This window comes from Rhamphochromis longiceps, linkage group LG8, assembly GCF_057381845.1.
Source record: "Rhamphochromis longiceps isolate RC_006_pf linkage group LG8, R_longiceps_female_GT1.1, whole genome shotgun sequence".
In the NCBI taxonomy this organism is placed as follows: Eukaryota; Metazoa; Chordata; class Actinopteri; order Cichliformes; family Cichlidae; genus Rhamphochromis; species Rhamphochromis longiceps.
In genome coordinates, this window is record NC_140564.1 from 19518534 (window position 1) to 19649803 (window position 131270).

The following is a 131270-nucleotide window of genomic DNA, read 5'->3' on the forward strand; positions in this document are numbered from 1 at the left end:
CTGTTCTCAGGGCTCATTGACCAACAGAGAACTCGGAAACATAATCCTACACAAGCAAAGTAGTTAGAACCTGAGACCACACAGCTACTGACAGATTAGGACGATTAGGGGTGACCTTAAATCTCCATCATCCTGCTATAAATGTACGGACGATTGTCCTGAAGACTTTCTACAGGCGGAGAACTTGATAAACTTAAGATATATATTTCAGCCATATGCACATCCTTTAGTCTCAATCTTAAAATGTTCAACTCTCTTTCAATACAAAAAATATATAAATGTATTCCTTTTATAGTCTAAATTCTTAAGCAATGTTTGGAAATAATTCACTGAATTGTTCTGTTTCTGTTACGAAAAAGATTAAGTATGTAACAAAATAACAGGATGTCAATTGAAACTAAAAAGGTTCTTTCTTTCAAGTCCAGACTGAACCCCCTCACACTTGCCCTTTGCCCCTAAGCTCACTTGCGACGTACGAAGAAGGCAAAATGGACAGAGCGTCTTGAGGAAGGGTGCTGATGACAGGAAGACGAATGAATGCAAAAAGATCCTGAGAAATGCCCAAGTAAGAAACAAGATCCTTTTTTGATAAATATAGAATGAGGTCTGACAACGGAGATACGGTTTAACACAGCCTCTGTCCTGAGACACAGGGTACATATTACTGTTATTAAAAATGATTTAATGGTTACCACATTTAGAACACAATACCCCTACTACAGAAACTGCAAACCACCACAGCTTCCTTCTATGAGGAGCACTGAACTAAACCAGGAATGAGCTACTAAACTTCCCTTTGTTGAAATGTAAAGCATTTTTTTAACCACTCAGTAATATGTCTTTGTGTGTCTGGGTGGCTGTGTCTGCTCTCAGAGGAACTTAACACTGCCTCCCTGTGGGTAACAGCTGATATGTCCACACAAATGCACAGGAAAATGAGTGATAGCAGCAATTTGTGCACCAGAACATGACACCGCATTATTTTTGAAAGCAAAAGTGGGAATATTGGGCCACTATACTACTATCCTTTGTGTATGACTTTGTTTTTTGTTGTAATAAGTTACTTTCCCAATATAAATAAAAAATATTACCATGCAATTATAAACTAACGCAGAACTATAAGCTACAGTTATACAACTACTGCATGAATTTGTTTTAGGAAGCTGGGCAATATTTTTTTTTTACTATTTCTTAAAGTTATCACTAATTCTCTGGGATTAAAGCTGGGCATAATGTTTTCAGCACAGTTGAACAAACAAATTCATACTAACCTGTCAGAATATTGAAAGTCAAGCGATTCGAGAAAAACCTAGACTCCTAAAGCTCCCCTGGGATCTTTTCGGGCCTTAAACAAAGAATCCAAGTGGCAGGAGACTTTCACAGGTCCTTTTAAAGAAGATTAGGTGAATAGGATAAAGACGGTTAAGAATCAATGTAGAATGCAATGTCTAAGCAGAGGATTTTGACCTAGGAGAGTGACGTTTGAAGCCTTTTGATTTTTGTCTAATGGTACATTCTATTCTTGACTGATGGGAGAGGATTCGAACAGAGATGGAATAACTAGCTTTTTTCTGTCTATCACAGCTTATATAGATGTAAAAAAATGGATAGATACATTTTTGCAACCTAACTTAATATTTCTGCATTGTGACTACGTGACAAGCTAAATTTAACACTTTTAAGACTAATTCAAACTGGGTTAAGATTTGTAAGTGAATTTCTTGATAGAAGCTTGAATTCACTGCTCCCTCAGTGAGAGAAAACATCTCGTCCTGAGGTAGCAAACCGGCACCAAAGCACGAGGTTATCATTTTTTTCCCCTGGTAATCACAGATCTTTACCAGGAAGTCGAACTTTTGTGTCATTTATTCACCGAACATTTTCCCATATTTGTTTCGCCACATCCAAGTGGCCTTTTGCTGCAGGTGTTTTGTTATTTCGGTTCAGGATTACACGCTGGTATCTGCCTCGTATCATTTTTACATGATGCCTTCTCCCAGAGAGATAATTGCTGATTTTGTAGACATAAAACAAATCTTTTTAGTCTTCTTTTTAGGTTCTGTAATTTTGTAGTGAAGCACTTTGTGATATTTATTTTAAAAAGGTATCATACAAATACAATTTTACTTTTGTCACATGGGTGTTTAAAACATTTCTGCAGTATCTTCTAGCTTTACACACCTCTGTCATGATTAGTTGTAAGCTCGTGTAAAAACATTTGTGATACAGACAAACAACCTCTCATGCAATACTAGAAGACCACGAGACTTTGTACACCTTTATTTACATAAAGAGTGACCTTTATGACCCACGCCTCTAATCTCATCTCCTTAATAGTTTTTGGAGAAGTAAATAGCACTGTGAGTGATTATTGAGCATATTCAGTAAAGATACGGGCAGACAACTGTGCAGCCTTATTAGTTTGGTGAGACTGTGTTTATCTTTAATTCTATGAGAGATTAATGCACAAATCCTGGAAACTCACAGTTTTCTTGTACATAATGTACAATGTTTAATGCTCATTGTTTAATCGGGCAGTGTTTAGTCACTGTAACTTCAACAGTAATTACAAGAAATAGGACAAAAAAGGTGTCTGATCTTCAATAATTTTCAGTGAATAATACAGTTTTTGTCAGTTTCTGCCCTCACTTCAGACAACAAAGGCGCTACCAAGATTTTCAAAAAGAAACTAGAGTTTAGCCTGTTAATGTTAAAACACCTGCAGCTTTTGTAAAATTATCACAGGATTTTAAAAAAGAGCTCTCTACTATTCAGACTTAGATACTTTAAGATAATCCCGTACTACGACCACTGAGTGAATATCAGTTTAAAGCCTGGTAATTTCATGTAGTCCACTTGGCTTCTCTTGGCCAGATATCCCTAAAACAAAATCACACATCAAGCACTAGAAAACTGTGCAGTAAAACAGTTTTCTGAGGTGTTAGGAGCGGTGTGGGTTTTCCATCCAGATGGCAGATTAGTGGCCAGACAGGAATAGTGGTGTATGGGGTTTTTTTTTTTAAACTAAAGCACTTCAAGAAATTGATTTTATTAAATATTACTTGCCAACACAAGAGAAAATGGCATTGATAAACAGAGATGATATACTTTCCCCCCTTTTTTTCTAGGTTTTTTTGGGGGGTTTTGCTCTAGGAAATGTTAAAATTAAAGTGAATATTGACAGTAGTTGATCTCAGAATAGCAACATAAGAGATTACACAGTAACACAGCATCTGACAAAGAGACACTGACGTGTAATTTAATCTGCATTTAGCTTATTTTGTCTTATTTGTGTTTTTTTCTTTAACAGTATTTCTATTTTCTGTGGTAAAATTATGCTGACTGTCTGCTGCTGAGTTCATCAAAGCAAAACAAATTGTATTAACTTTAAGCTAGGTAGTACAGATTAGTTAGTACTTACCCCAAAAAGTTGATTCTGTTCATCTGGACGTGTTTCCAGTGGGAGAAACGTTTCGTCACTCATCCATGTGACTTCTTCAGCTGACTGCAGGTTTCCCTAATCTTATAAACAGTACCTTTGCACAATAACTGAAACCAGCCCACTAGCTAGTACTTACCTCGCTCACCTGATTTAATAGAAAAAGCTGTGAGTAACTTCTTTACAACAGTTAACATTTATTTACACATTAAAATTATTTACAGTTAAAAACAAGTTGGGGAAAAAGCGACACAAACCCTCTAAATTAACTAAATTGGAAGTATTTGTAAGGATGGACGAGATGACCGTCACAGAGTAGAGCATGCGCACAACGGTGATACGTTAATAGTAATCCACATGCAGATTACATTTGGTCTGGGAGCTCTTTGATTTGGCAAAGAAATGATTAAGGAGGGTTTACTGCTTCACTATGTTTACTTATGTTTAAAAATGCTGAAATTTCTACCCTAAAAGATGTTCATATAGATATGAAGATATAGATACTTTTAAGTATACGCAACTAACTTTAAATAATGTAATAGTGCCTCTCACACAAACATATCTATGCTACATACTCACTTCCCTTTAAGTAATGGTATCACTTAAACTACTCAGCTGGAATATAATATTTGTGGTATGGGAAATCAGGCAAAAAGCATTCAAATAATGGACTACCTCAGCAGACTTCAAGCAGACATGTTTATGACAAGAAACCCATTTAACTGGTGTGAAAATCACAACACTGAAGTCACCTCGGGTTTCCCATGTATCTTTGTCAACTATAACTCCAGGAAAACAAGAACTGCTGTCCTCGTTCATAATACAATTACAGTCACTCACAACAGTACAATCGCAGACACAGATGGATGTTTTGTAATGTCAATACTTATTCCCCCCTGACAATAGTGAATTTCACATAAATTCTTCTCTATACTTAATAACCTACCTGGCTCAGAACACATAATAGGAGGTGACTTTAATGCTGTGCTCATAAATATGGACATTAAGATTATAAGCAAAACTCTAAACAAGAAATAAGTGACTGTACCTGGCAAATGTACAACATAAGAAAAAAAAGTATTGTACAGTTGATAAAAATAGCCTAACCAGATTCAAAGAAATGTGCAACTGAGTAGGTTGATTTTTTTTTTAAATGTACCAAAAGTGCTGCATACTTATGCTTTAAAAACAACCACAGACTATTTACAGAAAATGAAAAAAGTGTACCAATAACAGCAGGGATTTAAATAATTTATTGTGGAGCAGTGAAGGTTAAAGTCTAAAGTGTAACAGCTGCTGGGAGGAAGGACCTGCGATAACACTCCTTTGTGCACCTAGGACGCAACAGTCTGTCATTAAAGGAGCTCTGCAGTTCTGCAACAGCTTCATGCATTTGGTGGGAGACATTGTCCAAAAATTGTGTTATTTTTGCCAAAGTTCTTCTATTTTCTACCACCTGCACTGGGTCGAGGGGGCAACCTAGAACAGAGCTGTTCTTCCTGACGACCAAACGCTTCTAAACTGCTGTAGATAAGCGTCTGTTCTAACAGACAACTTGGAAAGCAAGCTAATAAATGTGTTGGAGGAGAATGGGTAGGATACACACCTTTGGCAGGTCTTCATTATAAACCACGCTTAGTAAATTAATACAGATTAAACAGTCATTAACCAATGGCCACCTGATAAATACGCTCTCTCTTTAGGGTATGGGGGTTATTTTGTGTTGTTTGGCGATGATATGTTCTGGAGAGCTCTCTCCGATCAGGTCAGGGAGCGATTCAGAACCTGAGAAGTCAAAATAATAACCTGCTATACCAAGAATCATCCATGCTCTCATTAGATATGCTTGATTACTCTTCCCCCCTTTCATTTATCAATTTTTAGATGCGTGTGTATATATATATATTATATAGTCATTTTCTTCCTTTTCTTATGTGCATCTATATTTGCTATAATTGTATCACTGTAAGTGTGTTGATATAATTATTGCTGCTGTTGTCACCTATTTTATCTTTCACCCGATCCATGAGGGATTTGGTTAGAAACACTTCCCATGTGGAGGTTCCTTGCACATTATCCGCACTCCACTCGCCCCGTGTTTCGATTATTGTATCGCCTGTGTTTGTAAGTTGACCATGTCCTTGTCCTGGATCTGTCTCGTTTTGTTCGTAAATAAAATATTACAAAAAAAAAAAGAAAAAAAAAAAAAAAGATATATTCCCCTGGTGTAGATGAAGTATAATAAAGACTTAATAAAGAATCAACCTTTAGAACAGTTAAATGGAAGAAAATTTAAAGTCTAACAAATATTTTCATATCCATTAACATAAACATAGTTTATCTTGTCTTTTGTTTCTCATGCCCTTTACCCTATTACCTTGTGCCCTCTCCTATTCTCAGTTTGATAGCTATTGCTGGTAATATTTAAATACTTTCACCCTCTGCTGCCTTTACTCTTTAACAACACTTCACATATCTGTTTCAAATTAAAAGCCCTCCAGAATTTCAGTGCACAGAAACCTCTTTTAGGAAAAGACTTTTATTGTGAAACATTTACAGGAACATGTTTAAAAAACAAAACTTGCAACTTTTCTGTGATGAAATGCATTGTCTAAGATAATCTCCGGGTACAAGTATCTCCCTCTGCCAACCAGTTAGCCCATTACACCAGAGAATAAATAGAATATGACCAGAAAGAAATGAGACTGACAGATGAGTTTATAATCTGTTCATTCTTAAGAAAAGGAAAATTCTAATAAGATTTGTCTATACATGCATTTATCATGTTTGAAATTAAAAGTCACCTCCCAATTCATTTAGAGCCTTTAAAATAACCGCCCAAGCAACTAAGAGTACTATTGTATACCGAAGCAGATACAGAAAAACGACTGAGAGACAGTACAGCTCAGATTCTCGCTTTATTGGTCAACTTGATGAAAGACTACAAAACGAATTCACAAAAAATCTTTCAAGTAATCAAATCTGTACAAACCTAAACTGGACTGTTTTTTTTTTTATTTGTCGTTGTTTTTTTGTGGGGGTTTTTTTCCTTCTTTTTTTTTTTATTTTTATTTTTTTAAAACAGTTCTGGCTCATATGAATCTGACGAGTCATATGCACGTGTGTGGGCATGTGTGCAAATGTGCGCTCGCTCTGATAAGGTGACAAACTCCTCCCTGTTCAAGCATATTGTGATCATACTCCAACAGGCAAGACACAGCATGCACACACACGCACACACCTGTGTTTTCGATTTTACAGTACAGAGGACAGGGGAAAAAATAATAATAATATATATTTAAAAAAAAAAAAAAATCCCCCTTCCACAAGTATGTACGTACACACCATCTGCTAACAAGAGCTTGCTGCCAAATTCATTACATCAGCAATCTCCCACCTTCTCCCAAACCCTGTCGTTTCAGTCAAGTTACTGTACAGACAATGTGGTTTCAGCCTTTCAGTGGGAAGAGTGGTCAGAGAAAGGGGGGGGGAGAGCAGGGATTATAAATCTCTAATATTCTCACACAGAATATACACGTGCACACATGATTTTAATGCTCACCTGCAGACGTTTGTAAGCCTGCACACGCGCACACTCACTCAGACCATCTGTAACATTAAATGTTTTAAGAAGTACAGATAAAAAAGGAAATAAAAGCCCTGGGTATAGGTTTGATTTCTGGCTGTTTGGTGAAAGAAAGGAGAAGAAGAGGTAGAGAGGGCAGGACAAGGGTCAAGGGCAAACTACTGGTGTCATTTCTTAGCTTTCCTAGGTGGAGTGACTGGGCGACCGGAGCCCATGCCCCCGCCCCCACCATAGAACAGCTTCTTATCTGCAGGTTTGAGGATCTGCACAAGGAAAATAAAGAAGAAGAAAAACCATGAGTTAAAAATGACAACAACCTTTAAGATTAGCAAGTTCAATCAGTTTCTAGTTTACCTGGAATGAACACATGAGGGTCTCATCTACACTCATCATAGCGCCGGCATTGTCGAACTCCCCGCAGTAGTTTGGGGCGGAGAACAGAGTCACAAGCTGCCTCTTTGCAAAGAATTCATATCCATCCTCAACCACCTGAAAAACAAACAGGTTAGCAAACTCTCACACAGGATCAAGCACACAGCAGAACAATAGACTCTGCTACGGATGATAACACATGACATTATAAATGCCCCGTTACTAGCACAGCTTGACAAATAAGAAAATTACGCTAACACATCTAACTGCTGAACACAAACTAAGCGATAACTGCAGCCATGTAAGGTCAGCGTCAGTACTGCTGGAAACTACTCTAAATATCAACACATTGAAGATATTCTTAAGACTAAAATCAAAATTTAGCTGCTGAAGCTGGCCTGAAATCCAATTGTGCTTAAATGGTTAAAAGGTTTTTAGCTGCTGTGTCACTGCCACTATCTAAACACTTCCCCCTGCAGCACTTCCACATGACATTTCTTAAAATACACAACAGCATCGGTAAAATTATTGTTTGATAAATGTTGCAGCCTTCTTGTAGCTTGAAGGAAGAGCCGCTTCAATGCTAATAGCTCCTTTACCCACATGACATAGAACAGCTCGCACCTCGTCAGATCAAAACAATACCTGGTACCCTGCTGCAACTTCTAATAAAGACCAGACAACCCTCCAGCATCTTTAAAGGCAACCAAGGGTGGAAAAAAAATCCCCAATCAACTCCAAGCAGTTAAACACTTAACTATGAGGCTCAACCAAATCCTGTAAGTTATCAAACCCTTTCACTTGTGTTACTCATTTTTACTACCATGAAACTGAACCATTCAATTACATTTTTTGGTACTGACCTGATGGGCTCGACAAATGAGGTCCATGTCATGTTTGTGGAGGAACTTTGTCACCACATCTGCACCAAAAGTGAAAGAGACACCGCGGTCGTTCTCACCCCAGCCCAGCACATCTTTATCGGGGTCTGCCCACAGCAGGTCGCACAGTAGGCCCTGGTCAGGAACATCAGTGGGACGCATGACCCTTCTCACCTGCTCCATGGACTGGAGGTCTGGAGACAGACCTGGAAAACATAAATGTCCAAGAACTAAACTTCAGTAGTGAAGGAAAAAAAAAAAAAAAAAAAAAAATCAGCATCTGATTTTAGAATTTGTTTTTGTAAAAAATGTTTGCATCCTGAAAAGATTCAAAGAGCAACCATAAAAAGAAAATGAATATCACATGCCGCAAAAACCCTGTGATATTTCTGGCGATGTTTAAAGGTAAATTTAGTGCTCAACTTTTAAATCAGAAGGTACAGAAAACGGAGAGGCCGGTCATCCGATGTTAACTTCACCCATATCCCAGCTAATAAGATAGCGCCATCATGCAAGTAGACTGGATTGCTTCCTTTTAAGAAAAGCCCATCACTGGAATTACAATCCAAAGCCACGACACTCCATGGTAGTTTTGCTCACACCGACTGTTTCAACGCACAAACACCACCTGAAACATCCTCACAAGATAAAGAACTTAGGTTTCTGAAGAAGAAATTTTTAAATGAGTACTTTCTATTGAATAATGTAGGATGTTTTTAATGAATGTAACCGTGGATATCTGACAGAGTGCCAACAGGACATGACTGCCTCTGCTGCAATAATTAGCCTAATTTCTCTTGTGAATAGAGCACAGCTGGCACATCAGTGTCTCCCTACAGGCCCTTTAATACAGAAAGCAGCACACGCTCTGAAAGCCATTCTTTTCTACGGCTTTTGCGGTGGAAAAAAAATTGTTTGCTGCTGTGTCGACTAAGAGCACTGACTGGGGAGAGCTTGCATGTGCCACGATGAAACGTACACTGGGGGTACAGAAATGCAGAATGACAGGGAGCGGGGAAATGCAGAACCTATGAAGACCTTGAGTGGCCACAAAAGATTACGCAGTACAAGCAGACTGCAGCGGTTTTTCGCTGGCTGCTCAACTTGGGTGTTAGCGCAGCACACGGCGCTTCGTTACCACTGACTTTGAGGACCTATTGACAGGTCCTGACAGATTAAGAATTATTTAGTGTCTAAGATGTCTGGATGTTTAAGAAAATAAACTGCAGTAATAACTAAGAACTGTATCACATCATGATAATCATCCATAAGAAAATGTTTCATACGAAGTTTTAAGAAAATGTCTAGTGTCAGAATGTGTTTAACTTTTTTTTTTTTTCACATTTTGAACATAAATATGACAGCAAACAGATTACAAAGAAGTGCTTGAATTAATCAATAACATTTGGTAAATGATTTAAAAAAAAAAAAAAAAAACATCTACCACAGAGAGTGGTAGAAATAAAGTTTTAAAAGACACTGCACACCATCCCAAGATGTACAAAGTTTTTATCCAAAAGCTCTTTGGGAATCATCTTTTTGGTGCAAAAATACTTTGATTAATCCCTTGAGTTAGGTTCTTATTCTTAATGCTTGAATTATAAATAGGTTTGTTAAATAAATAATAGTGTTAATAAATAATAATAATTCTGACATTGATCAGGTACAATGACTGGACTGAAAATGAGTGAAGCAGCAGCAAGTGTCCAAAGAAAAACTTTGAAAGACTGTCAAAGCCTGGAGAACTGTTTCTCAAGACCACTTTATAAAGCACAGGACATCCTGGCTCCTTTAATGCAAAATATAAAGAAATGACAGGTGGCTCAAGACCTTTGCACAGTACACGCTTATTACAAAAGGGATTGATGTATTAAATGACAGTCTGTTAAAGCTGTACCCGTTTTTAGCTATATCTGTGTACTGATCCAGAAGGAATTACAAACACCGTCACCCCAACCGGTGGCAGCAGATGGCCGCCCCTCCCTGAGCCTGGTTCTGTTGGAGGTTTCTTCCTGTTAAAAAGGAGTTTTTCCTTCCCACTGTCGCCAAAGTGCTTGCTCATAGGGGGTCATATGATTGTTGGGTTTTTCTCTGTGTCTATTATTGTATGATCTACTGTGCAATATAATGCGCCTTGAGGCGACTGTTGTTGTGATTTGGTGCTATATAAATAAAATTGAATTAGTCTAACAAATTAAGATGGTCCCTGCTAGACCATGACCATTATATGTTGACAGATACAACAGAGCGGAGTCTAGTCTTTGTGTGTTCGCTCTGGATAGAAACCAAATTAACTGTTTGAAGAGGATACCTCCATGGCAACAGAAGATCTTCTCATCAACAATGGCTGCTACAGGCAAACAGTTGAAGCAGTCAGTGAAGGTCTTCCACAGTTTTATGTTGTATCGCCTTTTACCTGTGGGAGGAAATTACAATTACTCTGTCACAATCTCATCATAAGAGCTATAAAATCAGCAGCGCCACTTGTTTCAAGCTGAAAACACATTTTACATAAGCTGAGCTCTAAATAGAACAAAAAGCATGTGACTGAATCACTGTTCCCACTGCCCGATCATGCTCCTTAGCCTGACGCCCGGAGTACTGAGTGTTGCCCATGTTTCTCCATCAATTTAAAGGAACTCACAAGGGAATAGATATCTTGTGTACACTGTTAATCTAAGAATACTTAATTAGTTAATAATCTACAGACAGATTTCAAAGTGTCAGGCATATTTTCTTAATCGCAATTAAAAAAATAATAAAAAGAAACTGTAACCACCACACCTGTTGCAAGTGCTGATAAACATTACTTCACTAATTACTTGGTGTTTCTTTTGTTTTTTCCTCCTTATGTGTAAATCTGCCCTGTACAGTCTCTTCCTTCTTGTTTTTAATGTGTAAATCTGCATCTGCCTGTCACTTTGCTGCTGAAACACTTTCCTATTTTTCATTTCTATTCTATTTAGCTTTTGATGTATTAAGATATAGACACATATACATCCATTTCTCTCACCCTACATCTATTTATCTATATTTTATATATTTCTATATATGATAAGTTTGATGTTGTGTACACGTGTTTCCTCTTTTTACAGTTTCGGTATCAACAAACAAAAAAGAAAAACCAAGGTGTCCTCTTGACCACACCGAGGTCTGCTGTGTTGGCCTACACTTTTCTATTCAACTGGTAACCACAGAGAGCAGTCGCACAACTTTCCAAATTACTGTCTGTATCTGTGTGCATATATCATGACTTACACTCATCGTAGAAGCCGTATATTCTGTTAATAGAGGCGCACTCGTGGTTTCCTCTCAGCAGAAAGAAGTTTTCTGGGTATTTGATCTTGTAAGCCAGCAACAGACAGATGGTCTCCAGGGACTGCTTGCCTCTGTCTACGTAGTCGCCCAGGAACAGGTAGTTGCTCTCTGGTGGAAAGCCTCCATATTCAAACAGCCTGAGCAGATCATAGTACTGCCCGTGAACATCACCTAGAGAAACAAGCAGTGTTAGAGTGGAAACAGCAATGTTGTTCAAAGGTGTGATTATCGTGCTCAGTATATGTGCACAACAAAGGCTGAGGGAGTTGGATGGAGGTACAACATGACTAGAGACCTTGAAGATTAGCACTTTATACCATGACTGACAAAGTGTTATTTTAAATAAACACTTATTACAGAGTTACCTTATGTGTGTGTTTTGTTATGAGGTTGCATTTAGTACAAGGATGCTTATGATTTCTACTGCAGTACAGACTGTTTCAGTTCCTGAAACCTGTTCCTTAAACTAACATTCAACGCAGTCAGTCAACGTTAAGGTACGGCAGGAAAACTCCAGGGAAACTTAAAGTACAAAACAGAATTGAACCAGCAAGTCAGTACCACTTTATCCCGTGAGTTGTTTATGTGGCAAGATTACAGCCATGAAGAATTAAACACTTTCTTTTTTTTTTTTAGAGCCAGTCTGTTTTTAATTAACTATAATAACTTAGCATTGGTCATGTGAATACTAGAGCATAGTATGCACATAAGCTGACTCATAATGGTCCAGCACTCTAAGCTTCAACAGCTTGCTATGTTGTTTGACCACCCTCGAGAATTCCCTCGACTCCAAAGAACGCCACTTAAGCCTCACCACAAATCTTGAGGGGCGCCTCAAGTTCAAGCAGGATTGGCTGGCTGAGGAAGATCTCCCGGGATTTGAGGCAAAGACCACGGATTTCATTCTCTGTCAGCTGAACATTTTTGCCAGGTCTGGAGCCTTTCACTGTAAGGGGAAAAAATGAGTCAGAAAACAACAGCAAATTCTTACACTGTTTTTAATAAGAAAGGGGTAAATTATTACAAGTGGCTATTGGGTGATTATTCTCATTTCTCTCTGCATAAATGCAGCTTAAAGTGTAATTTGTAGGGCATACTGCCATGGACAGTTGGCTCATTTCATTTTGTGCACACTGTAGCAGTGAATCTGCTATGTTCTTAGAAGCAACATAATTAGAATAAGATATCTCAAAATAAAGGAGAACAAATCTGTGGATTACACATTTTACAGTGGTAATCAGAGCACTCATTTATAATCATAATCTGCAAATGTCACACTTTTTCGTGAAGAATCTTGTATGGCTCCAAATACAGCCAAACCAAACATAAAGACATTTTCAGAGGCATCCAGAGGTCGACCTATATATAGTGAACAGTGATAGTTAACAAATCAAGACTCAGTAGCACCCTGGATGATTTTACTGGTGTTATGGAGCATTTGCTCTCTGTCCTACAAAACAATAAAAATGTGATTACAAGTAACAAAATAAAATGACCTCACCCTGCTAGCATACAGGAGTGACCTTTTAAATTTAACCGTATAACCACTTCAGTGTGTACCCAAACGATGTCTGCACAAGTATAAAATAATGCATATTTCTGCATCATAGTATATTTCAATGCAAGTTTAACGAGACCAACTCTCACAATACAAATGGTGCGAATATATAACTGTGTTCAAAAATATATATTCAACCCGTCTCTCTTTTGTATTCAATTTCCGAAGACAACATTCAAACAAATTAAATTTACTGAGCGTTTAAGTGCTATGCTTTCTTTGCAAGAAGCGCCGGATGAACTGAACTTGTTTTTACGGCGTTGGCGGCTACCGTTCCCTAGCCGCAGTTGGCTAAAATGGCTACCTCTTTGAATAAATATCGAGCGAAATACTTGGTCTTACCTTCGAGGAGACGCTGTATAATGGAGTCGATGTTCAACTTGTCGGCTTCTGCCATGTTCTGCCCCTGTTCCGGCCGACTTCTAATAACTTCTACGAATTCAAGAGGTACTGGGTATTAACTGGTTGCCGAATTATAGTTACCTGAACTAGTTTAGTGTTAATCGGCTATCGTTAGCCCGCTAGCTAGCTAACCTTGGGGAAGAATCGGCTACCTCAATATTGGAGGCGAGATTTTGAAATGTTAACGATGTGATGGCTGTCATGTACTTCGGAAATCACATTAATCGACTAATTCCATTTAGGCATCCGAATTTCGTTTAGTCTATTCGTATTTTCTCGACTACGTTATTGTGCGGAAGCTACTAGCACCATGCCATCGACAAAAAAAGCTGCTGGACGAGCGTTAGCTCAAAGCGGTGTTGAACGGAAGTGGGCTGACCGCTGTCGTGCCCCCATTGGTTAGCTTTAAAAATAGGCGGCGTTTGTGACATCCTATCTACTCCTTGATTGGTTGTTTTCCGTGTCTATCAGCATTTACTTATCTCAAACTAATTTGTAAAAAAAAGGGCACTGTTTCTTGATTATGTTACGCTTAGGCTACTGTAAATTAAAGACTTTATGAGTGAAGACAAGAAAAAAAGCAAATTTTTCGCATTTACTCAAACAGTGTGTTTGTATTCGTTTCGTATTTGTTGCGCAGCAAAAGCTACTCCCACGGAAGTGACCATGATTGGAAGAACAGGCGACATATTTGGGCGCTGACGCAATGTCCCAGCGCCTGGCAACACGCAGCGAGTGATTCATTGTAAAGTTGGGAGATGGCTTGGCTAATTTGTTATTTCACTAAGAGATAAACATGTCCCTTAGCCGGACAGCTGCTAACCTATATATTTTACACTAATAATTCGGTTTGTATCATACAATCATCCAACCATGAAGTTGCTCCATAAAGATATTGAGAAAGATAATGCCGGGTGAGTGAGCGCTGATGGCTAATGCTAGTAGGCTAACCAGCTTGCTGTGTTGTAGCTGACTATACATGTGTCAGTGTAGTGAGTTGCATTCCCGTGTACACTCAGAGAACGGGAGAGGTGTGGGTTTTGTAATAATAAGCCAACCGACCATTTTGTCTTAATATGTGTTAAAACTGAACCTTTACTAACATGTTACAACTTCTGGTTTAGCTTTAGCTTTACAGACTGAATTGACAAACCACACCTTAGGGAGTAAACCAAACAAACTTGTGTAAATAAATATAGTAATACACACTGTGTACTTTGGGAATTCCTGTGCCATTTTACCACCTTCGCATCTTAAATTGGGAGCATATCTATTTTAAAAAAAAAATTGTATACCAAAACCACACGAGTGCAGATCCTGGCTTATTGATCACCAACGCTTAATTCAGTCAGGTGACTCTGGTGCCCGAGGAGGCGGAGGATATGTGGCATACCTACAACCTGCTCCAAGTGGGGGACAGCTTAAGAGCCTCGACTATCAGGTAATAATCAATATATTACACAAAGACACAGGTGAAGCCCTGTAATAATGCAGATTTCTTCATTTTTTTTCTTCATTTCATGGGTTTGTAAAATATGCTGGCAAAAGAAGTTAAAGATTAGACACTCACTGTAACAATTAAGTTGCAAAAGAAAGGTTGTGTGTGCAAGACTGCTTTGTAGAAATACTTTAGAAATATATGGTATTCATGTATCCTGATTATTGTATGAATTTTGATATTATCTAATTAAGGTAGATATTAATTAGACCACACGTCCTCCATTATGATAGTAAGTCACTCGGTCAGACTAAGTTAACATTGTCTCAGGATGGTGGTGCATGGGATCAGGCCTCTTGTTTGTAGTATTCCTAGAGTATCGGAATTTATTCAATAAAATATCATATTTAGTCTTCGTGTAACAATACAATATCACCACGTCAATTTTTCCCCTCCACCTATAATCTTTAATAAAAGTTCTAGTTATATCTGCAGTGCAAGTTTCCATTTTTGAGTATTTGTATCGGTATTCCATTCAGTGTTGGTGGGATCATTGTAGTTGATATACCAGAATGTTCAAGCAAACAAACAAACAAACAAAAAAACACCCACATCCCTCGGGCAGCTTTGATGTAGCTGTAACTCAAGTTTATGCCTCTTTGTGACTCAGTGTGTGGAGCGATGCTCTGACACCGGCGTGAAGTTGTGTTTATTATAGTCATTCTGTGTTATTCAAGGATTGTTATAGCTTTCAGCATTACTCTTCTACCTTAGTGTTTTGTTCTGAAAAATACACAGCTCATCATCAGTGCAGCAATTAAAGCTTCGGCTTCTGTCCTTTTCCCACAGAAAGGTGCAGACCGAGTCCCCTACAGGAAGCGTGGGCAGCTCGAGAGTCCGAACTACTCTGACGTTGTGTGTGGAGACTATCGACTTCGACACCCAGGCCTGCCAGCTGAGAGTAAAGGGAACTAACATAGAGGAGAACCAATATGTCAAGGTCTGAGTTTTATAAACACTCTTGTAAATGGGCTGGGTGAAATATTTACTATTTTTATTTTCTGTTTCCTATATGAACCTGTCTTAAATTAAAAAAAATGCACTTGCCCTCCGTCTGTGGACAATACAACGACATCATTGGCACCTTTTACATATTCTGCACGCTGTAGTGAAGAACAGTAGGATCAGCTGGCTAGCAATAGCAGGAGTCAATGCAGCCTTTGGAAAATGGTTTAGACCACACTCCATACTTATTTTCCAGCATCTGAGTGAAGACTGGTTGTTCCACTGTGTCAGTGTGGTTATGTCAGGACTGACATAAAAAGCATCGTCTGTCTTTTATTATAAGTGACACCGAGATGTCTGGAGCCTTGAGCTCCTCCATACCTGTTTCATGCCCTGGAGGTCGGGGCTGTGGCTCCCCACACCCTCTAGCACATACAGTGGGGCAAAAAAGTATTTAGTCAGCCACCGATTGTGCAAGTTCCCCCACCTAAAATGATGACAGAGGTCAGTAATTTGCACCAGAGGTACACTTCAACTGTGAGAGACAGAATGTGAAAAAAAAATCCATGAATCCACATGGTAGGATTTGTAAAGAATTTATTCGTAAATCAGGGTGGAAAATAAGTATTTGGTCAATAACAAAAATACAACTCAATACTTTGTAACATAACCTTTGTTGGCAATAACAGAGGTCAAACGTTTACTATAGGTCTTTACCAGGTTTGCACACACAGTAGCTGGTATTTTGGCCCATTCCTCCATGCAGATCTTCTCGAGAGCAGTGATGTTTTGGGGCTGTCGCCGAGCAACACGGACTTTCAACTCCCGCCACAGATTTTCTATGGGGTTGAGGTCTGGAGACTGGCTAGGCCACTCCAGGACTTTCAAATGCTTCTTACGGAGCCACTCCTTTGTTGCCCGGGCGGTGTGTTTTGGATCATTGTCATGTTGGAAGACCCAGCCTCGTTTCATCTTCAAAGTTCTCACTGATGGAAGGTGGTTTTGGCTCAAAATCTCACGATACATGGCCCCATTCATTCTGTCCTTAACACGGATCAGTCGTCCTGTCCCCTTGGCAGAAAAACAGCCCCATAGCATGATGTTTCCACCCCCATGCTTCACAGTAGGTATGGTGTTCTTGGGATGCAACTCAGTATTCTTCTTCCTCCAAACACGACGAGTTGAGTTTATACCAAAAAGTTCTACTTTGGTTTCATCTGACCACATGACATTCTCCCAGTCCTCTGCTGTATCATCCATGTGCTCTCTGGCAAACTTCAGACGGGCCTGGACATGCACTGGCTTCAGCAGCGGAACACGTCTGGCACTGCGGGATTTGATTCCCTGCCGTTGTAGTGTGTTACTGATGGTGACCTTTGTTACTTTGGTCCCAGCTCTCTGCAGGTCATTCACCAGGTCCCCCCGTGTGGTTCTGGGATCTTTGCTCACCGTTCTCATGATCATTTTGACCCCACGGGATGAGATCTTGCGTGGAGCCCCAGATCGAGGGAGATTATCAGTGGTCTTGTATGTCTTCCATTTTCTGATGATTGCTCCCACAGTTGGTTTTTCACACCAAGCTGCTTGCCTATTGTAGATTCACTCTTCCCAGTCTGGTGCAGGTCTACAATACTTTTCCTGGTGTCCTTCGAAAGCTCTTTGGTCTTGGCCATGGCGGAGTTTGGAGTCTGACTGTTTGAGGCTGTGGACAGGTGTCTTTTATACAGATGATGAGTTCAAACAGGTGCCATTCATACAGGTAACGAGTGGGGGACAGAAAAGCTTCTTACAGAAGACATTACAGGTCTGTGAGAGCCAGAGATTTTCCTTGTTTGAGGTGACCAAATACTTATTTTCCACCCTAATTTACGAATAAATTCTTTACAAATCCTACCATGTGGATTCATGGATTTTTTTTTTCACATTCTGTCTCTCACAGTTGAAGTGTACCTCTGGTGCAAATTACTGACCTCTGTCATCATTTTAAGTGGGGGAACTTGCACAATCGGTGGCTGACTAAATACTTTTTTGCCCCACTGTAGGTGTCAAACTCTGGCCCGCGGGCCAAGCCATACCAAATTACTATTAGAGCTGGCTTACTGGTATTATACAGCTAATATATATATTGTTTAGTATTAAGCTTTGCTTGTTCCATATTCAGTTTTTCAGCAAAACGTGTTTGAGTCTATAAGAAAAGATTCATTCTTATATCTGGAGGAATAAATATATTTCAATAAATATTAGCGTTAGCCCACGACTTTGTTCCAGTTTTGAATTTTGGCCCACTGTGTATTTGAGTTTGACACCCCTGCTCTAGCAGATCATTACATGAAGGAACCTTTTAAATACAAGCGCGCTCATGCTCACAGGTGTACACACAGGTGCTCACAGACACAAAATACACCCTTTTTGGCTCCGATCTCAAAGAACACTGTGTGCTGTAAATCTTATGTGCTGCATAATAATGATATATTATTATGATATATTATTTAGATGATATATATATAGAGATATGTATTTTTTTTGCCCCCCCCCCCCCCTTTCTTTTCTCCTTTCTTTGCCCTTCATCACTATTCCTCTTCCCCGCTGTCTTTGTTTCCCTCCCTCCCCCCGGTCATGTCTGTCCTGTCTGTAACAACTGAAAATAAAATAAAATAAATAAATAATAACAACAAAGGTCAATCAAATGGACCAATACGGCAAGGCAGGGATGGTCCACTTGGTAAAGTAATTCTGTTGGGCTTCTCTTTTTGCCTTCAGACAATAATTCTGATGGCAAAAGAGCCAAACGGGACAGGCAAAAAAATTATAAAAAATAAGTGACACCAAAACGAAGCAACTAATGTCAGCTGCTTTTCTGCTGTGGTTTTCTTCTTGACACCAGATCCATTATCTGATTTTTAGGTTGAACATTGTTTGTTTTTTTTACTTTTATAGAGCATCATAGGTTTGTCTGTTTACTTTTCACCAAGAAAGCTCCCCCATCAACAGCTGTCTCAAGAACCAATGTTTCTGTCTTTTACGGTCTCTGATTTTATGACTTTGTCATGTTGCACAAAAGCAGAAATTAACCGATTTAATCTCACGTACCACCCAACCCTGGGATGCAGGCTAACTTGTGTTTGAAATGAAAAGTAGTTGTGATTGTGTTGTATTTTTTTGCTCTTCAGATGGGGGCTTATCACACTATTGAGCTTGAGCTCAACAGGAAGTTCACTCTGGCTAAAAAGAACTGGGACAGCGTCGTGCTGGATAGAATTGGTAAGCAGATGCTACCTCAGTACTCCGACCACCAAAACAACTATAAACTGTTTACTGCTATGTCTGACTGTCAATTATTTTAAAGCATGTACTTCCTACCACAACTAGTCACAAAGACTCTTAAGCTGTATATAAATACATACATACATACAAGTTATATATATATATATATATATATATAAATATATATATATATATATATATATATATATATATAAATATATATATATATATAAATAAAAAACATCTTACTTGTTTTCTGATGAAGATGGCTGCCCCTCATTGAGCCTGGTTCTGCTGCGGATTTCTTCCTGTTAAAAGGGAGTTTTTCCTTCCAACTGTCACCAAGTCCTTGCTCATAGGGGGTTATCTGATTTTGGGGGGTTTTCTCTCTGATATTGAAGGGTCTTAACCTTACAACATAAAGGTGACAGTTGTTGTGATTTGACACTAAATAAATAAAATTGAACTGATTATAGCAGATAGAAATTTCTTGGCTTTGGTAACTGTTCTCAAAATTTCTGCAGCTGTTTGGCTAGTTTTCTCATTTTATTCAGATTTGTTCAAATTCAACAGGCTGTCAACAGTTCTCTTATAAGATATACTTTGAGTTAATCGTTAATAGTGTAGGGGTTTACACATTCACGCAAAAAGGGTCCACAGTTCGATCTCAGCAGGTGAATAAAAGATCAGCTCAAAGTAGCTTTTACTATTTTTATATCAACCTTTTTTATTCTTGAAATAAACAGTCATAAACAAAACAAAGACCTTTTCTTTCTAAAATTCTGGTCAAGCAGTGAAAGCTTTTTCCAGATGGCAAAAATTGTAAGTCGAGTGAATAAAATCACCGAACACTTTATTAGGAAAACCACCGTAGAAGATGTTGGAAATTTTGTCAATTACGTTTTAAATATAACTTCTTCTTTTTGTTTCCATTATATCATTGTCTACGTTTTAGATCAGGCATGTGACCCGACCCAGAGGGCAGATGTGGCTGCTGTGGTAATGCAGGAAGGCCTGGCCAACCTGGTGCTCGTGACACCTGCCATGACGCTGCTTCGTGCAAAAGTGGAAGTCACCATTCCCCGTAAGAGAAAAGGAAGCTGCACACAGCACGACAAGGTAAAAATGATTTATAGGCAACTGATCAGCTGTTAGCGAATTGGGAGCTCTAAAAGCAAGCAAACGGGAATGAAGTGACGTTTTGAAAAGGGCACAGTGTCAAATCTGAATATGAAGATACAGCTAAAATGTACACAGTGTGCCAACCCAATTATAATTTTCATATTGCGTGAGTGTTTTGGTGTAGATGTCATGGGAGTTAAGAGCTTACTGACTAAAACAAAGTAGGCAGATATACACATTCAAATATATTTAAATGTTTTTAAATGGGATTGAGTGGAGTTCAAGTGGATTACATTTCTCTTTAGCCTCAGGAAGTCAACCTCAGTTTTTTTGTTTGTTTTCTGTGATATTTCTGTGATAGTGTAACAAAAAATTTGGTTGTCCCCTTTCTTTGGGGATGTAACACTGAGAGAGTTTTTCATCCTGTGTGCTTACTGTCAAAGTGTCTGTTTGCAGGGACTGGAGAAGTTTTATGAAGCTGTGATGCAAGCCATTCTCCGTCACATCAATTTTGATGGTAAGGCTGTTGTGTGCGCGTAGACACTTCTGCCTTTTTTTTTTAACTTATTGTAACAGTTCCAGTTTAATGTTTGCTGTGAAGCTTTCATTCATGGTGATGTGCACCATTGTGTTTTGTTCCTGAAACTGTTTATTAATGTTATAACTTAAGAAGACTTTTCACTCTCACTGGATATTTTTCAGTGGGATCATACATGTTTTAGAGTAGTAACCTCTATTTTCCTGTAAACATAATACCTTTTATTAAATTGCTTCTGTGTTTTACTACATATATAAATCTAGACAGATGTGGATGTAAACTGCTGGTTCAGGTAGTTTCTCTTTACAGAAGATATCATTTAAAAAGAGTTGAGATTTAGATTTTTTTTCTTTCTTACTTTCTGCCAGTTGTGAAGTGCATCCTGGTGGCCAGCCCAGGCTATGTGAAGGACCAGTTTACGACCTACCTCTTTAATGAGGCGGTACGGCAGGACAACAAGATCCTGCAGGAGAATCGGCCCAAATTCATGCTGGTCCACTCATCGTCAGGTCATAAGTACTCACTCAAAGGTAGGAGCTGCTGCCACTTGACAGCGAAGTTAAATTGATCTCATCATAAGGTGAAAACTCACTGAGACAACTGTTGTTTTGCAGAAGTCCTTTCTGACCCCACTGTGACAAATAGGCTGTCTGATACGAAGGTGACTATGCATCCTGTGATTTAAGAGTTTGTGCATATTTGTGCATATGATTGCTAAACTGTGCACACAGCTTTTTAAACTCTGAGCAAAAAACATTTTTTTTTATTATAAATTGTATTAATCTGTGTGGAATTATGAATTATTTTCACTGGAGACATAAATAATTTTGACCTGTTGTTTTGTGTCTTCCTCCTCAGGCAGCCGGAGAGGTGAAAGCCCTGGAGGACTTCTATAAAATGCTGCAGCATGAGCCTGACCGAGCCTTCTACGGGTGCGTGCTTGATGATGGAATGTAACAGTTAACTTATATTGTTAACACTGATTATAAACAACCTGCATATCTTTGCATCCTCACAGCCTCGCTCATGTGGAGAAAGCTGCTGAGGCCCTCGCTGTCGACACCTTGTTGGTAAGCGACAAGTTGTTCAGGTAGGTGTGCATGAGGGATGCTTTTGACAGGCAGTGTTATTCTGCCTCGTTGCTGCTGTTGTTTATGTGTAACATGTTCACTAACATACTGATGTGTACGTTCAAAGAACTTTTCCTTTCTGTGTTTTTATTTTTGTCATATCAGTATAACGAAAAAAAGAGGATATCCTTAAAATCGTCATTACGGGCCCACAGTTCTCCCAATTTCAATGCTTAATTTGTTTTGTCAGGCATCAGGATATCCCCACCAGGAGTCGCTACGTTCGCTTGGTGGACAATGTGAGAGACAATGGTGGCACTGTCAGGTAACTTTGTAAATACTATGTTTGTAGACTTAAAAACTGAATTTTTGTTATGTACTATATGTGACAATTTTGTTAAAAGTAGAAATGCAGGCTCCTGTAGATTTACATGCTGGCTAGAACATGTTTAAAGTACTTTGGAAAACATCAGGCTAATGACTTTTTCTCTCTTTTCCATGCAGAATATTCTCAAGCCTTCACGTTTCGGGTGAACGTAAGTTATTGCTCCCTTCATGTAGTTGAAGTTAACTCTTTAGCTCTCTCAGGCTCTAAGGAGCTGTCGTTTTTCAACTTGATGTCCTGTCACATTTGTTTTCAATGCGTAAAAAAATCCCCCATAGATTCCCATTACTATCACTACAGCCACAGTACTGATACCAACAGTGCCATCCTTACTTCCTCAGTTTGACAAGTAACTTCTCACAGTCCTGTCCCTCGCTAAAAGCTGAAGTAGTTGAAGTTCATGAACCTGAACAAGACTTTAGGAAAACTGCAACAGCACTAAAGTATTGAACTGCTGTCATTACGTTAACATTAGTCGGTTAACTGTTAGCAATTACTTGCGCCTAGGGGTGACAATCTGGTCTTCTTCTATTGCTGGTCCCAGATCTGGATATATTGGAGGGTTGGGCCACAACCTAAAAATGCTCTTGTTGTTCATATGTGAACCTTACAGTTGATGTTAATATACAGTTTTTGAACTACATCAGGCAACTTCTAAAAAAATGCCTCTTAACTTTTTTAGCATTTTCATCTGGATTTGATTTCACATGAACATTTGCAGTGGATTGCATAGGATTTTTTTTAATCTGATACCATCATGGTTTAAATCCATGTCTGCTAATTTGTTCTCCTCTTCTGCACTGGTTTTGTTGATGTATAGCTACATCACTTAAGCCTCAAAAAACTGTATCTGGCCTGTATGGTCATCCCTGGCGGAGCACCACTGAAACAAATGGGAGCATTTCTGTGCACCTTTTTTTCTGCAGGGTTTGTTACTTAACATGAAATCACTAATAAGAGTAAAATAATGAAAAATAAAGCGTAGGATTAATTTACCGCTGTCATTTGGACTCAGTGAATTGATGACGCCACACACATAAAGTGATAATCTCACTCTTTATTGATGTCTTACTCAAATAAGAAGTCAAGAATTTGTGCTACAACTGCACCGATTGGATTTTTATAATTAAATATAAAGCCAGTCCGCAGTACAGGATGTGTCACCTTTTGATTTATTCTGGACTGTCTCACCAGAACTGACTCAGCTGAGCGGGGTGGCTGCCATATTGCGGTTTCCCATCGCCGACCTTTCAGACGCCGAGGACAACAGTAGCTCAGATGAAGACTGATCCACACAAACACCCCAGACTTCTCCCGATACCCGCCCTCAGTTTTGCAGATAAACATGGGAATGTTCAATGTGTTATGAAACAACAAGTCGTGAGAAATTCCACCCCTGTAACAGCCACATCTTTTACAAATCAAATGAACATGCCTGATTTTCTAAAGTGGCCATAAATTCACTTAATTTTGATGCAGTTTTGATGGTTTTTAAGCTAAAGACAGAAAATCCTCAATTCACAAGAAGGGCAGTAAGATGAATCTAACATTTTTTTTTTTTGCCAAGTCACAAAAACCCATTCATTTTAAATTATAGCAATAGCAAAATAAGTGACTTCTTGAGTCAAGTGTACATACAATATATCTTTCTTGCAATTAAACAGCAGAAGCATGCAACTACTCCTGTTATTTCTCTCGTTTATCACCATTCATGGGTTAAATACAGATTGGACCAAGATATAAAAATAGATATTTTCTTTCTCACAGTTATTTTTTTTCTTTCATTTAAAAAACTATTTAAGGGCATTACACCCCCAAACTACTGCATATCGACCTCTATAAATCAAGTATGTTCAGGATTTTCAATTAGATACAATGATGTGATTTACAGTTAGAACACTGTAGGTTCCTCTTATTCTTCTTTGGCAAAATGTCAAATTATGAACTTCCCCTGTGAAGAATTTCAGCAGCTAGGACTAAAGTGCATTTTTTAAATGTAACTTTAAGAAAAAAACACAATTTGCTTCTGTATATTAACTTCATATTTATTGACTTTCCCTTTTAATTTAGCTTTTTATGTAAACGTTACATTTAAGAATAGGGGTTTTTTGTGGGGACTTTTTTCCCCTTTGCATTTTTCAACCTTATTTTATACACATCAGTATTTAATTGTCAGATTTATTGAAGCACTTCTGCTTCATTATCTGAATAAGGGGCTGTGATTAAATAAGTGTGAATGTAACTTCTAACTAAAGCTAGCTACTTTAGATAGGCTAGCTAAGTTAGCTAACGTAGTTATGTTACCTAGAGTGGGGTTATCTAAAGCTAGCTAAACTAGTTAGCTAGAAAATTAAATAAATTGATAAGTTAGGTAATTAGAGAAATTATACATTGAAAATTAAATGGGAAGGTAAATAAATGGGGGAATACAAATGTAAATATGGAAATAAATCAAAACATTTATTTTTATATCCGATTTTATAAACGTATTAATGGCTATATTAATTTACAGTAGTTATTTTTGGGCAGTTAATGGCATATTTCTTTAATATTTTAATATATATATCTATAGAGTATTGATTTTGGCAGTTTCGGCCCTCCATATACTCCTCCCTCACTGAATGCTAAATTCAAATGTAGCCTTGACTGCAAGCATGCGTGAACTAGCTGCACTTGGCATCACTCAGCAGGACACTGGTAGCTCTTAATCCAGGCTAAATCCTCCAGTGTGCCCCAGTGTAGGTAGATAATTGAGCAGATAACCATGACATGCATTATCTGGTGGCTGTTGCCCCAGTTGTCAAACAATCCTGGTTTGAAGCGCTCAGGGATCTGGACAATGTTGACAAGCCCTCCCAATAAAGCTAGACAGTCCATGATGACAAAGAGACGCAGGGAATTTGGGCTTCCTACCCCGCTGCCATAAACCCGAAACAGGAAGAGGCTGAAACGGAACAAGGCCTGCCAGACAAACGATTGCAGGCGCCGGACGTTAGTGCGGGCAGTGGTGGCACAGTAGATCCCGTGGGCTGACAGGAGGATATAGACCAGCAAGGCAGTCTGTTGCACGATTGGGTAGCAGAGGAGGGTGATATGAATGATAGGAATTGCCCCTGGAGAGATAATGCAAGGTTGCTGTTACTGGCATTGTTGTCAGCATGGTTATTTTTAGTCAACACTAAAAATCGTTTGGTATCTTGTTATTTTTGCTGTTGTTTTTCAGAAGCAAATGTTAACCATTAGGTCGAACTAAAGAAAAAAAATCAGGAGTGATCCAGGGTTCCTCTGAAAAACACAAACTTTATGGCAATCAGTCTGATATTTATTGAGGTCTAGCCTTAAAGTTGTGGATAATCCCATGCACTGTTAAATGAGGCTTGACTTTGACTTTTGGTAGGCTTGAACTATCTTTGCAAAAGACTTTACATGAGACTTTTAGGCTTATTGACCGACTTAAGTGATTCTGGGAGGAACTGTTTAATGTTCAATACCTTTAATCTGCCTGAAGACTTAATTGGTTGTTTTTAAGACCACCACAGTATTTTGTCCATTCTTATTCACGTTCACACTCCTGTCAGAGCTTTGAGGTCTGCTAATCAGACAATCCTCAATACTCCGAGATCTAGACTAAAGGGTTAAAAACTCGGTCGTTGGTGGGACTACTGCTAGAGAGAGTTGCTACTCCACATCAAAAGAGGCCAGTTGATTTGGGTCAGGTATTTGACTAGCATGCCTCCTGGGGACCTCCTTGGTGAAGTGATTCAGGTATGTCCCACTGTGAGGAAGCTCTGAGGCTGACCAGAAAAGATTATCTCTTAGTTGGCTTAGGGAATGCCCTGGTGTCTCCCAAGAAGAACTGGAGGAGGTGGGTATCTACTAACACTGCTACCCCTGCAACCTGGACCCGGATAAGAATTAGAAGATAAGAAAGAAATGTGGATGCAGGGGCACCCCTGAATTGTATCAAAACCATAGTATTCAGCATTTCTAAAATTTTGTTGTAACTTATCAATGCTTGTTAATGGCTTGAATTCCAAAAACTTAAAACTTGAAAACATCTTAGTTATGACCAGTAAGCCCCTCTGGTCCCGGTCTTAGCATCAGGAGCAATCTCTGCGGTTACATTTACTTTCTTTCGTCAACCTACCGAGGGTGTTAACTAGGCAGACGCCGACCATGTCCAGGGAGAGCAGCGTGTCGTACACGTGTTCTCCTCCCACGTGGTTCATGAACAAATGGTAGACCACTGATCCCATGGTGGGACAGAGGCAGGCCAGATAGTGGACAACACATATCCAGATGCTGTCCACCTCCTTCCAGGGGATACTAAAAGGTAGCAGCACCAAGAAAAGGAAGAAAGGAATTCCTGAAATGACAGGAAGATGGAAAAAGAACATCATTATTTTTCTGAAATCTGCAGAATATAAAAATAATTTGTTGAGTATTTTGAGGTATGTGCCACTGCTGTAGGTTAGTGTCAGCTTAATTTGTAGTGGCATTTTAATCACAGTACCTTAGTGCAACACATAGAAGTACCGCCTGTTGCAGAACAATATGAGGAATTCAATGGACCGAAACGGTTCCTCTGTCTAATTGTAATTTTTACTAGAAATGAGTAGTTGGTTACATACATAGAGAAGCTCGAGCAGCACTCTAATGCTAATATGCTTCACTTCCCCTTAGTAAGAGTGTTAGGTTTAATGAACTTATGGAATAGCCATGTTGAAAATGGGGCAAGAAGACGACAAGGCCTACTGAAGTTCAAGGCTATGAAGTTTCTAGTTTGTGCATGGACCAATTTCCCTTTTTTGCAGTTTTTTTCCATGAGCCAGCCTTGAAAAGTTTCACATTAAAACCAGAACTTTTAAAGATTTCTTAACACATATCTTATTCTACAGCAGCTCAGAATCTGTGCAAAGTTGTCTTTGGATGCTTCACTCAAGATCCGTATGGGCATTTACAGATCAGAGGTGTCGGTCACCTTCAACGGCCCAGTTAACCAGTGGACACTGTCAGGGCTCTGATTCCCAGGGCAGATTACAGCTAATACCCCATATCCTCATTACCCATCCTTATCAAGTGTGTTTGTATCTGGCCATAAGTGAGAGTTGACATGCGTGGCTTGTTTAGTTTGCGGGTTAATACGATTCAAGGTGAGAGAAACTTGCTTTGCGTATAAAGTGTAAAAATATATTTCAATGATGATTCAGGTATAGTAAGAACGGCTGCAATGGCATTTTCTAGTTTAGGTATGTATGCACCAGTTGAAAGAAGCATAACTGCTGGACTTACCGTGTGTGTAGATGTTCCCCAGCTCATTGTGCATGTAGAAGAGGCTCCTGACGCACTCTTCAGCTGTGGACACCGGCCGGTAACCCGTCAGGACATATTTGTTGAACTGAAGGTGAGCAGGAGCCTTTGCAAAGTCCAAGAGCCGCGGTACTTTGTAAAGCACCATCATGACTTCCTGCAGCCAGTGCCCTCACATTTAGCTTCCTCACCATTTAGATCATAAAAGGGCGCACTCGGGACTCCCGGGCTGGTCTTGACCACGACCAGCCGGAAACTCTGGTCCTCAAAACCCATCATTGGACAGGTATAAGTCCATGCAAGCAACCTGTTGAGCTGGCTAAGTGGCATGATCTTGGACCAATCAGCGCACGGCCTTTATTCCTAAGCTGGGTAATCCCCCAGAAAAAGCCATGTGCACTTCTGCAGCTGCTCCTCCCTTGTAACTGACTCACACCTAACCAGCTTCATGGTTTACGTAACGCACTTTAACAAAACAGAAGTACTTCCCTTATGTACAGTAATGCATGTGTGCTTCTGTCACTCACGTTTGCTGCACCAGGCTCAAGGATTACAAATCCTTACTGGGCGGTTGTTTTCTTCGTGACTCTTAACCAGCATTGACGATTCCTTATTGTGTCCACTTATTATTTGAAAACAGGTTTGCAAATTACAGAGCCAGCAGTGTGTGTAAAACATGCACAGGTCAGTAAAGAAACAACTTCCACTTTGAGGTTCTTTTGGTAGTTTTAATAACTCAAATACTGTACAATAACAACACATGATTGCCACAAGTAGTAAAAAAGAATTTCTCATGTAAAATAAATTAGATGGAGTTATTGTTTTTAGAAATATTTCAACTAATTTGAGGGGTTATTAAAAATGCTAAACAAAATTACATTTCAGTTGTAAGGATAACAGTAAACATGGGACAAAAATGTGAAGGACAAAACTAAACAAGACACCAAATTATCACTATTATATTATATCACATACAACAACAATTAAGAGAGATTCAATTTGTTGTCTCAGTAGAGCTAACCTGTGGGAGGGGACAAGAATACAGGAGAAAGGTGAGCAGGCTGGTTAAGATAAATACAGCACATAGGAAAAAACAGGTCTGTTCTCACCTTGATGCCCAGTATCCCCAAAGAAGCCATTCAGTTCATATTTGTTGTCCTTTGCTCCTAAACAGACAGAAATATTCAATTTTATTATTTAATATGTAGTAATTCAACAGCCATGCAGCTGGTACACAGACTGAACTAAATCAATCGAATGCAGAAGGACTACAACTATGACGAAATGTACTTTTACAATTAGCTTCCACACTCCCTTTTTTTGATGACATTGTGACAAAATGTCAACACTTGGGAGAAAGACAAGAGCAGAAATATAGACTGGATGGTCTGTGCAGAAGTGTCTAAAGCCTTCAGGCCTTACCTTGTGGCTGAAAATGCAGTTTGAGATGCTGCTGGATGTGTATCTGACGCGGCAGGTCATCGGGTTGCTCGGACACCTGAGTCGTACCCTCTGATTCTGCAGCGGGTGCTGAGTCGAGCGTGAGGCCGGCTGTCCCTTCTAGATCGGGGAAGTGCCGAACATCACCGGGCATCGCGTCAGCTGTGAATGAAGACTCTGCAGGGAGACGCGAGTGGACAGACGAATAGGCCGGGCTTGGGGTGGGGGCTGCAGGAAACTCAGCAATTATGAGACAGTGCCATAAAAGGGGGGGGGGGCAGAAAAGATGCATGAAAACAATATATAAATGTAAACCTAAATATCAGTATTATTATTTATTTTTATTACCTTGTGGTTGCACTCGGCCATTTATGTAGCCCAGGTTTTCTGAAATTGTCAGATGAACAGTGACGTGAGCAGAGTGAAGCCACAGCAGATACCAATGCAGAATAAGCTTTTATGCCCACCGTATCCATCAATGAATCTCCCCACGCCTTCAGCTGCAGGCCCTGGAGTGGGCAGCTCTCCTTTCACTGTGAGTAAAAAAGAAAAGAAAGAGTAGATGAATGAAGCAGGTGATGTTGGGGTCCATATGTTCTGTGAATCTCTCAGAGATCAAATCCTTTTTCTGACGCACCGTAGGATTTTCTAGCTGAATTGGACTCAAGCGGCTGGGGCTCATAAGTTAAACCTGCTGCACCTGTTTAAGCCAAAATGAAGATAAATTATTTGTACACTTCAAGCCTGACTGGTCGGGTAATTAATGACAAGTTATGACCAGTTTTACCTTCAGCTGCAGTTTCAAGAGGCTGTGACTGGTAAGCTCCCTGATTATCTGTTAAGAAATTATCACCAAATCATCAAGTTGATCTTATTTTAAACAGTTAAAACAGAAAGCAAAAGAAAAAAACACATAAAACAGATATTATGTACCATATTTCCCAGAAGATTTAGCTTCACCATCAAAACCAACAGCCTGTGGTAGATAGGGACCCTCAGCGCCACCTTAAACAAAGATGAAAACATGAAGGTGATAATTAAACCAGATAAAAGCTGACAGGTACATGGTGGCACCATGTTTGCTCAGTCTCACCATATTTTCCTTTCACATTATGTCCAAGCCCGAGTGGGTCAGGTTGATATTGTGACACAGCCAGACCTGAAAAGAAAAATCATAAAAAGTGAAATACAATAAAAGAACAAATGCATGGATGCTGTGTACGGTGGTTTCTCTCTGTGCACAGCCTGTCACCCTGTGGTTTTCACAGCTCTGGTTTATTTATTCTTTATTGTAGTCTGCATTTTTGTGGACTCATCATTGAGAGCTACATTTAGAAAACCACTGCTGCTTTCATGTCTAAGCTACAGTCAAACTTCAGCCCAGCTTAGCATAAAGATTTCAAACAGGGGGAACACCTACATTAAAAATACTGTATTATATATTATAATCCTTTTCATTCCTGTATTTTTCCGCTTGTGTTTTACAGGAAGGTTTCATAGGTTTGCACTTGTGTTTGAGAGAAGCCATTTACCTGCTCTCTCTTTAAGACCCCATTCCCTAAAACAACAAAAACTTTCTTCTGATTCGCTGACTTCTGCAAGCTTGCTGAGGGGCACCACCCAGTGTTTGTAAGCTGCACGAGCTCTATGATGTTGGCGTGCCGCGAGTATAGGAGATGACTGCGGTAAGAAAAGCGATGAGGTGATATGAGGTCATTTCAAAAGTAGAGGAAAATGTATCATTAGTATCATATGCAAATGAACACATTATGCCGTTTAGTTAGCTTTTAGTTAGCCATCTGTTTGGCAACTAAATTCACCTTAACGACAATCCAATCAGCATTTTTAAAAGGCTTTTTTTAAAATTAATTTTATTTGTTTTAATCATATTTACCGGTAGATTTTGTTTCCAGGCCCAGTCCAGCTGGTTGAGCTTCATAAGGCAGCCTTCCATAACCTTCAGCGGAACACAAGAAACAGAAAAACAAAAATGGTTAGAGGATCGTGACTGAGGTTTAGATGTTTACCACGTAATTCAAACTGAAGAGAACTTAGTGACTGTCATTACTCTCCATATTTACCAGCTGTATTTCCAGCGTTGCCAAGGCCAAGTAGTTGTCCACCATTGGGGAACCCTCCATATCCTGGCATAGATGGAAAGAAAACTTTTTAAAACGACCACAACCTTTTTACGGGAAGCCTTTTCACAGCTAAGTGTAAGTTTTGAATTTATTTTCCTCTCCCCTTGGGTTCCTGGTTCATTTCTGGATAGACTAGAGAGTGTTTCCTGTTGGATTAGAAGAATGATTAGCCAGTCTCCAGGTATAGGATCCATGTGTAAGTTGGCACTAACAGCACCAGTAAGTGTGTTGAATTTATATAATTCAGAGGATGTTCTGAATCGCAGGAATGATGAAGAGAAACTGGAGCCTGAGCTAAATTTCAAGTGTTTTTGCAGAAGGTCCAAATACTTACGAAATCAAATCCTAAAATCTGGTGAGTGTATGTTTTAAAGACTGCTTAAAAGAAATATGTTCTCACCATATTTTCCAAATGGCTTTCCGTCACCTGCAGCACCATAGGGGCTAAATCCATAACCTGGAAAAAATGGGACAAGTGTGGTTATACTTCCTCTTTGTTGAGCACAATTTCAGCCAAGCCACAGCACGGTGACAGACGTACCATATTTTCCTGCACGATTAATTCCCGTACCAACAGGCTGCCCAGAAAACTGCAGCCCACCGATGCCAATACCTGAATCAGAGCAAGCAGAACACGTGATCAGATGGGACATAAGTAATGAGAGACAAATACTGTTGAAGGTTGAAGGTTGTGCATTGCAGAAAGGCACAATGTTATTAGATGTGTGCTTTCTTTTTTCCCCCTTTCCCAGCACCCAGTTTCTGTCCACCAAGGGCAAATTCACTCATTCCTATAACAACAGGAAAAACTCTGCTGTTTATAGGTCTCTAAAATTTATTTATTTTTGTGGATTTTAAACAAAGATTAGTTGTATTTTGTTAAAATAAAATACATGTGAACATGTTAAGTTTTACTAGGCACCATATGTATTGCCTAATTTTCCATTTGGACCAAGACCTGCCGACTGATGCTCAAACTGACTCATCCCTGCACAAATGTATGAAAAATATTTCAATTTCAACCAAAGTTTTACTCCACGGGAGAAAGGAGACTTCTTCTCTGTCTGATATTCTGCTCACACGTGCTTAGATCAGTTTTTCCCATGGCGACATGGTCTTACCATCTACTCCAGCAGCAACCACTGGAGCTCCATTGTATGGAATCTGTCCTGTCCTACCTGTCCAATCAGCATCACTGGAATATATTTACCTTTTGTGTCATATTTACCTAATATACTTCACGATTATCTTATATTTAGCTATAACTATCTACCCACCCTTATCTATTACTCATTACCATACCTGATTTGCCATCAGGAACAGGCACAACTTGTCCAATGCCTGGAAACACAGGGAAATGTTGCCGTTTACACAAAAATTAACTTCTGCAAAACAACATTTCTCAACTAAATGTCATAAAATGCTCTTACTTGCATAGTCAGGCTGTAAACCTGCACCGTAGCCATTTGCATAACCTGCAGCAAAACATAAACTATGTTAGCTGTTAATATCCAACAATGGCAGTCAAAATATGGCCCAACAGTTCCAGAGAGAAACAGCAATTTCAGTAAAATTACAATGGCAGATTTTTAAAGATGCAAACTTCCTTACGCCTAACTACTCATCATCTTACACACTGATACAATGCACTAAATCTAACGCGTTTCCATTTAAAAGTTCACCTCCAAAAGTATGTCCGTTCCTATATTCACCTCCAAGGTAGCCTCCTCGTCCAAAACCTGAGTGAATACAGGAAAAATATCCTCACTTCAGCTGAGAACAAAACCCCCCCAAAACAAATACTCCAAATCCTACACAAATCAGATTGTACTTTAAAAATTACATCAAAATTTTTCTGTTTGTGATCAAGACATTTACTGCTAGCAAATATTACCTGCTCCGTATCCCTTGCCAAGTCCAGGGAACATTTGGCTTCCTGCAATAAAACCTTTTGGAAAAAGAAAATTCAAATTGTGTGTGTGTGTGTGTGTGTGTGTGTGTGTGTGTGTGTGTGTGTGTGTGTGTGTGTGTGTGTGTGTGTGTGTGTGTGTGTGTGTGTGTGTGTGTACGCCAAGGAAGAAAACACATTCATGTAAATGAGGAATTATAAAATAAACGCCTTGAAAATAAAGCTACGATTCCTGACATTGTTTTGTGAAACTAAAAACTAAGATCACTGTTAACAGATTTAACCTGTTAAAGCCTGACCCATGCAATAATTGTCAAAAAATGTTGACAGTTAAATTTCCTTTTTGAGCATCTGCTCCTGCTTCATAACCTCAAAGCAACTTCAAGAAATCAATATGAACAACAAGCAAAATAATGCTATACCTGTGCAAAATGGTCTTATTATTATTATATATTATTAGACATACCTTTGGTGTTTGTGCCCATAGATGCTCCAGCACCTGTGTTATAATCTGAAATGACATCAGAAACCAAAGTTAAGACTTGTTTTCACTCCCTTTAATATTTTGACTTTTTTATTTATGAGTGAAGAGGTTGCTGTAACTATTTAATTTCCTTTTGCCATACGTTTCACATGGAGAAACAGTGGAAATTTTAGCAAACATTTTAGCAAACAGAGAGCTTTAGAGCTTTAAATATAGTACATGATAATCATATTAAGACACACTGGTACTATAGTAAGAGACTCTCAGTTTACCAGGTCTAGGGATTTTCATCCATTGCCCATTTGGTACTCCTGATGGTCTACAGTCTGTAACAGCATGTAGTATCATAAGCACAACAACCACCACACATATATGAACTTTAGACTTGAGGAATCTACCAAACAGGCAGACTTTGTGTTCGTAAAAGAGGATCAGTAGTAACACCAGCAGCTTAAATGACTGCTAAATGTAATCACGTTGGTGATTATTATTATTATTGATCAGTAACTGATTATATTATTATTATTATTATTATTATTACAGTTTACTGATTATTAAACACTGATGTCTTTCAGTGCCTCATTGAACCTCTAACATGAGGAATTAAGGCAGTTCTGACAGAGCTGGAAGCTTTCTTTTTGTTACTCAAAGAAAAGAGAGAAATGTTTACCATGTTTGGTTGGTTTAGCTCCTTGACCCTTGGAGACTGAAGCTCTTCCACTCTCTGAAAAAAGGAAACCAAAAGGTCAGGGTGTGATTGGCATTGCTCCATCTACAGTCGCTCTTTCAGGTGTTGCGGCATCAACAGTTAGCAGTGGAAAAAAAAATCAGATTAGTGGGTTAAACTTGCAATTCAACTCATGCACTGAATATGCTGTAATTAAATTCGTAACAAAAGTTAAAATGTCACAAAACACCCTTTAATCTAAATGACATATTTTATATTGGTGAACTTTTCAGTCATGTACTTCCAAACAATAAAAGCATATAATTGTATATTTGTATATGTATATTTGTATATGTATATTTGCTCCTGTAGCTGTACAGCTAGTTAAAATTAGCTTAGCATAAAGTCCAGAAATATAGCCTAACAGCTAATCAAAGGAACTAAAACCCACTAATCCTCACCAGCATGTCACACCTCAGCAGAAAGCTTTCAGTTGTAGCAAAACAGGTTTTTATTAAAAGTTGAATTAGGCGCAAATTTCCCAAAACATTACTTTAAAACCATTAGATATCAATTTTTAGGTGAGGGGTTTGGCATTAAAAAGAGAAAAAGTCCAAACAAAAAGGTTGGTAATTTTTTGAAGTCAGCATTGAAGAAAACATGCAACACGACAACAATCATTTTTGAAACAGAACCAGGTCCAGCAGCAACGATTCACTCTCAAACAAACGACTGGCATTTGTGTGTTTGTCACCTTGAGGGGTCTGGATGGTCTGTAAATGTTCATTGAGCCTAGTTTGAATTCAACTACTAACATGGTACAGAGTGAACAGTGCGGTCAACCCTGTGAGATCATAACAGCTAGAACTCTCAGAATACTGAGAGTTAGGAAAAAACACAGCATTCATTAAACATCTACGCATGCATTCCACGTCTAGTAATCACACCCACTTAGTTTGAGACTTAGTTTACCCGTTGCCCCAGTTTCCCCTGCAGGGTGACCTTTGACCCCGGGGTTATCAATCTCTGCCTCAGCCTCATGTTTGATGTTGGCTTCTTCTGGTGCGACTTCAGGCACAACAACAGTCGCTGTTTCCCGAGCGGCGGCGGTGGTTTCTGTAATTTGAGCTGCCTCTGTTTCAGGAACAGCTTTGGTGCTTTCAGGGGCAGCGTTCCCCTCACCGGTGCTGTCTACCCCCAAAATAACCTCTGCCTCTGCAGCTTTTTGCTCAGGCACAGCACTCCCAGTCATATAACCTAGAGGTCATAAATGTCATCAGCATTTATGCAGATTAATTGACTAAACCTGCGACAATGAGCTTATCGTTTGTAGTGTAGAAAATGTCGAAAATCTATGTTTTTGTGCATCCACAGTGTGTGTAAACTAATGCAAACCAAACTAAATTATAAAAACTTTTTGTTACTCAGTTTTGTTAACCATAATGAAACTTCCAGTTCCATGAAAAAGGTCACTTGCAGTTCCAGTAATAACAGCGATAGCTTTGATAAGATTTCCCCTGAAGTTAAAGTACTACATTTAAACATCTTCTTTTCTCTCTCTCATTAGGGTCACCACAGCGATATGTAATATGACATATTGGTGCTAGCATTAACCCTGGTAATGGTACTTGCCTTCTGGATAGATAGCTGCTGGGCCTGGTGCTGGTTTACTCTGGGAAACCCCCTGTGGAGGTCTGGCTATGGGGACCTTCTCTCCCTTGATCTGTGGACCTGTGGTTGAAGACTTTGAGTGTTTGGCAGGAAGTGCTGGGGCTGGTTCTGGTGGAACCTGAAGGACCAGCGGTGTCTGCTTGTAGTTTTTTTCTTGTGGCAAAGGGGAAACAAGCTTTTGGTATTTCTCTTTTGACACCTCAGCATGGACACCACCTGTCGGGGAAAAAGGCACTGCGCCACGAGTTATTGCTTGTCGGAGGGAAAGGCCCTCCAGCGGTGCTACACTTGGCTGCTCAGGAGAAAGAACTCCACCTTTGAGGCTCTTTCCACTAAATTCACCTGCACCCTTTCCATCTTGGCCTTTTGTATTCGGCAGCATGTTGTAACCTTAAAAAAAACCAAAAAAATTTAAAACCCTAACAGTCAGATGAGCCCCAGTGATCAAACACTTGGCGACAGTGGGAAGGAAAAACTCCCTTTTAACAGGAAGAAACCTCCAAGACCATAAATTAAAATGTACAAATGTTCAAATGTACACACCCAGCATTTGTCTGCTTAAGTTTACAGAAGCATTTTTGTAGTGCTATCTAATGATATGGGATCTCAACCTTGCACCGAACACATGCATAGGAGCATTTACCTGCATTGGCTGCTTTAGGCAACTGCCCTTTAGTTACACCAGCAGGACCACCATATCCTGTTTAAACAGTGCAGACATTAGAAACACATGAGGGGCCATCAACAGATGCAAAAAGAAAAAAACAATTGATTGTCCACAACTCAGTTGTTTGGTTCCCAAATGCTGTATGTGTTCTGCAGAATTCGTACCACTGTCGAGTGTTTTCACGCCTTCACTTGGTGCTCCAAGTCCTTTAGTAGTTTTCTGAGGTTTTGACCCTCCGTACCCTGTAGACGGCATCAGAATCAGAACAGCATTGAAGCTTGGGCCTAGCTGCTGGAGTTTCAAGTATGAATTTGCCATCTCATAACTCAAACTTACCGTACGGGTTTCCTCTGTATCCACCCAATGCACCATTTCTAACTCCGTGACCTAGTGCGGAATTGAATAATAATTTCTCGAGGCGGATTTTTATGTTTAAAAATGACAATTTTGACGTGAATAGAAATTAGCAAATGATAAACAATAAAGAGTAGCTTGTCACCATTGGGTTTGGCTGTGTATCCTTTGAGTGCATTAACTCCAGGCCCTGCCGCAGCTCCATAACCTTAGTCAAACATGAGGTTATATAAATACACCAATGGCATTAAACCAGAAACATTTACTATAGAGCACCAGAACAGAAAATAGTAATTGGTTACCACTGGGTTTGGGTCCATATCCATTGGCAGCAGGTCCTTTCCCATAACCTTGAGATCAAAAAACTCCTTAAAGAAACTTCAAAACTTAATTTAACCTTGTAAAGCCTGAAACAGGAAATGACTGCCAGGCAATTAAACGTTTTTGAAACTGGGATGTTTACTGAACATTCTGACAAGTTGAAAGTAAAGAAAAGAAACTATATGAGTTTTAATCTTTATGATTTTAAGTAAATCTGACATTTTTGTGTAATTTATTCAGGTTTTTCAGGGTAAAATAATCACAGATTTTTCAGAAGCAACAAAAACCCATGTGTAAGGTATGATATACTTATCCTTACAGAGTTAACCACATTTATTTTGTGATGTGCGTACAACACAAGTATTACCTGGTGGTGGTCTTACTGCACCTCCTCTGTAGCCTCCATATCCTGTCAAATGTTCATAAAAGGAATATTAGTAATGTTCAAATCGATATTCAAGATGTGCATCGACGTTTTGAATCGTAAATTGAAATCTGAAAAAGAAGGAATGGTCTCACCGTTGGGTTTGGCACCATACCCGTATGGAACATTTCCGAAGACTAAAGAAATACACAGGAGAAAAATGACAGTTGTTCTGAAACACTATCCATGTTTCACTCATAGATCCTTTCATTCAAGTTAAAGCTAAAGATTTTTTTTTTGCACCTGGATCAAAATAGTCAGAAACCAATCCCCCTCTCAATAAAGTATTTGGGAAATATGGGGTGGGTAATTTCACATTTTTGATTTGGCAGAAAAAGAGATTAGTACTCCCTGCAAACCAGGGGCCTTCTTTTTGTTAGACGAATGTGTAAACCACTACACAATGCCAGCCTATGCACACATGAGTGTAAAAAAACATAATATTTGAGGAAGAATAGCATCGTTGGCAATTGATAGCTTGATGCTAATGGCATGGAAAAGTTTTCTACCCTGTTTGAAAATCCTGTTGTTGTTTAGCATAAGTCACCTTTAAGAATAAAGCTTGATACTTATCTTGACACTGACTTAGGTTGAAATATAACATTTTATTGTGGATGCACAGTTACCTGGCTTTGCAGACTTGGGAGCTCCACCATTCTGGGATCCATAACCTTAATAGTTTCACAAGCAGAAATTCAATATTTAACTTCCATGTGGCAATAATATTTATTTGTCCATGTTAACCTACCATTTGACATGGCTCCATTGCTGAAAGGTGCTCTGGCCCCAGCATAACCTTTACAATGATGAATAACAATGATGAATAATGAATAATGAATTTTATTTTATAGCTTTTGATTTATACACCAATTATACACCAATATTCACTCTGTGATCTTTACCGTTGGGTTTTGCTCCTTGTCCATTGGAAGCACCAGCTGCTGCACCATAGCCTACAGTTTCAACATTGCAACATGAGGTCATTTATGTTGAGTGTATAGATGAAGACATAAAGTTGAAAAGCAGAGAAGCATGTTGTTATTGTCCTACCTGGCTTCGGTCCCTTCATCCACCCATTCCCATACCGATGCCCCAGACCCAAACCAGCACTGCCATAACCAACATTGTAACCTAAAAACACAGATAACCAGTACATTAGCCAAACACACCTGTAGGACTGAGCGTGTGACATCTATATGACTCACCTGCCATGGGCTGAGCTCCATAACCTTTATAACTTCCAGCAAACTGAGGCATTCCCAGACCTTTGAAGGCTCCCTTACCCGGTCCTTTATTCATGTAGATATACCAATGTTACATCACCGTTTTCACCTTTGTGGACAACAAAGCAACTGAAGTTGCATTACCTGCCCCATAAGGTGGTCGGCCATATCCTTTCATAGGTTTACTTCCAGCTCCTCCTTGGCCTGTTAAATATTTTGAGTATTTAACATATATGTGTGCTTTTAAAAGTCAAAGAGTCCAGCTGCCTGCTCCGAAATGACCCATTTACTTTCTTACCATTTGGTCGTGTCCCATAGCCAGTCGATGGACCAGCTACAGCTCCTTGACCTAAAGAGTGATGATAATATACAAAATTGTAAAACTATTTAATTTCCTTTTTTTAATCTTCATGCATTGAACTTCATGTTTTGCAAAGAATACCTTTGGTGTTAGGCACATTTCCAGTAGAACCAGCACCATAACCTGCAACAGATGTGAGGTTCTTAATTTAATTAACACCTTAATCATGACCCCTCCCAGTTTTAAAACATTGTTATGTTTTTATAATTCGCAACCAGGTTCTTCACTAACACCAAATACACACCAAAAACACTAACCACCGATAAAAACATAAAGAAAATATAGTTATGTTAAAAAAGAAAAATTCACATGATTCTGTACAGTCCTGAAAAACTAAAAACACCCTTTCTGCAGGTTCTGCAGCAAATGTGAGCAGCACTCTAAAACATTTTGACAGTTTGTTGCTCTGGAGCATTCATGTGTGTGTAGACACAACTCAACATCTTCCTGTTCCACCAAATTCACCTCAAAATGAGATCATGCGATGCTCAGAGAATCTGCAGAAAACCCAAGAGCTGCTTGTCAGACTCTGCATCTCTCAGTTAGCATGTTCGATTTTGAAGTTCATGACGTGATGATGATTTAGATTTTGATCCCAGGGACACCAACCAATCTGCAACAGCATGGTCCATACCCCAACCCGATTGAAATGCTCTCATAAGATCTTAAGAGAGCTTTGAATAAACACAAATACCCTCAAATCTCAAAGAACAAAAGTGACATAAGGAGGACCAAAATTCCTCCACAAAGATGTGAGAGACTTCATAGAGTTTATAGCTGCTAGAGGCAGTTCTACAAACTACTGAATCATGGGGTGTTCTGAGTTTTGAGGACTGTGAAGTGAGAGTCCTTTTTCATATAACTGTCTTACCATTGCCTTTTGTTCCATGTGCAGCAGCTGCATTACCTACAAATTAGCAACACAACAGATTCAGAAACCTTTTTAGTCCCAGTATCATCATCTTGCTCGTTATTCTGCCACATAGCCACCACAAGAAGGCTTTAATAATCAAGACAATAGCATAAATGGAAACTATGCTAGTTTTATTAAAGTAGAGCAGTGCTGTTGTATTGGTTTACATGTTCGTTACCATTGCCTTTAGGTCCTTGCCATCCATATCTGCCATCCTGAGCGCCATTACCTGCAAAAAGAACAAAGTTAAAATCGAATGTGATTTAGTGTAGATGTGTGAGGCCTTAGTTATAAAACATGTGTTATAGCACCTTTAGTTTGTTGTCTATTGGTGGGACTGGCTTTAACAGGATATCCTGCAACAAAAAAATTCACACAGTGATTTTTATCGTGCCATTGATCATTAAGTGGATTTTAAAAATGGAGAAATGTCTACCATTGGAGTTATCTCCATTTTGGTGGGATAAAACTGCAGGATATCCCCCTGAATTAGAAACACAGTGCCAACAGAGATCCAATGTTAGAACAAATGACTGATTCTGAGATGTAACATAACCACTGAATGTGCTTCAGTACCGGCATCAGAGAAAAATCTGTTGTAGGAATATGAGTAACCATCAGCAGAAAGATTTGGTAAATGTACACAGTAGGTGTATGGACACAGATTTACTGTTTGTATCTGTAACCTCAGTAACAGCAATGAAACTGTGTTATCACTGACCGACTCCTTTTGTAGGATAGCCAGCATATCCAGTTCTTGGCCCCATTGCCCGGCCCACACCTTACAAAAAGAGTAAAGAGGACATAAATCTCAAAATCAGGCAAACAGTTCACTTCATGGTTTTTGAATCTGTGAAGATAATTTACGTTTTGATGGCATCAGCACTGCTCCTACACCTCCACCATTCTGCGGTGTCCTTCCTAGAAATAAAAAGTGTGAGCCGGTGAACAAAAGCTTGTGACTTACATGGACATAATGCAACAAAGGTGACACAAAATGGACAGGATGTGATGGACTCACCGTTAGGCTGTGGAAGTTGTCCATTATGTACTCCAGCCACAGCACCGTAACCTTAAACACAAGACGCTGAGTGTAAGACTACCAGTTTAATAATAGTAAGAAAAACATTTGGATTAGCAAAAATATCCTCTGAACACACCAAATTTTAACCCACTAATACAAAGCATTGGTCTCAGCCATTTATTTTGCAATGTCGGACTCTGTAGTTTTCTCTGGTCCCCTCCCCAATCAGACCAGGAGTGACATGTTTAGTTGCATGTTCTCCTTAAATTGCTGGCTGTCTGAGTGGTGTCCCAGAAACGATGTGGGCTTCATAGATAATTGGCAAACCTTCTGGAGGAAACCTGGTCTTGGATGGAGCAGCTCTCATTTCTAGAAATATGGACAAATTTATTAAACCCCCCAAAATATGACTACCCAGAGTTGGGACCAGGAAGCAGAGTTGCAGTCTTACACGCCGCTCTGCAGCTTCTCTCCTCCTGCTACCCCCCCAAAAACCCATCTCCATAGAGACTGTGTCAGCTCCCAAACAGACAAAAAACAAACTAAAAACCAGCAACAAACAACTTAAACATAAACAATTACAAAGAAAGAACAATACAGTATCCACATCTGAACCAAAGAGTAAAACAGTGAAATGTGGATTATTAAATATTAGCTCTCTCTCCTCCAAGTCTCTGTTAGTACATGACTTAATAATTGATCAACAAATCGATTTACTCTGCCTTACAGAAACCTGGTTGCAGCAGGATGATTATGTTAGTTTAAATGAATCAACACCCCCGAGTCATTCTAACTACCAGAAACCTCGAAGCCCAGGCCGAGGGGGTGGTGTGGCAGCAATTTTTCACACCAGCCTATTAATTAACGAAAAACCAAGACAGACTTTTAATTCATTTGAAAGCCTGATGCTTAACCTCGTCTCCACCCCAGCTGTAAAACTCAGAAATCAGTCTTACTTGTTATTATATATCGTCCACCTGGGCCTTACACAGAGTTTCTGTCTGATTTCTCAGACTTTATATCTGATTTAGTGCTCAGCTCAGATAAAATAATTATTGTGGGTGATTTTAACATCCATGTAGATGCTAAAATTGACAGCCTCAACATGGCATTTAATCTGTTATTAGACTCAATTGGCTTCTCTCAAAATGTAAAAGAACCCACCCACCACTTTAATCACACTCTAGATCTTGTTTTAACATACGGCATAGAAACTGAACATTTAACAGTGTTTCCTGAAAACCCTCTCCTGTCTGATCATTTCCTGATAACATTTACATTTACAATAATTGATTACTATTTGTCATCCTACAGCTCTTACCCACTATATTTTCTGCCAACATTTGAAGCTGAGTGTTTCTTCTTCACTCACTATGTGTTGATAGACCTCTCTCCGTTTAATCATTAGTTATTATTCATCTCTGGCTCCCAAACCAATCACAGCAGATGGCCCCGCCCCTCCCTGAGCCTGGTTCTGCTGGAGGTTTCTTCCTGTTAAAAGGGAGTTTTTCCTTCCCACTGTCGCCAGAGTGCTTGCTCATAGGGGGTCATATGATTGTTGGACTTTTCTCTGTATCTACTGTACAATATAAAGCGCCTTGAGGCGACTTTTGTTGTGATTTGGCGCTATATAAATAAAATTGAATTGAATTGAATATTTTGCATCCTTAAAGTGTTTCAGATAAAGTTAAGACTACAAATTCAGATGAAGGACACTCCAATTAAAACAAAATGAAACCAGTTTCCATCTTTCATCACTATCATGGTCACCGCATTGATGATAACTTAAAGAAAGGAATCGAAAACATCACAGAAGATATCTGGCAATGGTGTTATATAAAACAAACATAACTCTGACAAGTGAAGCGGTTAGACAATACATTTTTACCCTGTTATATAATCGGTAAAATCATCTTGGAGTCTATGTAATGTAAGCAACATTAAGAAATTAGTATTTTCCATGTTTTTAAAGAGCGGGTTGTTTTTCCACGCATGACAGATTTTAATTTTTATGACCCTGATGAAGGCCACAAGCCCAAACGCATTGGTCAGTTAATAAAGTTGTTCCTCTTTATTAACTTGCCAGCGCATTTTCGGCTAAGTGTTGCTGGAGTTCCTGCGTTGTAAGTGCCAGAAATCTTTGCTGCAGATTTTAATTTTTAATCAGATCATTTTTCATTTGCTTCAGAAAAGTTCACATTATTCAGTTACATTAGATGTTTTAGTGTTTATAGTAAAAATGTGTAATTCCACTTAGATGCTGTTAGTTAAAAGTATTTTTATGCTTTTAGTTGCTTTTGTTCACATATTAAATTAGCGTCCTCCTTTAATTTGCGTATAAGGATCCAAAATAACAACAAAAATGTTTAGATGTCTTTCCTTGTTCACTTTTATTTGATTTGCAGTTTAGCCCCTCTACAAAAGAACGGAGAACCGACTGTGTCAGAGGTAAAACTATTCTCGTACTTTCTCACAGAGGGATGTTAAATTTAGACCGCTGCTGCCACAGCAGCTTTGATTTCACAAACCGAGTCTGCGAGTAAAGACAAAACTAAATACAGAGCTCCCTCACATCATCACAAGGATACTTGGTAGAGGGTCGACCAGACGAAAGAGATTTACGGCTCATCTTGCTCAGATTTTGGTTTAACACGATTGTTAGAAATTTGGCAGGCAAGCCCGACTAACATAACCGACTTTATGTTATTTCAGGACTCCTCGGAGTCCGGATAACTTGATTCCTGAGGTTTTTGGGAGTATAGCCAGGATATTTTGAGAGTCTTGCAGAAAACATAACCACATGTACACTTTTATTTATTCTAAAAGAATTGAAAAAATGTCTTTCCTGCATTTCCTTCTCACATCGTTAAAGGAAATCTTAAATTCTCTAACTGATTTTGCATTAAATTGAAGCACATGGCATGGTTTCACTGTCATTTTGAATCCAGCCCTCAAAGGGTTGATGTTTATACAATACAATACAACTTTATTTATATAGCACATTTAAAGACCACAGGTACACCAAAGTGCTTCTCAATAATACAATAATATGAAATAAAATTAAAATGACATAAGGACGTGATAACAAAGTGCAAAATACATTACCAGATAACACAGAGCACTTTAATCTGCAACGCTAAGTTAAATAAATAAGTTAACAAACGTAATTTAAAGGATTGAATAAATTCAGACATGCGAATATCAACTGGAAGCTTATTCCGGTAATACAATAATATAGGTTAAAATTACATATAGGTTCAATTGCAAAGTACAAAGAATATGGTTTCCACTGACCATGGAAACAAACTACACAGTGTATGTAAATAAAGACTTTTAACATGGATGTTTCATTCATTAAGGTGTTCAGTCTATGTTTTACTCATGCAGAGACACGGCAGTTAAGGAACAGATACAGTTACAGGTACGGTTCATCTATAGCAACAGAGCGAGTGCATTTTCCAGTATTGTTTTAAGAGCTGCAGTTTCCTGTTGGTGAAAGGAGACTTGTCTTAAAGCTTTACTGCCATGTCATTGACTGCAATGCCAAATTCTAGATTTAGGAAGAAGTAATTTAATTAAACCAAAATTAGGAATAAATATTCTGATTGTCAGGTTTTTACTTTCAAACTAAATTTCCTTCTTTGATATCAGGAAATATGGACGTCAGGTGCAGGAAAGGAAATGATGGAATACAAACTGAGACATGTCGGATGTACAGACACAGAGCGGCTCCTCTGTGCCAGTTACATCATCCTTGGCCATATACCAGCTCATAACTCAATCCCAGTTTTCCTCACACTAAACTACACCCCTGGAAATTTTCCAGCGACTACACTTACTCTGGCTATTTCCTGCAGCCTATATTCATTTACATTTATCCTAACATGGTTTACCTGTAAAACAATTTGGTGACTGTATTTTGAATTGTTACAACTAACACATGGCAAAAACAGACACACACAAATAAATGTAAATCAAGCGTTAAACATCCAAACGAGATGTTATCAGATAATCTGCGCTTCAGCACACTCACCCCCTGTGTGTGCTGCCTGCACCAGCCAAAGGATCACTGCACTGTGAAGAAGAAGTTGTCCCATCATGCTGGACCTAAAAGACAATGTTTTTGAGACCCAGCGGGAGGATGAAGATGTTCCGAAGTGGGGAACCTAACCTGATTACGAGGGCCTAATATACACTCAGCTCTGAGGCGTCCCTCCTCTCACCAGCTCTGTTTGTGGTGGACCCTCCCCCACTTACTGGCAGATGCACCAGAGGTGTGCACACACTAACTGAATAATTGGCCTCTTAAAGTACATTAACACTTAACAGAGAGAAACAAAGAGAGGGAGATTACCAGATTGGACATTGACTGATGACCTGTGGAGGGTGCATTACACATACAGGCTGGGCCAGCTGATAGTTTGAAAACTATACGTATACACCATTTTTAAAAGTATAAAGTGAAAGAAAAGAATCAGAAATGATGTATGCAGGAAATTTGAGTAAAGAAACCCTCAGTTTCAGGACAGTGTCGTTTATTTAATACAAACTACACCAAAATGGAGAAGCAGTGTGTGAAAAACACTGAAAAAAGTACACTGGGAAACGTTTTTGCCTTCATTTGGTTCTTTTTCAGTTATTCTGATGTAGATTTGCTGCTGTAGTTTGGATTATTGTCCTGTTGCTGATCCAATATGAGCCAAGCTTTCAGGCTAATGGACACATTAAACTCTAGAGTACTTTGGTATAAAGAGGAGTTCATGGTTGACTCAGTGACGACAAGGTGCCCAAATCCTGTGGCTGCAAAACAAGCCCAAACCATCACCCCTCCATCACCGTGTCTGACAGTTAATATGTGCTGTTTGTGTTTTTTTCTTTGCCAAACATGTGCATTATGGCCTCCACTTTCCAAACAAGCCATACTTAATTATTATAATTGTACTGTCAGGAACTTTAACATTTAACATGCTTCCTGAGACATGTGAGCTGTAGCTTGAAGTTTTTTTTTTTTTTTGGGGGGGGGGGTCCACTCCTGTAAAGATTGGCAGCTGTCTTGAAACTACTTGTTCTAACTATAAAATGATGGACTTCACCAACAATCGCTGCTAATGTCTTTTCACCTTTCCACTGTGTTAACACGCACCTGAATGCTCCAGACGAGCAAAATGTCAAAACCTCTGCTTTCACAGAGGTGCCCACACAAACTGATGATCAGTTAATCAAATGCATTTGATTATCAGCACCTGCCTGCAACATGAATTTCTTTAGAAGCAGAGAGGATGTATTTAAATAATAACACAATGTTCATCTGGAGAGTTAAGACCTGCTTAGGACAACATGATATTTAATGTCCTAATATGTGAAATATTAGAACTTACAGAGGTGCACTTTCTTTTTTCCATAATTATATGGATGGATGTTTTTATGAATTATAAATGTATTAGGATTAGAAACTTTTTTCCTACTAACATCAGTGACATTTCCAAAACTACTCTCAACCACATCTAATCCTTTAATAGTGACAAACATTCAGCTGTAGGCTTTAAGTCGCTCTGTTTCCACAGTGCCTGCAGTTTTGCGATGTAAACGGGTGAACAGTCGTCAGTGCAGTTACTTATGTGTCTATAGCATGAATGATGTTTCCCTGAAGGTTTGTCAAAATAGCAGGTAGACGACGACACCGGTCACTCTTGGATTACAAAAGCACCGTCGTACAGCATAAAAACAACCATGGACAGGAACTGAGCCTCATCCGTGCAGCCAACTATGAAAGGATTGATTAATGTAAATATAATCCATCATTCAAATTGCTGCACCACAGTGACAGAACACAGCCAAACTAAAGCTATGCATGCAGTGACATGAATAGGCAGCATTATAGCTCTGTATTTAGATTAAAGAAAGAAAATACGGTTACTTCGGTAAATATTTCCACAGACCAAAACTTCTATAAGTCACAAACAGAAAGCTCAACATGCAGCCCCTCTGAATGAAGCCTTATTTTTGAATGGACAATAATGACATCACTTCCATATGCAGAGTAGGCAGCTGGCAGAGATAATGATGATGGAAACTTGAGTGAAGTGAGCTTGGTGCTTTTTTCCACATCTCTTTCAGCCTAGAACGTCTTCACAGTCCTGGCCTCCACACAGAGCGGCTTCATGTGTGTTTAAAGTGACTAAAAAGAGAAAGATCTCTCACCTTTCGCACAGATTCCTCACCTAAAGTCCAAATCCTCTTCCTGTGGGGTCAAGAAGAGGTTAATGTCTCACTTCCCAGCCCACCCAGACCTCTCACATACTTGGCTTCTGGACAAACTGAGCCAGCTTTTCACCACCTGGTAATGAATGTGTCTTTCAGTTCATCACTGATCACTCAGCTACCAAAGCTTCACCTGTAGGTTCTTGTGATAAGTATTAGTAATAACAAGGCCCTTATATGTTCTTATATGATACCTATTTACATATTGTGTATTAAGACAATTTATAACTGTTATAGTTATCAGCTAATCCACAAGTTTATTTATTTTTTTACATTTATTTACTTTATCCACCATAAGATGTTAATAATTAATTCAATTTCATTCATATAGTGCTGATTCACAAAAAAAAAAAAAAGTCACTTCAGGTTAAGTGATTCTGTATGATAAAGCCCTGGGGGACAGTGGGGAGGAAGAACTCCCTTTTAACAGGAAGAAGCATCCACTGGAATCAGGGTCAGGGACCGGCAGCCATCTGGAGTTGTCTCATTAATTATCGGTTTCCCTGATGACTCCTTGTATTCTGATTCCTGGCTCCAGTTTTTGTACTCCTTTTTTGAGTTCAGCAGTAAATCGGGTCTTCTGAATCAATCCCTGTTTCCCCAGTATTGTTGGGGAAACAGGGATTACCAGAGATCATGTTAGAGATTATGGAGACACACCATGTGAGAGTGAAGAGAAACATTAATGATATGCTGAAGAGCTAAATGAACAGCTGAGGAGTGACTAATGATGCAGAAGAAATGCTCAGTGGATGATGGGATGTCCTGCAGCAGTCTGAGCCTGTAGTGGTATAACTACGGGATAGTTCAGGGCCACCGAGCCAGCCAGAATGTTTTTAGCTGCCCGTTTCCTGAATCCCAAACTGGGAGCTGGTTCGACAGGAGACCTGAAAGCTGAAGGACCTGCCTCACATTTTACTTTTACAAACTAACATTTAAGACATTATTTTCACTGATTATTCAAGACTTTAGTTGTAATTTCGCTGTTCTCATGACAATGACAATAAAGTTTCTGATTCTGATTCTGAAAGGTTTTTAAATCAGTTCTAGATTTAACTGGGACCCAGTGAAGAGAAGCCAGTATAGGGGAAATACGATCTCTCTCTCTCTCTTCTCTGGCAGTACCAACGCTGCATCATTTTGGATCAACTGAAGGCTTTTTAGATTATTAGACCCAACGTTTTCTAAAGCTTATTCACAGCTCAGAATCACCCTTATTTACCTTATACAGAGCCACAGTTCATCCACTGTTGGAAACTGTTTCCGCTCCTCTCCATATTAACGCCAGCTTTCTTCTCATAGGCTGCCCCTCATAAAGAGAAGGTTTAAACAGAAGATGGCAAAAGCCCTTCTCTGCTCACAACCAGATCTGTGTGCTCAAAATGACCAAATTAAGGAGATCCCTGCACACTGATAACGTACAGAGCAACAAACTTGGGGGAAAAAAAACTGTCAGAGACTCTTTTAGTAGTTTCTTCAGTCTCCTGATTGATTGCAGTTTCAGCACTTGTACCATCACAGCAAACAAATCCCTCTAAACACAGATGCTGACCCCTAGTTCATTCCTAAACTGCCTTTACTGCACTTCCTGCGGTGGACTTTGGTTTGACACGGCGGTCAGGATGTTGGCGTCTTGCTCTGTGTGCCATTAAAAAAAAATAACTGTGATCGGGACCACAGAGCAGCTTTTGTTCAGCAGGGATTCTCTGACTGCACACACCCATGTCTGCCACATGCATTCCTGTCCAGATGTTGATCCTGCAGCTGGTAGAGGCAGCCTGGCCAGCGAGGATCAACGTCAGCGTTTGGTTAACAGCCAGGGAGGAGGAATCTTTGAACACGAGCATCTGACAGGAGTTGGTGCTGGTAATCCAGCCTCACCCTACATCACTGGCAACAGCTGTGAGAGGTCTGAGCAGGAGTTTAAGGGAAAGATCAAATGTGAAATACTTGAAATACACTCAAGCACTTAAAAAAAAGAAAACAACCAGTTTTTAAAAAGTTTTAGAAGGCTTCTTCAATTAGATCGATGGATATCAAATAAAATAAAATGCGCTCTTAAAAACAAAAATATATGCAACAGTCCACTTCAGGTGTAATTTTAGGGCCAGTCTTAATAGTTTAGCTTTCTCTGTGATCTGCATACTCAAGACTGTAGAGATGGACGGGGCAGTGAGATCCCCAACGATATGCAGAGCCAGCAGAAATGTCTAAAGGCAAGATAAATTAGCTTAGCCTATAAATGCTGTAGTGTGAGTCATCGTTCATGTTTCCTGCCCCCATCCATCCTAGTTAAATTAGAGAAAACCTGTGCTCAGTCAACAGGCCTCCACCTCCAGGAAACTGTGTCTAGCACTTAGCTAGTGCAACCACTTGCAAACAGTATTACCAGGAATAACAGCAAAACGTGTAATGCACATTATAATCACTTAGTTTGCCTGATTGATGCTGACACCACATCTCAATCACTGTGCCTGGGAATCTCCTCCCACTGCTGTTAAATAATTTTTTATTAAAACTTCTTTAGGTGATATATTTGAATTCACTCCATAAATCCGCCGTTTTGCCATATCAGGCTGCTACAAAACAGATTCTTTAAAAGTGTCTTTGATAAAACATGCAGATGTTACAATTACTTTGAATGTGTTAATGTAAAAGTACAGAGGCTATCCAGAAGACATGACAGGCTGTTAAGCGAGGAACTGTGTGGTATGAGGAAGTCAGGAGTGACAGATGAGGCTGGATTACATCAGGAATCGGCTCCGAGCCCCTTCGTGTATGCATGGTGATGGACAGGCTGACACAGGTCAGGTGGGAATGGCCCTGGGCTGATATTTGCAAACACTGATCTCCAGTGTGAGTATGTAACAGTAAAGCTGCAGGAAGCAGAAGTAGCAAATGTGGGTGACATTCAATACCTGGAACAAACCATCCAAAGCAACAGGCAGTGCACAAGAAAGGTGAAAAGGAGTACAGGCAGGGTGGAGTGAGTGAAGAGGTGTGCCAGGGGCGATTTCTGACAATGATCGCAGCAAGAGCGAAAGAAGCTTTACAAGAGTGTAACGAAACATGCCGCAATGTATGGTTTGAATACTGTGCCACTGGGAAGAAAAGAAACAAAAAAAGTAAGGCTGAGGTGGTTTGGACATGTCCACAGGAGGGAAAGTGGACATACTGACCCACAGAGATGCCAGGCAGGAGGAAAAGAGGAAGACAGACTCATGGGTGTAGTTAAGTGACATGCAGAGAGTTTGTGTGACAGGAGGATGCTGAGGGTAGGGTGAGAGAAGCAGACAGTCCACTGTGATGAGTGGACCATAGCCAAAGAGCATTTAAGAAGTCCAAGATAACACAAAGATGAGGTCTGATGAGAGCAGCAGGAACCTTTAAGACTGCAAGGAGCACAAAAATAAATAAATAATTTCACTTCATTTCTACAGACTTGAGCAATTTCAAAGTTTTTTTATTTATATTGCAAGTGCTGTACAAAGGTGCAGTTTAAATTATTCCTGTTTCCAAATGAATAAATAAAATCCCTCTTCATAACATAAACCTTCAGATAGAAATTTACAAATGTATCCTATTACATTCATTACTAGTATAAACAATGCAAGCCCTTCAACAAAACCCCAAACTGCACGGCACATTGATGGGCCACGACAACGTCCTTAAATGGTTTTCAAATGGTCAACATATTGGTTCAGCTGTACAATCATACACTACTATACAATCCACACCCTGGTCACCAAGTGTGAAACAGCACATTTAGAAGTGACTGAATCTAAATGTAGAGGTTTAAGGTCTAAATCGGGAAAATGGGAGGGTTGTGATTTCATTGTAACGCTGATGTAACCTACTGGAAACCAAAGTGAGGAAAGTCAGATGATCAGATAAAAGGAAAACAAAACAGGGAAACCGTTCAAGTGCAAAAAAAAATGTGAGGGAACGGGTGAGGGGAGGGAATAAGAATCAAAAAGGTCAAAGGAGATTAAATATACACATATATAGCGTCCGTTTCAATGAGCACCGAGGGGGGTTTGTGCCTCGCCTCCTTTCACTCTAGTGCTCACAGCATCCTGGTCATCAATAGAACACCAGCCACCGCTGTCCACCTTAAGATGGAAGAGCCAGGCATCCAGTAACAGACCTGAATGAAGATATTTGGTGATGTTTGCATCCACGTCCACAATAGTTCTATTAAAGCAATTTAAATTGTCATCCTCTGAAGCAAAAAGAACCTACTCCATGTTGCTTTTCAGCTGATGCACCGTACGCTTGTCCAGGTAACGGCAGAAGAGAGTGAGCAGGTTTGAGGGCAGAAGGAGTGGCTCCACCAGCGAACACTGGGATAGTTGTCCTGCCACCTGGAATATGATGTCAGTCCTAAAAGAGAAAACATCAGTCTCAGGAGTAAGCTTAGACCCGTCACTTCATTTGATATTAAAACCTAAAAGACTCCCACCAGGTCTCAAAGTCCCCGATGCTGGGCTCTAGAGGAACACCCGAGGACAGCAGCTTCTCTCCTTGGGAGAGCAGAGCGTACAGCAAGGACAGGCCGAACTGAAAGGGAGAAGAGAAATCCACCAATTAGAACAAAGACCTGTACCACTATCCAGGCAACTTCAGGGTTAACCCTGGATTCACTGCCGTTAGCCTCGCTTACTCAAATATACACTAACGATATTGTGCTTGGTCAGATGCTACAACACCATGCTTCATGTAAATGTGCTCATAGCCACTGATGAACCGCGGCTTAACTTAACTATCAACTAGTTAAGTTAAGCCACCGTGTCAGGATAAGTGAAGCCAGAAAATAGAATGTCATCCTGGGTAAGGTGAACTTTCAGGGCCTTGTAGGTCAGAACACAAAAACAAAAGCACAGACCTTGTTCTGACATGCCAGCTCAAGACACTCGTATGTCGTTAGAGACTCCAAAGAGGTCAGATCTTTGAGGACGCCAATGAGCTGACTGAACGCCAGCCCACCGATCACATTTCGAAGAGGTGGGTAAAGCACAGGAAGGGTCTGAAAAGACAAGATTAAGCCCAGTCATTTTTATAAAGACACTTGATGTTCGTCATTTATGTGCATAACTCCAGCCTTGTGTGTTTATAGGTGGAGCTGTGCCAAGTAGGCCTGTAGAAGACCAATTGTTTTTTTTCCATTTGCAAATCTCTCCTGTAACTGGAATATATCAAGGCTCAATATATTCTTCAATCTCACCCCGTCCGTGTAGACTGTAAAACCAGCTGTAACTGGTAGAGGCTGAGTAACATCAGGAAACCAAACAAGAACCAAAAATAAATATATCACCAAGTGGTGTTGCTAAGCAGACCATTCAGCTTACATTTCCTTTTGCACAGCTAAAGCTGCCCTACCTCGTCTGCGTCTCTGCTCATCAGTGTTGGTAGGTTAGTGGTGACAACACGCAAGATTTTTAGTGCAGAATCGTGTTTCAAGAACGGCAGCAGACGGGCGACGAGCTTTTTGCCTTTGGAGATGAGCAGAAAAGGAATGAAGTCCCCTTCCGATTCCCTGCATCAAAATTTTTTAAAGTGTTTAAAACGATGAAGTCACGTGTTAGGATGCATTAAATGACAAACTGCATGACTCACAGGGGATTGTGGTGCTGCAGCTGGGAGTAGATGTGCTCCACTTTCCTCTGAATCTTCTCCACCAACCTCCTTTCTTCTGCTTCGGACAACAATGGAGTTTTCATCCTCTCAGTTTCCTCCACCTCTAACAGAACCATGAACAACTGCAGGACAGAAGCCATTTTACAAGGCGGCAAAAAAAAAAACAAAAAAAAAACCCCTCACTGCTGTGTCAAATCAAGTCATAATCAGGTACCTTTTCTATTTTGTTAAGGATGTCTAATCGCTGTAGTCTGGTGTCTTTCTGATACTTAAATGAGAGGAAATAAAGGTCAGTAGCAGGAAAGGCAGACCGAAAACACTCAAACACAGGGAACCTCCAAAATACACAATCACCTCAAGCAGACCCTGAGGCTGGACTGCATGAACAGCACTGATGGCTCGGCGAGGAGAGTAACACGTGGAAACTGCAACTTGACCCAAAGAGCCTTCAATGTGCACCACTGCAAGAACAAGAGACTCTTACACATAAGCAGAGCAACCCCTGTAGAAACAGATGCATTCAGAAGGATCAAAAATAAGGCATCTATGAGACAAATGTTTTAGGATGGAAGCATTTTAGGCCTCGTGCACCTCCAAAAACATTCAAAAAGGCAGGACTACCTGCATGCACTATTCACCGACTCAAATGAGTCCAACAGCAGCTGGAGGGAAAAATGTTTGTTAAATCAAAGCAGCGTGGAGATAATGTCTCTCCTACTCTCACGGGCAAATTCTGGTACAAGCATCTCAACATTCAATGAGAAACGCAGCCTGTGCCTCACTAACCCGGTGTGTAGGAGTCTGTTTTTTTGACGTAAGGCGTGGTGAGCTTAGGTGGCTCCCTCTTGCTCCTGATGCCCAACTCCTCTTCGGCCATCTTTGATTCTATTCGACGATAGTACTCCTGTAACAGTTTAAAGGTTCACCGGCAATCAAAAATGAAATGCTTCTTCGCTTCCCCTCTCCCATCAAAAAATTAAAGAGCAAAGCTTTTATTTCCTACCTGATAGTAGTAGTCTTCAAGGTAAGGATTCTCACTTTGCAGCTGGATCATCTGCAGCCGGGTGATCCACTCCTTTTCTTTGGCCGTCATAAGGTTACAGTACGGATCCCAGCCCTCTGGCTTTCTATAAGCAGGTCAGATTTGGCCGTAAGTATAGCGAATGACCCAACACGATCAAACTCTTCACTCCATGCACCAACCTTTGGAATAGCCGCTGTTTTTGACAAAGCAGTCGTTTGTGTTGGGGATGGAGCTGCGTGGCTGGACCAGGGTACCTACTGGTTAGAGAACTGTCTCATCAGTATGCATGAAATCTCAGACTGTGCTTGGTTATGAGCACATAAAGAGAAGATGCATTTATATATATGAAATCTCCATCTTTCATTTCCAGAAGGCTTATACATCCAAGAACATCTGCCTGTACCTTGCAGATAAACATTAGCACCACTCACTGATATTTATGCATGACACACAATACTCAAACTTTTATTTAAACAGATTAAAAGTCTCTTTGTTTTTTTTTGTTTTTTTTTAAAGAGTCCTAAACTATGAGAGGCAGCTTTAAACTAACATGTTCTCTGGTGCAAACCTCACACAGAAAGGGCCCCGCCCAGGTCACACCCAACAGTGAGCCACCGTGATGCTCGTCTTGGACTTTTGCATCTCAAACTTCATGAACTCAAAATTTATAGTCAGAGTTTAACAGACTATACATTTTGTTGACCAAACCTGTTTCAGCAACATTAACGTCAAGCACCTGAAAGGCTGTACTGGATTAGAGGGGCTGTAAAAAGGGGATGGCCTTGGTGAGTTGGCTCCGAAGCGAAGTTGCATCATTTTGGGAGTCTGAGGCGTCGAGGGGCAGGGGTGGGTTGGAGGAAACATGAATGCCCTGGTCTGCTTTAGTACAAAATAAAAGTCAAGATCAAATCAGATCTGCACAAAAACACGGAAATGAAGGGGTGAGCAATACTGAAATCAACCTGATTGTAATGCTGGCGTGGGGTCAGTGGCTGACGTGGGAAGAGGGGGGATCTTGGTACTATGGGTGGGTACACCTGTATGAAAAAAAAAAAAAGTAGAACTTAAAAAAGGGAAGAAGTCCACAATTTACAGTGAGTCAGCTGATTGTTTAGAAGCAGTGACACATCAACAGCATCTATCCAGTTACACAAATATCCAGGTGGTAAAAAGCCAGTTGCCCACCTGAGTGGGTCCTCGATGGCCAAACTGTCTTCTGGAGTACAATCCTCTGGATTCCCCTCGCCTGACCCCATAAAGGGGCCCGGCGGAGTACGGCAAGTCAACAAAGTTGGAGTTCAGAGTCTGACCTCTACCTCTGTGCCCAATTACACACACTATAGCACTGTCCTACAGAACACAGGAAGATACAAAGATAAAAATACAATGAACTTGTCATTATATGTATAACACATTCTTAAGTGATCATAACCTCAAGTATGGATCCTGAGGTTCTTCTGGTTTTTCTGTAAGAGGGCATCATCATCTAGGATGGAAAACAAACATGGAAGAGAAGCATCAGCACCACAGAAGAAAAACAAAGTGTAGTAAAAGGATTAAAAGTTGGCACTTACATCATCCTCAAAGGGACGCTGGTACATGGTGGTCCCGCAGTCCACTATGGCACTGTCAAGACTCTTAAAAGAGCAAAAAATGGATCAAACGGAGGATTTTAACGTTTTTAGTGCAATTTTCTGACAACACACAGATTCATCTTTGTCACCTTAAGGCTCGGTCGGCCCTCGATTATTCTCATCACAGCTGGGTCTTCAAACATCTGCCCCCTGCCCAGAGCTGCTCTCTGTCCCCTACTTCTGCCGCGCTGCCTCAAGGAAGCCCACGGAAAATACTGCAGCTTCTGTCGGGGAGGCGACGGGGCTCTGCGGGGAGACCGAGGTTTGGGCTGTGGGGGAGGGGGTGTTGCAGGTGGCGGCGGCGGCGGCGGCGAAGGCGGAGCCTCTCCAAACTGAAGGCTGCTGCTGGACTTTTCTGTGGTCCCGTTTGCATCCAAATCTAGACATGCAGGCAGGGAACAAAGAGAAACAGATGTGGAAACTCTGCTTTCTGATAGGTTAACAGGTTAGATTCCCAGTAACCCTGTAAAAACGATGCAAAAAATGCAACTTCACATATTTCTTTTAAGTGGTCAGAACCAGAAAAGTCCTCTAAAGGCTGCAGAGGTTTCCTGAAATCTTTTGGCCCCAAAAGTCAAGTTTTTCCTTTTTTTCTTTTAATCAACCAAGTGTTTTTTCACATTTCGTTTTTCAGTTTAACTATAATAACCTTGCCTATTACTCTAAGGTATCGTATGAGTAAAAATGGCAGGGTTTGCGAACAGGTAAAGCTCCCCAACTTTTATTGGACCGGAGTCTATTCAGGCCCCTGGGCCGTATGTTTCACAACCCTGGGTTCGAGCACAGCAGCCAAACAAGCACACATTACCCAACAAAGCCCGATTCAACCCTAAAGGCAGCACCTTATGAGCCGTCGTGCATTTAAGAAGTGCATTTAAGCTACGTCAAAGAGGACTGTGCACAATAAAAAGGGATCAAGGAGGCTGAGCTGGAGCTGAACATTTTAAGATCTTCACAGCTCAGGTTGAGCGGTTTGGAGACAAAGTTGCAGAGAGGAGACGCTGAGATGGTTTGGATGTTGAAGATGGAGCGAGGAAGAAACAACAAAAGAGGTTTTTGGATGTAGTGAAGGAGGTTGGTGTGACACCTAAAGGAGCAGCTGAAAGAAGACGACTAATTTCTTTCCACTTAACCTTAATCTGACCTGTAAGATAAACATTTTTAGTGTTATTAAGCCTCAGTTTTAAGTTGGAAAGCCAAATTATCATGCTGGATGCTTACATTATTTTTTGATAGTAAAAGCTCACGTTTAACACACAGACACGTGGGGGGGGGGGGGGGGGGGGGCAAAGAAGTTTAAAAGAAGAACACCTGTAAGCACAAGTTACACACCCATCCCAAACGTCTCCTCATTGTGGACGTTTATCTCCTCATCTTCCTCGGCCATGGCCTGCAGCCCCGAGTCCATATCCGTCCCACCTTCTCCATCACTCCAGTCCTCTCCATTCTCAGGCCACTGCGGCTCGCACACCTGCACCACATCCTGGTGCGTGGAGACAGAGTGCTTTTTAAGATTTATTAATGAAGAGAGTGTTTCTAAACAGCAAATAGGCCAACAAATAAATAAATCACGCAACAACACGTGTGGAGTTTTCAATCCAACTTTCACCATCTGTTCATTCCGGGCATGCGATGGCTGCCTGATTAAAGCACACACATTAAAGAGCAGCAGGTTGAAGCAGACTTACGTGTTGCTGCTCTGAGTCACTCATAATTCATTTCACAACTTCTTTCCTCTCCTGATGAAGTCGACGGATCGCGACCACCTTCGCAGCGTTACCCGCGTTCTCTCGTTTCACAGCGCGTGACGCTCATTAACTTTTAAGCGAGCTCACCTGTGAGGTGACGCGTAGGCGTGGACACGTCACACGCGGCTCCCAGCAGCTGTCAAGTCGCCTCCGCCCACGTGCCGCCCACATGTCGTCTGGGTGATTTTTTTTTTTTTCGTCTTTTCTTCGTTTCTTTCAGCGTTTGTGTTCAAACCCTGCCTGTAACTACTTTACAATTAATTACACACGATCCTCAGTGAGCGAATAGTGACCTCTGGTGGCCAAAGTCAGTATTTCCCTCACACACGGAGCGTTTATTCGCCCTTCGCTTCTCTTAATGGTCCAGAAGAAGAGGGGAAAAAATCCTTGCACATTTTCTCACACACAGCAGACATTTTAAAGGACTGCAACGTTTATTTACTCCGTGTCCATTTTATTAGGTACAGCTGTACAGCTGCTCATTAACGTAAATATCCAGCAATCATGTGGCAACATGCTTTTGTGAATGTAGACATATTCAACCCTCAAACTGAGGATCAGAAAGACGATTTAAGTGACTTTAAACATAATGGGTTCGTCTGGGTGTTTCAGAAACTGATGATCTACTGGGTTTTCCCCACATAACTGCCTTTAGGGCTCACAGAGAACAGTTTGAAAAGGAGAAAATTTCCAGTGAGGAGCCGCTTGTTGTGTGAAAATAACTTTATGCCTATTTTGATGTCAGAGTTCAGCTGTTGCAACTAAGGTATGCAGGTGAACAGATGGGCTATAGCAGCAGAAGACCACACTGGGTCCCAGTCTGGTCAGCTAAGAACAGGAAGCTTCACTTTCAAGGTTCAAGGTTCTTTATTCGTCACATGCATAGTTATACAGGCATAACACATAGTGAAATTTCTGCTGTGACATTCAGATGGTAGGGTCAGAATTTGGTGTAACTACCATGAAGGCGTGGATCCATCCTGCCTTCCATAAGTGATGCAGGTGTTGTAACGTTGTGGTGGATATCTTGGAACATGTTAGGTCTCAGTAGAAATTGAGCATCGTTTAAACATCACAGCCCACCTGAGTATCATTCCTGACTATCTCCATCCTTTTATCACCACAGTGTACCATCTTCTGCATTCTGCTTCCAGCTGGTTATTGTGCCATCTCACAAAGCTAGGTGTACTTAGCTGGTGAGTGTATATTTCTCCTCTATTTATTGTAAAGGAGTCAAAAACTAAAGTATTTACCGTCTCACCCTGCACAGCAAATGACTTACAGTAATTCTGTATAAATCAACTGCTTATCATACACAAACTTATGACTGAAAAATAAAAATAAAATTATCAAACTGCCCTTTCAACATCCAATCGTATAACCTATCAATAATCTTTATCTTCTTATGCCTGATGCTTGTAAATTTTCTCACCAGACTTTTATCACAACCAACTGCTTCTGCTGGAGGTTTCTTCTATTAAGAGGCAGTTTTTCCTTCCCACTGTCACCAGGTTCTTGCCAATAGTGGAGTAGATCAAATATTTCTTTCTGCAGAGGAGCTTTTTATTTTTAAAGCTGACTCGTGTGAATTTAAAGAAACATCAACACTCAAAAACAAGTCGCGTTCGCTTTCATTTTATTCTTTGGAATCATTTTTGGCATTTTGCACAGCGCAATAGTGAATGAATGATGAAAAAACAAACAAATGTAGCAGTCAGCATACGGTATAAAAATGCAGTTGCAGTGACGTGGATAATTTCTGCAATACAAAGCAAATATATTAAAAGGGGATTTCCTTGCACAACAGGAAAAATTCTCAAATGATGTATAAATGTATGCTTCTTTTTACACCTGGTAGCAAAACGTAATTTTCATTTCATTTAAACACACTGTGTTTTTGTTTCTGAGCCGTGATAAAGTTTGTAACCTTGCACTGAAAGTCCATGGTTAAAATAAAATAGGGCTGGTTTGGGTTGGATGATTCTGTCTTCCTCCTCATCTCTCTGCTGACTCAGATATTCTTCAAAATTTACAAAGAGTCCAGCTCCGCCCTAACTCCCACAGTAACAAAAAAATGAAAAAAAAAGAGAGAACTGAGAGTCACATTAGGGCTTCTTCTCAGGGCAGGCTGGCGAAGACCTGCTGGGCCCTCAACCAAAGAGCTTGATGAAGCAGGGGTGGCAGTAGGGTTTGTTCTCCTGCTCCTTGAAGCAGCCTTTGCTCAGCGGCTTCAGGCAGAAGTGACACACGAGGTGATGCGGGTGGAATTTGGCCCCCATTGCGGTGACGCAGCGCCCCAGGATGGGCTGCTGGCAGGCCTGACACATGCTGCCGCGGGACTGGTGGTAGTGGGCCTCGCACAGCGGCTTGCCCTCGTGCTCGAAAAAGCTGCCGTTGACGAAGGGGCTGTAGCACTCCTGGAAACGAGAGGAAGCGACACAGCGAGACCTAGTCACAACGCTGACTCATGCAACTCTAATTACAGCGTTTTCATGTGAAATGACAACTTTCCCATGACATAATTCCAGCTTATTTGTGTTTTGTTTTTTGCATGAACTTCCTCATTGAGGTTTCATTGCACAGCCATCGTGATCTATTTGCCACGGAGCAGATTCAGTGTGTCAGCTGTGGGTTAGGAGACTCCTCAAAGGATAAATATGAGCTCACTGGTCTCATAGATGTTCAATCTGGGAAATTTAGAATCGGCCTTACAAAGAAAAAAATCAATCACTGAATCAACTCACTTCTATTTGAGGTGCTCCTAGGACAGGAAATATATCATTAAATGCATTTATTTTCACAGCAAGGTTGTGTTTAAGCTAAAAACAAAACAAAACCCTGTTTCGACACACGACCACGAACACACTGAATCTTTTCTAGTGATGCTCCACCAACAGGAGCAGTCTCCAAGCATTCATCCAAATTCAGCTGAAATCAGGCAAGAAGGAGAACAGAGAGCAGCAGCAAACATAGACGACATAAATGCATTTATAAAGGCAAATAAAGGTTAGGAGAAATAAGTAAAACTGAGGTACCGTTTAAGCCATGACATTTAGCAAGCTGTTATTTATAAATCCAGAAAAGCTTCCCTTTAATTAAGACGCCTTCGTCTGCCACATCTTTGCAGTAAAAGACAGATGTGGCCAGTGTTAATATAAAAGTCCTGGTAATGTCTTACCTGTGCATGTGGCATATTTGTGTTCTGCTATTCTATCACCAATAGTCTTTTTATTGTCTAGGTTAGACGTAACCTGGCTGTGAAAATAAAGGTATTTTAACTTTATTTTGAAAAGGGACTTCCTTGGTATTAAAGGATGTAAATTCCTCTTAATCTCCTCATAAACTCTCATGGTGTTCTCCAACCTTTCTGACCTTTTTCAGAGCAGATTAACCTGAAACGACCCGTAAGCCTAACGCATCAATTAATGCTGCAACTCTTGATCAAGTAAAATGCAACACTCACCCGACATACAAAGCACTGTGGGTGCCAGAGAGAGTTTAGAGCTGAGATGTAGTTTTCCAGGATGGGCTGGCTGCAGCCTTGACAGCGGGAAGCAAACAGAGTCAAGAAGCACTGCTGGCAGTACTGCTGGCCCTCACGGTCATGGAAACCTGCAGAGGACATCGCCACAGTTTGACTCAGCTCAAGAGCTCTTTTGATAAATGTCAGATTTACTGTATAATATCACAGATTTAAAAAGGAAAATCAGTCCAAACCTTCTCTTTGTGACTGCGGTTTGTGCAACATTACATTTTATTGATCTGAACTAACAACGGCCGGCTGTATTTTTCCATCTCAGAGCTCGTGCTGCTTTAAATTTGGCCATTTTCTTGCCAAGGAAATACAGAGACTCAGTGTTTTGCCTCGAAATTCACGGCAGAGTGAAACTGCCGATATAACCCCGATCCCAAAAAAAGTTAGGAAACCGTGTAAACTGGAAATAAAAGCGGAATGCAGAGATTTGCTAATGTTTTCGACCTCATATTTGAAAACAGCACAAAGACAAATTGTCAGATGTTGAAAGTGGTCATTTAAACCAATTTTCAAGCTCTTAACACTATCATGAACCAAATCACTGAGAACCTGCACAGACAATTTAGGAATAATGTATCCAAAGTTTTTACAAATTAAAAGGAATGTAAGGTTTTAATCAGTTAACTTGCACAATGTCAATAAAAAAAAACTCACAGAAGAAATCTCTGTGGGCAACCTCAAAAACAAAGTGCTGTTATCTTCTGACCCTTAAGTAGTTCTGCCTTACAAAAATGACAAGATTGCTGCTTGGCTTCAGGAATACTTCTGAAAACTACTGTCAGTCCATCCCTGTCTCTGCAAATATATTTTAAAACTCTACCATGCCATGAAGCTCCCAGCACACAGTGTCAGTGCTGATGTTAATTCCACTCTGCAGTTACTGAGACAGCAGAGCGTCGCCGATCTTGTTGCTCCTCAGCAACTTTGCCTGATCTGTCAGTTCATGGCTGAGCTGCTGTGGTTCCTAAATACTTTCACTTTTAAATAAGCACCACGTAAACTCGATGGTGGAATATCTGAGGAGGGAGGAAATTTCACAATCTGACCTCTTGAATTCACATAGACATAGGCTGCCGGGGGATTCCCATGATGCATTGAGTTTTTCCTTTCCAGTCACCTTTCTCACTCACTATGTATTAATAGACCTCTCTGCATTGAATTATATCTGTTATTAACCTCTGTCTCTCTTCCACAGCATGTCTTTATCCCGTCTTCCTTCTCTCACCCTAACCAGTCACCCCCCTCCCTGAGCCTGGTTCTGCTGGAGGTTTCTTCCTGTTAAAAGGGAGTTTTTCCTTCCCACTGTCGCCAAAGTGCTTGCTCATAGGGGGTCATATGATTGTTGGGGTTTTCTTTGTATCTATGAAGCACCTTGAGGCGACTTATGTTGTGATTTGGCGCTATATAAATAAAATTGAATTGAATTGAATTGAATTCGACGAGTTCTTTAGAACGACGCATTCCTTTACAAATGTTGCAACGACAGACTGCATGGTTATACACCAGCATTCAAAGATTAAGAGGTGTGGCCTTAAACCCTTCAGTTATATAACGTGATATGAACGTAGATACAAAAACATGGCCGCCTACAGTCATGGACACTGCAACTTTGTTATCTTTTCAAAAAATTAGTAAATTTGTGCAAATGTCTGAATATCTGTCATGACCCCACTAGTCATGAAACATTCAGACAGGATGTAGCCTTTTTTAATGTAAGGTTAAAATCAAATGTTCTAGGGTCTCGAAGTGCAAACTGTAAGTTATTATAAACTCTGAAACTGGTTGTAATGTTTAAAATAATCTAATAATTTAATAAATGAGATAAGATGTGCTTTATTTACCGCAAAAGGTAGGAATTTCCTGAAATATATATAGTATAAAACTTTCAATAACATTATAAAATGCTGTCTGAATGCTAATGGATGTATGGTATAAAGGGCTTCATGTAAGTGTGGCCTGACTGCAATGTATTGTTACCCCTGACAGGAATTAACAGCACCACCCATTACCTTCCTCTCCAAAGGCACGGCTGCACTTCACACAGCAGAAACACTCTGGGTGCCAGTTCTTGTCCAGAGCCGTGACCATTTTCTACACAACGATTAAAGTGAAAAAAAGAGAAAGTTACAGAGCTTTAGGTGGGCTGTGATATCGATCTGAGCTCTTTAAATAAGCTCAGAGTTGAGTAACAGAAACATGTTCCCATCTCAGCGGCTCACGTTCAGTATGGGTTTGTTGCAGTGCGCGCAGTGAGGGGAGAACAGCGTGAAGTAGTCCGGCTCGCAGTACGGCCGCCCGTCCTTCTCGAAGAAGTTTCGACTGCCCAGCTCCGTCTCACACTCGGTGCACACGAAGTGCTCGGGGTGCCACACCTTCCCCAGAGCTGTCACCACCTGCACAAACAGCCAGGTCAACTCAAGTGAGGGTCTTCCTCATCACATGTCTGACAGATATATTCTGACTGCTCACCTGTCCGACAACCGGCTTTTGGCAGGCTGAGCAGTTCCCCTTAGAGGACGTTTGCACTCCTTGTCGGGTCAGGTCTGATTGGAGGAGCCCCAGCATGCTGTCCAGTGAGCCTCCTGATGAAGGAGGCTGAGGAGGGGCAGCGGCCGGCTGCTGCGGTGATGCTGTAACGGGCGCTGGAGTGACAGGCGCAGCTGGCTGAGAGAAGACAAAGCACAGAGTCCTTATGATGTTAATTCTTTGGGAGTTTATCATCACTCCACAGATGGTGGAAATTAATTTGTTTGGAAGAAACCAATGTGAGGAAAAGTCAAATCATAACAATACTGCACATAGTTTGAGCCAAGGCTCTACACATGTCTCTCTGCTCTGCCTGGAGACTTTAGCCTGGTTAGTCATGGATATGCAGTGGAGACGTTTCCTTTTTAAGACTCTGTTCCCACAGCAGTCTTGTTTATCACTCACAGCTGGACTGCATACTGAAACTAAACAGCCTTATAATGACAGAACTGCCTGCTCTGCTCGCAAGCCGACTCACCAAAAAGGAGAGAACTAGATTATACGCTGTTCCAAAAGCTGATCTTTAAGCTGACTACTGACAATCTGAAGCTATTTTAGACTCTGGAAAAATTAAGACCAGGACTAATTTTCATCCACAAGCCATATCTGGTGACTGATCTGTACCAGCAGGCATGTGCTGTGGCCAGCAGGCTGCACAGTAACAGTGTAGCCATTATGAAGTCAACTCAACCTCTACAGGGATCCAACACTAATATTAGCATTCTGTAAAAGTCATATAGTGAGCGCCGCTGTGAATTTACAAGTAAAAAGTTGACAGGTTAGCATTTTCATGCAGCTGTGGGTGACTCTTACGGTGCTCTGGACTCTGAAGTCAGACAGCGAAGCCATCAGCTTGTCCAGTTCCAATGTGGCCGATGTTGCAGAAGGCTTCGCAGAGCTAAAACACCGAAATCAAACCCACAGATTACACACATGATCAGAAACATGCTAAAATGCTGCACACTCGCACATGTGCAAATATGGATTTTTACTTGCAATAAAAAAATAATACTGCAGGTTTTTAAATGTAAGCAGATTTTAAAGGGGTGCGTTTGCATAAAACAGACCTACTTCCTCAGTCGTATACAGTGATACTCAGACAGATTATACTCTCTTATTTCCCTGTGGATTTGGTACCTGGAGGAGGAGGTTGGTGCTTTATCCTTGATATTATCCCTCTCGTCTTTCTTAGAAGAAGGGAACTGAGCCAGGATCTCATCTAACAACAAAACAGGATCATAGATAAGAAATCTTATTTAAACACGAGGATTTAAAACACACGCACACATGCTAACCTGTGATGTTAAACTGGGTGGCGTTGAGTTCCTGTAGCAGATGGTCCAGTTCACTCAGACCTCCCCCCAGCAGCGAGGAGGAAGAGAAGGCCAGAGGAGGATCTGCGCTTCGGGGAGAGCGCGGTTTACACACTGTGCTGCAGGGAGACAGATAATATTAACAATAAAAGGCATTAAAAAAACAAAGTATAAACAATGTTGTTGGACTCGTTATGCGAGGAGGAGAATTCTCTCGCTTGCTTAAAAACCACACATTGCTTTGCAAAGAGTGATGCAAAGAAAATGAATGAGATTCCTAACAGGGTTTGGGTTCATACATCAACATGCTGACACACCATCTCTCCGTGTAAAACACTCTATCCCAGTCCATCAAAACTTCACATGCCAGCTGTGCTCAAAATGTGCAACTCTGCAGCACATGCTGAGCTGCTTCCCTGAGACAGAGGGACACTTTAGGCACCCTGATTAAGTCCTGAGGGTCACCCAATGGAAAAGAAGCCATTATCATCAGCTAGCACATCTGGGACCGGCAGCTGCTGGTGGATTAGAACAAACACATTTTCATCAGATCATCACACCCAACTGGCGGAAACCAGTTGCTGTTGTGTTAGAGTCCTTGGGGTGTTTCATTATGCTAGAGGCTAACACCTGCCCAGGATTATTGCTTTGGTGGGTCTTTAAGAAGAAGCTCCCTAAGTACGAGCAGATAGCTGAAAGCAGGGAAGCTGCTGTCCTTGGATTTCATTACACTGGGCATCGAGGGAAAACTGAGGAATCTGCAACACCCCACATGTGGTAGAGAGAGCCTCGAGATGGCTGTGGCAAGAGAGGAAAACCATGGAACAAACAGGTAGCAAGCCATCTGGACACAAGCTGAGGTCTGATCACCTTCAGCTGGGCAATTTAGAGGAAAGAGCCAAAACAATAATGATGATGTGTTGGCTTGTGGTATTTTGAACAAGGCTAAAAGCAGCAGGAAATTTAGATGCCTTAAACCTGGCTCAGAATTACATGTCATACAGTTAATTCTTCTTTTATTAGGTACTCCACGCTAGTTCAGGTCCTTCAGAACTGCTTTAATTCTGTGAGGCGTAGATTTAACAAAGTGCTGGAAACATGTCTACATGCCAAAATACACTGAGTTGCTGCCGTGTGATTGGCTGTTTAGATATTTGTGTTTACAAACAGCAGAACAAGTAATGAATTTGCCGGTGATCCTGTGAGCAATGGAAAAAGACATCTATGAAGGAGTTACCTGTATAATTTGTCAGGGGTGGAGTTCTGTGTAGTCTTCATTGCTGAAGAAACGGTCTAAGAGACAAAACAGACGAGTGATCAAACAAACTTTATCAAAGCCTCGGCATAATCAGGAAGAAAGAAAACTGGTATGAACGTGGCCCGGATTGACCACCTGCTGCGGGGTGTATGCAGGAGGCGGCGGCCGGCTCTGGGCCGGGTCCTGGGTGGTGGGATCGGCATTTTGAGGCGGGTCAGAGGTGAGCAGGACGGGACACCGAGGTAAAGGGGAGCCTGTGTTCTCCAGATCAGCAAGGAGGGCATCTGGAAGGGAGAGAGAAGTTTCTGTAGCACCACAGAAGCCACATTTCATGTCACAAACATTCATGGTTGTCACTAATGGTGCCAAGTTTATTTACCAAGTATTAAAAGTCAATCAAGAGATTCAAGTTAAGAAAGTAATTTAAAAAGCATGCAAAGTATTACGCTGCATGACAAGAAGGTATTAAGTTGAGTTAAACGACAGACGAGACGAAACACATACAAACGCATGCACAGGCAGCTACGTACCAAACACAACAATACGAGGACTGAGAGGGTAGTTAAGCGGCTCAGGCACTCCTGAGGAGACACAGACAGCCTTTTGTGACCAATACAGCAGCAGCAACTCAGCCCACACACCGAGACACAACACAGAGGACAGCGAGCGCTGGCGGACGCTCGTCACTCAGAGGACAGGACAGTCAGAACCGGCGCAGCTCAGAGATAGTCCACTGACGGTGAGGTCGCTCAGACGCTCAAGCGTTCCTGCATTCATATTCTAAACATGCCAGTGTGGAAAGGAAGCAGAGGAGGAAGAGTGTTTGGCAGCTGATATCTGAGTCCACTCCTCCGCCCACACACACTCACACGCTCACTCTGAAGTAGAAGCTGCACAGAAACTAAACTCACTCAAGTGTTAGCATCTACAGCTGTGTGACATCACTTATCCTGACAAGCAACCGAAGCAGACTGAAGATGAAAGAGGACTTCATATGAGTAACAGTGGTTTACCATGTATGTGTAATGACATAGCAACCATTTATTGTGAGTCCTGAAAGGGTACCAGTCCCTTTTTTTTTTTACTTTTATATTATCAAAATGAAAATTTTGGCCTTCCCTTCCAAGAAGTTAAAATAAATAAGAAAGGTCAGTCCAGTTGTAAGCTGGTTCCAGACTGACACAGAAGACTTGTGTTACCTCAGGGTTACTGAAGTCAAGCACACAGGAGTGACACTTTTTACCAGACAGAGGCTTTTTGTACTGTATTTTAACACTTTAACATGATAGGAATGGAAAACAGGCTTATCGATAGAATTCCTTAGCCAAAGCCAGACAACAAAATATCCCGACTTTTGATCCCGTGTACAAACAAATCCAATCATGTGGCTGACAAACATCCTGTCTCGAGTGCTTGAAGAAAGGCATCTGGACTTAGTTTGTGAAGATGTTTTGCCTCTCATCCAAGAGCTGACGGAGAGTCCCAGGTATTTAACAGCTACAGGGGAGGCAAAACATTCACCCTGTGGCAGCTGGGAGAGGCTAAAGGGCCCCGAGACTCTGAACTGGATAATCGGAAAAGAATGGATGGATGGTAAAAAGTCCACTTGCTTTAATTTCTGGACCTGGATGCCTGAGAACTCAAACTTAACGTCCTCAATTTGTAAAGCCCAAGCTAACGTAACCATAACAACATCATTGTGACATCATCAGCAGATGTTAGAAATGTGCAGGTGTACGACGTGAGAGCGTGCAAAGTGTTCGAAAGCACTTTATCTAAAAAAACTTTGGAAGCTTGTAAATTAGGTCTGAGGATCCTGATAACATGGTGGATATTTAAAATTCCAAATTTCTTTAAAAGACCTTCAAATGTTTTCAGTAAACAGTTTACAGTGATGCAATATCTTAGTATTTAGTATTTAGTATTTATTTATTTATTGTCATTGTCAAGAACAATGAAATTGCGTTTGGGGCTTCCATACAACCCAAAAAAAAGAAGAAAATAATAAATACCCCTTAAAACCCAAGTGTACATATTTAACCCAGTGTGACTCCAATGCAATAAGACAATCCTTAGCAATAATGTTCGTAGAAATTCAGACAAAGACCTGAGAAACATGACAAAATACAACAATGCAACCCATTCAATATTATTGTACTGTGAGATATGATATCAGATATGATAGTTATCTATTTAAGAAAGAGGGGGGGGGGGGGGCAGGAGGGGGAAGAGAATAAAGATATGATGCACCAATGCAGACCAGTTCATTGCTATTAAGAAGTTGGATATGGTTATTGTCCGTGAGAGGGGGGCAGAGAGTTCAGGAGCCTCACAGCCTGTGGATACAGGCTGTTGGCCAGTCTGGATGTTCTGGCCTGTATAGACCTGTACCTTCTCCCTGAGGGCAGCAGATGGAAAAGGTGGCGCGCAGGGTGATGTTGGTCCCGCAGGATACTGTGCACCCTCCTCAGACAGCGAGTGGGGAAGATATTACTGATCTCTGGCAGACTTGTTCCAATAATTCTGCCAGCTTCTTTCACCACCCGCTGGAGTGCTTGCTGATCGGCCTTGGTGCAGCTGGGGAACCACACTAGAAATCCATACGTCAGAACGCTGCTGATGGCACAGTTGTAGAAGTTCAACATCAGAGATCTGGGAATGTGTGCGCTCCGCAGTCTCCTCAGGTAGTAGAGGCGCTGTTGGGCCTTCCGTACAACTGAGGTGATATGGTTGCCCCAGGACAGGTCCTCGGTCACAGTTACCCCCAAGAATTTAAAACTGCTCACCCTCTCCACCGCCTCACTGCCAATGAAGAGAGGCAGATGGTTGTTATGGCCCCTCTTCCGGAAATCTACAATGATCTCCTTGGTCTTTTTGGTGTTTAAGACCAAGTTATTGTCGTGGCACCATGACTCTAGTTGTTGCACCTCTGTCCTATAGTTTGTCTCATCATTGTTGGATATAAGTCCGAGCACTGTAGTGTCATCTGCAAACTTAACAATATCTATTACATTTTGGTTAAAAGAAAAAAAAAAGTACTTTCTTGGGGGGGTTCTGGTACTTCTGTATTATTACGAGTCATGCAAGTCAGAGCTTTGTAGAAAACAATAAGGTTTTCCAGTCTTGATTACTACTTGGAAGCAGGTGAATGGTCTTTCCATGAAACCTCCTCCCAAAGCCACGGATGACACATCTCAGGCACTCCTCAGATGTGGAGTAACTGCTTCATCTAGTATTATCACACTCTTTCTTGTATTGCAGCTGTGACTCAGTGTGACAGACGAGCATTGCACAACTGGTTTTCTTAGTTATTGATGTAGAAAAAGAACAGCATTTAGTCACACTGCCAGATAATTCCGGCCTATTTAATGGATGAAATTTGACGTGTCCATTTTCTGCATGCTGATTTACGAGCTGCAGGTCAGAGTTCATTCGTGGCTTTGGAGAAACCGTCACAGGGTGACTTCCCATCTTAAGCAGCTACGCAAGGCTCGTCACATTATGAATCATGAATTTCTAATTCAGAATCTGGTGAAGTGCTATGTTCTAAACCTACGCTGCTCGGCCATGTGTCACAAAACTTGAGTTTGCCCGGCCCGAGTGCACCGCTGTGGTCATTTCTACCCCGGATGATTCACACTTCTGGTACGACCATGTGGTGAGAACCGTGTGCATATACTACTGGCCCTCCACCTCCCTGCTGTGCTGTGTGTCTCTCACACACACACAGACACACACACACACACACACACACACACATACTCGAAGAGGCTGAGCAGCACATATAAGGAGCTGAACTTCTCTCAATGGGAATTATGACCATATTTAGAGCGGCCTGCAGACTTGTTTGTCTTGGCCGTAGGCCTCTCTAACAAGTGGTCTCTCTCTCGCCGAAAGCCTCGCCAAATCTGATGCATAAACTTACAACACTGTTGGACGACAGCGCAAGCCAAGACTCTCAAACATGGCGCTCAAGCCCAGCACCTCCGTGTCACCGTGTGCAATCCGATCCAGATGTGCCCAGATGTGTACACCATGCCATTTTTTCCCCCTCCTCGTGTTGCTTGAGAAGCACAAATGCTCCACTCTTGAAGCGTACTTGGTGAAAAAACAGAAGAAACTCCCAGAGAGAATGGGCAGCTGAGGCAAAAGCCATGTCTATTTTCCTTGAACTCTGTGGCTTTTACAAATAGCAGCATTGCCCCGGGCTATTTCAGGGCCTTTCCAACACACAGCTATTTTCTGACACAAAGAGTCAGCTTCCCATCATGTTGTTTTAGAGAAAAGAAGACATTTGCTTCCAGTATCATTCAGAAATGGGGGGGATGCTCTCTGATGCTGTCTTCTCTCATGTCTTCAATTCCTTCAAAATGGAAAACACTCTCTTCAACATTATGTGGCACTCCATCCATCCATAACTTGTTAATGTTAATGGACGGACATGCCTGCTCTGGACCCCTTTAAATCGAATTTTCAGAGCTTTTTATTGTATTTGCAGGCCGTGCAGGAAGACCCGAGTGAAGGTCGGGCAGATGTAGAGCAGTGCACGGGTTCATGTGTTACCTGCATGTATTTGTGGGTATGTGCCCCTGCACAATGAAGGTAAAACACAGCTCTACAAACATCTAAAATATTGGCATGTATGAGTTATTATAAGAAATTTCCTCACTGTTGCTGACTGGGAACTTGTACCACTCATTTTTTTTAAAAAGTATTTCCTACTGCTTTCCATTGCTCCTTATGTTACAGCCCCTCTTTTCTACATGTCCTTGTAAGCCAGGGATCTGTACTCTATGACTGCCAGAATCAACATAGACCTTATTTCCTCCGTTTGGGCACACCGCCCCTTCCCCACAGATCCCTTCAAGATATCTCAACATGTAGTTACAAGGCATGAAACGAAGAGCAGCTGTAATACTCACCCAAATCCTCCATGATAGGATCTCAGCCGACTGTTTCCCTCTTTGTGACACAGCGCAGACACCATTAATCAGTAGTGATGACCGTGGATCACAGCTGGATAGAAGGTCTCGGCGCTATTGTCTGCGTCGGTCCTGAATAACTTCTTGGGCACCGTTATCCGCCAACAGAAGGAGGAGGAGGAAGAGGAGGAGGGCGTCCCGTCTCTTTTTTTTCCAACACGGCTCTCTTCCTGTGTAATGCCTACCAGGACCTCAGAGCGAGGAAGGCGTAGTTAAATAAATGCGGTTACAAACTCGCATTCCCCGGACACGAGACGTCACCCTGGACATTCCTAGTCCATATTTGGGATCGAAAATTAAGGATTTAGTGGCTCTAAGAGAGGACGCGCCGCTGCTTCTGCTGCAAGCGTGTAGTTCTGAAAACAGAAAATATTGGAAATGACGCTCATTTTCCCGGTTTTGTTTTCGTTTTCAGGGTTTTAATACCAGGACCTTCCCATTTTTGGTTTCTTTACGTACTTGTTTCATTTCCGTGTGCGTGCATAGGACTAAAAATCCAACACAATATTAGTGAGATATTAGTGATTCACACTTTGAAAGCGTTTTTTTCTTTTCCTTTTGGGTGTGTGGGGTATTTTTTATAAGGCTATAGAAAAAGAACAGAAACTATACGCGTATCCCAAAGCCAGTTTTCAAAGTTTTCTCCGCTCAGTGTCAGGATTAGGATATATCCAATTTTTTTTTATTGAATTTTATTTCAATTCTTAAGTCAGACTTATTCGAATTAATACACACTAAAATTTTAAATTAGGAGAAACGGAAAAGTCACCTGAAATAAAAGAACTTAAGCGATAGTGTACAAAGCAATAAAATAAAATAAGAATGTGCAGGAAATGACTTTCGTTGTATCGTTTGTCAGCACAACCAGCCTGGTGAGGCTTTTTATTTATTGGAGATGTTAGGATGTCTCTGTCGTCTTACTCTGAAAGTAAAACTATTACTAAAACGTTTTCAAACAATAAAAACTTTATTTATTAACTATTCTATTTTATATTTTGGCAACTGGATGCAGGGTTAGTCAAAGCGTTACAAAGCGTAAGTTGTAGAATTGACAGCAACCTGTTTACAGTGAAACTAACTTCGAAATAATTAAGTTGTTGTTGTTTTTTTAACTAAAACTCCCATCTTACTGGTTATATGGTTTTCACACTGAAACTGCACAGCTTATGATCATCTTACCATACCATACCAACTTTATTTCTAAAGCACTTTAACATAAAACCAGAGTTTCACAAAGTGCTGTACATGTTAATAGCATACGTAAAGAAAATTAAAATGAGATACGATAAAATAAATAGATAAAATAATCTTGTTGCTGTACTCCCACTTTGACATGTATCACTCACCTTAATATCGCTGCAGACCAAATCCATTCCCAGCGCTCCCTGACAGCACTGGTCTCACCTAGCAGGACAGAAAAGGTGGCAGAACGGGACCAAGGTACAGAGGCCCAAACCAACAGCCCTTCCTAAAATCACCACAGATCAAAACCTGGACTCTGTATGAGAGTGCTCCCTGACACCATTTTTGTGATTGTTTTATGACAAAAGCTTTATTTAGAAAAATAAAGGCTAAGAATGAATGTGTCAGACTTTTGAAGGAGCACGACACTGGTAAATTATGTTAAGGTTAGTGATGTAATGTTAACTATACTCAGATGGTGGTGGTGATGCAGAAACTTCTTTCACGGTTAATGTTTAGACGTGCCACTGCAGGGCGTAGTAACCTATGGTCGTATTACAGGTGGAGGTCTGGCAGCTGTGCATCAGCTGTGTTTCACTCTCATGGACCCTAAATAGAACTAAAATCATCTTTAATGCCATAATTTCTACTTGTGGCGTTTTCTGCTACGAAATGTCCAAAGCCCTAATCCCTGCTGCATTCCTCTGGTTCCAGGTAAGCTTTTCACTCTTGCAGCTTCAGGTTGTTTTAACATGACAGTGATATGGTGAAAAACAACTCATTAAGTGACTCATTCCAGTCACTTAACTGGACCTCTACACTACATTTTTGCTGGCAATGCCTTTTGGAGAATTTTAATTAGTGTAGAAGTTAGGACCAAATATCAACAGCTTAAAATAAACCTGGTGCTTTTTGGATACCTCCTGGAGGTTTGAAGGGGGCATTTTTGTTGATTTGAGCTTTAATTTTACAGTGAATCTATATTATAAAAGAAAAACTGTCCATCCTGTTCTACAAATCCCAGAAAGAAAATAGCAGTTTCACAGTTTTTAACATATCACAGAATAAAAAGCACAAGTGTAAATAATACAATTTAAATATGACAATTTGTTATACCTGCTTACTGTGCATGCCGGCTCACATATGGGCTGGACAGAGGCATTGTTAACGTCACTATCACACCTGTATATGAGTTTTGTGACTTCTACATCATCAGTGATTTCGATTTTACCCCCAAAACAGAAACACATTTTTTGAGCGATACATAAATCAAATGAAAAAGCAAATATGATGCAAATTAGAACTCACATATGCAATTTAATATTTAAGTTCTCTTTTTTTTTTTTTTTATTTGTCAAGGATCAATAAACACCCCTTTGTCAAAAAGTTAAAATTTTCTGGAAATTATTTCATGGTTCAGGCTTTACATGGTTGTAAGAATCACTGCTACAGCCCTGCCCAGTGCCTCCAACACAGATCAATACACTGAATTACTGATTTATTCATTAAATACTGACACAAACTTAAAAAACATAAAAAAACAAACAAATCAAAAAGCAGTCAGAGTAAAAAACCAAACAGGAAAAACTTTTAATTAAGCAAGATCACAGTTACAGGCTATGCATGTGTAATAAGGGGAAGATGCCACGTAAGTGTTGGTGACTTGTGATGTGTGCATTTACAAAATGAAAAGTTTAACACAAGAAACGCTCCTCCTGTGTATATACTGTATGTCACAGACAGAATATCCTTTGACCAAACAACTAAAGAAGAAGAAAAATAATCCCTCTGCTGTCCAAGAGGTACCTGCCTTTGGTCTCAGTGCGTGAAACACAACAAGGGACTAACGCGTGAAACAAACCGAAGAAACAAAATGATGATGAAAACAAAAATGAACGCAACTATCTTACAGACATTCTTCCTGGTTTACGATCGAATCAGAAATGTACAACGAAAAGTGGGAATCAGACCAGAGAAACGAATCAGTGGTAGGTCTATCTGCTTCTGTGAATGTAAAGCCTTTGTTTTGAGTTTGTTCATGCATTTGCTGATTCACACACTGGACTCTTACCCATGCATGTTAATTCTAGAGCACTGTGACACACAACTACGCCTCCACCCTTTCCAAAATATTAATGATAATAATTAGAATAACTCAACACATACACACACACACACACACACGCACGCATACACACAATCACACTTTCCAAACCAACTTCTTCACTCGGTGCTTAGGAGCAAATTCAATGTGGAAATCAATAGAGTTAAAAAACAAACAAACAAAAAAAACAACAAAAACGTGTGGGGGGGATGTTGAGATGACAACATGAAGGTAACATGGATCGGCTTGGTTACCTAAAACGTCCCCATCCAATCAAATGAAACTATTTTACACATCCTCCACCCCGCTACTTCTTCACCGCAGTTAATCTGCACACTGCCACTTCCATCCTTCCCGCCGATGCTCGCTTCCTGCCTCTGCCATCACTGCACTGCCTGTTCATTAGCAGTGCTACCAGAGTCCTGAGGCTTCATCACATCAGGGAGTTCCGGGGGGCTGGAAAAGGCCTCGATGTGCAGCTGCTCAAACATCTCATCTGCAGGGCACAGAGACAAGGAAGCATGAGCTCCATCGTGACAGCAGAGTTTAATGTGGCTGCACATAATAAAAGGTTGCTGAAATGAATCATTACTGTAGAGCAAGTGTATCCAGGGGAAAATCCTTCAAAACAGATTCATGCTCGTGTAACTAAGGACAAGCTTTGCTCAATGCACTTAAAGGTAGAAGTGCATAATTTGAGCCACAGCTTTAAGGCACGGGGACTCGGGTTACACGCAACACATTTTAATGCCGCTGAGGGCCCTTTGTGCATGCTCTTAAATATAACTGCTGGTAAATCCACGCTGAAAATCTACAATGAGTCTTCTTGAGTTAGTTACAGAATAAAATCACACCTTAATTTTTAAGGAATGAGTTTTGAAGGAGAAGTTACCTTGAAGCTTTCTTTTGAGTGACACACAATACACTCATTCAGTGATGCGATTTACAGTACTGTGCAAAAGTCTCGAGCCACCTCTCATTTCCTAAATAAATACAGTATGAGAGGCAAAAAGACTAAAAAATAAATAAATATATATATTTTTTTAAAAAATAGAAAAGTAGACATGTTGTTGTGCTGAAGACCACAGATTACAGTGCAAAAGAATGGATTAGTCAGTCATTCATCATGGTTGTCTACTGAAAAACACTGTTGCTAAATGAGATCAGTGATGGTTTATTAAAAGAGAATAGCACAAACGTTTTCCACCAGTCGTGCTACTAACATAAAAAAAAAAAAAAAAAGAGTCATACTTCTTGGTAAAACGGAAAACTACTCTTTATGACAGAGGAAAATTTAGTACACATCAGAACTGAGAACATCACTTGATTCTCAAATTTTATTCCTTCTCAATAATTACACTGTTTCCAAGATTACATGTAGCATATAACCTTTTATGAATCTTCAACTCAAATACTTTAGAACAGGGGTGGGGAACTCTGGGCCTCAAGGGCCAGTGTCCTGCAGGTTTTAGGTATCACCCTGGGTCAACACACCTGAATCAAATGATCAGTTCATTATCAGGGCTCTGGAGAACTTGAAGACATGTTGAGGAAGTAATTTAGCCAACAGAACAAGCAACAGTGCTTGAGTGTCTGTCTTCCCAGAATGATGCTACGGCCAGTGCACTACTTATATAATGTAACTGTGCAAAAGAAAAGGAAAAATGCCTTTAATTTGGCACAGGACTTATCAGAGGAAAGCAGAGTTTCTGTGACAGTTTGAAGGAGATTGCACAATGTCAATTTCCAAGCATCACAACCTGGGGAATAAATAAAAACCCTTACTTGAGCTTCAGAACAAAAACTTCAGATTCACCCTTCCTAAAGAAATAAAAAGATAGCTTGCTTGCGAATACTTTGAGTCCTTTCTTTGCTCAAATGGAAATAAATCAGTTAGGTTCACATAAAAACACCAGCGCGTCTGACATGAACAAAGCAGACTGCCAACATGACACATTAGTTCCTTAAGGAGAAAACAGTGAAACTATAAGCTGGCCAAGTATGTTGCCTGACTCAAATCCAAGAAAACACTACTGGGGTATTTTTAAGACAAAAAGAGAACAACACAGGCTCTCCATGTTAAAGAAACTGTCTCTAAAGAAAGGAAGAACATCTCTATATAAAAACAAGGAACAATGGTATCATCCACCAAATGTAAAGGTGGACATCTCAAATTATCTCAGTAATAAAACGTGTGTTTCCTATAGGTGAGTTCCTATAGTGAAGCCCGTATTTTAATAAAGTAAACTGAGGTATTTTTAGCTGCTCCCTTATTTCCCAAGAAGCCGCCTTAATAGAGGGAGCCACATGTTTGATTTAGAACAGATTTTACACCAAATACCCTCCCTGACGTTACCCTCCCATTTATCTGGGCTCGCACTGGCAGTACACAAGCTTGCAACCCCCTGAGGCAGGATTTGTGTCTCCTCAGAAGGTCATTCACATGTCTTAACCACTACACCGCTACTTTAACACTGTAACTCTAAACTGTTCTGATTTTAAATAAAGAGTAAATACATGACAGTTCAACTCTGAGAACAATTTTTATACTAAGATATTTAAGCAATGGTTCATAGGAATGTACTCATTTTTGCTGTGTAGTGTACCCCTGATCTTTAAAACCAAACAAACAGCATAACCACAACATACCATTAATACGAAAGGCCAGACCGACTGTAGCTGGGGCTTGAGGTCTGGCAGTCTGGTTGGTGAATCCAGAGTCACCCAGAGTTTTGCTATCCTCTAGCAGCTGATCATCCTGTAATACAAAAATATCATGACCTCAGAATTTAAGAAGATAGTCCAACTAATATGCAGAGCGTGTTTCTGATAGAAAATATTTAAGTAAGCAATGTTTATTTACAGAGTTACAAATTACTGCACAGGAAAACAAGTGAAAACTGGGAATAATCACAATAAAATATATTAGATACTTAAAACATAGTTCAATAGCAATACAAAACCAAAAATATTACAACACAATCTAAATACTTAAACCAAAAAGGTTTCAACGACTTTTCCATGAAGTCTAAAGAGCGAGCTAAATATAGCTGGAGTGGCAGACTGATCCATAGTATTGGCTGCCACAGACTGAAAGGCTCTATACCCCAGTCTACAATCTTATATGAGGAACAACTAATGTATTTTGAGCAAGTGCGAAGCAGTGTGTTTAATGAGAAACTGAGATTAGTAGTCTGAGCTTGATTTAGTGCTCTGTATGTAAATATGAGAATTTTAAAACGAATTCTAAAATCAACTGTGAGCCGACGTAAAGAGCATAAAACAAAGAGAATGTGAGCACGTCTGTATTAGGGTCTGGATGCAACATTTTGTATCATTTGGAGGTATGAAAGAGATGATTAATCTAAGCGGGTAAATAGGGTGTTCCAGTAATATAAGCACGAAGACACAAATATATGAACAATTTTCTCCAGTCCAGCATGGAAGACCATAGCTTACAATTTGGAAATCTTCCTTTAATGAAAGAAACCAGAAAATGACATAAAATATTACAGAGCGATTACAAACACTAGACTTCAAAGATGAACAAAAGGAGGCAATCGCTTGACAGGTTCTTGAATATATTTTAGGAGGAGTTATAATCCTGGTCTCAGTCTCACTGAAGATTAAAACAAGGTAACTGCTGGAAAGCCAAACATTAAATCATTATAAACAATTAGCTAGGGTGGACAGTCTATCCAGCTGGTGAGGCTTAAAAGACATTTCAGCATGGACATGACAAGTAATGCCCCCGAAAGATTTGAACGATCCCAGCTAAAGGAAGGATGTAATAGGCCCAGGTTTGAGCCTTGTGAAACTCCACAGGTTAGAAAAGCTATTTGAGATCAAGCAATATGAGCACAGAACAATGTCCCACATCAGATGCCAGCTTTTAAAAACCTGCCTGAACGGGATCAGAAATCTGTCATAGGTAAAAGAATCTAAATAGATTTTCCACAACTGCAAATTTTTCTGATAATTTCCTATTCAATGGTAATTTTGAAATAGGTCAATAATTACCAATATTTACCATGAGGTTGAAGTTTGTTGGGGTAATATTCAACTACTGTGAATGTTAACATTAACACTGGCTACATTCTGGCAAAATTAAAGTGCACATTTAGTCTTTCTGATGCTGTAAGCTCACTTTGTAGAGTCGCTGGTCCTCGGGTGGTCTTTTAAGTATTCCCTCGACAATACGCTTCAGCTCATAGACAGTGGTGGACTCCTTGGCATCTGTGAAGATTGTGGTCTTGTGACGCCGGATCATTAAGAACACGTCCTGAAAGGAAAAAAGGGGGGCACACAATGTAAAAACCAGCTACAGTTGCTCATTTACCAAGAAGTTGAGGATTGGGTTCTATGAAACGTTACTCCACATTAAGAACGTCTATCCACAAAAATATAGTTCTTGAGTAAATATATATTATGACCAACAATAACCCCGTTTTACTAGACAAAACATCTCATTAGGCCACGAAACTCGTTAATATTGCATGCCTATCCGAAACTGCTTAAACACCTAACCTGACTGTACAGTAAACGCGAAGATTTTTAAAAGGTTATATTACATGAAAATTTGATAGCGGATTCTGTAATAGATATTCTGATAAGTGTCACTTCATTTATTCATACGCTAGCAAATAACAGTGAACAGTGTGAAGCAGACGTAGCTCTGGGCTAGCGCGATATTAGCCGACACGTCAACTGTTTTGATAGTTCGGTGGAAAACAGCCCTAGATAACACACGGAATAGGTCTGACAAATACAGTACACACTCAGCTAACCACATGATATTGCCTGGATTAATTAGCTAGCTAGCGTTACAGCATTTCCAAGGTTAGCTGAGCTAAGTTCCCTCGCTAGCTACACCCCCTCGGTTATGGATGGAAAGGCTAAGCTAGCAAAGCAAAAGTGAAATTAACATTTCTATAGCCAACAGTATCCGCTGTTATTATCACGTTAATACGTTTGAACACATCGCCGAACATTAACAGAGTGTCGAAATCTACGTACGACTCTCCCGAACTAATCGGCAATAATATTAAAGTTACCATTTCAAGTGGTCAGCTAGCTAGCCAGTTACGCCAGCTCTGTGTTTTGCAGCAAAAGCCCAGACTGCACTGCTCTCGGATATTGCGCAATGTACATGCGCAACTCGTACATTCCGTATTCACGGAGACCAGCTACGCAGCGCTACGTGAGAGTTTCAGAATTTGGCGCGAGGTAGGTTAACGCTTGAAGGGTGTACGCGCAGGGTTTGGATAGAAGACCGCTGTTTTGAAACCTGTCGTCAAAAGTGGACTATGGTCTGCGAGGTAACGTTTTTTAATTCCGCTTTAATTAAATAGTTAAATATAAAATGTCAGTTAGAGTAAGTTATCTTCTCGCGGGCTAGCCAGCTAATCAGGCTGTGTTGTCATGTTTGTTTTGTTCCGCCCGGGGTTAACGTTAGCCACAGGTGTTTAGCTGCGGTGACAGTTGTCATTGCTATAAACTAATGGACAGTATTTGTGCTTCGAGTAATGTTACGTTAACAAAGCGAAAAGTTATGTTGGAAAAATTAATCAGTTGTGTTTTATCAGCGGGTCTTTACTTTCCCCCTGACGCCAGGGGCTGGGCTGGGAAAAGGAATACCTGTCTTCCTACAAATGGGTTTAGTATCAATGGATCGAGAGGACTGTGCCGATACCGATATCAGACAAAAGCTCTACAACCTGTCAAACCAGATGTACCAGGAGTAGTGCTAAATGGGTGGGGATCAGTCTAGAAAGACCCATTTTTTTGTTTGTTTGTTTTTTTTAGTCTTCATAAATAATACCTTTTTGCCTTTGCTCTGTGGAGAACTAGATGAAAAGAAACTGTTAGGTTTGTAGCATAAACCTATTCCTAACAGAAACCATTAAAACTGAGCACTAGTTGTGAAAAAAAATCAACTTCCAGTTCTGGTGAGGAAATTTATAAATACCCAATGTGGGAATGAATACCATGTTGAATTGGAGCTTTTAATGATTTATTTGAACTGTTGTTTTTCCAGGGTGGAAGGATTGTGCAGCAAACATCTTTAATTACCAAAAACAAAAAACTGGGTGCACAAGTTTGAATTTATTTGGGATTTTCTGTAATCCTGTGTGTTCACTTGTGTTGTCAATGATCCCAATTACATATCAAAACTGGTTTAGGAATGGATAAAGCAGGCTAACCTGGAATGGCCTTCCCAAAGCTCTGACATCAACCCTGTAGAAAATGTACTGATTAGGCTTAAAAGCAGAGTCTGTGCCAGGAAACCAACTAATTTAAATGAATTCTGTCAAGACGAGTGGTCAGATATCCAACCACAATTATGCCAGATGCTTGTTGATGGGTACCAAAGGGGTCTAATCGAGGTGCAACTTGCTCAGGGACATTTAACCAAATATAAGTGGCGGAATATACTCTTGACCTTGTGTGTATTAGAGAAAATCTAAAATAAATCCAAACTCGTTTACCCAATTCTTCTTTTTTACAGCCACTTAAGATGTATGCTGTTAAATCATTCAACTATGAAAAGAGAGTGTATGTAAAATTCTCACCACATCTACATATATGTAGCTGTATGTATTGCTTATGTTTACAATTTTTACTTTTGACTGTTACAGCTTCCTGTCTTTATAGTAAAGAACAGAAAAGGTCGACACAATGTCTGTGGCGGTGGAAACTACAGTGCCGAGGGTGGCTCTCCCTCTTCCAACCCACTTCTCCCACGCGGAGCAGTCCTTCTCTCTCAAAAAGCGCCGGCTGCCTTTTTCCTCGTCGTCTACGTCAAACTCATCCTACTATTCCCCTGCTCGTCTCTCAAATTCTTTGCCTCCGCTGCCACCGTCTAAAGGATGCCCCCCGCTGAGCAGAATGTTTCCTCAGCATCAATCCCCCTGGACACCCCTGTCTAATTCCCTCAGTAAATCTCCAAATTCTGCGTATGATCCCAGCAAACAGCAGTCCTACTTCAATCAGTGCTTTACTAACTTGGGCCTGCTGGGGAGGGGATCATTTGGAGAAGTTTACAAGGTGAGCAAAACACAGATTTAAATAAAGAGGGCTATATAATAACATAATATATTTGGTGTTGCTGTTTCTTCACATCAAGGAAACTGGAAAATTCAGGATTTTAAGTATTTGTTTGTTTATTTTTCCAAAAGTTATAATTTCTGGATATTTTCTTTTCTCTCTCCAGGTGCAAAGCAACAGAGATGGTCGTCAGTACGCAGTCAAACGCTCTGCTCAGCGCTTCAGGGGTAACAGTGAGAGGAATCGGAGCGTCAGGGAAGCCAGGAATCACGAGCACCTGTGTCCTCACCCTCATATTTTGAACTTCGTGGCTGCCTGGGAGGAGTGCGGCCGACTCTACATCCAGACAGAGCTGTGCAGCACCAGCTTGCTGCATCACGCTGAGAACCAGCCTCCTGGCCCAGGTCTGCCCAAAAACAGTTTGTATCAGCTGTGATTTTGTATAAAACTTCTACATCCTCGTTCATGCTGACTTGTGTTTTTTGCTTGTAAACAGACGAGCCTGCTGCTTGGGCCTACCTGTGCGATCTCCTCTCAGCACTGCAGCACTTACACTCTCATGGCTTCGTGCATCTGGACCTCAAGCCCGCCAACGTCCTCATCACCGCCTCTGGTCGTCTGAAGCTGGGCGATTTCGGGCTGCTGCTTGAGCTCAAACAGATGGGAGCTGCAGGGGAGAAATCAAAGGACGATGTTCAGGAGGGTGATCCCAGATACATGGCCCCCGAGCTGCTGCATGGGGAGTATGGACCTGCTGCAGATGTTTTCAGGTACATATGTGATTCATTATGTACAGATGTGACTGATCTGATTTGAAATAAGTGTCTAAATATTATCGCATCCTTTTTTATTTAGTTTGGGGGTTTCCATACTGGAGCTTGCTTGTAATATCGAGGTTCCAAATGGTGGCGAGGGGTGGCAGCAGCTCAGGCGAGGCTGTCTCCCCACAGAGTTTACCAACGGTGAGATCTGCTCTAGGAGGCCTCATCAATTTCCTCATCTGATATAATGATTTTTCTTTTAAACTTCCATGTGTGATTGCAGGCCTGTCAGAGGAGCTTCAGACAGTCCTACAGATGATGCTGGCCCCAGAGCCGTCTGAGAGACCCACAGTCTCTGAGCTTCTTGCCCTCCCCTCTGTTAGGAAACGCAGGTGGAGGAGACGCATGTATCTTATGGCTGCTGAGACGATGCTGACACTGGCCTCCCTGTGTCAGGTAACAGAATCACTAAATCCTTTAAATATTAATCTTTTAGGATTGATTATTTTGATTAACAGTTTAGTAAAATGTCCTTGTAAGGATGCCACAGCATTAAAAATAGAATAACTTTATTGTCCACATAATGGGCAGCTGTTTTCGGTTCACCAAGCCACAAATCAACCAATCAGTTCATGAATCCTGGGAGATATCGGCCCACATTCATAGATATGCATATCTATAAATTCAATACAACTATAGAAATACACCACAGCATCTTATTATTTAGCATGCTGATTGCATTTGGTACAAATGATCCCTTATACCCCTTTAGCTAGAGGGATCCTATAAAGTTGTCCTGAGAACATTAATTCAAAGTCAGAATAATGGGGGTGTTCACGGTCAGCAACAATAGACCGAGCTTTCCTGAAGATGGTCTGATGACACAGCTTAGCCAATAAAGTTTGTTGTCAACCAATCATTTTTCCAGAAATTCTGACAATCCTGTTTATTTTGCTATTGTGTTCCTGTTTGCCACAGTCAGGCTACCAAACCAGGCTGAGATACTGAACGTAAAATCAAGCTGACAAACTCTTTCCAAAACGTTGTGCCTAACTCCGAAACCTCTTGACGTCCTGATAACAATGAATCTCTGATTAGCTTCCTTGTAAATGGATAAAGCATTAATCATAAAGTTGATCTTGCCATCAATATATATAAAGTGGAAAACCTGTCCATCGGGTCTGTGTTATTCAAGTGAAACACGTGTTGTGGACATTAATCAACAAATAACAAGATTTAAACCTCTCTTTCAACCTATGAACCTGAACAAAATAGTTAGAGTTCCTATAAAAACAAAAGACAATCATCAGCATATTTTAACATTTTCACATTCCCTGCATGTCATTTAAACAGAAAATAACAATAGTGATCGAACACACCCTTGAGGATCCCCCGTACTAACAATGGTTTCACCAAATAAAACATGATTAATACAAAGCTTTTCAGATGATCAGTTAGAAAATCTCTAATCCAGTGAATCAGTCCTGAAGTTAATTTAGCCTGGCCAATTCCAAACTTCAGCCTTTAAAGTTTACTTTCCTCAACCTTGACAAATACATTTTTCTATATTTTCTTTTCTTCATAGATCGTAGTCTCCTTTGGGTGTAGATTCCTCTCCTTCTTTCGCTTGCCCTTCCTCCCTCATTGGAACAATCCAGCTCCCTGCACTCCTCCTAAAGACAGTTGGGACAGGGATTTAACCCTGCCTCTCAGTGCCATGCATACTGACTCCGGGACCCCAGAAGAGGATGCAGTGTTTTTTCATCCCACAGACCCAGAACTGTCCCCCACCTTCTCACAAAGGTAGAGAATTATCGCATCAATAGGATGGAAGAAAATTTTTAAGTGAGTATATTTGTTCTGTTTAACTCTCCTTTTTTATCTTCCTTTGTTTTCATGTCACAGGGTAAAATCCAGATTGTCTGTAGAGAGCACATCCACGCCTCTCCCGGGCTCGCCAATGCGCTATCACCAGAGTCCTGCCCACACACCCACTCACTCAAATCTTAGTGGCTGGTTCTCATGTAAACTTGCTCAGACCCCTTCCAGCATCCACACTAATGGCTCCTGCCGCACACTGACACCTAAAGTGAGTCCCATACATGCCGAGCTGGACGCAGACCCCTTCCAGAGCTTACACTCTCCATCCACCAAGTCCTCACAGCGGCGTGGGCGCAACTGGGTCCAAGTGGAGGAGGTCGTACCTCCTCGACCCAGCTTGGAACCAAAGAACCTGCTCAGCTTGTTCGAAGAAACTGCTCTGGAGGGGGAACGATGAACACAACACTGCCTTTATCTCATTCATGAGTTTTTGTGCGAAAAATGTAATGTGACAAAGACCTAATGTATTAATGTAATAAGTTTACTAGCTTGTAAATATTTTTTTTGCCATTTTGTAACAGCTTCTTTTAATGTGCATTTGAAACAAAAAATGAATTTAGGGGAAAAGGGTTGGATGTGTACTCAGACCTTAGAACACTTTTCTTTTCTTTTTTTGATTTGTGCCAGTGTAATCAGTTGCTGAAACGACTTGTGACTGTGACTCTGCGTTGTTTACCTCGTGAGATACAAAACAAAGCTAGCAGAGTTTGAACTTGTGGAGCATGTTGTGACTATAAAGCACCTCAAAATACGACATGACTGGTGTTTCTTTGTTCTCTAGACTTGTGCACATTACAGTTTGATATAACAGGCTATCCTTTGAGAGTAGTCATCTGTTCTCTGATTGGATAGTTAAATTTGTGATTGACAAGACATTGACCAATCAGCTGAAAGGAAGAAAACTCGGGTCAAAACTCGTACTTGTAAGTTGAAACTTGAGTGCAGTTTCACACGTATTTTTTATATATATATTTTTTGCTTTGTATCTGTAACCAGACCTTAACAAAAACAACTTGTAACTTGTGTAAATATTTTTACACACACAAATCTTTTTCTTACGCACACACAAATTCTTATCTGCAGATGCACAAATATATATACGCATTCTGATTTACAAGTACAAAATATTTATGACCACAATTTGAGCCCATAGGACAGTCAACAGAAACACATTTTTCATAGTGCATGTTTGAGGTACAGTATATTTGAATTTTAGTAAACGCAGTACAGCTTTGTGGTGTTATGTTTTGAGCCCTTACCAGTAGGTGGCAGCAACGGGCCTCAGGAACGCTTCAAACCCATGAAGAGGACGCTGCCGCTTTATTGCTATCGCGCTGTTTATTAAACCGTTTTAACACCTGACCCGGTTTACAGCAGGAAAAGCTTCACACAAAGATGTTCGGCGGACGCACTGGCTGCCATTTTTAATCTACCTGCAGGAATCATTTTAAAGGGAAACGATTACCTGCATGAGTGTTAATATTTTAAACAATTCACGATTGCAGTTTGAGCGGCTGTTGAGACTGCGCATGCTTCATGGGATCGCATTAAACTCAAGGTATGTGAGCATTCGGCTTGTTAATAACTGGTAGTAAAAATGCACTCCCGTTTTTTCTGCTTTCCTCTTAAATAATACATTCTGCTATTTTTTTTTGTTGTTGTTGTTCTTTGTTGCATAAATATCCAATCGCCATTATTTCTTTCATTTATCTAAGTGGAAATGTGCAGAACACATGTTGCATCCTGCAAAAGTCTGTTAAATATGCTCCTTAATTTTTTGTCTTCTTAGTCCTTAAAGATGGCCAAAATTGAGCGCCTTAATGTTCGAGTGGAAAAGCTCCTGTCTAAAGTAGTACAGGAGGTTCTGGATGTGGTGAAAGAAACTGTGTGCGAGTATCAGGAGAAAACTGCCAGAACCCAGAGAGAGAATCAGAGTCTGAAGAGGAGACTGCAGGAGCTGCAAGACAGAATTAACCTGGAGAGCAATGGTAAGAAAACAAAGGATCCAGCTGTGAGTACAAGTGGTGAAACAGCTGGATTTAAACTTTTTTAAAGTAGTTTAATGTGTGTCTTCCTGCAGGATTTGTGCCAGAAATGTTTGCATCCATCCCAGCAGACATGAAAGAGAAAGAAGAGGTGGTCATCCCTGTTGATAAAGACACTGAGTCATTAGGTGCTTCCTGCTTTTCCCCTGACCGTGCAACAGAAAGCCTGGGAAATCTGAAAACAAAGACACATGATGGACAGTCAGCCTCACTATTAAACCACGAAAGACCCTTCATTGCACCTCTGCATTCTGAAAATGACCAGAAAACGAAAGTAGAGCCTGCATCAGATAACGATGGCTTGCGTATTGTGAATTATTTTTATTGCGATCCATCAACGAGCACTGCAGGACTCGGAGGTGAGTCTGCAGTTTTCTACATTGATTCAGAACGTGACGTACAGGAGCCAGCGAGACACATCAGTGCAAACGATGCCGGAGAAGAAAACCAAACCAACACAGAAGTGGGCTGCTCGTCCTCAGCAGAGAAACTGCAGAGAAACGTCCGAAAACACTACAGCTGCTCTCTCTGCGGTCGCACCTTCAGGCATGCAGGTGACTATAAGAAACACAACCGGGTGCACACAGGGGAGAGGCCGTACTGTTGCTCGGTGTGCGGCAAGCGCTTCAGCCAGTCGGGGTACCTCACAGTACACCTGCGCTACCACACAGGAGAGAAGCCGTTTGCCTGCAGCCAGTGCGGGAAAAGCTTCAGTCACTCAAGTAACTTAAAGAAGCACCAGCAGACTCATCTGTGAAGGCTGGTGGGTTTTTCGAGGTCAGCTAAAAACATATAAAGAGGTTAATGTGCCTTCTTCACAGAATAGACTGCCTCTTAGGGAGCACTTGTGTTTTCCTGAGCTGCTGTTGTTGGTCAGATTTTGTTTGTTCCATTACTAGATTTTGAAGCATGGAGTCTGTAGTGTGTTTCTGTATTGTGATCTCCAAATAAAATAATTAGCTGATCAAATTCTTTTGGTCCTTCTGTGTGGTCCATTGCAATATTTGAGACGGGTGCACAATTTCTTTTGAATCAGTCTCAAAACCAAAATTGTATTGTTCTGAATCATCAGACTTAAAGGCACCTACTGGAAGCCACAGCTCATTTCTAAAATATATCCACCAATTGGGATCTCTTCTACTTATTCAGTTCAGGGTCACTTATTTAATTTGATTACTCTGTGATGTTGTAACATATTTCTTTAGCAGGTATGGGTTATTAATGTTACCAAAGACCCAGATGGGAAACTGAGACTGTTTTGGAGGACCTCAGCAATAGGATGAACTCAGTTCTCTTCAAAAAATAATTTGATCTCTTTATAATGTGCCACTGTTAGGAGTAGATTACAATTAGGGTCCTAATTTTGGCTTCTTGTAATAATTCTTGAGGTGCAGAGACAGTATTCATGCTTTTGTTGTGACTTCAGATATAGATATGTGATATTTTATTTATTGGCTCTGTCATGTCACAAAACAATTAAGGGTTCAGGATGGCCTAATATAACAAAATAATTCACAATATCACAATTTATTGTATGATAAGAAGAAGACAGAAGCGTTTCACTCGGACTTTTATTTTGAAAACAACCCCTCTGCACACGTGATCAGAGTTCTGCTTCCGGATGTTAAAGATTGTTTTTGCTGTTCGTGGATCTGCTTTGTTACATGTTGTCAGTTTTTTTTTTTTTAATAAATTATCTTTACAAGTTTGATAGGATAAATTACTTGTCATTAAAATTGATTTATTTATGTATATTTTTGCTAACACGATAGCCTTATGACCAAGTGTTTGGACCTCTGGGATGTTTAAACGGAAAACATTGACATACGAAGCTAACTTCGGGACTAGCTTACAGGTACTCCTGGAGATTTAAAAATATTCTCGTATCTAAAACTGATATTAGTAACAGTTACAAGATAACACTGCCACGTATTTCAGGTTCTAGAAGATGAGTAACCATCATTTTACCTGTTTACAATGTTTTAAATCTCGGACCAAAATAAGGTGAATGTAGCTGAATGGAAGTGTAGTAGGAAATCATTTGATTGCGTTGCATGACGGTTTAATAACAGGACAGGTAATCACTGGTTTCTGAAAGAACAGGTGGCTCTAATTCGTTGTTTGAAGTAACAGGTAACTGCACCCATCAGTGCTGTCATATACAATCACTGGACACTTTATTAGGTACACCTTGTTTGCACCGGGTTGGACCCCCTTTTGCCTTCAAAACTGCCTTAATTCTTCATAGCATAGATTTTATTACCGGGTAGGCTGTGGTGTTTAAATTATGCTTGGTTGGTATTAAGGAGGTCAAAAAAATATTCCCCACAATGAGCAGTTAAGCAGGTGTACCTAACTAGGTGGTTGATGAGTGTAATCACCTAGCGGTAGCATCAACGGTATTGCTTATCATACATTTCTCCTTAATGAATATATAAAAACAGATGTGTTCTCATAAGTGGTGTTTCATTTCAGGATGTCTAAACTTGAGCGTTTGAACGCCCGGGTGGCCAGACTCCTGACCGAAGCCGTGCAGGAGGTTCTGGAGGTGGTGAAGGAGACGGTGTCAGAGTACCAGGAGAAAACAGCCAGGACACAGAGAGAGAACGAGAGTCTGAAGAGGAGACTGCAGGAGCTCCAGGACAAGATACCAAAAGAAAGCACCCATGAGAACACATATAATTTTTGTGAGGAATTTATTTATTACAGATAATGTAACATTTTTGTTCTGCTTAAGGTCTCTTATTCATGATTGCAAATTTCACAGCTGTCCTGACTACAAGTGGGCCATCAGCAGAGGAGTGCGACACAACAGCAAAGCAGGATCGGCGCATCATTCAGAAGCATGACTCGGATGTTATTGCTCTCGCAGAGCAAAACAGCAACCAGCTCAACTATGTCTTGAAGCAGGAGACTAAAGAAAAAGAGAGCCACAGCGGTATTCAGACACAAGCTGAGTCCAAGTTGGCGCAAATGTCCACAGACCACCACAAAGTACAGCTGGCAGATGCAACGCACAACTTAGAGGGGCAGCGTATGCCATCTGAAACCAGGGACGCCGGCGCAGACCCTTACTCCAGCGCACTGTTTGGGTTAAACATGACTGCTATCAAAAGTGAATCAGAGCCCACAGACTGCATGTCATCACAACAACCATGTCTTCAATCTCAGTACACCGGCTGCATGGATTTAAGCTGCAACTCCTCTCGTCACACCTCTACCGAGACCCTCAGGCCGCAAGCTAGCGCCGAGCCTTATGGACTCGTTTTTGTTCGTTCAAATCACATGGCACACAGGAGGCATGGATTAGCAAAGAACACCAGGGCCGGTTTGGACGGCAGACAGATCAGGATGGAGCACCTCAGGAGAGACGGCTTCCACTTGTGCGTGGTCTGTGGAAAGACGTTCAGCAGGGTGGGGAACCTGAGAATCCACCAGCGCTGCCACACAGGAGAGAAGCCGTACGGCTGCGTCCAGTGTGGAAGGCGCTTCAGTCAGGCGGGAGACCTGAAAAAACACAAAAGGGTCCACACGGGTGAGAAGCCGTACTACTGCAGCCAGTGTGGAAAGAGCTTCAGTCGAGGGGAGAACCTCAAAAGACACCAGAGGATCCACATCGGAGAGACGCTGCAGTTGCAGCAAGCGTGTCAGGAGCAGCGGTAGTGATTACAGCACTGAGTCGAGTGCACATCAATAAAATCAGCAGAGTTTTTTGTTTCTTTTTTAGAGATTTTTAAAGGTTGATTTTTGACCTGTGATCCTAGTTTTAGAAACAGTTGCAGTGTATTTAAATTGTTGCTAACTGGAGCTGTTGGAAGGCTCCTTTGTTTGTCACGCTAAGCATGGAGAAGCCAGGCGTCTGTTTTTTACCCTCTTAACCAAATAGGGGAAGTCTTAAAAAAATGCATACTCTCTATATCTGATATATCTGGTATATCATATCCGTGCAGTGTTACTTTGGTGACACAACTCAACCGAGTGTTGAAATTGTAATAACAGACGGCAGCAGATGGGCTTCCATGCATTGTTGTAACTTGCAAGAATATATATGTCAGTGCTCAAGAGAAGGATCTTAAACAGGAAGCTTCTGTCACCTTTCAGCTAATTACATTCTCAAGGTGCTACACAGGACATATAAATAAACACCGGGCATCAGTGTGGTTTACACAGGGTGTATCAAAAGAGTCATCCAATTTGGAAAGGCTGTATTTTTAAAGAAACAGTGTTTCAGTCATTACAGGTGAACGACTGAACAGTTAAAGCACTTTGACAACAGATTATTCCTTTTGATACACCCTGTGTAATGAATAAAGCTAGAAATGTAAAAAGAAAGGCACAAAAGCATGCAGGTTTATATATAAATGTGAGCTTTTCATTTAGATCGAGAGATGTTAAGATTTTATTGGAGCTACATTTGAAACAGCTTGTAAAGAAACTAGAGTCTGTAAATCTTCAGCGATACATTTGTATGGCCTGTGAAATCTAATCGAACTTATGTATGCTAAAAATGTGTTTATATGTATGTCTTGTGAAGCTCCGAGGGAATGTGACTTCTAAAAGTTGGGTTGTGCCCAAATGTTTCATAAACACTGCTGCTTCATTTGAAAAAATTCGATTATTTGCATTTTTTTACATGTTTCTATGATATTATGAAGAACAATAATAAGCATTTTATAAGATTCAAATAGATGACCCCTCCCTGAACCTGGTTCTGCCGGCGGTTTCTTCCTGCTAAAAGGAAGTCTTTCCTCTCACCAAGTGCTTGCTCATAGGGGATTGTTATTGATGGACTTTGCTCCATCATGCTGGAAAATTGCCACCAGATTGCTCTTGGATCACGGGAAGAAGTTGGGCTTGGAGGACATTTGTAGGATAGTCAAAGAAATAATAATAATAATGATAATGGATTGCATTTATATAGCGCTTTTCGAGACCCTCAAAGCGCTTTACAGTTCCTCTATTCATTCAGTCTGACATTCACACACTGGTGGAGGCAGCTACAGTTGTAGCCACAGCTGCCCTGGAGGAGACTGACAGAAGCGAGGCTGCCATATCGCACCATCGGCCCCTCTGGCCATCACCAGTAGGCGGTAGGTGAAGTGTCTTGCCCAAGGACACAACAACTGAGACTTGTCCATGAGTGGACAAGCAGAAGCCCAAAAGCTTTGATCGGCTTGAGAGCTCTGATCATGCAGATCTCAAAAGCTGATATCCTGCATGCCACAAAGAATTGCAGAAGTTATGAAGAAGATGATGAAATGCTTGTGATTGTGCTTCTGTGCCATGGAAACATGCAGGGGTTAAAGTTTCATTCCCACATCTTCGGTTAATGAGTAATGAATGTGCTGCAGTCTGGCGTCCTTCCAGCTGATGCCATGGAGATACTTACTTAGGAAGAGTACTGTAGCATAAATGGAGTAACTGTGTTTAAAGTGGCAGGTAATTTCAAAGAACTCAGCAATAAACACACAAACTGTCTGTGCAGCTTGGCTATGCAAGCTAAAGATACAGCTGCTATTTTTCAGAGAGAGAAAAGTGAATCTGTAATAAGATCACTCAGAGATGGAGAAAAATAATAAGAGGATGACGAGGTTATTTTCAAAAGCTATAAACTCAGAGAGCGACAGTTGACAAGCTAGAAATGTAAAGTTTTACATGTATTGTTACGTTAATGGTTCTTGTTCTGTTTTTGGTTTTTTTATCAGAAGCTAGATCTGTGCAGGATGTTTTGCTGTAGCTGAACGGTTATTTCAAGTTGTGAAACTTGAATTGGAATCATTTTGTGTTATGTAAATGGTATGAAAATACTACACAGTTCAGTGCAGGCTAAACTGCTATGTTAGCAGTGTTTACATCCAGTGTACAGTACTGTGCTGTGTTGTGCTGCTGTAGAGCAGGCTGTGGTATTCGTGGCCACTTAAATTAGGTGAAGCAGTGGTGGAGATGGGTAACCAGGTGAAATATATGATATAAAACTCAGGTAAATTTACTTTGCTGATGCTTTTGCACTGATGAAATTCACCTTTATTTAAGTGAAATTTAACATAGTTTGATTTTTAAAAAAAAAATGTAATTCAGAAGTTTAAAAACCACCAAGGTGGATCGAGGCTGATGATGCTGTTTAGCTTAAATTCTACCTTTCATATTGCCTTTATACCGGCCAGGTGTTGAAATAACCGCTTCATAGGTCATGTTAAAATCACAAAAAACAGTTACTCTATCAGCTGACAGCCTGTACCCACAAAGAGAGAGGAACTCTAATGGTACTCACAATGAAAATTAATTTGTAACTTATTAGTAAGTGATTCATTAGCTCATGCTGCACTGCTTCAGTGGATCTTAGGGTTTTGCAGCCTGTAACCCATGGAAACGTGTAAGAAATAATCTAAATAAGAAATGAAGCAGCAAAGTGTTTAAAACACAGAGTTTTGGCTATACAAAAAGGAAATAAATATGTTCTTGCAAGTTAGATGGTGTGCAGGAGCCTCTTTGTCTCCAATGCTACCAGCATTACAAATGCTATATTGATGTGTCTTCTAGGTCTGACTCCGTTATAACAGTTTCCTGTGAAACGTTGGTTTGAAAAGGAGGTTAACTCGACGAGTTGACCTCTTTCGGTCACCTGCAGAATGTGTCGTCATTTCGGTAAATGTCAGAGAAACCTTTTAAAAATCTGAATTGCATGATTGTCATTAAAGCTACCCGACTTTCCAGACTGATTAAAGGCTTTCTGATGGTTGGACATATGTATTGCAAGTTAAACTTGGTTTGTGAAGCAAAGGCAATAAACTAATTTATTACCATTACCGATGGCTCAGTGAGTGACATTTTAAGCAAACTGTTCTTCAGCAGACTGGTCAGCAGCCACAAGTGTATTGTGTAAGTAATTATCACATTTGCACCCACTTGAGTTTTTGCACAGCATGTGTCAGCAGGGTTTTTCTGCTAAAAACAACAGTGACCACATAACCTAAAGCAATCTGCACATCAACATTGTTTTCTGAAGCGGCGGTTCACTCAGAAGCGTTTGAGAAACCACAGGTGCTGGCACAAGTGAGATTCAAATGCCACGAGAGAATATGCATTATGTTAACAGTACTGCAAAAAAGTCTTGAACCACCTCTCGTTTCTTTATGTTTTGCTTCCAAGCAGTCAGACTTTTTGTCATTTTTTAAATGGTCTTGAGTAAGAGTTCTCCAGGCTTTCTGGAGGTTTCTATTTGGACATTCGCTGCTTTTTCACTCCAGTCCAGTCTTTGTATTTGGACATTTTCACAGGAAATGTTTTCCTTTGTTTGTTAAGCCACTTAACACTGACCTATAAAGCGTAAAAATGTGCATAATTCAAGGGGTGAACCACACATAACAGACAACTTAGCAAAAAATCCGTTTTTAATTGTGTCTGTAGTTATTAGTGGCCTAAAAACGTCATATTTTAACGGCATAAAATATTACCAAAGATAAAAGTTTAACAGGCATAAAATTGCATTTTTGTACCAGCCGGCTCATTCCCAAAGAGCTATTAGCCAAAACCCTGACATAACAGTGTGGTGTGCAGTGTGTCCTTAAACTGGACAAGTGGAGGAGAAATTAGGAAGTAGCAGACTTACAAAACTATCCACAGAAGATAAACAATATCTGAAAATGCTTTCCTTACATAAGAGGATTTATGGAGTGATGAATTAAAATGCTAAAGGTCAGGAGGGAGACACAACAGTGAGTCTTTACAGTCACTGAAACACGGTGGCGGCTCTGTCATGTCTGGAGCTGCATTTCCACAAATCACAACAACAGCTACCTCAAGCTGCATTATAATGTAAGGTAAAGGCCCTACAATAATATGGAGAAACCCCCAACAATCATATGATGGAATTATGGAAGCAGAAAACTACCATCAGATTTGATCCACCATAAAATTCCACGTGGGAAATATCAGCTTGATAACAGCTTCACTTTTAAGCATGACAATGATCCAAGCACACTGCCAACACAGTAGAAGCACCTGGATGGAAAAAACACAGTGGATTGGCCTCCCCGGAGCCTGGACCTCATTGTTACTGGAGCAGTGTGGGGTCACCTTCACAGAGAATGTAACATCCAACATCCACAAAAGAGCTTTGACTGTGGATCAGGGGTGGCTCGAGACTTTTGCACAACACTATAATTTTGTTTATCGTTCATTGTGTGCATTTATGTTATCAGGTTTTCACCAATCAAGAAGACCATTTTCATTAATCAAGAAGGTCGATTTTTGATCCTCATTCGTATGAAATTTTAAAGTACTTTTAAATAAAAACAGCGTGAAGCAATGCAGGTTTTGTAAGAGGGCCCCTCTGCAAGACGAAACCGCTGAATTACACAACAGCAGTGCCAAACTTCAGCATTTGAATTGCTTTTAGCTGCATCAAAGGATCCGATTTTACAAGTATGACACATTTACAACTGATTTGGGTAAACTGACAGGGTTTCTAGCCTAAGTGATAAAACCCGGGGACCAGCCCATTTATTTAAAGTGTTTACGTGTAGCTGCGCTCACCTTACCAGGAAGCGATTGATTGACTCAGACGCTCACAGAGGAACGGCTTCATTTTCCCATTTCACAGAGGTGAGTAAACAAGAACCATGTGGATATGAGAAACTCATCGGCCTCTCCGTTTCTCAACTTTTAGGCGTATTGCCAACGGAGACTGGTGTTGAGTAAGTTTGTGTTACTACAGGCGCGCGTAAACGCCTTACTTAAAAAAAAAACTCGTCTTATTCATGGCGATCGCCGTGTTTTCGGCTGAATACGAGCGAAACACGACTGTATTTAAGTTTCTGTTGTAGAAAAGAAAGCAGTCATTCTTATTGTTGAATATGAACGCCGAGATATGAATGCATTTCCTTGTTTAAAACGCGGAAAAAGGGCGCTTATTTGGCCGCTGGGCGACAATGGGTCATTAAAATATTGTTAACATAACTTCTCCATAATTATAAATAGTCGCAGCAATAACATGAGGAAGTACATAAAGTCTTTCTTTTTCTTTCTTTCGATCTGTGGTGTGTGCGTGGCAGATTTTGCTCCGGGCACACTGAGATGTTGAAATGAAGATTGATGAAAAAGTCCTCACCTATTTTGAATCTTGCAACTCACCTGTGGATAAGGAAGGGTACCTGTACAAGAAGGTAAGACGCCCTGGCTCAGGTTTACAGGGAACCTGATTAATGTATTGTTTTGAAAAACAAACAGAAAGGGTAGTGAGGTTATCTAAAGTAAATAAACTCAGAGGGGATTTTTTTTAAACTGTTTTTAAGTTCAGCTTTCAAAATCTCTGTGACATTTCACCTCCCACTGGGTTGCCTGTTTCCTCAAATCAGTTATGTAAGAAATTGAGTACACAAGGCGTTTGTACAGCAGTCAGTAAAACACAACTGTCACACACACACACACAGGGTGAGATCAAGACTTCCTATCAGAAGCGCTGGTTCGTGCTGAAGGGGAACCTCCTCTTCTACAAAGACCGGCAGACCGACCGGGATCTGGTCGGAGTGATTGTTCTGGAGGGCTGCACCGTCCAGCTGTGCGAGTCCGAGGAGAACTTCGCCTTCTCGCTGGTGTGGAGCGAGCCGGGGCTGCGGACGTACAAGTTTGCCGCGGAGAACCAGGCCAGTCAGGAGAGCTGGATCAAAGCCCTGCTGTCAGCCAGCCACAGCTACCTGGCCCTGCTTGTAGTGGACATGGAGTCGAAGTACAGAGGTGAGGGCAGAAAGATGGAGCGGGTTTATCTTTGCTGGGGAGAGGGGGGGCTAAAGAGAGCAGCCTTTGTTCTGGAGGGCAGCTGCGAGAGGCGTTGCATCACTGTCTACATCAGACACCTGGTACACTGTGGTACATACTGTACACACGCACGCACGCACGCGCGCACACACACGTACACGCACATATTATGATCTCGCAGCATCAGTCGCATCATTATGATCACTACTGATGTTTTATCTATTAACAGAGTAGTAATGAGAGCACAGTTCATTTCAACCAAGTTTTTATTGTTAATATTTGTTATTGATCGTTCTGCTTTTGTTCTAAAGATCGGTCATAAATTTCTCATAGCCACCACAAAATCGATCTCATGTCATATACAGACACGTCTCATTAAAACAAAGTTGAAATGCTCTCACAGATTTGGGGGCGTTTTGCTTAAAAACTGGCTAAAATGACGGTTAGTTTCACCTGTTAAGTAGTAATTGACTTAAGTGGTAATTAAGTTAATATCAGTCATTGAATCCGTTTATGGACCTGATGTCCTGACCATGAGGTGTGAGCATAAAGCTCTCGTAAAACAGAAAGCGTACTAGATTTATGTTTGGTGCTAGAGCGGGCGTCCAACTGGGAGGTTGATGGTTCGATCTCCAGCTCCTTTAGTCTGTACACTGAAGAATCCTCGGGCAAAATACATTTTTGTGTGTGTGTGTGTGTGTGTGTGTGTGTGTGTGTGTGTGTGTGTGTGTGTGTGTGTGTGTGTGTGTGTGAGAGAGAGAGAGAGAGAGAGAGAGAGAGAGAGAGGTACAGGACTAAAATAAAAACTAGATTTTTGAAAAGAAGTATAAGTAACTGAAATGATTTTGTGAATAAAAATGAAAATATAGAGGAAATATCCAGAGTTTCTGTGTGATAGAATTCTGTGACACACTTTGAGTCAACCACCACCTCTGACACGCGCCCTTCTTACAGCTATAATCAAAAAAAGACTAAAACTAAAACTGAAACTAATAAAAACTAAACTAAAACTAGACACAAAGATCAATTAAAGAGGTTTTACAAAAACAAAAAACTAAAGCTTTAGTTCAGGGGTGTTAAACAAACATAAGGCTCAGGGGCCAGAATCGGCCAGCCAAAGACTCCTACCTGGCCCACTATAGAGCTTTGGAAAATGTGAAGGACAACTTTAAATGTTAAACTTTTAACTGTATTTTTTTTTTTTTAAAGTTTACAGCTTTTCCAAGTGATAAATACCTCCCCCACGGTCATTCCTGTAACACTACTGTCAATAAAGAAACAGATAAACAATGAAACAACATGGATTTCTTGGTTGTTGTTTTTTTGGTTTTTTTATTGTATGCTATAGACATTAATGGTTTTTACAGCAGGTTCACAGTAAAAAGAAAAAAAAGACATTCTGTTATTTCCCCCAAATTTCCATTTTATAATTACAACACAGTCAGAGCTAATTTTACATATTTATTTCTTACAGTTTGAGCCTAAAGCAGCATTTCTTTTATCATGTAGAAAAACTGACAGAAAAAACTTGGATTAGCACCTGTTTGCTTAGCATGTACGACACAGTTCTTTATTTGTGTACATTTTCTGAGCATGTAGTGTTCAGTAAGAGATTCTCAGTATTCCAGAGCCCACAGCCGGAATAGATCACCCACTGATTGTAGAGTTAAAGGTTAGATTAAAGCGTCATTGAGCAAGTGGATGGAGCTCTGCCGTACACATGCAGCATGAGCAGATTTTGTCTTTCTCTTCATGTGCATTCAGCTCCTTAATTTCTATATTTCACTGTTTTTTTTCTTCAGATGCAGTTGGTGCACTCTCCAGTAAACCAAGCAAACCTTTTGTCATGCCAAATTTCAGCGCCATCCAGCCTGCTGCCGTCTTTGTGACCTCAAACACCTGCACCTCATCTGCGCTGGGAACAGCACCCAGCCCGAATTCCTGTCCAAACCTACAAGCTCTTACCATTTCATCCAAGACGGCCAGTAAGAAATCACCCAAACTGCGATCGAAGAAGAATGCCAACGCGGTGCCTATGTTTGATCCATTTCAGACGATTGGGGAGTACGACTTTAACCAGCTGCATGAAGATTATGGAAAGGAAGTAAAGGAACTGATTGTCATGTGGTCAAAGAAAGGACACGGCGGTGCGAATGTTCAGGAAGAAAACTTGATAGATTTTGAATGATAAAAGTTGGCTTTGTTTCTAACCCTTAACTTATAGAGAAGCTTTATCATGCATACGTGCACTGGATTAGAAATGTGTCGGTAATATATAGTTGACATAGTTATATTTGTTTTCTTCCAGAAACATGCTGTTTCTTTTTTACTTTTTCATAGATTAGTCAATAAATGATCTATGATCATCTGTTTTATTAACCTTTGTTTGTCACTGCAATGATGTTATTTCCTAAGTTGGCATTTTTATAAAGTCACACACCTGAAATATGACCTCCATCTGCTCCAGCTAGTCTACTGTCTCTATACTGGACATACTATGGCTAACCAGTTCAGGTGAAAACCTTCCTCTTAAGACATGGATGTCAAGCCTGTGTTACACTGTGGGCCACATACACCACATTTTGATTTTAAGGAGGCTGGATCAGTAAAACTGTTCTTTCTGTCCTTTAATGTTTAACTACACATTTACTAAAGAAATGCTGCTGTGGCAAATGAAAGAAATGTGTCCGCACGACTCTTTGGGATTAAACTGTAAGAAATAAATGTGTTCAATTACAGAAAGGATCCTGGTAGCTCAAAACTAGACTGAAATTTTCTGTTAATTCACAGAAAATGTAAATTTCTTTTGTTGATTTTTTTTTACTGTGAACACATTGTAAAAACAGAGTTTTTCCTTCGCACAAAGCTTTCCAGTGGGCTGGATTTGAGTCTTTGGCAGGCCTTATGTTTGACACGTCTGTCTTAACATGCCCGAACAAATTTCACCGAGGACAGAGAATGAAAGAAACTGTGAAACGGTGATATAAAATTTGCTTATTAATAACAGCTTCATTACTTCAGAGCTGATAATACCTGGCGTGTTTATAAGAAATAAATCTGCCAGCCATTAAAAAGGCCTGAGTTAATCTGTAGCTGAAAGTTGGCCACATTTCCATTTTAAATCAGGAATTGTCCGATCGAGGAAACATTTCCCTTTGGGCTCTATTATTATTGATGACCTAATGAGTCCATTTTGCCTCACAGATTTAAACAATTTTACCAGTGACAGGGTAAAAAAGGACTGACAGTTGGCTGGGGGGCAACACAGGCCAAGAAGGGTGAAGTCCGCTAAATTTTAGAAGGGGGTCGAAATGGCTGAGAAACAGAATGGCAGGAGGGCAGCAGGGCTATTTCAGTCTGTACAGCTGTCTTGTCTTCGTGGTCTTTGCTCGGTCTTTCTCCTTCTGTGTCTGCATCGCTTCTTTTTTCAACCTTCGAGCCTACAGCTGAGCTGGCTGCTTATCGGCTTCACATACAACACATTTTTTGCCTCCTCCTTGCCAATCGGGCGCTTCGTTTTCCATCATTACAAAACATTGCAGATAATTTAGGTCATATTTTGCCACGTGAAACGCTACGTCCACGAGCCAGCTAAGACTCTGGATCGCTTCACGCCAGCGTGGGATACCAATACATACATACCTAAGCTGTACAGTTGTGTGATTGATGGCCAGCCAATGATACTCATATATGGGGTTTAGTGGGTGGGTCACTGTCCTCCTATCCTAAAGCAACTATACTGGGAACCTCGAGGAGGAACCCAAATTAGTGCACCCGTGGCGGTAAAGCTGGTCATTTAGTCCAATCATCATTTTGCCTGTTTCTTTTTTTTCTTTCTTACACTTGAATCAGTAAAACAGAAAATGATTCACTATCCTGGGTGTGAGCACCTGTTTTGTCTTTAGTCCCTGTAAAGGTGGCCTCTGTGATCTATTTTGTTCCGCTCCCAGTCACACTTTCAATGTTATTCTTTCCACTGAGCATTTCCAGCTACTTGAGGCAGTATTAAAAGGACTGTTTGGATTTCTCACTGATGCACGGTCACTTTTTCCAGAGACCCAGTGGTCGTGTGTCATTGCTGGACCTGGACCAATGTCCGTCAGCCAACTGTTTTCAGGTTTCACAACTGTTTATACACCCTGATGGCCACTAATGATCTGGCCATGGCCACAAACCTCAGATCAAACCTATCATTTAGACAGGTGATGACTTCAGGAAATGTTAGCTGAGATATTGAGCAGCACTGGAGTATTAATTAATAGAAGGCAGCGGGCCGTGCTGATTGCGGGGTAACTGTCCCATCTGTGTCTGTATTAAAGCAGTAAAGCAGCGACACTTTGCCATCACGCACTGGGCTTTGAAGTCTCACAATAGATATATAAAGTTGACAGAAATAGCCACGACAAAGACTCAGTAAGTAAAATGGGGACGTTTCAGTTGTCCTTTACCGTGTCCCGTCTGTCCATATTAGTCCGCACATGACACCAAAGTCACTGTTGGCATTGAATTCACCTGATTCCAAGACTTCTGCGGCCTATTTTGGATCATCAGTAAACCGATCCCCCCAGCCACCTCCTCGCTCCTCCCTCTTTTTCTTACTATACCCCAGCTCTATTTTCCTGCCAAACCTGATGGTGTGGCTAAAGTTAGCCCCCTATGGGCTAGTATATAAGACCCCAGGCATTCAATACCTACATGTCAGTCACATCGGCTTGGTGTAGGCTTCTCTTCTTGACCAACAACAACCTCACAAACTTGAGAGATGGTGAGTGTGGCCACTTCATAGGGTTTAAAAAAAGTCTTTAGGATGTTGTCTACATTAAAATGATGAGATGGGCGTATCATTAAGATATTTGCTATCTGGACTACCAACATCCCAGGAAGTGAACTTGAAGGAGTGCCAGTGTCAGTGTTATCTGCTGACTTGAGCTAAAGTTCGGGAGGACCTATTCCTTATTATTGTAGTCCTCAACACATTACATAGATTCTAAATTGGGTGATTGTTTCAAAGTTTATAATTTTTTTTAAGAGGGGGAAAAATTCAGTCATTACCCCAAAGATAGATTCAACTGGCAAAACTGCCAATCCAAGCTTAATTTATCAGGAAGAAATTTGATTGATTTATTTTTCTTCATATGATGATTTTGAGAGTTAACCAGGATCTGCTTCTTTAGTTCATGTCATGTATGTATGGCTTTTCTTACACCTCACATCATATCACAGGCACCCAAGAAAGCCAAGAGGAGGCAGCAGCAGGGTGAGGGTGGATCCTCCAACGTGTTCTCCATGTTCGAGCAGAGCCAGATCCAGGAGTACAAGGAGGTAACCTTTTCCTCATCACACCTCAAGCTTTCTATCAGTACCTTCTAAGGTGGTGATGTAACCGAGCACTCTATCATGTGACCTTGAATGTAACGTGAGAGAGCTGTCAGAAGATATAGATCTCGTCACTTTAGCGGCACAACAGCAAAAAATGCCTTCATCAGCACGGCAGGACAGTAAATTTCAGCTCTCCTGTTGACAGCAGTTACCTCTGCTCTATGCTAGCTTAGGAATTCTCCTCGGAGACACTTGCTCCGTGACTCCACTGGAATGTGGCCCAACAGCTGGTGCACAGGGGAAGGGGAGCTCAGGGTTGAAACTGAAGGAATTTGGGGGGTTTTAGCACTGTGATCAACAAGGTAAATAGTGTCGTTATCAGTAGATTATAGAAATCAGGATTCATTTGTAGGGGTTTTCTTCAGTAACAGATCTAAATGAAAGACAATACAATGTCAACAGTAGCTTGGCAGGACCTTAAGAGGCCTCAGAAGCAGAGAGAACATTGGTAACATGGTCATAAGATTTAGTCACAAGGCAAAAGGATGACAGCTGCAATCAATACCTTCTCCTTAAATGTCGCAAAGGGCTTGTCTCACATTCCCAAGCCATTTTAACACCTTAGAAAGACAAGTGGCTGACCAGCTGCCAAGTCCCAAAAGGTTTGCAATGCCATCTTTGGTTTCATTGGGTGATACGCCCTCCTATGTGGAAGGAGAAGGAGCTAACTGCTCCACAGTTACACATTTACATTGGCAGAGTGCCTCGCACAAATAATCATGAAAAACAAGCTGGATAACAAGGACTTGTGAGAAATGTGAGAATCTCAGTTTTCACTGGTTTTAATTAAGTGTTATTTTAGCTGAAGTTTGGCTGAACTCTGATCTAATCTCTGACTAATCTCCCGGTCTGTGCCAGGCTTTCACCATCATCGACCAGAACAGAGATGGCATCATCAGCAAGGACGACCTCAGGGACGTGCTGGCCAGCATGGGTCAGCTGAATGTGAAGAATGAGGAGCTGGAGGCCATGGTGAAGGAGGCCAGCGGCCCCATCAACTTCACCGTGTTCCTGACAATGTTCGGCGAGAAGCTGAAGGGTGTGTTGGCACATATCAGTTGTCCTTTGTATCCTATTTCATGAAATACTTGGTGCTGTAAGGTGATGGTTGTTATTTATCTAAACACTTAATGTTATGTGATTAACATAATTCTGAATTATTATTTTTTTCTATGTCTTTGTTTTCATAGGTGCTGATCCTGAGGACGTCATCGTGAGCGCTTTCAAGGTCCTGGACCCCGAGGGCACTGGCAGCATCAAGAAGGAATTGTAAGCTTATTTGCGTTTATCTTCCATCTCTTCCTGCTGTAATCTTTCATCTTAATCTTAAATTTCCTGCGTTTTCCCTCTCCAGCCTCGAGGAGCTCTTGACCACCCAGTGCGACAGGTTCACCGCTGAGGAGGTGAGCTCATCGGACTTGCAGCGCGATTTGGCCCTTGTTTTTTGCCAGGCTGTAACGCATTTCTTCATTTCCTCTTCATCTGCAGATGAAGAACCTCTGGGCTGCCTTCCCCCCTGATGTGGCTGGCAACGTTGACTACAAGAACATCTGCTACGTCATCACACACGGAGAGGAGAAGGAGGAATAAATCCTCGACATCTCTTACCTCTGTTGAAACCCACACTTGTCCAGACCCTTAATTCTTCCTCCTCTCCACCAATCTCCTCATCCTCCTCGCACACACTCGCGCCCGGGTCGGCTCTTTCTTCTTACGAAAAGACTTGTCTCCTCTATCGAGATGTTCAGTGAGAGGACGGGAGGCTGTGGGGGTGTTTGTGTGTGAGTACCAACAGGGGAACATGGGATTATTTTCAATAAAAAATAATCTTGTGACACCGAAACGCTCTCTCTATCTCTGTCCCTGCCTCTTCTTCCTCCATCTTTTCCCTCCCCTCCTCGCCCATGACTCATTCTGTCCTCCTGCGTTGAGGCCAACAGTGCATGCATCATACCTACATATATATGCATATGCAGTTCAGTGTGGTTGGTCAAAATGTCTCTTGGGTGCTGTGGTGCATGCACAGTCACTTGCTTGAAACAGGCGAGCAGTCTGGCCCTGGCGGTCTGTTAGTCTCAACCGGGCACAGAGTGTTTAATGGATCCCTCCTTCTGTTTGTACTGGCCAGGAGTGCACAGTAAAAGAGTGGGAGTACTGCGCTATAATAGTTTGCCTACCCCTCTCTTTTATTTTGTCACTCTTTAAACACAGGTACGAAAGGAAAGGTTACAGTAATAAGAGGAAAGCACGATTTTAAAAGTCTTGTAAATAGAGAAAGAGATGGTGAAAGACGGTGGTTGGGCATAAAAAAGCTAAACAAAAGCAAAACAGCTTTGTTTTTGATTTTTCTTTCCCCCCACCTCACCCTCACTGCTGTTTCCACTCCTGCTGCTGTGACTGTGTCTGTGTCTCCACTGTAACAAATAAAGAAGTACAAATAAAATCCACTATCTTTCGTACCACACTGTGTCTCTTGGTTTAAGTGGGAGCGCGGGTGAAAGGACTGCGGGGTGACTGTGGAGCACCGACTGACTGTATTATGCATATGGTGAAGCATTATCAGTGGGAACTTTATCCATCATCCCATTTCTCAATATAAATCTATGATCCCAAATCAGGGGTGGGTGCCACACTTTCAGGGTAAAGGTACAAACCAACATAGTAAGCAGAAGAACTGTAGTCTACCTTTGAATCTACTTCAATCCTTGATTCCAATAAATGTGACACCCTGTGAGTAGTAAAACCAAAAGTTGTTGGATAAAATAGCGACAAAATCAGATTTTCAAATGATTTAAACTCACATATTAAATTTAAAATATTATACAGAAAGTTCCAGAATTTTGAATCGTTTTTCTTGAGACAGAATTGCAAAGAATTTGGGAATTTTGAACCCCCACCCCCAACCAGATCAAAAAGAACAAGATTTAGACGCCGGATCGGTTGGGGTCCAGGTTATTAACAACCACCTCTGGTGCTGTTGGCCAGTGGGGTGCCAGTGGAAATGGAGCCACTGATGGCCAAAGACAAAGGAAGACAACAGAGTGAAGGTGTTAGGAGGCAGCAGGGGGAGAAGGAGAGGCAGGAGTGTGGAGATGGTGAGTAGGGACTTTAAATGTAGGAATTAGGAGAAAGGGAGAGAGCTGGCTGATATGATAGAGAGAATAAAGGCAGACATATTGTGTGTCATATATTGGATAAAGGATAGTGAATATGACGCTGCCAGCCAGGAGGAAAAAAGGGAGATCTATTGAGAAGGTTCCAATAAAAAGACATACAGAGGGTTGGGGTGTCTTAAGAGGATGCTAGCTTTAGGGTGAGATGGCGGCAGATGATCCATGGAGACACCTAAAGGGAAAAATGATGGTAGAAGAAGACTATCTACAGTTCCCAAAAGGTTGATTCTGTTCATCTGAACGCAGCGTCGTCAGTGGGAGAAACGTTTCGTAACTCATCCAAGTGACTTCTTCCGTCAGTTGCAGTCTCAGCTGAGACTGAAGAAGTCACTTGGATGAGTTACGAAACGTTTCTCCCACTGACGACGCTGCGTTCAGATGAACAGAATCAACCTTTTGGGATTCACTAATCTGGTTGATTGAGCATGCATGAAGACACCATCTACAGTTATTTATATTATCAGAAGATTCAAAATGTTTGGAGATAAGACCAAAAAACAAAACAAAATGCTGTGGCAAGCAGCAGACGTGATTTCCTAGTGAAAACCATGGCAATCGGTTGTGAAAAAGAAAATCTGCTGTCACTGTCAGTGAGCACAGTTTGACACTGCACTGCAAAATAAAACTCAATCATGAAAAAAAAGAAATGGAAGTATTTAAACATTGTTGAGAAATGGCATCATCTTCTCAGCCATGAGCTCTTTACGACAGAGTCAGTGAAAAGTGGAAAAAGTGGATCTCACCAAACTGGTTTGTTATTGGCGCACATCTGGATCAGTGCACGTGCAACAGACAAGCTATATATCTGTGAAGGGACCATTAAAGCTGAATGATACATATGTTTTGGAAAGCTATATAAAACCATTAAGATGATTTCTTTTTACTGTCAGCAAAACACTCTGCAATGATTCCAACAACACACCTCTGAAGGGAAAGAGTCTGGATGCTAAACTGGCCTGCCTGCAGTGTAATACCTCATTTAGACTGAAAAATGTAATTCCCATTTTCGTTTCCAGGAAAGGAAAAAAACTTTTGCAAAAAATAAAATCTAAATATATTAATGAATTCCTGTCATGAATGAATCCCAGACAAATCTGGTGCAGTTTCTGATATTACTATTATTGTTGTTATGATAATAATAATAATAATAATAATAATAATTAAAGCTGCAAGCAGCGTTATGAGGGCCCTCGCACCCCCGGCGTGTCGAGCCATGCCCAACACCTGAAACCAGCATGTCCGATCTGATGTCACATTGATGGAATTCATGCATTTAACCACCAGTTAACATTTCATTTGGTTCAACCATGAGTATAGTCGTCCCACTAGGTGGCTCTCTAACCATTATAGACAAAGGGCATAACAAACATTTCCGAGCTCGAGTCTCATCACGCCTGTGACCTTTGGGAGAGATTGGACTTTGTGTCTTTGAGTGACAGCATATTACTGCTTTTTGGCGAGTGATTGAAACTCCACGTGCCGCCATGACCACCCCGTTTCCTTGAACGTAAAAAGCTTCGCAATTTAACATCACAAAGGTCTTTAGATTCCACACACTGGAGAATGGTTCAATATGATGAAATCCCTTGGAGGAGTTCGTCAAAGTATGAAGCCTGAAAAGAGGGGAAAATGTTGCCAAAATTACACATTAATTTTAAAATGGCTGACTTCCTGTTGGATTTGGGATATTGCTCCAAGAGACTTTTTTGTACATCTTGATATCTCCTATAAGCCTACCAGGTTTCAGATTCATACATAAAACACAGAGCAGGGGCTGTGGTTTTGAAATTTTGTAGGGGGCGCTGTGGAGCAATTTCGCGCTATTCAATGAAAATGATCACATGCCAACAAAGCCTTCATCCATTTGGAGGTGTGTGCCAAATTTCAAGCCTCTATAAACTTGCCAAGACCCTCAAAAGCCACTTCATCTTTCATGTTGAACAGCGTTGCCACCAGGGTGCGCCGTTCAGTTTAAACTCACAATTTTTGCACTGAAGCATCACGAGGGACTGATGGTGATATTCACCGCTTTTGAGGTGGCCAAGATGAACCTGTGAAAATCAGTACAACAAAATTAAAGCCATGACATTTCCTGTTGCCACTAGGTGGCGCTGTCCGTATTTCCGACAATGGGCACATCAATCTGTTCAGGGCGGGTCTGACATCATGCCTGTAAAGTCTGGTACTGATCAGACTGGATTTCATTGAGTTATACTAATTTGTTTCTTCATGGCGTGACATCAAAGTTCGCCATGCTGCTGGGGTCACACCCTTTCGCGAAAACTCACAGTTTTCACTGTTACCCAAGACCAACTCCTTAAGGCTTTCCTGGAGAAATTTGAGGCTGCAGATGTCACCCTTCACTATACTGTACCCCAAAGTGTAAAACATGACATTTCCTGTTCCCACTAGGTGGCGCTGTCCTTGAGGTCAAATATGGCAGTTGAAATATGTTCAGGGGTGGAGCCTTATCATATGTGTGCTCTTTGGTCCAGATTGGAACATGTATGACAGAATGAGAGGCAATAAGATTTTCATGGCGAGTCATCGAAATTCGCCATGGCGCCACGGCCTCATAGTATTGTGAAAACTCAAAAGCTCCGCAATTTAACATGGCACAAGGGTGTAGTTGACACTGTCCAAATTTGAAGCTTATACGACCAAATCCCAAGGAGGAGTTCGTTAAAGTACAAGGCATGGAAACGGTAAAATCAGAGCCAAAATGTCACCTTCAATCCAAAATGGCGGACTTCCTGTTGGGTTTGCGTCAATGGGCCCACAGACTTTTTTGTTCGTCTTGGCATGATACACATGTGTGCCAAATTTCATACATGTAGCTGAAACGATGTGGTCGTAGGGCTGCATTTAACAAGGCATAGGTGGCGCTCTAGAGCCATTTCCCAGTGCTCATATGTAAAACCATTAAAATACGTAAATTTTCACCAGACCTGACGCGTGCGCAAAATTTCCAGAGTTTTCGAGCATGTTTAGGCCCTCAAAAGGCCGATTCATTTGCCGAAATAATAATAATTAAAGCTGCAAGCAGCGTTATGAGGGCCCTCGCACCCCCGGCGTGTCGAGCCACGCCCAACACCTAAAACCAGCACATCCGATGTGATGTCACATTGATGGAATTCATGCATTTAACCACCAGCTAACATTTCAACTCATTCATTCATGATTTGTTAGTCGTTCCACTAGGTGGCGCTCTAACCCTTATGCACAAATGGCATAACAAACATTTCCGAGCTCGAGTCTCATCACGCCTGCGACCTTTGGGAGAGATTGGACTTTGTGTCTTTGAGTGACAGCAGATTACTGCTTTTTGGCGAGTGATTGAAACTCCACGTGCCGCCATGACCACCCCGTTTCCTTGAACGTAAAAAGCTTCGCAATTTAACATCACAAAGGTCTTTAGATTCCACACACTGGAGAATGGTTCAATATGATGAAATCCCTTGGAGGAGTTCGTCAAAGTATGAAGCCTGAAAAGAGGGGAAAATGTCGCCAAAATTGCACATTAATTTTAAAATGGCTGACTTCCTGTTGGATTTTGGATATTGCTCCAAGAGACTTTTTTGTACATCTTGATATCTCCTATAAGCTTACCAGGTTTCAGACTCATACATAAAACACAGAGCTGGGGCTGTGGTTTTGAAATTTTGTAGGGGGCGCTGTGGAGCCATTTCGCGCTATTCAATAAAAATGATCACATGACAACAAAGCCTTCATCCATTTGGAGGGGTGTGCTAAATTTAAAGCCTCTATATACTTTCCAAGCCCCTCAAAAGCCACTTCATCTTTCATGGTGGACCGCGTTGCCACCAGGGTGCGCCGTTCAGTTTAAAGTCACAATTTTTGCACTGAAGCATCACGAGGGACTGATGTTGATATTCACCGCTTTTGAGGTGGCCACGATGAACCTGTGAAAATCAGTACAACAAAATTAAAGCCATGACATTTCCTGTTGCCACTAGGTGGCGCTGTACGTATTCCCGACAATGGGCACATCAATCTGTTCAGGGCAGGTCTGACATCATGCCTGTAAAGTCTGGTACTGAACAGACTGGATTTCATTGAGTTATACTAATTTGTTTCTTCATGGCGTGACATTAAAGTTCGCCATGCTGCTGGGGTCACACCCTTTTGCGAAAAGTCACAGTTTTCACTGTAACCCAAGACCAACTCCTTAAGGCTTTCCTGGAGAAATTTGAGGCTGCAGGTGTCACCCATCACAATACTGTACCCCAAAGTGTAAAACATGACATTTCCTGTTCCCACTAGGTGGCGCTGTCCCTGGTGTCAAATATGGCAGTTGAAATATGTTCAGGGGTGGAGCCTTATCATATGTGTTCACTTTGGTCAAGGTCAGAAAATGTATGACAAAATGAGAGGCAATAAGATTTTCATGGCGAGTCATCGAAATTCGCCATGGCGCCACGGCCTCATAGTATTGTGAAAACTCAAAAGCTCCGCAATTTAACATGGCCCAGGTGTGTAGTTGACACTGACCAAAGATGAAGCTTATACAACCAAATCCCAAGGAGGAGTTCGCAAAAGTTCGAGGCATGGAAATGGCAAAATTAGAGCCAAAATGTCACCTTCTCTTCCAAATGGCGGACTTCCTGTTGGGTTTGCATCAATGGGCCCACAGACTTTTTTGTTCGACTCGGCATGATACACATGTGTGCCAAATTTCATACATGTAGCTGAAACGATGTGGTCGTAGGGCTGCATTTAACAAGGCATAGGTGGCGCTGTAGAGCCATTTCCCAGTGCTCATATGTAAAACCATTAAAATACAAAATTTTTCACCAGACCTGGCATGTGTGCAAAATTTCATGAGTTTTCGAGCATGTTTAGGCCCTCAAACGGCCAATTCATTTGCCGAAATAATAATAATAATAATAATTAAAGCTGCAAGCAGCGTTATGAGGGCCCTCGCACCCCATCGCGTCGAGCTACGCCCAACACCTACAACCAGCACCTCCGATCTGATGTCACATTGATGAAATTCATGCATTCAACCACCAGCTAACATTTCATCTCATTCAATCATGATTATAGTCATCCCACTAGGTGGCGCTCTAACCATTATGTACAAATGGCATAACAAACATTTCCGAGCTCGAGTCTCATCACGCCTGCGACCTTTGGGACATATTGGACATTTTGATTTTGAGTGACAGCAGATTACTGCTTTTTGGCGAGTGACTGAAACTCCACATGCCGCCATGACCACCCCGTTTCCCTGAACGTAAAAAGCTTCGCAATTTAACATCACAAAGGTCTTTAGATTCCACACACTGGAGATTGGTTCAATATGATGAAATCCCTTGGAGGAGTTCGTCAAAGAACGGTGCCTGGAAAGAGTGGAAAATATCACAAAAATTACACATTAATTTTAAAATGGCTGACTTCCTGTTAGATTTGGGATATTGCTCCAAGAGACTTTTTTGTACATCTTGATATCTCCTATAAGCTTACCAGGTTTCAGACTCATAGATAAAACACAGAGCTGGGGCTGATGTTTTGAAATATTGTAGGGGGCGCTGTGGAGCCATTTTGCGCTATTCAATGAAAATGATCACATAACAACAAAGCCTTAAGCACAATGGAGGTGTGCGCCAAATTTCAAGCCTCTATAAACTTTCCAAGCCCCTCAAAAGCCACTTCATTTTTCACGGTGAACAGCGTTGCCACCAGGGTGCGCCGTTCAGTTTAAAGTCACAATTTTTGCACTAAAGCATCATCAAGGACTGATGGTGATATTCACCGCTTTTGAGGTGGCCACGATGAACCTGTGAAAATCAGTACAACAAAATTAAAGCCATGACATTTCCTGTTGCCACTAGGTGGCGCTGTCCGTATTTCCGACAATGGGCACATCAATCTGTTCAGGGCGGGTCTGACATCATGCCTGTAAAGTCTGGTACTGATCAGACTGGATTTCATTGAGTTATACTAATTTCTTTCTTCATGGCGTGACATCAAAGTTCGCCATGCTGCTGGGGTCACACCCTTTCGCGAAAACTCACAGTTTTCACTGTAACCCAAGACCAACTCCTTAAGGCTTTCCTGGAGAAATTTGAGGCTGCAGATGTCACCCATCACTATACTGTACCCCAAAGTGTAAAACATGACATTTCCTGTTCCCACTAGGTGGCGCTGTCCTTGATGTCAAATATGGCAGTTGAAATATGTTCAGGGGTGGAGCCTTATCATATGTGTTCACTTTGGTCAAGGTCAGAAAATGTATGACAAAATGAGAGGCAATAAGATTTTCATGGCGAGTCATCGAAATTCGCCATGGCGCCACGGCCTCATAGTATTGTGAAAACTCAAAAGCTCCGCAATTTAACATGGCACAAGGGCGTAGTTGGCACTGACCAAATATGAAGGTTATGAAATCAAACCCCAAGGAGGAGTTCGTTAAAGTTCGAGGCATGGAAACGGTAAAATCAGAGCCAAAATGTCACCTTCAATCCAAAATGGCGGACTTCCTGTTGGGTTTAGGACATTGCCATAATAGACTTTTTTGTTCGACTCTCAACGTTATATAGGTGTACCGACTTTCAAATATGTAGGTCATACCCATACCGGGGGCTCGCATTTTTCATTTTTCTAGGTGGCGCTACTGAGCTAATTTTCCCTGGCCATGTCTGAGAACATTAAAATACGTAAATTTTCACCAGACCTGACGCGTGTGCAAAATTTCATGAGTTTTCGAGCATGTTTAGGCCCTCAAAAGGCCAATTCATTTGCCGGAATAATAATAATAATAATAATTAAAGCTGCAAGCAGCGTTATGAGGGCCCTCGCACCCCCGGCGTGTCGAGCCATGCCCAACACCTGAAACCAGCATGTCCGATCTGATGTCACATTGATGGAATTCATGCATTTAACCACCAGTTAACATTTCATTTGGTTCAACCATGAGTATAGTCGTCCCACTAGGTGGCTCTCTAACCATTATAGACAAAGGGCATAACAAACATTTCCGAGCTCGAGTCTCATCACGCCTGTGACCTTTGGGAGAGATTGGACTTTGTGTCTTTGAGTGACAGCATATTACTGCTTTTTGGCGAGTGATTGAAACTCCACGTGCCGCCATGACCACCCCGTTTCCTTGAACGTAAAAAGCTTCGCAATTTAACATCACAAAGGTCTTTAGATTCCACACACTGGAGAATGGTTCAATATGATGAAATCCCTTGGAGGAGTTCGTCAAAGTATGAAGCCTGAAAAGAGGGGAAAATGTTGCCAAAATTACACATTAATTTTAAAATGGCTGACTTCCTGTTGGATTTGGGATATTGCTCCAAGAGACTTTTTTGTACATCTTGATATCTCCTATAAGCCTACCAGGTTTCAGATTCATACATAAAACACAGAGCAGGGGCTGTGGTTTTGAAATTTTGTAGGGGGCGCTGTGGAGCAATTTCGCGCTATTCAATGAAAATGATCACATGCCAACAAAGCCTTCATCCATTTGGAGGTGTGTGCCAAATTTCAAGCCTCTATAAACTTGCCAAGACCCTCAAAAGCCACTTCATCTTTCATGTTGAACAGCGTTGCCACCAGGGTGCGCCGTTCAGTTTAAACTCACAATTTTTGCACTGAAGCATCACGAGGGACTGATGGTGATATTCACCGCTTTTGAGGTGGCCAAGATGAACCTGTGAAAATCAGTACAACAAAATTAAAGCCATGACATTTCCTGTTGCCACTAGGTGGCGCTGTCCGTATTTCCGACAATGGGCACATCAATCTGTTCAGGGCGGGTCTGACATCATGCCTGTAAAGTCTGGTACTGATCAGACTGGATTTCATTGAGTTATACTAATTTGTTTCTTCATGGCGTGACATCAAAGTTCGCCATGCTGCTGGGGTCACACCCTTTCGCGAAAACTCACAGTTTTCACTGTTACCCAAGACCAACTCCTTAAGGCTTTCCTGGAGAAATTTGAGGCTGCAGATGTCACCCTTCACTATACTGTACCCCAAAGTGTAAAACATGACATTTCCTGTTCCCACTAGGTGGCGCTGTCCTTGAGGTCAAATATGGCAGTTGAAATATGTTCAGGGGTGGAGCCTTATCATATGTGTGCTCTTTGGTCCAGATTGGAACATGTATGACAGAATGAGAGGCAATAAGATTTTCATGGCGAGTCATCGAAATTCGCCATGGCGCCACGGCCTCATAGTATTGTGAAAACTCAAAAGCTCCGCAATTTAACATGGCACAAGGGTGTAGTTGACACTGTCCAAATTTGAAGCTTATACGACCAAATCCCAAGGAGGAGTTCGTTAAAGTACAAGGCATGGAAACGGTAAAATCAGAGCCAAAATGTCACCTTCAATCCAAAATGGCGGACTTCCTGTTGGGTTTGCGTCAATGGGCCCACAGACTTTTTTGTTCGTCTTGGCATGATACACATGTGTGCCAAATTTCATACATGTAGCTGAAACGATGTGGTCGTAGGGCTGCATTTAACAAGGCATAGGTGGCGCTCTAGAGCCATTTCCCAGTGCTCATATGTAAAACCATTAAAATACGTAAATTTTCACCAGACCTGACGCGTGCGCAAAATTTCCAGAGTTTTCGAGCATGTTTAGGCCCTCAAAAGGCCGATTCATTTGCCGAAATAATAATAATAATAATAATTAAAGCTGCAAGCAGCGTTATGAGGGCCCTCGCACCCCCGGCACGTCGAGCCACTGCCAACACCTCAAACCGGCACGTCCGATGTGATGTCACATTGATGGATTTCATGCTTTTAATCACCAGCTAACATTTCATCTTATTCAACCAGGATTATAGTCATGCCACTAGGTGGCGCTCTAACCATTATTGACAAATAGCATAACAAACATTTCCAAGCTCGAGTCTCATCACACCTGCGACCTTTGGGAGAGATTGGACATTGTGTTTTTTAGTGACAGCAGATTACTGCTTTTTGCGAGTGATTGAAACTCTACGTGCCGCCATGACCACCCCGTTTCCCTGAACGGAAAAAGCTTCGCAATTTAACATCACAAAGGTCTTTAGATTCTACACACTGAAGAATGCTTCAATATGATGAAATCCCTTGGAGGAGTTCGTCAAAGTATGAGGCCTGAAAAGGGGGGAAAATGTCATCAAAATTACACATTAATTTTAAAATGGCTGACTTCCTGTTGGATTTGGGATATTGCTCCAAGAGACTTTTTTGTACATCTTGATATCTTACACAAGCTTACCAAGTGTCAGACTCATAGATGAAACACAGAGCAGGGGCTGATGTTTTGAAATATTGTAGGGGGCGCTGTGGAGCCATTTTGCGCTATTCAAGGAAAATGGTTACATAACAACAATGCCGTCATCCATTTGGAGGTGTGTGCCAAATTTCAAGCCTCTATAAACTTTCCAAGCCCCTCAAAAGCCACTTCATCTTTCATGATGAACCGCGTTGCCACCAGGGTGCGCCGTTCAGTTTAAAGTCACAATTTTTGCACTGAAGCATCACGAGGGACTGATGGTGATATTCACCGCTTTTGAGGTGGCCACGATCAACCTGTGAAAATCAGTACAACAAAGTTAAAGCCATGACATTTCCTGTTGCCACTAGGTGGCGCTGTCCGTATTTCCGACAATGGGCACATCAATCTGTTCAGGGCGGGTCTGACATCATGCCTGTAAAGTCTGGTACTGATCAGACTGGATTTCATTGAGTTATACTCATTTGTTTCTTCATGGCGTGACATCAAAGTTCGCCATGCCGCTGGTGTCACACCCTTTTGCGAAAAGTCACAGTTTTCACTGTAACCCAAGACCAACTCCTTAAGGCTTACCTGGAGAAATTTGAGGCTGCAGATGTCACCCATCACAATACTGTACCCCAAAGTGTAAAACATGACATTTCCTGTTCCCACTAGGTGGCGCTGTCCCTGATGTAAAATATGGCAGTTGAAATATGTTCAGGGATGGAGCCTTATCATATGTGTTCACTTTGGTCAAGGTCAGAAAATCTATGACAGAATGAGAGGCAATAAGATTTTCATGGCGAGTCATCGAAATTCGCCATGGCGCCACGGCCTCATAGTATTGTGAAAACTCAAAAGCTCCGCAATTTAACATGGCATAAGGGTGTAGTTGGCACTGACCAAATATGAAGGTTATGAAATCAAACCCCAAGGAGGAGTTCGTCAAAGTTCGAGGCATGGAAATGGTAAAATCAGAGCCAAAATGTCACTTTCAATCCAAAATGGCGGACTTCCTGTTGGGTTTAGGACATTGCCATAATAGACTTTTTTGTTCGACTCTGAACATTATATAGGTGTACCGACTTTCAAACATGTAGGTCATACCCATACCGGGGGCTCGCGTTTTTCATTTTTCTAGGTGGCGCTACTGAGCTAATTTTCCCTGGCCATGTCTGAGAACATTAAAATACGTAAATTTTCACCAGACCTGACGCGTGTGCAAAATTTCATGAGTTTTCGAGCATGTTTAGGCCCTCAAACGGCCAATTCATTTGCCGAAATAATAATAATAATAATAATTAAAGCTGCAAGCAGCGTTATGAGGGCCCTCGCACCCCATCGCGTCGAGCTACGCCCAACACCTACAACCAGCACCTCCGATCTGATGTCACATTGATGGAATTCATGCATTCAACCACCAGCTAACATTTCATCTCATTCAATCATGATTATAGTCGTTCCACTAGGTGGCACTCTAACCATTACTGACAAATGGCATAACAAACATTTCCGAGCTCGAGTCTCATCACGCCTGCGACCTTTGGGACATATTGGACATTTTGATTTTGAGTGACAGCAGATTACTGCTTTTTGGCGAGTGATTGAAACTCCACGTGCCACCATGACAACCCCGTTTCCCTGAACGTAAAAAGCTTCGCAATTTAACATCACAAAGGTCTTTAGATTCCACACACTGGAGATTGGTTCAATATGATGAAATCCCTTGGAGGAGTACGTCAAAGAACGGTGCCTGGAAAGAGGGCAAAATGTTGCCAAAATTACACATTAATTTTAAAATGGCTGACTTCCTGTTGGATTTGGGATATTGCTCCAAGAGACTTTTTTGTACATCTTGATATCTCCTATAAGCTTACCAGGTTTAAGACTCATACATAAAACACAGAGCTGGGGCTGATGTTTTGAAATTTTGTAGGGGGCGCTGTGGAGCCATTTTGCGCTATTCAATGAAAATGATCACATAACAACAAAGCCTTATGCACATTGGAGGTGTGCGCCAAATTTCAAGACTTTTTAAACTTTCCAAGCCCCTCAAAAGCCACTTCATTTTTCATGGTGAACAGCGTTGCCACCAGGGTGCGCCGTTCAGTATAAAGTCACAATATTCGCACTGCAGCATCATGAAGGACTGATGGTGATATTCACCGCTTTTGAGGTGTCCGCAATGACCCTGTGAAAATCAGTACAACAAAATTAAAGCCATGACATTTCCTGTTGCCACTAGGTGGCGCTGTCCGTATTCCCGACAATGGGCACATCAATCTGTTCAGGGCGGGTCTGACATCATGCCTGTAAAGTCTGGTACTGATCAGACTGGATTTCATTGAGTTATACTAATTTGTTTCTTCATGGCGTGACATCAAAGTTCGCCATGCCGCTGGTGTCACACCCTTTTGCGAAAAGTCACAGTTTTCACTGTAACCCAAGACCAACTCCTTAAGGCTTTCCTGGAGAAATTTGAGGCTGCAGATGTCACCCATCACAATACTGTACCCCAAAGTGTAAAACATGACATTTCCTGTTCCCACTAGGTGGCGCTGTCCCTGATGTAAAATATGGCAGTTGAAATATGTTCAGGGATGGAGCCTTATCATATGTGTTCACTTTGGTCAAGGTCAGAAAATCTATGACCGACTGAGAGGCAATAAGATTTTCATGGCGAGTCATCGAAATTCGCCATGGCGCCACGGCCTCATGGTATTGTGAAAACTCAAAAGCTCCGCAATTTAACATGGCATAAGGGTGTAGTTGGCACTGACCAAATATGAAGGTTATGAAATCAAACCCCAAGGAGGAGTTCGTCAAAGTTCGAGGCATGGAAATGGTAAAATCAGAGCCAAAATGTCACCTTCAATCCAAAATGGCGGACTTCCTGTTGGGTTTAGGACATTGCCATAATAGACTTTTTTGTTCGACTCTGAACATTATATAGGTGTACCGACTTTCAAACATGTAGGTCATACCCATACCGGGGGCTCGCGTTTTTCATTTTTCTAGGTGGCGCTACTGAGCTAATTTTCCCTGGCCATGTCTGAGAACATTAAAATACGTAAATTTTCACCAGACCTGACGCGTGTGCAAAATTTCATGAGTTTTCGAGCATGTTTAGGCCCTCAAACGGCCAATTCATTTGCCGAAATAATAATAATAATAATAATAATAAACAGAGCAATTACAATAGGGCCTTCGCACTGTCAGTGCTCGGGCCCTAATTAAAGCTGCAAGCAGCGTTATGAGGGCCCTCGCACCCCCGGCTCGTCGAGCCACGCCCAACACGTAAAACCAGCATCTCCGATCTGATGTCACATTGATTGAATTCATGCATTTAACCACCAGCTAACAATTCATCTCATTCAATCATGATTATAGTTGTCCCACTAGGTGGTGCTCTAACCATTACTGACAAATGGCATAACAAACATTTCCTAGCTCGAGTCTCATCACGCCTATGAGCTTTGGGAGAGATTGGACATTGTGTTTTTGAGTGACAGCATATTACTGCTTTTTGGCGAGTGATTGAAACTCTACGTGCCGCCATGACCACCCCGTTTCCCTGAATGTAAAAAGCTTCGCAATTTAACATCACAAAGGTCTTTAGATTCCACACACAGGAGATTGCATCAATCTGATGAAATCCCTTGCAGGAGTACGTCAAAGAACGGTGCCTGGAAAGAGGGGAAAATGTTGCCAAAATTGCACATTAATTTTAAAATGGCTGACTTCCTGTTGGATTTGGGATATTGCTCCAAGAGACTTTTTTGTACATCTTGATATCTCCTATAAGCCTACCAGGTTTCAGATTCATACATAAAACACAGAGCTGGGGCTGTGGTTTTGAAATTTTGTAGGGGGCGCTGTGGAGCCATTTTGGGATATTCAATGAAAATGATCACATGACAACAAAGCCTTCATCACATTGGAGGTGTGTGCCAAATTTCAAGCCTCTATAAACTTGCCAAGACCCTCAAAAGCCACTTCATCTTTCATGGTGAACAGCGTTGCCACCAGGGTGCGCCGTTCAGTTTAAAGTCACAATGTTTGCACTGAAGCATCACGAGGGACTGATGGTGATATTCACCGCTTTTGAGGTGGCCACGATGAACCTGTGAAAATCAGTACAACAAAATTAAAGCCATGACATTTCCTGTTGCCACTAGGTGGAGCTGTCCGTATTTCTGACAATGGGCACATCAATCTGTTCAGGGCGAGTCTGACATCATGCCTGTAAAGTCTGGTACTGATCAGGCTGGATTTCATTGAGTTATACTAATTTGTTTCTTCATGGCGTGACATCAAAGTTCGCCATGCTGCTGGGGTCACACCCTTTTGCGAAAAGTCACAGTTTTCACTGTAACCCAAGACCAACTCCTTAAGGCTTTCCTTGAGAAATTTGAGGCTGCAGATGTCACCCATCACAATACTGTACCCCAAAGTGTAAAACATGACATTTCCTGTTCCCACTAGGTGGCGCTGTCCTTGATGTCAAATATGGCAGTTGAAATATGTTCAGGGGTGGAGCCTTATCATATGTGTTCACTTTGGTCAAGGTCAGAAAATGTATGACAAAATGAGAGGCAATAAGATTTTCATGGCGAGTCATCGAAATTCGCCATGGCGCCACGGCCTCATAGTATTGTGAAAACTCAAAAGCTCCGCAATTTAACATGGCACAAGGGTGTAGTTGACACTGACCAAATATGAAGGTTATGAAATCAAACCCCAAGGAGGAGTTCGCAAAAGTTCGAGGCATGGAAATGGCAAAATTAGAGCCAATATGTCACCTTCTCTTCCAAATGGCGGACTTCCTGTTGGGTTTGCGTCAATGGGCCCACAGACTTTTTTGTTCGTCTTGGCATGATACACATGTGTGCCAAATTTCATACATGTAGCTCAAACGATGTGGTCGTAGGGCTGCATTTAACAAGGCATAGGTGGCGCTCTAGAGCCATTTCCCAGTGCTCATATGTAAAACCATTAAAATACAAAATTTTTCACCAGACCTGGCATGTGTGCAAAATTTCACGAGTTTTTGAGCATGTTTAGGCCCTCAAAAAGGCCCTTGTTTCGCCTGAATAATAATAATAATAATAATTAAAGCTGCAAGCAGCGTTGTGAGGGCCCTCGCACCCCCGGCGCGTCGAGCCACGCCCAACACCTAAAACCAGCACCTCCGATCTGATGTCACATTGATGGAATTCATGCATTTAACCACCAGCTAACATTTCAACTCATTCATTCATGATTAGTTAGTCGTTCCACTAGGTGGCGCTCTAACCATTATGTACAAATGGCATAACAAACACTTCCAAGCTCGAGTCTCATCACACCTGAGACGTTTGGGAGAGATTGGACATTGTGTTTTTGAGTGACAGCAGATTACTGCTTTTTGGCGAGTGATTCAAACTCTAAGTGCCGCCATAACCACCCCGTTTCCCTGGACGTAAAAAGCTTCGCAATTTAACATCACAAAGGTCTTTAGATTCCACAAACTGCAGATCGGTCCAATCTGATGAAATCCCTTGGAGGAGTTCGTCAAAGTACGATGCCTGAAAAGATGGGAAAATGTCGCCAAAATTACACATTAACTTTAAAATGGCTGACTTCCTGTTGGATTTGGGATATTGCTCCAAGAGACTTTTTTGTACATCTTAAGATCTTCCATAAGCTTACCAAGTTTCAGACTCATAGATAAAACACAGAGCAGGGGCTGATATTTTGGAATTTTGTAGGGGGCGCTGTGGAGCCATTTTGCGCTATTCAAGGAAAATGGTTACATAACAACAAAGCCTTCATCACATTGGAGGCGTGGGCCAAGTTTAAAGCCTCTATAAACTTTCCAAGCCCCTCAAAAGTAACTTCATCTTTCATGTTAAACAGCGTTGCCACCAGGGTGCGCCGTTCAGTTTAAAGTCACATTTTTTGCACTGAAGCATCACGAGGGACTGATGGTGATATTCACCGCTTTTGAGGTGGCCACGATGAACCTGTGAAAATCAGTACAACAAAATTAAAGCCATGACATTTCCTGTTCCCACTAGGTGGCGCTCTTCATATTCCTGACAATGGGCACATCAATCTGTTCAGGGCGGGTGTGACATCATGCCTGTAAAGTCTGGTACTAATCAGACTGGATTTCATGGAGTTATACTAATTTCTTTCTTCATGGCGAGATATCAAAGTTCGCCATGCTGCTGAGGTCACACCCTTTCGTGAAAAGCCACAGTTTTCACTGTACCCCAAGACCAACTCCTTATGCCTTTCCTGGAGAAATTTGAGGCTGCAGATGTCACCCATCACAATACTGTACCCCAAAGTGTAAAACATGACATTTCCTGTTCCCACTAGGTGGCGCTGTCCTTGATGTCAAATATGGCAGTTGAAATATGTTCAGGGGTGGAGCCTTATCATATGTGTTCACTTTGGTCAAGGTCAGAAAATGTATGACAAAATGAGAGGCAATAAGATTTTCATGGCGAGTCATCGAAATTCGCCGTGGCGCCACGGCCTCATAGTATTGTGAAAACTCAAAAGCTCCGCAATTTAACATGGCACAAGGGTGTAGTTGGCACTGACCAAATATGAAGGTTATGAAATAAAACCCCAAGGAGGAGTTCGCAAAAGTTCGAGGCATGGAAACGGTAAAATCAGACCCAAAATGTCACCTTCAATCCAAAATGGCGGACTTCCTGTTGGGTTTAGGACATTGCCATAATAGACTTTTTTGTTCGACTCTGAACGTTATATAGGTGTACCGACTTTCAAACATGTAGGTCATACCCATATCGGGGGCTCGCGTTTTTCATTTTTCTAGGTGGCGCTACTGAGCTAATTTTCCCTGGCCATGTCTGAGAACATTAAAATACGTAAATTTTCACCAGACCTGACGCGTGTGCAAAATTTCATGAGTTTTCGAGCATGTTTAGGCCCTCAAACGGCCAATTCATTTGCCGAAATAATAATAATAATAATAATAATAAACAGAGCAATTACAATAGGGCCTTCGCACTGTCAGTGCTCGGGCCCTAATTAAAGCTGCAAGCAGCGTTATGAGGGCCCTCGCACCCCCGGCGTGTCGAGCCATGCCCAACACCTGAAACCAGCACGTCCGATCTGATGTCACATTGATGGAATTCATGCATTTAACCACCAGTTAACATTTCATTTGGTTCAACCATGAGTATAGTCGTCCCACTAGGTGGCGCTCTAACCATTATAGACAAATGGCATAACAAACATTTCCGAGCTCGAGTCTCATCACGCCTGCGACCTTTGGGAGAGATTGGACTTTGTGTCTTTGAGTGACAGCATATTACTGCTTTTTGGCGAGTGATTGAAACTCCACGTGCCGCCATGACCACCCCGTTTCCTTGAACGTAAAAAGCTTCGCAATTTAACATCACAAAGGTCTTTAGATTCCACACACTGGAGAATGGTTCAATATGATGAAATCCCTTGGAGGAGTTCGTCAAAGTATGAAGCCTGAAAAGAGGGGAAAATGTCGCCAAAATTACACATTAATTTTAAAATGGCTGACTTCCTGTTGGATTTGGGATATTGCACCAAGAGACTTTTTTGTACATCTTGATACCTCCTATAAGCTTACCAGGTTTCAGAATCATACGTAGAACACAGAGCAGGGGCTGTGGTTTTGAAATTTTGTAGGGGGCGCTGTGGAGCCACTTCGCGCTATTCAATGAAAATGATCACATGCCAACAAAGCGTTCATCCATTTGGAGGTGTGTGCCAAATTTCAAGCCTCTATAAACTTGCCAAGACCCTCAAAAGCCACTTCATCTTTCATGTTGAACAGCATTGCCACCAGGGTGCGCCGTTCAGTTTAAAGTCACAATTTTTGCACTGAAGCATCACGAGGGACTGATGGTGATATTCACCACTTTTGAGGTGGCCACGATGAACCTGTGAAAATCAGTACAACAAAATTAAAGCCATGACATTTCCTGTTGCCACTAGGTGGCGCTGTCCGTATTTCCGACAATGGGCACATCAATCTGTTCAGGGCGCGTCTGACATCATGCCTGTAAAGTCTGGTACTGATCAGACTGGATTTCATTGAGTTATACTAATTTGTTTCTTCATGGCGTGACATCAAAGTTCGCCATGCTGCTGGGGTCACACCCTTTGGCGAAAACTCACAGTTTTCACTGTAACCCAAGACCAACTCCTTAAGGCTTTCCTGGAGAAATTTGAGGCTGCAGATGTCACCCATCACTATACTGTACCCCAAAGTGTAAAACATGACATTTCCTGTTCCCACTAGGTGGCGCTGTCCCTGGTGTCACATATGGCAGTTGAAATATGTTCAGGGGTGGAGCCTTATCATATGTGTGCTCTTTGGTCCAGATCGGAACATGTATGACAAAATGAGAGGCAATAAGATTTTCATGGCGAGTCATCGAAATTCGCCATGGCGCCACGGCCTCATAGTATTGTGAAAACTCAAAAGCTCCGCAATTTAACATGGCACAAGGGTGTAGTTGACACTGTCCAAATTTGAAGGTTATGAAATGAAACCCCAAGGAGGAGTTCGCAAAAGTTCGAGGCATGGAAACGGTAAAATCAGAGCCAAAATGTCACATTCAATCCAAAATGGCGGACTTCCTGTTGGGTTTAGGACATTGCCATAATAGACTTTTTTGTTCGACTCTGAACGTTATATAGGTGTACCGACTTTCAAACATGTAGGTGATACCCATACCGGGGGCTCGCATTTTTCATTTTTCTAGGTGGCGCTACTGAGCTAATTTTCCCTGGCCATGTCTGAGAACATTAAAATACGTAAATTTTCACCAGACCTGACGCGTGTGCAAAATTTCATGAGTTTTCGAGCATGTTTAGGTCCTCAAAAGGCCGATTCATTTGCCGAAATAATAATAATAATAATTAAAGCTGCAAGCAGCGTTATGAGGGCCCTCGCACCCCCGGCGTGTCGAGCCACGCCCAACACCTGAAACCAGCACGTCCGATCTGATGTCACATTGATGGAATTCATGCATTTAACCACCAGCTAACATTTCATCTCATTCAGTCATCATTATAGTCGTCCCACTAGGTGGCGCTCTAACCATTATAGACAAAGGGAATAACAAACATTTCCGAGCTCGAGTCTCATCACGCCTGCGACCTTTGGGAGAGATTGGACTTTGTGTCTTTGAGTGACAGCATATTACTGCTTTTTGGCCAGTGATTGAAACTCCACGTGCCGCCATGACCACCCCGTTTCCTTGAACGTAAAAAGCTTCGCAATTTAACATCACAAAGGTCTTTAGATTCCACACACTGGAGAATGGTTCAATATGATGAAATCCCTTGGAGGAGTTCGTCAAAGTATGAAGCCTGAAAAGAGGGGAAAATGTCGCCAAAATTACACATTAATTTTAAAATGGCTGACTTCCTGTTGGATTTGGGATATTGCTCCAAGAGACTTTTTTGTACATCTTGATATTTTCCATAAGCTTACCAGGTTTCAGACTCATAGATGAAACACAGAGCAGGGGCTGTTGTTTTGAAATTTTGTAGGGGGCGCTGTGGAGCAATTTCGAGCTATTCAATGAAAATGATCACATGACAACAAAGCCTACATCCATTTGGAGGTGTGTGCCAAATTTCAAGCCTCTATAAACTTTCCAAGCCCCTCAAAAGCCACTTCATCTTTCATGGTGAACCGCGTTGCCACCAGGGTGCGCCGTTCAGTTTAAAGTCACAATTTTTGCACTGAAGCATCACGAGGGACTGATGTTGATATTCACCGCTTTTGAGGTGGCCACGATGAACCTGTGAAAATCAGTACAACAAAATTAAAGCCATGACATTTCCTGTTGCCACTAGGTGGCGCTGTCCGTATTTCCGACAATGGACACATCAATCTGTTCAGGGTGGGTCTGACATCATGCCTGTAAAGTCTGGTACTGATCAGACTGGATTTCATTGAGTTATACTAATTTGTTTCTTCATGGCGTGACATCAAAGTTCGCCATGCTGCTGGGGTCACACCCTTTCGCGAAAAGTCACAGTTTTCACTGTAACCCAAGACCAACTCCTTAAGGCTTTCCTGGAGAAATTTGAGGCTGCAGATGTCACCCATCACTATACTGTACCCCAAAGTGTAAAACATGACATTTCCTGTTCCCACTAGGTGGCGCTGTCCTTGATGTCAAATATGGCAGTTGAAATATGTTCAGGGGTGGAGCCTTATCATATGTGTGCTCTTTGGTCCAGATCGGAACATGTATGACAAAATGAGAGGCAATAAGATTTTCATGGCGAGTCATCGAAATTCGCCATGGCGCCACGGCCTCATAGTATTGTGAAAACTCAAAAGCTCCGCAATTTAACATGGCACAAGGGTGTAGTTGACACTGTCCAAATTTGAAGGTTATGAAATGAAACCCCAAGGAGGAGTTCGCAAAAGTTCGAGGCATGGAAATGGCAAAATTAGAGCCAAAATGTCACCTTCTCTTCCAAATGGCGGACTTCCTGTTGGGTTTGCGTCAATGGGCCCACAGACTTTTTTGTTCGTCTTGGCATGATACACATGTGTGCCAAATTTCATACATGTAGCTCAAATGATGTGGTCGTAGGGCTGCATTTAACAAGGCATAGGTGGCGCTCTAGAGCCATTTCCCAGTGCTCATATGTAAAACCATTAAAATACAAAATTTTTCACCAGACCTGGCATGTGTGCAAAATTTCATGAGTTTTTGAGCATGTTTAGGCCCTCAAAAAGGCCCTTGTTTCGCCTGAATAATAATAATAATAATAATTAAAGCTGCAAGCAGCGTTATGAGGGCCCTCGCACCCCCGGCGTGTCGAGCCATGCCCAACACCTGAAACCAGCACGTCCGATCTGATGTCACATTGATGGAATTCATCCATTTAACCACCAGTTAACATTTCATTTGGTTCAACCATGAGTATAGTCGTCCCACTAGGTGGCGCTCTAACCATTATAGACAAAGGGCATAACAAACATTTCCGAGCTCGAGTCTCATCACGCCTGCGACCTTTGGGAGAGATTGGCTTTGTGTCTTTGAGTGACAGCAGATTACTGCTTTTTGGCGAGTGATTGAAACTCCACGTGCCGCCATGACCACCCCGTTTCCTTGAACGTAAAAAGCTTCGCAATTTAACATCACAAAGGTCTTTAGATTCCACACACTGGAGAATGGTTCAATATGATGAAATCCCTTGGAGGAGTTCGTCAAAGTATGAGGCCTGAAAAGGGGGGAAAATGTCATCAAAATTACACATTAATTTTAAAATGGCTGACTTCCTGTTGGATTTGGGATATTGCTCCAAGAGACTTTTTTGTACATCTTGATATTTTCCATAAGCTTACCAGGTTTCAGACTCATAGATGAAACACAGAGCTGGGGCTGATGTTTTGAAATTTTGTAGGGGGCGCTGTGGAGCAATTTCGCGCTATTCAATGAAAATGATCACATGACAACAAAGCCTACATCCATTTGGAGGTGTGTGCCAAATTTCAAGCCTCTATAAACTTTCCAAGCCCCTCAAAAGCCACTTCATCTTTCATGGTGAACAGCGTTGCCACCAGGGTGCGCCGTTCAGTTTAAAGTCACAATTTTTGCACTGAAGCATCACGAGGGACTGATGTTGATATTCACCGCTTTTGAGGTGGCCACGATGAACCTGTGAAAATCAGTACAACAAAATTAAAGCCATGACATTTCCTGTGGCCACTAGGTGGCGCTGTCCGTATTTCCGACAATGGGCACATCAATCTGTTCAGGGCGGGTCTGACATCATGCCTGTAAAGTCTGGTACTGATCAGACTGGATTTCATTGAGTTATACTAATTTGTTTCTTCATGGCGTGACATCAAAGTTCGCCATGCTGCTGGGGTCACACCCTTTTGCGAAAAGTCACAGTTTTCACTGTAACCCAAGACCAACTCCTTAAGGCTTTCCTGGAGAAATTTGAGGCTGCAGATGTCACCCATCACTATACTGTACCCCAAAGTGTAAAACATGACATTTCCTGTTCCCACTAGGTGGCGCTGTCCTTGATGTCAAATATGGCAGTTGAAATATGTTCAGGGGTGGAGCCTTATCATATGTGTGCTCTTTGGTTCAGATCGGAACATGTATGACAGAATGAGAGGCAATAAGATTTTCATGGCGAGTCATCGAAATTCGCCATGGCGCCACGGCGTCACCGTATTGTGAAAACTCAAAAGCTCCGCAATTTAACATGGCACAAGGGTGTAGTTGACACTGTCCAAATTTGAAGGTTATGAAATGAAACCCCAAGGAGGAGTTCGCAAAAGTTCGAGGCATGGAAATGGCAAAATTAGAGCCAAAATGTCACCTTCTCTTCCAAATGGCGGACTTCCTGTTGGGTTTGCGTCAATGGGCCCACAGACTTTTTTGTTCGGCTTGGCATGATACACATGTGTGCCAAATTTCATACATGTAGCTGAAACGATGTGGTCGTAGGGCTGCATTTAACAAGGCATAGGTGGCGCTGTAGAGCCATTTCCCAGTGCTCATATGTAAAACCATTAAAATACAAAATTTTTCACCAGACCTGGTATGTGTGCAAAATTTCATGAGTTTTTGAGCATGTTTAGGCCCTCAAAAAGGCCCTTGTTTGGGGTGAATAATAATAATAATAATAATAATAATAATAATAATAATAATAATAAGAAACGGAGCAGATACAATAGGGCCTTCGCACTTTCGGTGCTCGGGCCCTAATAATAAACAGAGCAATTACAATAGGGCCTTCGCACTGTCAGTGCTCGGGCCCTAATAATAATAATAATAAACAGAGCAATTACAATAGGGCCTTCGCACTATCAGTGCTCGGGCCCTAATAATAATAATTAAAGCTGCAAGCAGCGTTATGAGGGCCCTCGCACCCCCGGCGCGTCGAGCCACGCCCAACACCTAAAACCAGCACGTCCGATCTGATGTCACATTGATGGAATTCATGCATTTAACCACCAGCTAACATTTCAACTCATTCATTCATGATTAGTTAGTCGTTCCACTAGGTGGCGCTCTAACCATTATGTACAAATGGCATAACAAACACTTCCGAGCTCGAGTCTAATCACACCTGAGACGTTTGGGAGAGATTGGACATTGTGTTTTTGAGTGACAGCAGATTACTGCTTTTTGGCGAGTGATTCAAACTCTAAGTGCCGCCATAACCACCCCGTTTCCCTGGACGTAAAAAGCTTCGCAATTTAACATCACAAAGGTCTTTAGATTCCACACACTGGAGAATGGTTCAATATGATGAAATCCCTTGGAGGAGTTCGTCAAAGTATGAAGCCTGAAAAGAGGGGAAATGTCGCCAAAATTGCACATTAATTTTAAAATGGCTGACTTCCTGTTGGATTTGGGATATTGCTCCAAGAGACTTTTTTGTACATCTTGATATCTCCTATAAGCCTACCAGGTTTCAGATTCATACATAAACCACAGAGCAGGGGCTGATATTTTGAAATATTTTAGGGGGCGCTGTGGAGCCATTTTGCGCTATTCAATGAAAATGATGACATGACAACAAAGTCTTCATCACATTGGAGGTGTGTGCCAAATTTCAAGCCTCTATAAACTTTCCAAGCCCCTCAAAAGCCACTTCATCTTTCATGGTGGACCGCGTTGCCACCAGGGTGCGCCGTTCAGTTTAAAGTCACAATTTCTGCACTGAAGCATCATGAGGGACTGATGGTGATATTCACCGCTTTTGAGGTGGCCACGATGAACCTGTGAAAATCAGTACAACAAAATTAAAGCCATGACATTTCCTGTTGCCACTAGGTGGCGCTGTACGTATTCCCGACAATGGGCACATCAATCTGTTCAGGGCGGGTCTGACATCATGCCTGTAAAGTCTGGTACTGAACAGACTGGATTTCATTGAGTTATACTAATTTGTTTCTTCATGGCGTGACATCAAAGTTCGCCATGCTGCTGGGGTCACACCCTTTTGCGAAAAGTCACAGTTTTCACTGTAACCCAAGACCAACTCCTTAAGGCTTTCCTGGAGAAATTTGAGGCTGCAAGTGTCACCCATCACTATACTGTACCCCAAAGTGTAAAACATGACATTTCCTGTTCCCACTAGGTGGCGCTGTCCCTGGTGTCAAATATGGCAGTTGAAATATGTTCAGGGGTGGAGCCTTATCATATGTGTTCACTTTGGTCAAGGTCAGAAAATGTATGACAAAATGAGAGGCAATAAGATTTTCATGGCGAGTCATCGAAATTCGCCATGGCGCCACGGCCTCATAGTATTGTGAAAACTCAAAAGCTCCGCAATTTAACATGGCACAAGGGTATAGTTGACACTGTCCAAATTTGAAGCTTATACGACCAAATCCCAAGGAGGAGTTCGTTAAAGTACAAGGCATGGAAACGGTAAAATCAGAGCCAAAATGTCACCTTCACTCCAAAATGGCGGACTTCCTGTTGGGTTTAGGACATTGCCATAATAGACTTTTTTGTTCGACTCTGAACGTTATATAGGTGTACCGACTTTCAAACTTATAGGTCATACCCATACCGGGGGCTCGCGTTTTTCATTTTTCTAGGTGGCGCTACTGAGCTAATTTTCCCTGGCCATGTCTGAGAACATTAAAATACGTAAATTTTCACCAGACCTGACGCGTGTGCAAAATTTCATGAGTTTTCGAGCATGTTTAGGCCCTCAAACGGCCAATTCATTTGCCGAAATAATAATAATAATAATAATTAAAGCTGCAAGCAGCGTTATGAGGGCCCTCGCACCCCCGGCGCATCGAGCCCCGCCCAACACCTAAAACCAGCACGTCCGATCTGATGTCACATTGATGGAATTCATGCATTTAACCACCAGCTAACATTTCAACTCATTCATTCATGATTAGTTAGTCGTTCCACTAGGTGGCGCTCTAACCATTATGTACAAATGGCATAACAAACACTTCCGAGCTCGAGTCTAATCACACCTGAGACGTTTGGGAGAGATTGGACATTGTGTTTTTGAGTGACAGCAGATTACTGCTTTTTGGCGAGTGATTCAAACTCTAAGTGCCGCCATAACCACCCCGTTTCCCTGGACGTAAAAAGCTTCGCAATTTAACATCACAAAGGTCTTTAGATTCCACAAACTGCAGATCGGTCCAATCTGATGAAATCCCTTGGAGGAGTTCGTCAAAGAACGATGCCTGAAAAGAGGGGAAAATGTTGCCAAAATTGCACATTAATTTTAAAATGGCTGACTTCCTGTTGGATTTGGGATATTGCTCCAAGAGACTTTTTTGTACATCTTGATATCTCCTATAAGCCTACCAGGTTTCAGATTCATACATAAAACACAGAGCTGGGGCTGTGGTTTTGAAATTTTGTAGGGGGCGCTGTGGAGCCATTTTGGGATATTCAATGAAAATGATCACATGACAACAAAGCCATCGTCACATTGGAGGTGTGTGCCAAATTTCAAGCCTCTATAAACTTGCCAAGACCCTCAAAAGCCACTTCATCTTTCATGGTGAACAGCGTTGCCACCAGGGTGCGCCGTTCAGTTTAAAGTCACAATTTTTGCACTAAAGCATCATCAAGGACTGATGGTGATATTCACCGCTTTTGAGGTGGCCACTATGAACCTGTGAAAATCAGTACAACAAAGTGTAAGACATGACATTTCCTGTTGCCATTAGGTGGCGCTGTCCATATTTCCGACAATGGGCACATCAATCTGTTCAGGGCGGGTCTGCCATCATGCCTGTAAAGTCTGGTACTGATCAGACTGGATTTCATTGAGTTATACTAATTTGTTTATTCATGGCGTGACATCAAAGTTCGCCATGCTGCTGGGGTCACACCCTCTTGCGAAAAGTCACAGTTTTCACTGTAACCCAAGACCAACTCCTTAAGGCTTTCCTGGAGAAATTTGAGGCTGCAGATGTCACCCATCACTATACTGTACCCCAAAGTGTAAAACATGACATTTCCTGTTCCCACTAGGTGGCGCTGTCCTTGATGTCAAATATGGCAGTTGAAATATGTTCAGGGGTGGAGCCTTATCATATGTGTGCTCTTTGGTCCAGATCGGAACATGTATGACAAAATGAGAGGCAATAAGATTTTCATGGCGAGTCATCGAAATTCGCCATGGCGCCACGGCCTCATAGTATTGTGAAAACTCAAAAGCTCCGCAATTTAACATGGCACAAGGGTGTAGTTGGCACTGACCAAATATGAAGGTTATGAAATCAAACCCCAAGGAGGAGTTCGTCAAAGTTCGAGGCATGGAAATGGTAAAATCAGAGCCAAAATGTCACCTTCAATCCAAAATGGCGGACTTCCTGTTGGGTTTAGGACATTGCCATAATAGACTTTTTTGTTCGACTCTGAACATTATATAGGTGTACCGACTTTCAAACATGTAGGTCATACCCATACCGGGGGCTCGCGTTTTTCATTTTTCTAGGTGGCGCTACTGAGCTAATTTTCCCTGGCCATGTCTGAGAACATTAAAATACGTAAATTTTCACCAGACCTGACGCGTGTGCAAAATTTCATGAGTTTTCGAGCATGTTTAGGCCCTCAAACGGCCAATTCATTTGCCGAAATAATAATAATAATAATAATTAAAGCTGCAAGCAGCGTTATGAGGGCCCTCGCACCCCATCGCGTCGAGCTACGCCCAACACCTACAACCAGCACGTCCGATCTGATGTCACATTGATGAAATTCATGCATTCAACCACCAGCTAACATTTCATCTCATTCAAGCATGATTATAGTCGTCCCACTAGGTGGCGCTCTAACCATTACTGACAAATGGCATAACAAACATTTCCCAGCTCGAGTCTCATCACGCCTGCGACCTTTGGGACATATTGGACATTTTGATTTTGAGTGACAGCAGATTACTGCTTTTTGGCGAGTGACTGAAACTCCACGTGCCGCCATGACCACCCGTTTCCCTGAACGTAAAAAGCTTCGCAATTTAACATCACAAAGGTCTTTAGATTCCACACACTGGAGATTGGTTCAATATGATGAAATCCCTTGGAGGAGTTCGTCAAAGAACGGTGGCTGGAAAGAGGGGAAAATGTCACAAAAATTACACATTAATTTTAAAATGGCTGACTTCCTGTTGGATTTGGGATATTGCTCCAAGAGACTTTTTTGTACATCTTGATATCTCCTATAAGCTTACCAGGTTTCAGACTCATACATAAAACACAGAGCAGGGGCTGATGTTTTGAAATTTTGTAGGGGGCGCTGTGGAGCCATTTTGCGCTATTCAATGAAAATGATCACATAACAACAAAGCATTCATCACAATGGAGGTGTGCGCCAAATTTCAAGCCTCTATAAACTTTCCAAGCCCCTCAAAAGCCACTTCATTTTTCATGGTGAACAGCGTTGCCACCAGGGTGCGCCGTTCAGTTTAAAGTCACAATTTTTGCACTAAAGCATCATCAAGGACT

General features: G+C 41.3%; 12 protein-coding genes across 25 annotated transcripts; 6 read left to right on the forward strand and 6 right to left on the reverse strand.

The window, feature by feature from the left end:
- Positions 1 to 6338: 6338 nt before the first annotated feature.
- Positions 6339 to 13909, reverse strand: ppp1cab (protein phosphatase 1, catalytic subunit, alpha isozyme b). The gene is made up of 7 exons (XM_085416356.1): positions 13497 to 13909; positions 12411 to 12542; positions 11537 to 11767; positions 10590 to 10694; positions 8261 to 8484; positions 7380 to 7514; positions 6339 to 7288 (listed from the first exon to the last, which is right to left on the reverse strand). The coding sequence occupies exons 1-7, from the start codon at positions 13549 to 13551 to the stop codon at positions 7193 to 7195; spliced, it is 978 nt and encodes a 325-aa protein (XP_085272482.1). The 5' UTR covers positions 13552 to 13909; the 3' UTR covers positions 6339 to 7192.
- Positions 13910 to 14232: 323 nt separating this feature from the next.
- pelo (pelota mRNA surveillance and ribosome rescue factor) lies at positions 14233 to 23889 on the forward strand. 2 transcript variants are annotated; one of them, XM_085416355.1, is made up of 13 exons: positions 14233 to 14470; positions 14905 to 14997; positions 15844 to 15994; positions 19170 to 19260; positions 20219 to 20382; positions 20842 to 20902; positions 21292 to 21453; positions 21538 to 21584; positions 21782 to 21855; positions 21942 to 21993; positions 22244 to 22318; positions 22498 to 22529; positions 23573 to 23889. In XM_085416355.1, the coding sequence occupies exons 1-12, from the start codon at positions 14430 to 14432 to the stop codon at positions 22525 to 22527; spliced, it is 1041 nt and encodes a 346-aa protein (XP_085272481.1). In that variant the 5' UTR covers positions 14233 to 14429; the 3' UTR covers positions 22528 to 22529; positions 23573 to 23889. The 2 variants fall into 2 exon arrangements, with proteins under 2 accessions (XP_085272481.1, XP_085272480.1); XM_085416354.1 differs by having other exon boundaries at positions 14235 to 14470; positions 21942 to 22013.
- Positions 23890 to 23922: 33 nt separating this feature from the next.
- Positions 23923 to 28260, reverse strand: paqr4b (progestin and adipoQ receptor family member IVb). The gene is made up of 3 exons (XM_085416358.1): positions 27671 to 28260; positions 26526 to 26744; positions 23923 to 25491 (listed from the first exon to the last, which is right to left on the reverse strand). Exons 1-3 carry the CDS (start codon positions 27837 to 27839, stop codon positions 25058 to 25060), a joined length of 822 nt encoding a protein of 273 aa, XP_085272484.1. The 5' UTR covers positions 27840 to 28260; the 3' UTR covers positions 23923 to 25057.
- A 135-nt stretch (positions 28261 to 28395) lies between these two features.
- cmn (calymmin) lies at positions 28396 to 45475 on the reverse strand. 9 transcript variants are annotated; one of them, XM_085416352.1, is made up of 45 exons: positions 45321 to 45475; positions 41285 to 41335; positions 41131 to 41184; positions 40985 to 41044; positions 40700 to 40747; positions 40575 to 40619; positions 40442 to 40492; positions 40222 to 40257; positions 39432 to 39473; positions 39288 to 39338; positions 39134 to 39193; positions 38972 to 39055; positions 38817 to 38897; positions 38669 to 38719; positions 38515 to 38562; positions 38393 to 38437; positions 37862 to 37903; positions 37710 to 37751; positions 37324 to 37371; positions 37167 to 37229; positions 37004 to 37054; positions 36832 to 36909; positions 36644 to 36700; positions 35962 to 36060; positions 35302 to 35586; positions 34333 to 34386; positions 33935 to 33988; positions 33645 to 33689; positions 33164 to 33217; positions 32952 to 33008; positions 32700 to 32744; positions 32572 to 32610; positions 31811 to 31882; positions 31670 to 31726; positions 31210 to 31272; positions 31023 to 31085; positions 30222 to 30287; positions 30062 to 30133; positions 29916 to 29963; positions 29766 to 29828; positions 29596 to 29661; positions 29477 to 29515; positions 29111 to 29356; positions 28798 to 28854; positions 28396 to 28709 (listed from the first exon to the last, which is right to left on the reverse strand). In XM_085416352.1, the coding sequence occupies exons 1-45, from the start codon at positions 45385 to 45387 to the stop codon at positions 28705 to 28707; spliced, it is 2904 nt and encodes a 967-aa protein (XP_085272478.1). In that variant the 5' UTR covers positions 45388 to 45475; the 3' UTR covers positions 28396 to 28704. The 9 variants fall into 9 exon arrangements, with proteins under 9 accessions (XP_085272478.1, XP_085272476.1, XP_085272471.1 ...); XM_085416350.1 differs by having other exon boundaries at positions 35962 to 36153; XM_085416345.1 differs by having other exon boundaries at positions 32982 to 33008; positions 35962 to 36390.
- A 5559-nt stretch (positions 45476 to 51034) lies between these two features.
- On the reverse strand, positions 51035 to 57656 carry patl2 (PAT1 homolog 2). The gene is made up of 19 exons (XM_085415289.1): positions 57532 to 57656; positions 57176 to 57326; positions 55933 to 56222; positions 55784 to 55846; positions 55642 to 55695; positions 55395 to 55559; positions 55172 to 55246; positions 54946 to 55088; positions 54389 to 54466; positions 54189 to 54312; positions 53972 to 54089; positions 53540 to 53646; positions 53400 to 53453; positions 53165 to 53307; positions 52928 to 53084; positions 52434 to 52574; positions 52011 to 52108; positions 51791 to 51931; positions 51035 to 51695 (listed from the first exon to the last, which is right to left on the reverse strand). Exons 1-19 carry the CDS (start codon positions 57553 to 57555, stop codon positions 51662 to 51664), a joined length of 2160 nt encoding a protein of 719 aa, XP_085271415.1. The 5' UTR covers positions 57556 to 57656; the 3' UTR covers positions 51035 to 51661.
- Positions 57657 to 58930: 1274 nt separating this feature from the next.
- LOC146663547 (transforming growth factor beta-1-induced transcript 1 protein-like) lies at positions 58931 to 71377 on the reverse strand. 2 transcript variants are annotated; one of them, XM_085416359.1, is made up of 12 exons: positions 71146 to 71377; positions 66754 to 66804; positions 66359 to 66507; positions 66203 to 66258; positions 64948 to 65084; positions 64790 to 64871; positions 64466 to 64550; positions 63596 to 63790; positions 63346 to 63519; positions 63136 to 63217; positions 61055 to 61203; positions 58931 to 60008 (listed from the first exon to the last, which is right to left on the reverse strand). In XM_085416359.1, exons 1-12 carry the CDS (start codon positions 71156 to 71158, stop codon positions 59742 to 59744), a joined length of 1440 nt encoding a protein of 479 aa, XP_085272485.1. In that variant the 5' UTR covers positions 71159 to 71377; the 3' UTR covers positions 58931 to 59741. The 2 variants fall into 2 exon arrangements, with proteins under 2 accessions (XP_085272485.1, XP_085272486.1); XM_085416360.1 differs by lacking the exon at positions 66754 to 66804 and having other exon boundaries at positions 58935 to 60008; positions 71146 to 71376.
- Positions 71378 to 73947: 2570 nt separating this feature from the next.
- On the reverse strand, positions 73948 to 79683 carry LOC146663548 (elongin-B-like). Its single transcript, XM_085416364.1, has 4 exons — positions 79546 to 79683; positions 78639 to 78773; positions 77141 to 77249; positions 73948 to 74987 (listed from the first exon to the last, which is right to left on the reverse strand). Exons 1-4 carry the CDS (start codon positions 79546 to 79548, stop codon positions 74875 to 74877), a joined length of 360 nt encoding a protein of 119 aa, XP_085272490.1. The 5' UTR covers positions 79549 to 79683; the 3' UTR covers positions 73948 to 74874.
- On the forward strand, positions 79670 to 84928 carry pkmyt1 (protein kinase, membrane associated tyrosine/threonine 1). Of its 3 annotated transcripts, XM_085416362.1 has the most exons (9): positions 79677 to 79809; positions 81000 to 81046; positions 81130 to 81538; positions 81705 to 81942; positions 82035 to 82308; positions 82394 to 82500; positions 82583 to 82755; positions 83885 to 84102; positions 84205 to 84928. In XM_085416362.1, exons 3-9 carry the CDS (start codon positions 81170 to 81172, stop codon positions 84575 to 84577), a joined length of 1752 nt encoding a protein of 583 aa, XP_085272488.1. In that variant the 5' UTR covers positions 79677 to 79809; positions 81000 to 81046; positions 81130 to 81169; the 3' UTR covers positions 84578 to 84928. The 3 variants fall into 3 exon arrangements, with proteins under 3 accessions (XP_085272487.1, XP_085272489.1, XP_085272488.1); XM_085416361.1 differs by lacking the exon at positions 81000 to 81046 and having other exon boundaries at positions 79670 to 79809; XM_085416363.1 differs by lacking the exon at positions 81000 to 81046 and having other exon boundaries at positions 79675 to 79809; positions 81146 to 81538.
- Positions 84929 to 85493: 565 nt separating this feature from the next.
- On the forward strand, positions 85494 to 87244 carry LOC146663550 (uncharacterized). Its single transcript, XM_085416366.1, has 3 exons — positions 85494 to 85738; positions 85970 to 86168; positions 86261 to 87244. Exons 2-3 carry the CDS (start codon positions 85979 to 85981, stop codon positions 86980 to 86982), a joined length of 912 nt encoding a protein of 303 aa, XP_085272492.1. The 5' UTR covers positions 85494 to 85738; positions 85970 to 85978; the 3' UTR covers positions 86983 to 87244.
- Positions 87245 to 87839: 595 nt separating this feature from the next.
- On the forward strand, positions 87840 to 93002 carry LOC146663551 (uncharacterized). Its single transcript, XM_085416365.1, has 3 exons — positions 87840 to 88080; positions 88701 to 88912; positions 88993 to 93002. Exons 2-3 carry the CDS (start codon positions 88702 to 88704, stop codon positions 89886 to 89888), a joined length of 1107 nt encoding a protein of 368 aa, XP_085272491.1. The 5' UTR covers positions 87840 to 88080; position 88701; the 3' UTR covers positions 89889 to 93002.
- A 1737-nt stretch (positions 93003 to 94739) lies between these two features.
- Positions 94740 to 98360, forward strand: LOC146663552 (sesquipedalian-1-like). Of its 2 annotated transcripts, none has more exons than XM_085416368.1 (4): positions 94740 to 94829; positions 95279 to 95389; positions 95657 to 95960; positions 97784 to 98360. In XM_085416368.1, exons 2-4 carry the CDS (start codon positions 95309 to 95311, stop codon positions 98167 to 98169), a joined length of 771 nt encoding a protein of 256 aa, XP_085272494.1. In that variant the 5' UTR covers positions 94740 to 94829; positions 95279 to 95308; the 3' UTR covers positions 98170 to 98360. The 2 variants fall into 2 exon arrangements, with proteins under 2 accessions (XP_085272494.1, XP_085272493.1); XM_085416367.1 differs by having other exon boundaries at positions 94790 to 94921.
- A 2229-nt stretch (positions 98361 to 100589) lies between these two features.
- On the forward strand, positions 100590 to 103819 carry LOC146663553 (myosin regulatory light chain 2, skeletal muscle). Its single transcript, XM_085416370.1, has 6 exons — positions 100590 to 100746; positions 101205 to 101303; positions 102219 to 102399; positions 102551 to 102629; positions 102715 to 102763; positions 102849 to 103819. Exons 1-6 carry the CDS (start codon positions 100744 to 100746, stop codon positions 102948 to 102950), a joined length of 513 nt encoding a protein of 170 aa, XP_085272496.1. The 5' UTR covers positions 100590 to 100743; the 3' UTR covers positions 102951 to 103819.
- The last annotated feature ends 27451 nt before the right edge of the window (positions 103820 to 131270 follow it).

Excerpts from the sequence above, each read along its gene's own strand:
- pkmyt1 (XM_085416361.1), top strand. The coding sequence starts at position 81,170 with ATGTCTGTGGCGGTGGAAACTACAGTGCCGAGGGTGGCTCTCCCTCTT. Across the intron at positions 81,539-81,704 it reads CATTTGGAGAAGTTTACAAG|GTGCAAAGCAACAGAGATGG; the intron begins GTGAGCAAAACA and ends TTCTCTCTCCAG. Across the intron at positions 81,943-82,034 it reads GAACCAGCCTCCTGGCCCAG|ACGAGCCTGCTGCTTGGGCC; the intron begins GTCTGCCCAAAA and ends GCTTGTAAACAG.
- LOC146663550 (XM_085416366.1), top strand. The coding sequence starts at position 85,979 with ATGGCCAAAATTGAGCGCCTTAATGTTCGAGTGGAAAAGCTCCTGTCT. Across the intron at positions 86,169-86,260 it reads AATTAACCTGGAGAGCAATG|GATTTGTGCCAGAAATGTTT; the intron begins GTAAGAAAACAA and ends GTCTTCCTGCAG.
- LOC146663547 (XM_085416359.1), bottom strand. Across the intron at positions 66,259-66,358 it reads CTGCATACACCCCGCAGCAG|ACCGTTTCTTCAGCAATGAA; the intron begins GTGGTCAATCCG and ends TTTGTCTCTTAG. Across the intron at positions 63,520-63,595 it reads AAAAGCCGGTTGTCGGACAG|GTGGTGACAGCTCTGGGGAA; the intron begins GTGAGCAGTCAG and ends CTGTTTGTGCAG.
- paqr4b (XM_085416358.1), bottom strand. The coding sequence starts at position 27,839 with ATGATGGTGCTTTACAAAGTACCGCGGCTCTTGGACTTTGCAAAGGCT. Across the intron at positions 26,745-27,670 it reads GGGGAACATCTACACACACG|GAATTCCTTTCTTCCTTTTC; the intron begins GTAAGTCCAGCA and ends CTGTCATTTCAG. Across the intron at positions 25,492-26,525 it reads CTGCCTAGTTAACACCCTCG|GGGCAATTCCTATCATTCAT; the intron begins GTAGGTTGACGA and ends TTATCTCTCCAG.
- patl2 (XM_085415289.1), bottom strand. The coding sequence starts at position 57,555 with ATGAGTGACTCAGAGCAGCAACAC. Across the intron at positions 55,560-55,641 it reads CCTCAGGATCCATACTTGAG|GACAGTGCTATAGTGTGTGT; the intron begins GTTATGATCACT and ends TGTGTTCTGTAG. Across the intron at positions 53,308-53,399 it reads TCCTTAACAAAATAGAAAAG|TTGTTCATGGTTCTGTTAGA; the intron begins GTACCTGATTAT and ends TCTGTCCTGCAG.
- LOC146663553 (XM_085416370.1), top strand. Across the intron at positions 102,400-102,550 it reads GTTCGGCGAGAAGCTGAAGG|GTGCTGATCCTGAGGACGTC; the intron begins GTGTGTTGGCAC and ends TTGTTTTCATAG. Across the intron at positions 102,630-102,714 it reads GGCAGCATCAAGAAGGAATT|CCTCGAGGAGCTCTTGACCA; the intron begins GTAAGCTTATTT and ends TTCCCTCTCCAG.
- pelo (XM_085416354.1), top strand. The coding sequence starts at position 14,430 with ATGAAGTTGCTCCATAAAGATATTGAGAAAGATAATGCCGG. Across the intron at positions 15,995-19,169 it reads AGGAGAACCAATATGTCAAG|ATGGGGGCTTATCACACTAT; the intron begins GTCTGAGTTTTA and ends TTTGCTCTTCAG. Across the intron at positions 22,014-22,243 it reads GTAAGCGACAAGTTGTTCAG|GCATCAGGATATCCCCACCA; the intron begins GTAGGTGTGCAT and ends TTGTTTTGTCAG.
- LOC146663551 (XM_085416365.1), top strand. The coding sequence starts at position 88,702 with ATGTCTAAACTTGAGCGTTTGAACGCCCGGGTGGCCAGACTCCTGACC. Across the intron at positions 88,913-88,992 it reads TGAGAACACATATAATTTTT|CTGTCCTGACTACAAGTGGG; the intron begins GTGAGGAATTTA and ends CAAATTTCACAG.
- LOC146663548 (XM_085416364.1), bottom strand. Across the intron at positions 77,250-78,638 it reads AGGACCAGCGACTCTACAAA|GATGATCAGCTGCTAGAGGA; the intron begins GTGAGCTTACAG and ends TTTGTATTACAG. Across the intron at positions 74,988-77,140 it reads TCTGGCCTTTCGTATTAATG|ATGAGATGTTTGAGCAGCTG; the intron begins GTATGTTGTGGT and ends TGTGCCCTGCAG.
- LOC146663552 (XM_085416368.1), top strand. The coding sequence starts at position 95,309 with ATGAAGATTGATGAAAAAGTCCTCACCTATTTTGAATCTTGCAACTCA. Across the intron at positions 95,390-95,656 it reads AAGGGTACCTGTACAAGAAG|GGTGAGATCAAGACTTCCTA; the intron begins GTAAGACGCCCT and ends ACACACACACAG. Across the intron at positions 95,961-97,783 it reads CATGGAGTCGAAGTACAGAG|ATGCAGTTGGTGCACTCTCC; the intron begins GTGAGGGCAGAA and ends TTTTTTCTTCAG.
- cmn (XM_085416344.1), bottom strand. The coding sequence starts at position 45,387 with ATGATGGGACAACTTCTTCTTCACAGTGCAGTGATCCTTTGGCTGGTG. Across the intron at positions 40,748-40,984 it reads CTATCCTACAAAAGGAGTCG|GGGGATATCCTGCAGTTTTA; the intron begins GTCAGTGATAAC and ends TTTCTAATTCAG. Across the intron at positions 39,474-40,221 it reads ACATGGAACAAAAGGCAATG|GTTATGGTGCTGGTTCTACT; the intron begins GTAAGACAGTTA and ends CATCTGTTGCAG.
- ppp1cab (XM_085416356.1), bottom strand. The coding sequence starts at position 13,551 with ATGGCAGAAGCCGACAAGTTGAACATCGACTCCATTATACAGCGTCTC. Across the intron at positions 11,768-12,410 it reads GGCGCCCCTCAAGATTTGTG|GTGATGTTCACGGGCAGTAC; the intron begins GTGAGGCTTAAG and ends TTGTTTCTCTAG. Across the intron at positions 10,695-11,536 it reads ATACGGCTTCTACGATGAGT|GTAAAAGGCGATACAACATA; the intron begins GTAAGTCATGAT and ends TTCCTCCCACAG.